At 39.3% G+C, this 144,179-nt stretch overlaps 1 protein-coding gene and 1 long non-coding RNA gene across 2 annotated transcripts; one reads left to right on the forward strand and one right to left on the reverse strand.

Moving 5' to 3' along the window:
- The first annotated feature begins 621 nt into the window (after nt 1-621).
- On the forward strand, nt 622-8,451 carry LOC120461340 (uncharacterized). The gene is made up of 3 exons (XR_005618140.2): nt 622-791; nt 1,205-1,343; nt 6,201-8,451. It is a non-coding gene; the product is annotated as an uncharacterized LOC120461340 (long non-coding RNA).
- A 10,695-nt stretch (nt 8,452-19,146) lies between these two features.
- prkx (protein kinase X-linked) lies at nt 19,147-85,808 on the reverse strand. The gene is made up of 8 exons (XM_039649577.2): nt 85,113-85,808; nt 59,378-59,546; nt 58,642-58,905; nt 45,890-46,009; nt 33,762-33,857; nt 26,938-26,995; nt 24,395-24,472; nt 19,147-22,396 (listed from the first exon to the last, which is right to left on the reverse strand). The coding sequence occupies exons 1-8, from the start codon at nt 85,273-85,275 to the stop codon at nt 22,271-22,273; spliced, it is 1,074 nt and encodes a 357-aa protein (XP_039505511.1). The 5' UTR covers nt 85,276-85,808; the 3' UTR covers nt 19,147-22,270.
- Between the last annotated feature and the right edge of the window lie 58,371 nt (nt 85,809-144,179).

Consider the following 144,179-nt stretch of genomic DNA (forward strand, 5'->3'; position numbering starts at 1 on the left):
TGCACTTCGTCCACAGACCACGATTCAGCTATTTTTTTTTTGGAAGTTTTCTTTCTTTCTTTTCTCTTCAAGCAAGTACTATAGCGACTGGCTATTTAAATCGAGCGGATTTGATGTCTCGCAAATAAAATGACGCTGGTAGTGACGATTCTGTCTGACTGACCAAACAGTGATCTGCAGTGTGTTCATGTCACATTTTAGTGTCTGTACAGTACGCTTGCAACCTCAACAGAGGTGGTACCATTTAAAGCGAGTCGAAGCGAGCCGCATTGTACCGTACCATGCAAGCGTCAAAGCGTGCCGTACCGAACCATACCGTACCATGCAGTGGAAAAGCACCATTGTTCAGATACAGGTAATATAGTTTTTGTTGTATTTATCATTTTTATTTTCTCCAGCATTACCCACAGCAGCTGTGGCAGATGTGAAATATATCAAGTTTTATCTAACCTCAGATCATCTTTTTCCATTTTTATCATCTGAAACAGAATTGTGTTATTAATTTCCTCCTGCAATCATCAAAAAGTAACAGTTGCCCATTTGCTCTGCTCCCAGATCAGTGTCCTTGCTTTAGAAATTGAAAAGGAAACAGTAAAGCTAGCCTTGGATCAGCAAAAGGCAGCTGCAAGCAATGATCTATATTTACCAGACTGTTTGACCATCTGGCCTAAAACCGACCTTTAGAATACAAATAATAAACACCAATATTTAGACAATGAAGTCCTGTTATTTTCACTGGTGGTCTGACCACAAATGTTAAAATGACTGCGAGACAAATTATCCTATAATGGGTAAAGTAGCTTTATTTTTTTTTATTGGCATACTTCTAATAAATGATTATGTTTTTACAGATTTTTGTCAAAACATGCTAAACAAACTAGGAGTCCTGAAATTAATAGCCTTTCACTTCTGTGATTACCATGACTCTTGAAATATTTCCAGCCTTATCTTAGCTTTAATGAAAACAGGAGTGATGGACATTTAAAGGGCATATCTGAGAAAGAAAAGAGTATGAAGGCAAGCACTGACAAGACAGAAATGAAGATGTGCCATTTTAGTCAGTCTTTCTGTATTTGCTTTTGGCACTTTACTGTAGAGCAGACTATGTGGTTTTCAGTCTGTCAGTTTTAAATCGTAGCATTCAGGTTTATTGGCCATTGCCCTGAATTCTCACATTGTCTTTTGTCTTGCCGTTCTGGCCTAGATCCCCAGGGCCTCCACATGGACAGGACTGTATAATAAACAGCCTCCCAACCCACTGAGTGCAGCTGGACTATTGCTTGAATCCAGACAAAGAGTGGAAAACCATGGACACTTCAACCTACAGAGAAACACTTGAAACTGTAAGGCTATAAAGAAAATAATAGTTAAAGAAACTTGAGCTGTTAAGTTTGTGCACCAATAATGTGCCAACAGAACTGCTGTTTTTCAAACAGGTTTCCTAAACCTTTTCCTGCTCACGCCATTGGTTGAGCCAAAGTTGCTGTGTTGGCTAATCAAGGGTGTGTTTCCTGTACAATTACATAACTCGCTGTTGAACCACTGTAATATGAATTGTTGGATAAATTAACTAGCAAGTCGCAAAACTGTTGCAAGGGCACACCTCTGCCATTCAGGTCTGCTGTTTGTGAAGTCCACATGCAAGTCGTGGACTTCACAATTGCTTTCAGATTATTTTTGCTTTCGATGTTTGATTCATTGCGGTTTTCCTCTTACGCATTTGAAATGTAAACAATCACAGAAATATTTGTTGATCTCTTGAACGCAATGGCCAATCAGTGGTGTTTAATTTATTCAGAATACACTCATCGGTCAAAACATGCAGGAAAAAAAATAGTAGGCTAAATCGAGCTCATGATTTAGGCTACTAATTTGTTCCCTCCATTTACTAAATCGCATGCACGCTTACAACTTTGTCCCCTCGATTTGTAAATCGAGAGCCGATTGACTATTTTATTCTCTTGATTTTCTTTAGCGTGCAACAATTCATAAATGTAGGGAACAAATTAGTAAATCATGCACACGTCATGTGCGGAGCTCCGTAGATTCATTATGCAGTGTAAAAAACTTTAATGTTTTTTTTTTCTGAGATGAGTGACAGCTTTGTAGTGATAGGGACCACTCTTTGCACCCTTTCGAGGCTGTAATATATATATATATATATACGTATATATATATATATATATATATATATATATATATATTATATTGTAATATAGTATATTTTCACATTTAATATCCAAATTAATGTAGAAACTGTCATGTTGTAGCTAAGCGCAGTGCCAAACAGGAACACAGTGAAAAAGATGAAGGTAAAACAACTCTTATTTAACAGAACGAAAGCATCCCCAAACTCAACAAAAGCGTTAACGACAACCGACAAAGAGAACTGAAAACAGGCATATAAATACACAGGCAAACTATAACTATTAATGACAGCCAGACAGAATAACAAAATCATATCAATTACCATGACATCTAAAGACTGACGGGGATTTGAAGAAAAGCATAGACAGTAAAAGAAATGGGCACAGCGACCCCATAGACTTCAACAGAGAAAAGTGAAGTCAATTTGAAGCACTCACTTCCTGATTGCCAAGCGCACTGTGCACTGCCAAGAGGAATCTGAATCATTCCCTTAATAATCTTGCAGAGCCAGAGAGAGTGAGTATTAGCTGCCCATGGGCTAGCAGCAGGAGCAACTTTATGACTCTCTATGGGCTTCTCCCTTGACTTTATGCCTCCACGTCCCCCTGATTGCCGACGAGTTTCTCCTCCTGTCTATACAGATTCGCATTACGACACATTCATTAGCCTATTTTTACAAAAACTGCTACTACTGAGCCATAACGTAAGAAACAAGGTAGAGACGTTTATACATTGTCGTTTTTCTTTAGTAAACAATGGACAAATGGAGTTTTTAAATGCCTCAGATATAAAGTTATTCACTGTCAAAGTGATGCCAAAATGAATGGGAGTCAATGGAATGCTAGTAGCAGGTGAAGGCTTGTTAGCCAATGGCGGCCCCCAGGGGGACTTCAGTTTCCGGTTGGTGGATTAACTCCTTGACCAAAGGAGACTATAGAAACTTAAACTCCATGAAAGTGAAACTAACACAGACATAACTGATAATATGTTACAGAAACAATAAAGGCATTATATTAAAAAAAAAATGTGTTGCATTGTTATGGCATTATTATGAATAAAGGCCAGATTCACAAAATCAATGCAACCATATTTGGCTATCGATGGTTTTGGGAAACGCACTCTATGGGGTGCTCAAACAAATGCCACTGTAGTGTAGAGTTTATGTCAATTTCTTTGTGGAAATCAATCAAGAAATATACACACATATATATATATATATATATATATATATATATATATATATTAATCCAGCATAATCAGGGATAAGATGTAGTATTAATATGTAAAAATTTCTGGGAAATGTGTTTGCTGCTTGTTGTATTAAGACAATGCATTGTATACTGAACTGTTCTGATGTTCTTCCAATGCTTTCATAATGCTTTTCAGCTGAGTCAATATTTATCCAGAAACTTGTAGGAAAACACTGCGTATCTAAGTCACATAATCAAGCTTTAGGCAAATGATTCACAGAAACTGTGCACAGTTTCCTTTAGTGTGCACATTTATCTGTCATATAAAAGCTAGTTTGATAAATATAGACCTGATCTCATATTAAAGATCAGTTAATCTTGAACAGAAAAAAACCCCTGAATAAATCTCAAATAGAATTGGCACATGCAATCTCTCTGCAATGAAGGTAAGAAGATCTCTTCACAAACACATCTGACTTTAGCATGGAGAAAAGATCTTCTGCATCTCACTAGTCCATCAAAACAGCAGTTGAATCTCCAGGAAGGCAAACTTTATATGAGCTTACTCACAAATGCATTTTGCCCCACTTTTAGTAATGAACAGCTTCCTGCAACAACTAAATCACATGTTGTCAGTTTCAAAATAACACCTGGTCTTGTTTAATGTGATATAAGATGATAGTAAATCACATAACTCTGTGTACTACTGAGAGATCATGGCCAAGGTATGTGGAAACTACTGGATGTGATTGCACACTAAACCAAACATGCCCTGGCACATTCGTTTTTTTTTTGTTTGTTTGTTTTTTTCACAGGTTAAAGTTAAATTATGGAAATCTCCAGCCTTATCCGGGTCTTACATTAGTTTGTGTCCTCTAGAGGGATTTTACTTTCTTTTTTTACAAATTCAGTCTCCAGACGGAAGCAGACCCTGTGTATTCTGATTAAAACACTTTAATGAAGACCATCTGTGGTGTGGCACTGAAATGAATACCTTTCTTTCCAGGTTGTCACAGAAATTGAACTAAAAATGAACTCTTTTTTAAGTGATGCTATGTAAAGTAGACAACATTTGAAAGATAATAAAAAATTGATCTGGAAAGAATGAGCATTTTTTATTAGTTTTTTTTTTTTTCTTTCTACAGCTCTGAATTTTTGAGGTAAGAAAACTTAATTGATGCAAATGTTGAACCCCAGTGACTGGAAAACATCTCAGGTCAAAGCTAGACTATAAATCAGGATTATCCCAGAAACCCCAGATTACACAGTGTAACATATTTTCAACATGGTCTGGCACAGATCACAAACAGATGCTAAGCACATGAAATGCTCTACTGTAAGTGCAGGATTATTAGAACAGATACTGTACCTGTAGCAGTAGTAATGACTTAAACACAAACCTGCTCACATAATTAACTCAACAGCTGTAGAACACATTCAAGGAATGCATTTCAAAACAACCACCTCAAAGAACAATGGACACTTCTTAAAGAACAACTCCGGCGCAAAATGAACCTTTGGTCTAATTACACATTGCTACCTAGTCAACCGTTATCTGAGATTTGTTTTCATGATTGCCGAATGTAAATAGTTTTATCTCTAAAAACAGTTTAGCCTATAACGCTAATATGGAGCATAGAGTAATGACAAATAAAAATCGCTTGTTATTACCACTAACAAGGCTCAAAATAGCCCCACACTAACACGACAGCATAACAAGGGTCCCTACATTCAAACCGAAGCATTGAGAACGTTGTTAGTGTCCATACAGTTTAATAAGAAGATATTTTATACACACAGTCAACTTCGCGAATACAGGAAGAAGCCATCTTTGAAAAAAAGTCTCTACCAGTCGATCTACGAACGCCGATCCATGTGCGCTGAACTGTGCAGAATCTCATATAGTCCGTTGTTTCCAGAAGAAACACAAACACAAACCGTTTTCTTCTCTTCAATATGTACACGTACCCTACTGTTCGCGCTCAGTTTATCACCTTATTCACATCTCACCAGCGCACTTGGATCGGCGTTCGTAGATCGACTGGTAGAGACTATTTTTCCAAGATGGCTTCTTCCTGTATTCGCGAACTGTGAATTTGACTGTGTGTATAAAATATCTTCTTATTAAACTGTATGGACACTGACAAAGTTCTCAATGCTTCGGTTTGAAAGTAGGGACCCTTGTTATGCTGTCGTGTTAGTATGGGGCTATTTTGAGCCTTGTTAGAGGTAATAACAAGCGATTTTTATTTGTCATTACTCTATGCCCCATATACTAGTGTTATACTAGCGTTATAGGCTAAACTGTTTTTAGAGATAAAACTATTTACATTCGGCAATCATGAAAACAAATCTCTGATAACGGTTGACTAGGTAACAATGTGTAATTAGACTAAAGGTTCATTTTGCGCCGGAGTTGTCCTTTAAGCTGTTCTAAGCTGTTCTGTTTCTAAGAGATCAAATCTGAACATAAACTTCCTAATGAACCACTAAATGGTGTAACAGGCCTATTTAACATCTGCTGTAGACCAGCCTGTCCACCAAAGTCTGATCAAGTGAGAATTATTTTTTCAGATAAGCTTCCAGAGCAGTTGTTTTAAATTGTGATTTTGATTAAATGATTTCTGGATCTTCTTATACATGGTTGGGGTGCACCGACCGGATATGGTCTACTAATACGGTAGTTCTCTGACTGATCTATATTTCTCTAGTGAATAAATCTGCAATCCCTAATTCTGAATGCGTAAGTTTAAAATTGCAAAGATTGATATCACACCATTGCAATTTTTAAAATTTTTTAAAAACACCTCTTGTCTTGAAGTCTTGTCAAATATTAACTGAGAAAATTTGGATTCTTAACAGATGTGCCCCTGAACAAATCCACATGGACTCCTTTGGAGGAATGTAGTGAAAGGCGAGAATGTGGAAAAAAAAGTGTTTGACCCTCAGAGGAAGTGACCCTGATAGGATCAACACACAGCTGAGGATCCACAGAGGGGGTGCTATGGGAGATTAAATTAAATTACAGAGCTTTTAAATGAATTTCATATATTCCTCATTAGTGTAGATCAGCTGTATGATGACATTAAGATACGATCTGGAAGCATCCATTCAATTAGTTTTATCTCCTCGTGTGGCAGACATTAATGTGGTTGCAATATCACACTTGACAGCCAGTGTTGAAATAAAGTTGTGTTGACCTTTTGCTTCTGGAACTAAAGAAACTTGATGTTTGTTTAATGACAGAGAAAGCAAGACATGTCTATCGGAGTGTCCATCAACAGCAGCCCAGAATATTTATAAGAAAAATAACTAAAAACGACAGCAGCAGTCCAATCATCAGATTGGAAACCAGTTTTTTGAAATCGCCTCACTGTTATTTGGAATCAGTTACAATTGCATGCGCATTTCCGATTGCATTTACAGTAACTGTTTTGCACGTGTGGCATGTGTTGTATGTCACTTTTGTTTTCTTGAGCAAAATGGACAACATACAGTAAATGGCGATTGTAGTCTGATTAACAAAGGTGAGCTACAAATCACATTATCCAGGTCTGTAAGTCCAACTTCGCAAAACAAGGACTAATACGATGTTAAGTAAGACTAAACATTCACATGAAATATTAAAAAGACAAATTCAGGTTTTTGTCCAATTGAAATCGAGTTCTCTCAAAAGGCCTGTAAAGGCCTGGTCAGTGTCACACAATCAAAAATGTGTCCTGTTTGCCATGAAAATGTGTCTGATTTTCACATGCCCTTTGTCTTCTCTGACATGTGACTAAAATATCACCTTTAAAGCATGGGGATGTTCATGTTTATTCATTCAAATGAAAATGTTTATTGTTGGTGTTTATGGGCCTTAAATGTACTTGGTGATTTATTTTCCAATTCATGGAACAGACCAACCTTTCTCAAACAAAAAACTTTTCCAACTTCACTTTTATTATTTGTTGGATGAAGAATTAGGCAAAACAGATAGCTAGTTACTCCGAACCTCAGTTTTGATGTTTAAAGCTACAAACGCAAAGGCTTTGTTAAGATGTCCTTGGTCACACTTCAAAGAGGAAGAGATGGTGAACGAATGGCAGTTTACCTGCAAGGCAGTAATAACAGGGTGATGACAGGGGTCGACCTTTATTGGAGTCCATGTTTGCATAATAACTCTGTTCTTCTCTTGATTTCATTGAATCTCCTCCATGTGGCACAGCTATTTAGTCGGTTTAAGTAAAATTGAAGAAAACTAAATCACTCAATTAATCTGTATAAAGTGTTTGTATCAAATACCATACTTCTGTCGTCAACATATAAACATACTTCTGTTAAGAAATGAAATCAACCTGTTGTCACTGACCTGGAAATGTCTAATCTGACTTTTAAGGAAACTGCACTCAGAAACAAGATGGGTTGATAGGAAGGCCTCAGGCAGTGCTTAAACTTGCAGTGTGTGCTGATGGTATGATAAATCTTTGGATTGTCTTTCAGCCATGAGCTTTAGTTTTATGTTTCCTCTCTCAAAGCTAAGACATCTCCTGGAAACTATGCCAGAATACACTTCACTTCTGCCAGGGCATGACTCACTTTTGTCTACTGGTGCCTGTTGAGCATGTCTGTGTGTCAAAAACCGTGGGGCTTTTATAGGGGATTAAAAACAGAATGACAGCTGGGACACTGCATTCACCATAAACAAATTAAATTTTATAAAATAGAATTGTGATCACACTTTATACTGCAGAATCCATATCATTCTGTTTTTCCATATAGTATTGAAATATGTCGCCTGCTCATTCATTTTTCTAAGCTATATCAACAAACTTGATGCAACAGATTATAATGACACAGAGGTGCCATTCTAGGTGCATTATGTGTCCACGTCCACATGGCCAGATGACACCTGTGTATACAGCGTGAACAGACCAAAGTTCTTGACACGTCAGATTGGTGCACCCTTGAAAAATTCAAGTGCGCTTGTTTTGAAATTCTGCATTCTATCTTATTCTATTGTCTCTGTTACTTAGTTGGCACAAAGCACAAGTCATGCCTTTTTTTAGCATATTTCGCCCATAGACTGTAAAAAATAGATTCGCCTCAGATTCGCTATATGGACGAGTAAAATACTGGCAACAATTTTTAATGGAAAATGGCTAAATAATTAAATAGTGAGGCGCAATACCCAAAGACATCCTTGATTAGATTTTTGTGTTTAGATCCTAAAACTTGTTTTCATAAGCAAAATTGGCGCCATTACTCACAAACAAGAACAAAGACGAGACATAACAAATCTTCAAATAAATCAGTTCCTCGTTTTGAATGAAAAACAAGCGAGTCAGTCTGATGGTGAGGAATGACCACCAAGTAATTCATTTACAAAGAGCCTTGCAGTTATTTGAAGACTTAGGAAAAACAACCGTTAAAATGATTTGTTTGTGTCATACATGTGTGTCTGCTTTACTATAAAAGTCTGCATAAAGTCAGATCAAATTCCATTTAACACTAAACAACACCGGATGAATAATGAAGAAATCTGGTACCTATAAGGCCAAAAGAAAAGCATTACAGTTAAGTGGTAGTTTTGAGGGTTTCAGATAAGTCTTTTTGTGGGAGTCCAAATCATAAAGATATTGATACATTCTGACAGTTACAGCCATGAATCATAAATATATGCTCACTTAAAAGTCTCCTCTGCTCTTGAACCAGTGCAATATCATTTCAATTAGATCTTTTACTTCTCCATGCAAAAAGTTCCTCTCTAATTTGATTCTCATGTCCGTGCAACTTCTTCCACTCTAATCAGGCCGTTACTGTAATCCCGAGAGCTACAGTTCACTCCTTCCCCAGAGGCTCTGCAAATGGATGTTTAGATCTGTGTATGAGTAAGCATATTTGTGAAATGACCATCACCGGAGAGGCCTGCTCCAAATTCATTTTCTGTTACACTCAACAGCTGGTTAATCAAGAAATATTACAGCATTGCCTGTTGAAAAAATGGGGACTCAAGGCTGACCTAGATATGGTCTTCATGTATCTGCTGACCTCAACTGTCTCCAGGGTTTTGTGTCTGATAGCCCCATGCTTTCACTGACACCTTAGTTCACTTAAAAATGTAATTTGTGTCATCATTATACTCACCCTCATGTTGTTCCAAATGTGGAAAACAAAAGAAGATCCAATGAAAGGGCAAGATTGGAGCCCACTGACTTATACTGTATTGCATGTTTGGTAAACATGACTGTGAATTATATGATTTTTTTTTTTCTCTGATGATGTATCCACTTTTTCCTAAAGCCAACTGAATCATTTTGATACACAAATTACCAAGGCCTTTAAATGGACTATGTGTAACTTTTTATGTAATTTATTATTTAAATATGTCCTCAGTGGTGTACAAATACTGTACCTCTGCCAGTTATCTGACTTATCTTTGTAAACGAAGAATTTATTATCTTTATATACTGTACATGGGATGAGTAAGTCCACGGAGGCATCTTGAACAACTAATAGCAGAGAGCGACATAAAGTACAAGGCCAACGCGTTTCCACAACGCGTTTTCGTTCAGAGCCAATGTCACGTAACTGAAAGCAGCATAAGCGGAGGAGCAGAGCGGCGAGAGACGCTTCACTGCCCCGGCAAGAAAAGTCCAAAAATAGATTGTAAAACGAAACGTGATCGGAGATTACAAAAAAAAAATACATTTTCACCGCTAGATGGCAGCAATTCCTACACATAGTCCCTTTAAGTTTAAATGATCAACATGATCAAAAATGTTGCTGAATATTTTTTAGCAAGTAAAAGTCTTTCTAGTATAATTGTAAAAATGTCAATCTTCAGGTTGAGGTACATGTCCTTGTGCTGTGAAATCTTTCTGGGCACAGGGATATTGCAACGCGTTCTCATCCCAAAGTGCCATATATGACGCTTTTGCAAAAGCGTAAATATCCAACGCACATGGCACCCTTTAACGTCTAATGAGACGCTTCGGTTATGGTTAAGTTTAGGTATGGTGTAGGGTAAGGGTTAGACCACTAGGGGGCGCCTTCTGCCCAAATATATCTGCGTCTCATTTGACGTTAAAGGGTGCCATGTGCGTTGGATATTTACGCTTTTGCAAAAGCGTCCTATATGGCGCTTTGGGATGAGAATGGGCTCGATATTGATATTATGAGCAGAGAAATGCAATTAGTTCATGACTTGGAAACAGATGCACTTTGAATTATTCCTGTTACAGTATCCATCTGCCTGCTTTCTTTGTTTACTTGAAACAAATCTCTAGGAAGTATGTTCCCAGCCAAGCATGAAACAAAGACATTTCTTCTGATGACTTGTTTGTCTTCTGATTCATTGTGTTTTATTGATCTTTTTGGAGCTTGGCGAATAATTTTGCGCGTTTGCTGACATACCTTTGGAAGGCCTAGATTTGGAGTGAGTGCATCTAATGGAAGTTGGCAAAATGATGGAGGATAGTAAAATGCCTGAAACCATGTACACAACCTTTAATTGCCAAGAAGAGCCCCCAAGCATTTAAAGGGATATCCTTTAGAAACAGAAGGACTTTGTTTTGCACTTAGTTAATTCTTTGCTGTTCTAACAAGTTCTTTACTGCCAAGTCATCCTATATATAGGGTAAGGAGGGCATGCAAATCATGGCATAACGCTTATTTTAATTTATAATTCTTTAGTTTAGAGAAAGAATTGGAATATCATGAAATATCAACCTCTGCTTGTTAAAGCAACACCAAGTGGCTTTTCCTCTGCCGTCGCCCTACACGTTGGAAGCGGAACTACTTACCATCACTGCTGTCGTAAATAATTTAGCCTACCACATCCTACTGTCGCACGCACATGCTCCCTGTTTATCCGGCACCGGCTTTGGAATCAACAACGGCCACAGACAAGGTAGAGTATGACGCAAGATTTTCTGAAAGTGTAGTTCGTCTACTGTCGAGTACGCTCCACCTATCGGCAATTGCCAAAAATTTGTAATTTTGTTAGGTCTCATTCACACTACAGAAACGCGACCTGATCTGGCAATCTTAAAGCATGAATATATCCAGGCCATTCTCACCCCATTTTGACCATGCTTCAATATCTGACGCTTTAGGCGCCCTTTAGCGTCAGTTAGATGACGCCCTAGGATCCCCCCACCCCAGACCTAAACCTAACCGCGTCATCTAACTGACGCTTTCCTTTAGCGTCAGTTAGATGGCGCCGTAGGATCGCGTCATGTAACTGACGCTAAAGGGCGCCTAAAACGTCAAATATTGAAGCATGGTCAAAGGTGATGCCTTGGGGTGAGAATGCGTTGATACATCAGACAAAGGACCGCAAATCGGTGGCATAAGTGCATTTCACCATGTCACAACTTAATGAACCACTGAAACGATTTTGGAAACTTTATTTTTAAGGTAAAAATGAAGAGTTCAGATGCAAAAGCCTCTAAGTGCCATTTGAAATTTTTATCAAGCTTGTATATTTAAGTTCAGTAATTTAACTTAAATGGCAATGAAGATTACCTATTAATTGTCATTTAAGTGAAATTACTTTACTTAAATATACAAGCTTGATAAAAATGGTCATTTTAGAAGAAAATTTCAAATGGCATTTAGAGGCTTTTGCATCTGAACTCTTCAAATTCTTACTTAGTGTTGCTTTAAAATGTCAAGTATATTTTTCCAAAGCTAAAACAGAGAAACAACCAAATGAACTATAAGGGATAATTGCAGGACTCTACTAGAGTGCTAGTGCTGGATCTGAACAAGGCAAATCTCCTCCAGGAGACTGACTGTGTGCCAAATCTGAGATAAACCATCAGTTTTTCTATTGACCGAGACACAAACTCTCAGACGGCGAGCTTCCCTTCCTAAGTACTAACAGGTGTGTATCAGTGAAAGACCTGTAGTTGATACATCTGCAGAGAAAAAGTTCATATCAGAGTCAAATACAAACTAAATCCATTATCTGAATGCAGCTCAATCTCATTCACATACACACTCTTCTCTTTACGGTGTAGCCCACTAATAGCTTTTTGTGTGCACAATGTGCTTGGTATTTAAATGAGATAATAAAACAATCTAACATTGGTAACATTTTATTTTGGTGGTTATTTTGGGGGTTGACTATAATGGCGCTTTTCCACTGCATAGTACGGTACGGTTCGGCCCAGTACGCTTCGACTCGGCGTGGAACAGTTCGGATCGCTTTGCGTTTCCATTGCAGTAGTACCCCTTCAAAGTGTGTGGGACTGATCGTTATTTGCGTGCGCCTCTACTGCCATGACATCATCTTAAAAGCGCCACATTTTCAAACCCACAACACAGGAACAATGGAGACTATCGAGGGGATGGTGTTCCTGATTCTCGGTATGTGGTTGTTTTTAACTGCTAGACGGAAAATGTGTTTAAAATGAGGCTGATGGCAGCAAAACAAAAATACTGCTAAAAAAGTGTCTCGTGTCGCAAATCCAATGACGCTAGTGACGCTGGTAGTGACGATTCTGTCTGACCAATCAGTGATCTGCAGTGTTTCACGTCAAATTTTAGTACCGGTACGGTACGCTTGGAACCTCAACAGACCAGGTACCATTTAAAGCGAACCGTACTGTACCGTACCATGCAGTGGAAAAGCACCACAAGTGAGCCGTACCGAACCGAACCGTACTATGCGGTGGAAAAAGCGCCTTAAGTAACATTGGAATGTCAGCTAACTCTCATTAGAGCATTAGTTGACTGGTTATCTGCTAACTCTTTATTATGATGGTCCCCCAATACAATTAGTAACTTTAGAACAACATTTTAACTTATTCTAACCCTAACCCTGCAGTCTACTAATACTAACACTCAAGAGCTTGTAGACATGTATAGGTGCTATACTTATTAGTCAACATAATGTGTTAAAGGGACCATCAAAAAAACATGGTGATTGTTGATTATTACAATTTTTAAAGTTTTTTTTTACTACAATAAACTGAATATTCATTGATTAAATATTCATTTAGTCAAACATACAACGCATGATTTTATTTGCTTGACTCAAGACTTCTTAAGGACAGACTAAGGTTATCCAACACATCCCAATAGTTCTAACAAAAAACACATTGCATTTGTTCCTGTAATGCATATGTGGAAAGTGTCATCTAGCATCAGTTTCTGCCTTATATCACAATTAGTTTGGCAAGACAAAAAGGTGTCTGATTCTGCCTTCATGTGCTTCCGGAAATTTCCTACTTCTCACTTCTGAAGTTGTAATTACGAGTTTGTCGCATTCAAATGCTTTATTATTGAAAGGAAATTAAATACATTGAAAACACCAGGTTCGTTCTTGCCTATTTCTTGGGGAAACCTTTTAAAGCTAAAATGTATTGAAGATATTTAGTCAATATCTGACAGATTTTAAATCAAATATAGATTCCCCTTCATTGGCAACCATTTAAACATTACCTGTGCTATTTTTATGCATTCGCTGTACTGCACATTTATAAGGGTCAGTAAAATAAGCTCTTGTATAATAAAAATGTTTGTAAAATATATTAAATTTATATCAAATGATTATTTATATGTCAATATTCGGCAAGAGAAAGCAATGTAGATGTTGTGGGGGAAAAACGAAACAAATAAAGCTTAGTCACTAAAGCAACACTCGCCCAACTCGGAAACTCAGGTAACAAAATTACCTCAGTTTTCCATTTGTGAAAACAACTTGAGAGGCTGTTGATGTCCGATAGCACGTGGAAGCAGCATGAGGTGTAGCTGTTAGATGGGTAAGGTTTCCTCTATGATATCTCATTGTGGGTGTGGTGGTGTTCTGATGACAGGACTCTTTGATGTGATCAGAACTGCACTGATGACTGTGGTTACCTGCTATTACTAGGTGTCGCCCCACATTTCTAAAAGGAGTTTTTTTTAGGGTGGTTTGACCTGTTTACTTCAGTAGGTGAGGGGTTAAGTGAGCGGCTTGCAGGGGAACGATGGCTTAATGGTAGGTTTGTAGTCTTTTTTTCTTTATTTATGAAGTAGACTCCACCACACTCAGCAACTTTCAAGGTTCTTTGCTCCAAGCTACAAATTCACGTCAGGCTTATTTCCAACAGAGCAGCACCGACCCTGTAATTTCTTTTCCTAATAAATAAAGTAACTCTGATGCAACAATAATAATAAAAAAACAGTCTTCTTTAAAAAAACATTTCCACTACGGGACAAAGGGAGATTAGAGAACATCATTCAGCGCCCCTGACTCAGCCAAAAAGTGTCATCAGGTAAGTGCCGCATTGACAGTATGAAGAATTAAAACAGCAGCTGCAACTTTTCACATGACAGCTTCAGAGAATACATATCAACTGGTGATGTGTCGAAATTTTGTAGGATTTGAGCAACCCAAACATTCACAGATGTGTACACAAAGTTGAACACACTTAGAGTTAAATGACAATGTAATTTACATCTTACAAATTAAATGTTTTTCTGCTTTCCTGTCACATGTGTACGGAGGCGTATTGCATTCACTTGAAGAAAAAAAAAATCTACTCTGTTTTTCTGAATTAATGAGTTAAGTTTTCATGAGAAAATTTCTTTTGCTCTGTTTTTCTGAATTAATGAGTTAATTTTTCATGAGAAAAAAAGTTTTTGCTCTGTTTTTCTGAAATAATGAGGTAATTTTTTGTGAGAAAAAAAGTTTTTGCTCTGTTTTTCTGAATTAATGAGTTAATTTTTCATGAGAATTTTTTTTTGCTGTTTTTCTGAATTAATGAGTTAATTTTTCGTGAGAAAAAAGTTTTTGCTGAATTAACTCAGAAAAACAGAGCAAAAACTTTTTTTTCTCACAAAAAATTAACTCATTAATTCAGAAAAACAGAGCAAAAACTTTTTTCTCATGAAAAATTAACTCATTAATTCAGAAAAACAGAGCAAAAAAATTTCTCATGAAAAATTAACTCGTTAATTCAGAAAAACAGAGCAAACAATTTTTTTTTCTCATGAAAAATTAACTCATTAATTCAGAAAAACAGAGAAAAAAAATTTCTCATGAAAAATTAACTCATTAATTCAGAAAAACAGAGCAAATTTTTTTTCTCATGAAAAATTTACTCGTTAATTCAGAAAAACAGAATAGATTTTTTTTCTTCATGTGAATGCAATACGTCTCCGTACATGTGGGAATATATAATGCAGAACTGCCAAAGTGCAGAAGCGTGCACACAAATACATACCATACATCAAAAACCATTTCATATCAGGTTGGGGACAGATCCACTGTGCAGGCATTTAGAAGGCCATGCGGGAACTATTAAGTAAAATTAGTCTGCCCCAGTGTGTCTGACAGGACCAACTTTCATTAAAATATTTAAACTGTAGTTGAATTTTACAAGGAGCAGAGAGAAAAAAAAAAAAGTTATGTCACTACGGGTGAAGTCTAACCACAGTAGTTAATAACCTCTTAAAAATGTAAATCTCAAGATGAGATCATTCATCTGCTTTTGCAGGGAATGAGGGATGCTAATTTGTTCTGATAACTGCTAATGTACATTTAATATACATTTTAGATTATTACTTAAGGAAAATAAGCTATAAAGGGACCAGAACAAGGAAATACAAGCATATGAAACTGTGGAAAACACTCAATTGTGGGTATATAGGAAAATGAGAATATACTAAGACTCTTAAATAAATGGCCAATAACGTTTAGTTTAAAAGGTTACAGAGACTGGTTTGAAAAAGTTTGTTAAGAGGGTATGGCTTGGCGCCATCAGACCAACCCATCCTGATCAGAGTACACTGAAAAGTAATAACAGGGACTAATAGGGAACTAATAGGGAATTGTTGAACTAATCATTCTTCATTGATTCTTCACTACTAATAACTACTAAGAACTAATCTGTAATAGAATTTTATGATTGTGTTAAGCAACAGTTAGTAAATCAATAACTAATGAAGTCATACCTCCTGAAGAACTACTACTAATTATCTACTTATTAACGTTCAAGAAAAATAACTAATGAACAGTCATATAAAACTACATTGAGACTTGTGACCTTTCTTATTCACTGTTATTAATAGCAATTTTAACAAATAGGGAAATATAGGGAACTTATTAGCAATTAATATATAATTATTTGATAATTCTTCAGGAGTGACTTGGAACAGTATTCTAAAGTGAAAATATAGGGAACCCCTTAATAATTAATAAATAATTATCAAGAAAATAAGGCAACTGACAACCTGAAACAGTGTTCCAAAGTGAAAATATAGGGAACCCCTTAATAATTAATAAATAATTATCAAACAATTATCAAGGAATTAGGCAACTGAAAACCTGAAACAGTGTTCCAAAGTGAAAATATAACGAAATTAATTGTTAATTAATAAACAATTATTAAATTCTCCAGGAATTACTTAGAAAATTGAAGTGAAAATATAGGGAACCCATTATTAATTAATAAATACTTACCACATTCGTCTGACTCAAATCAAACTGTAAAAAACAAACAAACAAAAACACTATGAATGTAATGTACATTATGATTAGTTTTGCTAATGAAATAAAAAGTTATTTGCAGATCAATATATCCTATAGGTATGTCTGGACTTATCTTTCTTATTAGGGCTGGAGAATGACTAAAACTTTTTACTTTTCAAGTACTTTAAAAATGAATTACCTTTGTACTTTTACCAAGGTAATTTTGAAAATGAATAGGCCGCCTAATTATAATTTTACTGGAGTAATATTTTATTGTGGTATCTGTACTTTTACTCAAGTACTTGATTTGTGTACTTCATTCACCACTCCACTGCTAAAATAAAATGAATTACCTGTATTGTAGTAACTACTGTGTATGACTGTTCATTAGTAGTTACTTCATAGTTATATTTCTTGAACCCAGGGACGTGCACAGGAATTTTGAGGGGCAGTTGCTCTGACCTGAAAAAAGGGCACCCCCCCCCCCTCCCTCACAGGCTATATGAAGGAATAAATTCAGTTGAATTTGTCACCTTCCAAATTGCCTTATCTGGCCGTGTTTATGTCCAAACGCAATGCCTCATCTTATGGTCTTATTATTTTTTATAAAGATTGCAAAATGTCAGAGATGAGACAAATGAGCAAAAGAGTTCCTCATATTGTTGTTTATTGTTTTTTTTTTATTATTATTATTATTTATTTATTTATTTGAAAAGAAATAATCTGGATTGAATGGAAAAACTCGAAAAAATAAAAAAACGCTTAGATTTCGGGAAAAAATACAATCCTTTTTTGCCAATCCTGACCTCCCCCTGGGGCCCTAAGCAAAATTCTGCTATGGGGCCCTCTACCTGATCTGTGATGCCGTGAGCCATGTAAACCATTTGCCATTGCCACTCAATACCACCCAATAAAAATCCTCCCTCCTTTAAACAAAACAGTCAAAGAATAAGTACAACAATATAGAACAGAATGAGGTTCAAACAAATAATATTTACTGAATAAAGCATTTTTATAGAATGTTAAGATAACAAGTGAGTATTAACGTAAACATAAAAAAAAGAAAATAATAAAGTACAACCCTGAACTTTGGCTTTTGGGATTAATTTTGATTCACTCTACAGCCTGGTTATTTTTTGGAATCAGTAGCCTTTTATTTATTTATTTTTTTATGCATGTTGAAGCAAATCTTGATTTATTGTTATTTACTGAGGGATTTGCATTCATATTGACCAGAATGTCCAGCTAATCATCATTTTAAATTCAATATAGCCTATAAATCAATAGTCAATCAATGTCAAATTGCCAATACATTGGTTTCTATCTTGCATAATTAGTGCAGTTGTTTAGAGTTTTTAACTACACTGAGACTAGATAATCAGTGTCTTTATAATGTGTACTTTGATTGGGAGTGCCATCATTCACGTATTGTACAGTATTTCTGGTCTCCACATTTCTGCTTGAAAAATGCGAGTTTCATTTCGTGCACGCGCATATGAACGCAACACACGCGACGCGGTTATGTTTTCCGAGCTGTAGTAAACAAACACTGTTGTTGCACTTTGTCGTTTATAAAAAACAAAACGTAATAAATAATGGTATTTTACTCTCACTTTTGTCAGGCAAAAAGTGATGCAAGAGATGCACTGCCTGCCCAGATAGCAAGACCAAAAACCATCAAACTTTGCTGACATCAAACTAGAGAGGAGAGAACACAAGTTTACCTGACTGCTGTTCCCGCAATTCACTCTCATGTTTTTCTTCTTCCTCTTTTCGTGACTAGAAGGATAGTTTCGCTTCATTTTGTCATGGACTTCGTACACATTAATTAGCGCGCGACACAAGATGGAGGCGCGGCCTGAGTAATTTGCGGTGCCTTACCGCACCGGTCGCGTGCAGTCTATGGTCGCGTGCGGCACTGCAGCCACGTAAACAGTTTGACTTTCCCTTTCAGTGCCCGAATGGAAGTGAATGAGGCTTTGCGATTTTTATATTATTTTTTTGTCTAGGCCTACGTGAAATTCTACATCCATTGTACGATTATTTTTTTTCCTCGGAAGGGCAACCTGAGTCGAGAAGGGCATATGGGCAGTTGCCCGGGCAACCTGAGCAACCCCCCTGTGCACGTCCCTGCTTGAACCATAATTAGTAGTAGTTCTTCAGGAAGTATGACAGAATTAATTAGTTATTGATTAACTAACTGATACTTAACACATTCATGCAAATCTATTACACACTGATTAATTAACACAACTTCTAACAGCAGTGACTTAAGTGTTAATAAATAATTACCCATTAGTTCTTCAGTAATTACTTATTAGTTATGCAGTAAGAAACAAAGTGTTACCAGGTGTGTTAGTCAAATTGTTTTGCCCAAATGAAACGTTCGGTTTATTTTCATGATTATAGTACTTGCAGAATTTCATAACAGCTTGGTTGAAGGTAACATTGCACTTGTACCATCTCATATACACCATCAATGTTTAGAAGGCAAAAAAAGGAAAGTACTGAAACTAAAAACAAAATGTAATCAAAAACCAGTATAAAATCCTATGCTGGGTACGTGTCAATTTCTAAGTTCATAGAACTTCATTTTAGTTTTTGCTGTTGCAAATAATATAAAATACAATCTTTTCTCAAATGTGTAAAAAAAAGTAACACTAAAAATTGAGAATACAGCAAAAACGATCCACACTTGGTACAACAACATACAAACAAACAAATCAAAAAGATGGTAACAGCTGTAAAGTCCAGGTTCCTCAGTATAGAATTGCATTTGCAATTTAAAAAGAACAGCCATTTCAAGAAATGATTTTCAGTAGACACTTTACAATGATGGATAACTGCTTCAAACAAAAGCAATTACAAAAAAACTAGGGAAGTCAAGAAAAAAAAAGAACCGTTTGAAACATACACACAGTAGATACATTTTTTAAGCATTTCTCACCATACTCAGTTCTCTTCCCATTATGCAAGGCTTTCCATGTGCCAACCATGTATTAAATAGCATTTCAAAGCAATGTAAACAGTGTTAGCTAAATTCACCCCCATATAAATGCAAGGCAACTTTAGAAAACACATGGCTAGTAGAATTTTAAGTGTTTATGCACTTAAACAATTAGTAAACACATATAAAACATCATAAAGCAGAACAGCCAACGTATTTGAACAGGCATTTGATAATACGAGCATTAATGCCGATTTATTAGTTACTTACAGGTTTGTGAGGTCATGTTTGATTAGGTAAGTGCTACTGTACCTCTATTTTACCTGCTATTCTCAGTATGACATCCTGGCAGAAATGCGTTCAAAAGCTCTTTGGATACTTGGGTCCGTTCACACAGACCCAAGCACATTTTTCCCCACCACTTAAGAAAAAAAAAAAAATCATACTGTGATAAGCATAAAACAGACAAAGTAGAAATTAATTATGAAACATAATTATGAGAAAGTCAAAATTGAGATAAATCAAATGACATAAATCGTGACTTAAGTCAAATGACAAGTCAAAATGATTGGATAAAAAGTACAAATTAAACCTCTTAGTCAAAATTGAAATAAAAAATTATAAGTCATTGGGTCTCATTCATGAAACACGATCAGAAAGAATTTGTGTGTAAAGTGGTTCTGGCTTAAACTTTCGGATTCATTAAAATGTTCGTAATATTTTCCAAATGTTAGTCGGTACGCAATAAATCTACACCTGCTCCCAGCCACGCATAAATGGTGCGCATTAATAAGGCTGCATTAATTAGCCTTAATCGTGTACATATTTAAACAGCGTTTTGAAAAAAAAAATAAAAAATTATAGTAATTACATACGGTTTTTCTTTTTACTTTTATATTATGAGAGCCAGTAATAGCAGATCTTGTGATCGATGGCGGTACTTCTCCAGTTTGAATACGATTTTTCCGAAGTGAACGAATTCGTTTTTTTTTTTGCTGTCAAGCTTAATGTTGAACCATTTTCTTCTCAGGCCATTATGTACGCTCGATAGGCCATTATGTACGCTTGAAAATAAAATGTGGCGTTTTGAATGAACTTCTGATAATAAAACTTCAATTTCTGCATCTGAGAAATCTTTCTTTTTCATTCGCATTCATGTTATTATATGCCTATATATAGGTGTCTGTCGGATATAATGGGCGGGATTTATGGTAATGGAGAATGAACGTGCACACGCATCCCATTTACGACTGGTTGGAATTCACTAACACACATTTCACCATCACATCTGATGTTTACGAAGTATTTGTGAATCAGGAGAAGAGTTTTCGGGAAGGTCTCTTTACGCGCAAATCACTCTCATTTTTATATCACTCTCAGTTTCATGAATGAGACCCCCCAATGAAATGTATCTTCATTTTGACTGGTCCTGACCTCAATTATAACCAAGTCATAACTATGACAAAAAACATTATGAAGTGTTTTTATACACACATGATAAGTTCTCATAGTTACGACTTACTATGTCAAAATTAAGATTTACCAAAGCATTTTTCATGTGTTGGAAATGGGCTTCCATGATTCATTATGAACAGGTTATAGTTTTCAAATAGAACACCGGAGGCAAACTATTCACCTATTGTCATAAAAAATAAAAATTAATAAATAGACACAAGCAGCACTTTCTGTTCAGTAAATATGACTGAATTCAAGAGACTTAAGCAGTTCTGTGTAGATTAATGACTATTTGGATGTGGCCCACAACCTCATGTAAATTACATTTCAGACTATACATTTTTATAATCATTTTATTGAATAAAAAAAAAGATTACCATTTTAAAATGCATGGCCGTTATTAAAGGAAATATTTATAATAGTAACCACAAAATTTGTCTGTTTATTTACTTTTTTTGGTATGGCAGTTTTGTTTTTCGCAGTTGAAAAGCTGTGAGAGTAAAGTTATGCTGCTGCTGCTGCTTTGATTATGTGCCTGCTCAAGTGTCCGCTGTGAAACAGGCCTTATGTTATGAAACGTATATATAGATAAACCATGTAGGAGGAAAGGATCAACACAGTAAGTTTAGATAACCAGAAAAGATTTTTGTCAGGCTTAAAGTTTTGACTCAGCAAGTTTTCCAAGATATATAGTCATAACAAAAGCATGACCATACATGATCAGGTAAGCAAAGACATTGTCTAGAATAGATCCCGAAAAAGAGACCTTGAACAGAACCTTGTTATTATTGCTAATTCAAATGATATTTTTGCATTATATAAAAAGACCCAGACAGCGAAGAATGATGTCATTCATCACTTAGTCGATGCTGAAGTGATAAACTGTTTCCCCCTTATACATTTGATGATAATTATGATGCCAATAATGATGATGATCACAAGAAGTCCATTTCTGCTTCTGTTTCAGGGAAGACTTACCTATAATAATGCAACTATGACCTTTTAATGTCCCCTGAATGGCTAGGTTAAACCTTTAGCTCCAATTCACCAAGTCCTGTCGTTTGTGTCATTAAAAAGAATATCATTTCAGAAGTTCTTGAAAATTTCCAGATCCTTAGCTGGCACAGGCGTGTCCTTCTTCCACTCATCGTCTGGATAGGTGTCAAAGTTAGACGTGTCACCCTCATGAGATACCTTTGGAACTATGGGTGGCTGTCACAGGAAGGAAAGAGAGAAACTCATTAACAAAGCTTCAGATACAGCTAAATATAGCATTCAAACATTCAGGGATACTACTTAAAAACAACAACAACAAAAAACTCATTTTAATCAGTAAGGATGTATTAAACTGATACAACGTATCAGTTTACACAAACATATTAAGCAGTACAACCTTTTCAACATTGACAATAATAATAATTACTCTTTCTTTTTGACAACCAGCTTGCATCCTCTTTTTAAAGTGACCCATATCCGATATCTGCATTTATCCTATACACTTGCAAAACAACCCAAGGTAGACACACTGACCCGGAAAGGTCGGCTTAGGCTGATGGGCGCAGACAAAATGATAATAAAATATTTTACTTTCCGCACCAGAACATCAAAACATTTGGTTTTCATAAACCCACTGAACCCTAAACCAACTGAAAAAGAGTCATGTGATTACGGTTGGTGTCTACCTGAGTCGACGACATTCGCCACTGTCACTTTTTCAATTACGTACGACTCGCATTGACAGGGGAATATCCATTCTGTCTGCTTTAACGCACATATCCGATTCATATTAGATTTTTTTTCTAATATCAAAATCCATGTGTTATTTTTGTTCCTGTTTACACGTTCGTGGGTCATTTATGATCTTTGCCACATGGGAGAGGGGAAAAAAAATGGGAATTGGGTCTTAGAATGAAAAACATGACACTGAAGACTGAATTAATGACCGCTGAATATTCAGCTTTGTCATAACAGGACTAATTAATTATTATTAAAAAGTAGGGCTGGGTATCGACACAAATTTCACGATTCGATTTCGATTCACAAGCTTGCAATTCGATTCGATTTCGATTCTGATTCGATTCGATTTTGATTATTTTGGATATCAGTTCCAATAAATGGCAAATTTTCTCAAGGGAATCAAATCTCTTAACGAATGCTGTAAACTATGGGAGTCTAGTTGTACCCTACTAGGCTTCATTAGCCTAATATGAAGGTAATAATTAACTGTTTTGTAGCTATACAAACACTTAAATTACACTTCTATTTATTTTTATAATAAGATTATATGAAATATTAACATTTAAATGGTGGCTGTCATAAAAACTTGCCAGATTTATTCAAATATGCTTTAATTATTGAAGAACATTAAGATTATAATGCATATGTAATATGGTGTATATATTTAGCAAAATGCTCCTCTCGAGAGTTATTTTTTCTAGCTGACTAACGAGTTTATGTGGGTTTTCTGAGGTAAATATGACGATACATGACATTGATTACAAGCTGTTTAACTGACGTCTTTCCACGGTTGAAACGCTGATTGAGCGAATCAATGTGACATGATACGGATTTCGATAAGTTGTACTCTATCTTTTAACACACTTTCAGATGCTCGTTCATGTTTATTTCGCGCTGTGACTGGTATTATTAACCCGGAAGAGAGATCAGCGCTGCTGTTTCTCTTGAGTTTCTCTTTCTTTCATGCCACAGCGCCAAAACGCTATTTATGTTTTTTGAATTTCTAAAGAAAATGGACGTAATTTGAAAATTGAGACTTTGTTTCATATCAATAGTAACAAAGGACAAAGATTATTGAGATTTTTTGGATGCGCACAGCTGCGATACATGTTTTATTCATTCAAAGTAATAATATTTCACAATATTACAGTTTACTTTTGATCAAATATATGCAGCCTTGGTAAGTATAATTGAATATTGGTAGTGTACACTGTACTTTCCATTATCTAGCTAGCAAGGCCTTCTGGGAAACTATGCAATATGTCCAGTAAACCTTAGGGAATATTCTGGCTTTGAAATTCTAACAATAACAGCAAGTGAAATAGTAAAACAGAATTACTTTTTAAAGAGGCGTTGACACTTATGTGTCCAACAATGACCTGGAAATCTTACAAAAATGATTATTGGTAATAAATGAATCTTTAATAACAGGGCATATCCTAAAACTCTGTATGACAGAACTGTTGTGCTTACCTTGAGTTTTCTACAGGGCACAGACTCCCAGTCTACTGACTTAAACCATCTGTGCTTTTTCACATCATCAGCCCCATTCTGGAAGAAGACAAAAATAATACACAATAATGTGATGGATTACTAGAACTAAATGAACATTAAAGTAGAATCAAGTCTTACATTTCGAGACAAACCATCACAGTTAAAACTGTGACAAGAATAAAAACCTTTAAATGTGCTAGAATGGATAATATATCTTTTAACGCTTTTAGATCTGACATTGAACATTACTCTTCATTTGAATCCATTTTATACCGAACAGTCTTTTCAGCCACTGTGTTGTCTTTTTAGTTTCTTAGAGAGGAAAAGAAAAGTGGGGCAACAATGCAAAGTCTTCTAGAAACCTCAGAATTTGGGCCACTCGTTGCACAGTGGGACCACTCAAGTGGAATAACAGATATCTGCACTTGTGAATGAGCGCTGCCAGCACGACCTAGCCTTGCTGTGGAAACAGTGCAAACACAGCTGTGATTGGGCTGCCGGCTATTAAACTCTCATAAGGAGTCAGAGGAGAATAGAGTGAGAGAAAGAAAGAGAGAGAGAAAGAAAGAAAAGCTAAATTAACAATTGAAACATCAAGATAAGTCCACCCAACACTGTGAAATGTGACATTTCTTCAAAACTTTGCCATCTTTGTCTCCTATTCTGAATATGCATTGACAAAAAAAGTAAATCTGAATAAACCACAATTTATTACATCTAAAAAACAACAAACAAACAGAGATATACATTTTAGTGCAGCTCGTTCCACATGCATAGAATTATAATAACAGCATTAACTGTTGCTAATTGGAAAATGATGCTCAGACGCAACCATTCACAAACTTCCCATGACATCATCATCACGATATGCATAACATTATGCGTGACGGGCCTGGTGCACTGCTGCCACCTCATCTGGCGCCAGTTATTGAATTATTTCCTCTCAAAGGACAATTTGGAAAAGTAACTGCCATTAAACCACAACTGTTTGAATTACTCAAGCTGGAGATGCAGAAACATTTTGCACAAGGACTCTGTCTGCAGTTCTTTCCACTTCGTCTGATGGGGGTTGGGAGAGTTTCCCGGTGTCAGAATCACTCCGTGAGTGTCCAGGGAGTTTCTCCAGGGCCTCATCTCATCCCCTCTAGGCAGATAGGCAGCCTCCTTATCATAAATGGAAACATGTGGCCAACTGAGGCCTTTGGGAGAAAAATCTCGCAGGACTCAATCAAGGTCTTATTATTTGCTTAAGATGCAAAATTGGCCTAGAAAAAGTTTAATGTTGGATGATTCATGGATTCTCAACCTGGCCTTGAACGTACTATAAAGAGTCCATATGGACAGAAAGAAGAGTGGATCAAATTAATTATGTTCTCAAAGATATTCGACATTGTATTTTGTAATCTACAAAATAATCCACATTGTTAAAAGTGCTATAGGGCATTTCAGAATGTTTGTAAACAATAGGCACCTCGATACTTCCGGCTGGCAGAACGCGAGCGGCTTCTATTGACTAACTGAAGAGATCCAGCCGGCAACTGAACAGTTACATAGATAAAATCATTGTTGTTGATCAAAGTCGAAACCATGGCAAAAACGTGTTGTGTTTGGGGTTGCGCCACCAGATATACAGCAAAAGGTGTAGGTTTTTTATCGATTTCCTTCAGAAAAAAGTAAATCTATCCAGCGGAACCTGTGTGTGAGGAGGTTAAAGCGAGCGGACGTCATGTCGTTGTCAAAGGTGCATGTCGTATTCTAATTATGAGCCTAAACCTGATTTACACCCAACAATTTTTAATACGTGGGTCGTTATATAACTGACGTTCTCAACTAACTTAGCCTGACATAGAAAGTAATAGAAATTAACTAAGTTACTTTCTTTTGACCGGTGAGGAGTAAATGCTTCTTCATCGTAAATGCTTCTAATTGGCCATTGCGTTCAATAAATCAACACATATGTCTGTGATTGGCTACATCGCTCATCGCTGCAGTCATGTTAAAAAAAGAAACTCTGCCATGTTAATCATTTCTATTTTGTTTTAGTTGTTTTTGTTGCTTTTCTGCAACAGATGAATACAAATGTATTAGTTTTTATTTGTTTTATTCATAGATATTTCTAGTTTGCGGGAGTCCCGCGAATCGTTTTATTCTCCCGCAATCTGCACACACAGAGTGAATGCATTACCGCTCGCACTCGTCCATCAGATCTAGTCCCGCGCCGCGGTCTTGTGCGTTGAGAGTGCACGTCTCTAGATCAAAGAATCTAAGCTCTAATGATCATGTTGCTAACTATGTCTGAATTTCCACCACGTCTGTTTTTGAATCAACTGTTGAAATGTAGATTAGGCTACTGCCGACGGTGTGTCTCTCTCCAAGCAATTTACTAGTGTTGCCATAGGGACGCTTCGGCTTTTGCCACCCCGGAAAAACGTCTATTATTGTAGTGACGTCATGGTGAATTGTCGTATATAAATGAAGATGACTTGACAAGCACTATAGCTTATAGAAAGTAACATGCTTACCTTCATGTTTCCAAGCCTTCTTGCCCGGTCAATCACCAGAAACTTCTTGATTAGGTCCCTAGTCAAACAAAGACAGAAGATGAGAATAAAAAGTAAAGATGTACAAGGAATAAACTAAGATTAGGAAGACTGCATTATTGAAATTCTGGCTGATTACAATAATTATTAAGTATTGCAATGTTATGATAACCAATAAATGACTAATATTAAATACCAATATTGTACTACTTAGCTAAAACGAGAAGAAAATGAAATTAAAAAACTAAAATAAATTATCTGTATACTACATTTTGGCAACATAGAATTATAATCATGCAGTATTGAAATCTGCTAAATAAAAGTATACAAATACTATATAAAAGCAAGTCTTGAAAAAAAAAAAACATATCTAGGAATGTGTGTTTATGGCACTTTTCAATAGGTAACAATAAAGTTTGAACTATTCTGAACAATGTCTGAAACTTTGTATTACTAGCCCTTCTTGTATTTATCACCAGCTTAAGATGAATCATTTGTTGCATACTCATTTGTAAGTCACTTTGGATAAAAGTGTCTAGTAAATGTACATGTAAATAATTATAAATGCAATGTTTGTTGTACTCTTAAATCTTCACTATACTACAATTAAATTGTATGCTAGATGATGGCAAATGTAACTCTATATATTCTATTACAACATGTGGAAATATTTAATATCCACCCTAAAACTATATATCGCTAAATGTACAAAAAGCAAAATATCGAATTCTTGCGTGTGTCCCTACACAAGAGTGGCCTGCTTTGTACAATACATATTGTACAAATATGCCCATTTATTTTTGACAAGTGCCTGAAAAGTTTGAGAAGCACCATCATATAGAGATTATTCAATGTGCAAAAGCTTCCTAAAGCTTATGAACATAAAACCAATTTCTTCAAACATAAAAATCGTTGCACTTTGACAAAAATAATCTGTATCTCTGATCCAACACGCTCCAAGCTGTGAGGATGAGCGCATTAGCATGTTGACTGCTGTGACGCTGATATTCTCACTCAACCTAACACGAGAGACGCCTGGAGCGATCATGCAACAGATGACCTTACCATTCACTCAAGCCTCCCTGGCAGATGTTATTCATTCTCCAATGATCATGTGTGTTTGACTTCACGATACTATCTTATCAAGCTTGTTAAACCTCTAGTGACAGGACACGTCGTTCGGCTACTTTCACAATTGTAGCTAGAGTAAACATGTCAGTTAAGGAAACACGGATTTCCTTTGCTTGAAGTGACTGTCTGTCTCCATTTCCGAGAGCTTTCTTAAGCTGTCTTTGTCTCTGGAGTGCAGACCGTTTGAAGGAATAAACTGCATTTAGCCCCAACAGTTAGTTGACAAAAGTCAAGTCATATTAGGAAATGGAGCTGTGATGTCATTTTGTGTACATGTTTGTACAGCTGCAATGACTTCTTAGATGATACAACTAAGAGAGGATATTGTTCTATATAATTAAGGATTCATTTTGTATTTTTTGAACATCAAGATCAAACGGCAGCTTGTTTGCTGAATCCTGAGCTCCTTCAGTTCAAAAGCACCCTGAGTAGTGGAGTAAACAGACCCGTCTGTCTGTAATCTAGAGGATTCCTCCACTCCTGCAGCTGCCAGAGTGCTTAGATGGGTTCATGTGTATCTGTAGCCTCGTTTCCATCCACTTTTTGCGCTGTTATGTTATCGACAAAGTGAATATGCGGAAAAAAAACAATACGAAATTTGCCGTCTTCTGACTGTTTCCATTCAATTGACCTTTTACCGATAAGATTGTGTGCGTGATGACGTCACGAATGACGAAAGCGATTTGTCGCATATGTTTTGGTCTATCGCAAAAAAAAAAGTGACTTCAGCCGTTTCCATAAACATTTTTTTTTATTTATTTATTTTTTATCGCAAATTATACCTTTTGAGGTTCCAGTCAGCACACCCTCAACACCGAAACAAACAAACAAGAAAATCGAGAGAGTAGGCTATTCAGGCAGTTAATTGAAATTTGCCAACTTACTGTCATTTCAATTAACAGTTACACAAATAATTGCAAGTGTCCGAAATATCAGAAGACGACGGCAGAATGAAGCAGTTGCTCATCTGATAGGGCTCGAAAACTACCCTTATTATGCGACGAAGCCCAAGCGTCTGGGAGAGACCACGCAATAAGGCGTTCTGGGAGGAAGTTGTGGAGAGACACTTTACAGAAAGTCTCTGGGTGCAACATTTTAGAATGACACGGCCGACGTTTGAGATGCTGTGTGGATTCATTGGTCCTGATGTTGCGCCTACCCCAGGTTGCCACCGACCACCGGTTCCAACACGAAAGCGGATTGCCATTGCCCTCTACAAGCTGGCAACCTGCGCCGAGTATAGAGTGGTAGGCGAAACTTTCGGGGTTAGATTTCTCTGTCGTTTCCCGTCAAAAATACATGTTATATCATTTTCTTCCATTAAATGGAGAAAATAACGAGTCTCCTCATCTGTCCACGAAAACCGCTCCGAGTCCGCCATAGTGTTTGTTGTGACGACGACTGCACCTTGCGCGTGAGGAAATTATCACGTGACACCACATTTTTTTGGGTGAAAGCCCTTTTTCTCGACAAAAAGTGTTTCCAAACTCGTTTTTCGCGACATTTAAAATATCGACCATAACATTTATGCGCTAAAGTTAAACGGAAAAGGATTGTGTCGACATTTGCAAAAAAAAATCGATAATTGGTGTTTCAATCAGCTATATCGGTAAACATTTTGATGCGCAAAACCTTTTTTCGCAAAAAAACCCTTGGATGGAAACCTGGCTTATGAGAGCATCTCTCTTTGAACTATGAACTGTCTAAGGCCGGATTCACATATAGCGCCTAAAACGCGTAGAAAACGCTGGGCGCGCCGCATTGTCCATTTTGCAAAGCGCCAGGGCGGTTGCGCTTCAGTTGGTTCTTGTCACATGACCTATTGTGTGCATATGGTGCACTTGCGGTATTCTGAAAAGTTGAGATGTTTTTATCTCGACGCGGCGCGGACGCGCATGGACAAAACGAGCGCGTCGCACCGCTTCCATTATGAGCGCGCATACCGTGCGCCTACATTTGAAATAACGAACTTGAGCGCGCAAAAGACGCGATATGTGAACCGGCCCTAAGGCTGCATTCTCACTGCAGGGGCTTAATGCTTAATGCTCAAGCCCGATTTTTTGAAAAAATTGGATTTTTTGCAAGGCCGTTCACATTTCCAATTAAATGCAACCTTTTGTGATCTCCTGTGTGAACGTGAAATGACCCAGAAGTGACCAGCATGCGCAGAAGAGTACTCAACGGTCCACGACGTCACTTGTTTGTGGAAGTAAATGGTAAATGGACTGCATTTATATAGCGCTTCCAAAGCACTTTACATTTGCCTCACATTCACCCATTCACTCACTCATTCATACCCTGATGGCGGTGTCAGCCATGCAAGGCGCCATCCAGCTCGTCGGGAGCAGCTGGGGTTAGGTGTCTTGCTCACGGACACCTCGACAGTTGGTCAGGTGGAACCGGGGATTGAACCACTAGCCCTCTGGTTTGTAGACAAACTACATGAACAACTGAGCCACTGCCGCCCCAACATGGATGTCTACAGAGGTGCTTGTTTAGCAATATTAAAGTTATTTTAATAACAACAGAGCCAGCACAATTACAATTCCTACCTACTTCAACGCAGAATTATGACATTTGTATATCAATGACGTGCAGGTTGGAGACATGTGACCTGGCCGCTCAGATTGAAGTCGCATTTTTTTCAAAAGATCGGATTTGGACCACATACCCAAGTGGCCTGGGTCGCATTTGAAAAGATCGGATATGTGTCGTTCAGAGACCCCATTTACACCTGGTATTAAAATGCGAACAGTTATCCAGATAATAAGTACCGATTCCATTTACACCTGGCCACATAAATGTGTTTTGGCAAAACGGATTTAAATCCGATCTTAAACTCCCGCGTATGCAGATTTAATGGATTGCACGCCACCAAAAGCAACAGATTTGAGCTGCATTTCGTTGATCATCAGCTAATTTCCAAATCAAAGACATCAATAAAAGAGTGGCAACAGCGCTGGTAAGATCATTTCGTTTATTTACTTGAAGATGATTGTGTGTTAAGCGTCTGTGACTTACTTTCACTTTTATTTGCGATGTTTGCACGTTGGCTCGATGAATAGACGCTCAGCTGCTCATCTGCGGTGATGGGTGATGCGTGTCGCAGTAGCGCCGTCATATCTGACTATAACATGACATATAGCCTATATAACAAGCTCACTCGTTTATTTTTTGCCTTTTTGGGAGGAGTAAAATATACATATGTGGTTCAACAACCAGATTGCGTTTACACCTAGTAAAGATCCGGTCACAGTGCGAGCCAGACTACCTCCAGATGTGGTCAGGCAGATCCGATCGCGATCCGATCACAACGCATTTACACCTTGCATTAACATGCGTTTTTTATTATCCGGATAACTTATCTGGATACAGATCGCATTTTAATACCAGGTGTAAATGGGGTCAGACTGTCATGATCAGATCAGATTTGAAAAGATCAGACACAGGTCGCATTGGGGCAAAAAAAAAAAAAAAAAAAAAAAAAAAATCGGAATTGGGTTGTTTAAGCCTGCAGTGTGAACGTAGCCTAAAACATGGGTCTTCAACCTTTATCATATCAAGGACCCTTTGCTAGAAAGAAAGAGCATGTTATCACTGAATAGAAAAAACTATTGTTGCATTTTAACCCTCAAGGCGTCACGGTCGAGTTTACTCGACAAGATGCAGCACTGAATGAAACGGCCGACTTTGTCAAATTGGGTGTCAAATTTCGTTCAACCTCCCCTCCACTGGATGGCAGACATGTCAAACTTCATCTCAGACTCAAAAAAACATCATGTTTCTATACAACATGTTCGAGTTAGAGCGCATTGAATCAGTGCGATCAAAAGCGGAGCTAGTGTGAGAGTGAGCCATTTTATCAGAGCCTCTCTGCAATCGTGGCAACAGTATTGTGGTGGAGACTTTGTCTATTATCACTGGGTGTGTTAGACGAGGTCGAAGTATTCATAGTGCAGTTAGTGGGCAACATGAAGGCAGGGTGGGGAGTCGCAATGACCATGCGCATACTTGGCGCATGCGCGAGGCAGATCTGGTCGGTCGCGCTCGCGCTGCTTATATCATCTCACTCATAATATTTGCCTTGCCGTCACAAGTGATCTTTGAACTCACTTGACTAGACATTAGGCTTGTTCGACTTCATGCAGCTCTGCGCAGACCGATCGTCGGCTGACTTGAAACAGTGCATGCCGGTTAGAAATTTTGTCCGACTTGATGCAGCGCTGACTCCACGTGACTGTGACATATGCCATCAAAGTACCGCGAGAGTGATACGAGAGTAGCCGGAGGACTCAGCCAGCGCAGCTTCTCAAGAGCGGCTGCACGAGCTCTGATGATGTCACAGCTGTTCCACGATTCGCCGGATTCACCGCATGACAACGATCACGTGCGTTTCGTGTTTATTCTCGCACATTTATTTCCACTAAAGCTCACAAATCAGTTTTCTATAACAGTTAACAGTCTTTTCATGTAGTCGCGATGTTATATTGTGTCATGTTTATCATGTTTATCAAAATAAAACTGATTAAAAAACGTTGATTCCACGTCATTGATTATAGGCTTATTTTGAACTTTATTCTAGTTCAAACAGATGCTGTATGAAGCAGTAAAGTATTGAATGAAAATGTGTCTGAAATATCTGTTTATTTGGCAAATGTTGCATTTATTTAACTTCAGCTGTGGTATAAGCATGCAAACACCACGTGAGCCGTCACTACGGGAACCAGAAATTGTCCGACTTCACGTCTCCGTTTGCAGCTCCTCCCCGCCTGCACGCGGCTATTCTCGCCGATCGGTTGCATCCAGCCGCAGCCGATGTCGAACACACCTTAGATCTTTGTCTAGTCTATTTCTTGGTTTTGTGACAGAGCCCTGACATTCCTGTTTTGTCTTGTCTGTGCCTTTTTTCATGTAGTTATTGTCTTGTGCTGCACGCAGCTTGTGTTTTCACTAGCTGTGTGCTTTTGTCATGTTTTGTGTGAACACGTGGCTTATGAGCATTTTCAATAGCTGCGTGTTCATGCCTCGTTTTGTGTGAGCACATGGCTTTTCATGTTATGTTTCCTTGTGCCATGTGCTCTCCTGTTTATTGTCTAGGCCCTCCCATCTTGTTACCTGTTTCATTTGCCCCTCCAGTCCTCCCTTGTTACCTGATTGATTATTTGCCCCACCTGTCCTCCCTTGTTACCTTCTTTGTTTGTTCTCCCTATTTATTCTCCTTGTGTCTGCAGTCCTGTGCTGTTTCGTTGTCGTATGTACCTGGTGTTTCTGCTCGTGTCAAGTTAAATCAAGTCAAGTCATCAAGTCTTTTCCCCTACGGGGTAGTTTTGTTTGCATTTTTGTCTTGTTTTTATCATTAAAAGACCCATTATCTCTGCACCTGAGTCCTTGCTCCTTTCACCACCACCACACCTGACAATTATTATTTAATATTATTATACTTTTTTTTTCATCTAAAAATGTTATATATTTTGAATATATTTTTTTATTTTCAGCTTAATTTCACTATATGAAAATTGGTTGTAAGTTTTAGTAACCAAAAAATAAATAAATAAACTGAGATAAGATATTTCTTGTTTATGCTGACATGATTTCACTAGACGTTGTGTTTTATGTATGCAATAAAAATGGCATGTGTCATTTTTTTTGGGTTGTGTTTTCTTTATCAAACTCACTTTACATAGAAATCCAGATGCCGTGGAAACTCCAGCTTTCCGGCAAGAATCTTCTGGTAGATGCCAAAAGGATTATCATCAAAAAATGGTGGATACCTTAGATAGATAAAGACAGCAAAAGAGTAGAGATTTTTAAATGACAGTGATGAATCCAAGATCCCAAAACCTTAAAAAGATGTACCAGCCAGAGAGTGGGTGAAATATTTGTATGCTTACAAAGACATTTTAAAATAATGATCAATTGATGCGTCAGTATGACAGAGAGCAGAAAAGGTTTCTAAAGATGTCCTTCATCTTATTGACAGCTGAATTTAATGCTGAAATACCCAACATGAATGCAGACTTTATCTCTGTCAGCTTAGTCTAATAAAAACCTCTGCAATGATTCATTAACAGACCTGACCTGGACACAACAGACAAGACAAGCACATAGATGAACACAAAACAACTGTGATTTAAGCCATCAAGGACCAAACTTAAACTAGATGGCAAAAAAGTTGACATTCAACTCAATATAAGTGCAATTTAATAGTGGCTAAAAATAAAAATCAATAACAACAGATCACTTTTGTTTGTAGCATTGATTTTAGGTGTCAGATGAACAAATAAATAAATCTGGTTTACCAAAGATAGAATTACTCATTCAGTTTTGATTTAATATTTTCTATTAGGGACTTTTTACATAAATGCATTAAGTTTTTTAATAAATAATTCCAAATGGCATCCTTACAACAAAGCATTTTTAACTACATTTAAAATAATAATAATAAATATAGCTGCGAGCAGCGATGAAGGGCCCAAGCCGGTGGCACCGCAACCCCGGTTCCTTAGTTACCTAAAAGCACCAGGGTGGCCATGCCACTGGCTTTGGCCCTTCATCGCGGATCACAGCTATATATATATATATATATATATATATATATATATATATATATATATATATATATATATATATATATATGTACAGTGTTGGGGAAGCTACTCTGAAACTGTAGTTTGACAAGCTACAAGCTACTTGTAAGTTAAAGTAGTTAAACTACAGTCAAGTTACCCTTTTGGAAAAGTAGCTAGCTACACTACAATTTACTATCAAAAAGTAGCTAGCTACATTGAAACTACTTTTGCTTTTTGAACAACATATTATAACTATTATATTACATATTACTATTATAACATGCTATAAATTATATATTATAAATAACTGAATAAGTGTCTGATGAATGTTTTAATTAAAATATTTAGTGTTTAAAACAATGCAATACAATTATGATTTCATAAAGTATTGTTTTATTACACACAACACTCAAATATCTCAGACTGTTTGTCAAAAGTGCAAAATTGCAACAAATAGCTTAAAACATTGCAAGAACAAAATTCAACATAAATTGCATTTAGAACATTTTCTCAAAAATACCGATTGAACTTGGACAAATAAGACCATGGGTAATTAATGTTATTTGTTTCTCCATCATCCAAATCTCTCGTCACCTCTTGCTCAATCATGGATAATCATAATATGGGTGCGTCACTGACTGTCAACCCACTTCTTTAGGTCAGTGAAGCGTTAGCCGCAAGACGCATGATTAAACAACAGGTGGCGGTAATGGCAAAAAAATGAGTTTGTAATCTAACGAGAAGAAGAATATCCTTGCATCGCACTGATTCGCGCAGGCTCGACAAACGCAATGTAGCTTTTGCTCGCGCTACTCTGCTACTTGCTGCAAAAAGTAGTTAGCTACTGGAAAAGCTACACTGTTTAAAAAGCAACTGAGCTACTGGCAAGCTACTGAAAAATGTAGTTAAGTTAGTAGCGTCGCTACTTGTAGTTAACTACTCCCCAACACTGTATATATATACTGTATATATACATATATATATGAAGCCGGTGGCACCGCCACCCTGGTGCCTTTAGGTTTATTGTGCACGACATGCAAAATGTAACCCTGCTTTGACTGATGCAAGCTCTACAGCACAGTTTATAGTAAGAAAGAATATAGTAAGAAAGAAAAGTAAGCTGTTACTCTGAGATGGTTTGGGAAACAAACATTCATCATGTCGCATTGGTTTTAGTTACTTGTCCTCGAACAGAGCCCTAATCTGTTTATATTTCAGTTACACATTCTACATTGATTAAAAAAGAAAAATCAAATGTGTTTTTAATTCATACAGAAATAAAATATGTATAATTCAGCTGAAAATAAAGTTAGTTCAAATTTTAAGAAAAACAAATATATGATCTGAAATATAGCACATTCATTTTTAAATTCATTCAGGTTCAATTACCAAAAATACAATCTCAATTTAATTTAAAGCAAATAATAAATCTAAAATATATGGGTTATATGCATATTTTGTAAAAAAAGAAGAAAAAAAAGAAAGAAAGATATATATCCAAAAACACAAGGCCTTAAACTTTAACAAGGGTGCAACTCTTATCACTACAACAAACATAGTCACACACACAAGTCAAGTCACTTACATTTTAGATGCAATATTGACTTTTTAGATGCAATATTGACTTTTTTCTGTTTCAGCAGAAAAAATAGTTAAACAAAGATCACAGCGACCCATCGCGCATCTCAAAGCAATGTGTTTTCTCATTACTGAATGATTCAGCATTTTGAATCCATGACTCGTTCATTAAGACGGTCATCTGGTGACACCTTATGGTGATTTAGGGTTATGTTTAAAAGTATCGTTCTTTACAGCGATTTTTAATTGACTCCTGTTAAACCAATCTCGTAACATTATTGTGTAACCGATTTAATTTGATCAGCCTTACCTAGGGTAACAGCCCTATAGTGCCTTATTATTCTAAATTATTGAATTTATTGATCAAATTTACTAATGAAAAATGAAGCATATTTATTAAGACTATAGGCTGCCCTGCAGATATTAGGCTACAATATGCAGATTTAAATATACCATTTATCAAATAATCTGTTTATTTTTAGGTTACACATTACATTGTTTAAAAAATAAAAATCAAATGTGACCCGCTCTGGCGAAATGAGTCGGAAGTTGCAACCTTCCATTTTAAGATATGGGCCGATTATGTGGAAAAACCATGAAATAACAAAAACAAAAAAAAAAAAAATTTTTTTTTTGCTAATTTCAAAGAACAGACATTCAAAAATAATCTCACAGGGTTTCGTAGTCGAGATAATTGAGTAAAGGTATTTAAATAACGATTAAAGTTGTCAAAGCTTTAAATTAGCTGAAATAAACATTGCTCTTCTCAACTCCCCTCGTCACCTCTGAGCATTTCCCGGGTATCCCCTGAAACGTTGAACTCACTGGAGGCTTCTAACCTAAACTGCGTGAGTATATTTATCTGCAAGAAGAATATAGCCTATGTAAGGCTGTAACGATCGCGACACTCAGATCCACGAACCTGTGTCGCGGTGTGAGAAGACAGAATCACGACACCGACACGTCCCTTCAACTCCCGAAGTTATCCTTCCCGTCCAGACCCAATGCTAGCTACAACATCTTTAAATTACTATTAGTATTATTTGAAGTTAACATTATAAAATACGTAGACTTACACCACAAAACTTAAATTATTACTAATTTTTTTAAAATTGGGCAATTTCAGCATTATGGAGGAGATCCAATTCCCAGATAATTAAATATTTTAATAAATTGGCCTATGTGAACCACACTGCACAAACCAAAAGTAATTCTCACCGGATGAAGAAGGGTTGACTCTCTCCAGAACATAAAATCTTTATTTTATTTTCCGTGTTCGCATTTATGAGGAAAAACAATCCGAACGTGACCGTTCTCTGGAAGCAGCACTAAAACTTTCACATAGCTTAAACATGCAAGCACAAAGCCTTTCTTTAAAGTAAATTTCGTTTTAAAATAATTATCTTAATTTAAATCAATGTTTCATCAACCAATTACTAGGATTTAATAATAAGAAATAAATTGCAGACAATAGGCTAGGCCTAATCACGACGCGGAGACGCGCGGCACGTGAACTGAAGCTTGTCTCATGAACCGAAAGTCAGCGTATAAGGTATCCTCACAGACATATATATTGAAATGTCTACTTTTAAACACAACCATTCAAAATGAAAGAAAACAGACTGCTCTCTGCTTATGTGGGCTAATCCGTATGAAAACTGAATTTCTCTCTGACTCCTCTTCAATCTTTCTGATTTTAGAACATTTTTGTAAAAGTGACTTTTTAATTATTTATTTCAAAAAAAATTAAAATAAGTTGAGTTTCAGCCTCGTTAAATTGCATTTATATATGTTAATCTATTTGGTCAAATTAAGCTATATAAAATAAATAGTTTATCCCTTAAAATGCTATGGATTTTGAAAGATATCAAAAAAAAAAAAAAAAAAAAACGGGCAAAAAAACTTTAAAAGCGATTTTCTTAGGTTTTCAATTGGAAAAAAAGGGCAGACGACCAGAATTCAAATCTGTATATCTTTACAACCATTCAAGGTATGACCAAGGTATCATTTGAAAGCTTACAGTGTCCTCTTTCCATTAATATCAAAATCTCAATTTTTAAATTTGGGTCACTGTGACTAATTTTGCTGGATCAGGTCGGTCACAAATGTGTTTTTTATTGTAGTATTATTTTATACAGAAATACATTATAATTATATATAATATACAAAATATAACCGTGGGCGCGATTAAACAGTGTTACAATAAAACTCAACATTGTGTTTTTTAAAAATAAATTCAAATAATACAAATCCCGAAATTGCGCTAATTTTAAAATTAAACTAAAACTCATGGCTGCACAAGCATTCATAACTGTGGGCGCCAACAGCGAGGAACCAGCAGAACAGAGTGAACGTTCATTCTGTTTAGTTCAATCCTACTTAATAGGAATTTATTTAAAATGCTTGCTCTACTCCACAACATTAATGTCTTGTGCGGATATCTGTATTTTGACTTTCGGTTTTAAGTAAGCGATTTAAAAGTTCCCGAGTCCCAGCGGAGTCACACGTTGATTAACCGGTGGGAATATACACAATAGGCCTAACTGATATTGAACACAAGAGGGCAGTATAGCACTACGTATGACTCAAATTATTATTTTTTTATGAATTTTACAACAATTCTGGCTGTTTTTGAACGTAAACATAATTCTTAAATGAAAAAAAGGAAAAATTGGGGAAGTTATAATATTTGTATAATTTAATTTAGAAACAAATGATGTATAATTACATTTTTAGAAGATATGAGGCTTTTAGTGTTTACTTTTTTGACATTACTTTAATCTTTTGCCAAAGTTGCACATGCCTACTGGCTAATAAATGTGATGTATCTGTCGAGCTATCTGTATCTATCTGTTTCAAGCAATTTCAAGCATGCTAAGAGTCCCAAAAGTATCAAAAAAGAATGTTAGTTTGATTTGTTGCCACAGCAACAGTATCAAAGATATCAAGAATCCATTCACAGGTCTACATCTGCTGTATTTTTACATTATACAGATGAAGTTTGAAGCAAATCGGTTAAAAATAAGAGGGTGATATCAAAGCATTTTGAAAGTGACACACTTCCTGCTGCCAGTTGGTGGCGCTATAACTTTGACTCACAATAGTCACATCCATGTAATCAGCCTCTTACAGTGAACACACTGCTGAAGTTTCATCAAGATCAGTTAATGTATGCTGAAGTTATAACACACTTCCTGTTTTACGTTTCTTGCCATAATTTTGTTTCCTCGCCACGGCCAAACCGTTCGAGATATCAAAAATCCCCTCGCAAACTTTCATCCTCAATGCCTTGACTTCATGCTGACCGAGTTTCGTGCCGTGTGTTTGAATTCTCTAGGAGGAGTATTGCACATTCCATTGCGAGCGTTTTACAAACAAACCTCAATAGCCGACTTCCTGTTTGGCTGGGGTAAAAAGTAAGAGCGTGAGGTATAGATGAAACGATGAGATCAACATGTGTACCGAGTTTCATATTATTACATGCAAGCGTGTTTGATTTATGGACCAAGTGTTCGGACCCCGTTCCAGGGGGCGCCGTCTAGCCCCCCTGCCACACCCAGGTACCAGCTTCAGCCCGGCTCTGATGGCTGTGGGATCTGACCTGTGTGCAAAGTTTCAAGAGTTTTCAAACCCGTTAAGGGCCCCAAAAGCCGCTAAGAGTCTCAAAATCATTAAAAAAAGAATTTTAAAGTTTGATGCGTTGCCACGGCAACAGTATCAAAGATATCAAGAATCCATTCACAGGTCTTCATCTGCTATGTATTTATATTATACAGATTAAGTTTGAAGCACATCGGGTAAAAATAAAAGGGTGAGATCAAAGCATTTTGAAAGTGACACACTTCCTGCTACCAGTTGGTGGCGCTATAACTTTGACTCACAATAGTCACATCCATGTGATCGTCCTCTTACAGCGAACACACTGCTGAAGTTTCATCAAGATCAGTTAATGTATGCTGAAGTTATAACACACTTCCTGTTTCACGTTTCTCGCCATAATTTCGTTTCCTCGCCATGGCCAAACCGTTCGAGATATCAAAAATCCCCTCGCAAACTTTCATCGTCAATGCCTTGACTTCATGCTGACCGAGTTTCGTGCCGTGTGTTTGAATTCTCTAGGAGTAGTACTTCAAATTCCATTGCGAGTGTTTTATGAACAACCCTAAATAACCGACTTCCTGTTGGGCTGGGGTAAAAAGTAATAGTATGAGGTATATATGTACGATGAGATCTATATGTGCACCGAGTTTCATATTATTACATGCAAGCGTGTTTGATTTATGGACCAAGTTTTCGGACCCCGTTCCAGGGGGCGCTGTCTAGTCCCCCTGCCACGCCCGGGTACCATCTTCAGCCCGGCCCTGATGGCCGCGGGTTCTGACCCGTGTGCTAAGTTTCAAGAGTTTTTGAGCATGTTAAGGGCCCCAAAAGTGCCCGAATAGTCGTATAAATAATAATAATAATAATAATAATAATAATAATAATAATAATCCTAAGGAAAACAATAGGGCCTTCGCCCTTTCAGGGCTTGGGCCCTAATAATTATTATAGTCATTTTGTAGAGCTTTGTTACTTGAAATTATTTAATATAAAAGACCTAGTCAATTGCATTGCTAAACTCTCCCTGCCGGTGAATTTTCCATCATTTATGAGACAAAGCTTCCCTGCCACTTACTGATTTTTTTTTCACTGTTTTTCCACAGTTAAACTTTTTTTTTTAACACTGGTGGGGAAAGAGTTACTACAAATATTACAATGTAATCTAAAGCGATTGAAAAGAAGTCTTTTTGCATTCAAAATGGCTAATTTCACAGATGCATTCCTGGTCTGCACTTGTTTAAATCATGAAAAGTAGTAGCATTGGAGGAGGACCCCAACTGCTGAATGTGTAATTTAGGCCTTTGCATGACTGCTGTGGACTGTGTCTCAGTATAATGTCATTTCTACACATTTGTGTCCATGTCATGTGTGTTCTCTAATGTCAGGTATATGATTCTCCAGCTCATGCAGTGTAATCCATTACTCCTTTATATACTTCCAGTTTAGTCCTGCTACGCCCCAACCAACATGCCATCAAACATCCTTCAACTCTCCAAGCAATGAGCTTGTGTTTAATACCCGAATCCAGGTGGAATTGCAAACAGCCATTAAATATGAGGGATAGATAAGGTCAGAGATGCTAATGAGCCTGTTACTAGGCGACCACCTGAAGACTCATGAGGGCACAGATCACTGACAGAACTCAAGTGTCAACAGTGAAGAAGACATGATCAGACATACATCAGCAGCAAAATATAGAGAGAACGACCTTGCAGTGTTTGACAAAGAATAAGCCATTAGCTCAGAGTTGCACAGCGGGGATGACACATGTGTGATGGCTTAAAAGAGCATTACACAGAATGGCCACAGTAGAATTTTATTTAAGATTTAATACTTTGTGTTATCCTAGACCAACCCAGTACCTTTTAAATCTTGACACATATGACGCATAACAAATCATAACTGTAATTTAAATAGCACACGTATTCCAGTCATATATATTACTTCTATTATCCTTGTATAGTGCATTTTTTAAGCTTGATCATTTTTGAAGCACCTGGTCACCATTCACTTTCATTGAATGGAAAATAAAAACATTCAAATTTCCCTTTGAGTGTAAATGAAGAAAAATGGTAATTTAGGGTAATTTATGACATGAGGGTAAGTAAATGATGACATCATTGTGTGTTCCTTTACAGACCTTCTTAAAGGAAAATAAGGTGGTTCGACTTAATGGATCGAGCAGGACTGACAGTATTGATTGAGTGAGTGTGGAAACTATAAACAGAGAGAGAGAATCCAGGGGAGCATAACTTGTAGCTATTCCTTCTCATGGATGATGGAAAAGAGAGAAAGGGTGAAGGAGAATAAGAGAGAGAGAGAGAGGGGGGGGGGGGCATTTTAGTCTGTATAGTGTTACTGTAAGCAGTGGCTGGTGACGGGAAAAAAAGTAGAATTCCAAAACTCAAAACTTTTACATAACACCACAGGTGTCGCCAACATTCCACTGAGAAAGAGAATACAAAAGGAGAAGCCTTTATGTGCTGGATCTTTTAACATCTATTGTATTATAACCAAGACACTCACATATATAAATACACATATACACACACACACACACACACACACAAAGTGAACAACACGTTTCGCATATAGCGTCCTCAGATTCGCTCAATTATGGTCTGAGCTCTCAGGTGTTTCTTAACTTCACATGACTTAAGAGTCACATGATCCATGTTTTGAATGAATAAAATAAAAAAATAAAGTCAACAGTGCATGGTAGTGTGTTCTTATTATTGTCATATATATATATATCCTACAATGACAAAATTATGTAGATTTTTAAAGTGAATTAACATGGTGGCAAGAAAAGTCAAACAGAAATGTAAGAGTTGCTAGTTACATTTAAACTGGTGCGCACAGAAAGTCGCTTCTCATACCGAGTTCTTTCCGCATCTTTTTGCACTTAAACTGACAAATATACACATAAATATGTCAAAATATTCTCATAAACACAGTTAGTTATGTCTTAATTGAACAAACAGTTGACAAAGAAAATACATGTAACATTATATTGGATCAACAGCCTGATATTCCTGCTGCTGTCTCTCTATCCACCTTATTCTGCTCTAAACAATGGGCGCCGCCATGACTACGACTCCGGTTGTCAACTTCCGGTTCTAGTCTGGTCTATGCTTTTTTGCCATGTGTTTTAGATTGTGTCATCCTCACATCGCTAAACTAAATCGAAAAAACATTCATCAAATGTGATCTGATCACGTTATTTTTTATTAAATCACAGATAAAAACAAAATGAACGTTTTTCTTTTCTTCATAACAAAGGATAGCTGATGCATGATTGCACGATCTCCCTAATCCAGCAAACATCCGACAGCTTCTATCACCCCGACTGCAGAACAGTACTAACAGGTTAGGCTGGTTAGCCCTTTGACTACCCGTCTACCTCTGCTTTCAAAGATGCATAGTCTATAATATTTCTCAGGGCTGTGAGGTTAGGCATAACGTTACGCCGAGTTTCAGACCAAAGTCCATTTGCGCGCTGTCGCCTCCGTCATGATCATCTATTGTTATACCTCTTATTTATTAAAACCAGTCAATTGGTTGATGAAACATTGATTTAAATTAAGATTCAATTAATAAAAAATAAAAAAAAACGAAATTCACAGAAAGGTTTCTTTGTGGTTTCTCGGTGAAAGTTTTAAAGTCGCTTTATTAACGGTCATGTCCGTGAATATAAAACGCATGTGTAAACTGATATTTTCTAATGTCTGGACCACTGATCTATAGAATATATCATTGTATATAGATGTGTGGTCTGGACTAGCATTCTAATACTTCAACAGGAAGTGGAAAACCGTTTAGTCAATTGAAACCGCAATGAATCATGGGAAATAGAAAATTAAAAGAAAGTTAAAAGAAAATTAACTCTCTGTTCTTGACTGAATAACTTTTGTAACTATATTTGTAATGTAGCCTATATTTTATTCATAAAGTGCAGTTATTTTACATTTCATTAGTTTCTGTCCCTGAATACCTGAAAATCTTAAAACATTGTTTATTTCAATCGTATCTTTGTTCCGTTATTATTAAAGTATTTTATTTACTTGCTTTGTTTATTTTTCTTATAATGTTTGAAAATGTATATTAGTTAAGCTAGTTGATCTGCAATGATATTTTTAAACCATAGGCAAAAGTTCCTTAAGTGCTCTTTAGCCAGCTGATTTTTGTTCATGAATATTCAGCAACAATGAAATGTTTTGCTTTTGCAATAAGGGTTATCTTATTGAAATCGAAATAAGGAATAGATGAGCAGTATCAGAATCGTTGAAATTCAAACGATACCCAATCCTACCCCAACCCAATCCTTAATTCAAAATACATGGTTTGTGAACCATTTTTGCTTTTTAATGCAATTCTACATGTTTATGCTCTGACATTTTCACCAATTTTATCCTTAAAAGTAGTTAGGACAGAAATACGAACGCACCCACAAGACATCTGCTCACACCCACATACACGGTCGGTCACTACATTGTGGTTGAGGCCAAGGAGGAACTATTTCAAAATCTTGCTATATTGTAAAGGAGAGTCAAATAACCTTTAACATACGAACGGACAAACACACAGTCTCAGATATGACTGAAGAGAGCTTTTTGCATGTCTGGCCAAGCTGAGGCCTATGTCTGTCTCTTGGAAAAATAAGGGACCAGGACTTTTTCTCTCACTGACTTGAAGGAGCAAACAGTTCAAAAGAAGTCTGGGACGAATGAAGAGGGTGGGTCACTCTTTCCTTCAGTCGAGAGCCTGTGAAAGCTCTAGGGCAGATTTAGATTCAGCAACATGCAGGTGGGGAATTGAGCAGTTTGGAATGGATATACACTACAGCATCCAAAATTTTACCAGGAGGGAAGAAGTTTATTTTCACACCGGCTTTAAAGTCCATGTGACAAAATGAACACATTTTCCTGTGCAAGAACAAAGATTATGCACAAAGTGCAGCTGTGTGGAACTTGCTGATCAAGAAACAAATCAACAAATTTGACATGCTGTTCTACCACACATTTATGCCCACATGTGTTGGTAATAACAGATTAATCTGGATGTAATCTTTTTGTAAACAAGGTCTATTCCAAGATGCACATCCACCCCCTGAGATACTGTAAAAGCAAGCAGATTATCTGTGTGCATATTAAATATGCCAGTTTGTGCATGCTGAATATGGGCTGCAGGAATTAATGTCAAGGCAAATAAGGATAAATATCACAATATGGATAAATATTGACAGCACTGAAAGAGAACACTGAGACACGTTTAGTTCCTTGGCAGAGCTCGATATTCCACTGCTGCCCTCTAGTGGTGTATTTTTTAAATGAAAATTCTCAGTGTATAAGCCCTGATTTAGGGAGTCTATCCCCAGGTGTGTGGAATTTAGGTGTTCTTGTTGACCAGCCTGAGCACCCAAGTTCCACACAAACTGAATTTGACAAACACATTTCATCCGTAATCAGTCCCGGTTTCTACCAACTTCATCTACTGCCTAAAATCAAAGGCTTTCTCACTCCGAAAACTATTGAAATGAAAACTCTGTGGTCATGCATTTTACACACGTCGGATAGATTAAGCAAATTCCTTATATATTCCTTATATGTCGAGTTCTCAAAGCGCCCAACTTCAGTTGGTCCAAAATGCTGTGGCCAGACTTATTCATAAGTGTCGCAAATATGACCACATCTCTCCCGATTCTCAAATCTATACACTGGCTGCCAGTTCGAAAAAGAATAGATTTAAAAATTCTACTCTAATCTCTACATAACATAGCTCCTGTCTATCTCTCTGAACTCATTCATCCTTACACTCCATCCAGAAGCCTATATATATATATATATATATATATATATGGGAGGTAAAACTTAGTAATAGCATTCATTAAAAAACACCAACTACCACTATTACAATATATAATATTTATACTCTGATCATTAGCAAATGTTTATATAAAAATATTAAATATTCCTACACCTCTGTAGACCCCCTATAGTAAATTACAAACTTCCAGGGGTACACAGACTCAAATATAAATGAACATTTGGTCTCACCCTGCTAGCATTTCAAAGATGAGCACACCGAGAGCCCACCAATCCACAGCTCGCCCATGACCTTTACTCTGGATCACTTCAGGAGCCAAATATTCAGGAGTACCACATAGAGTCCAGGTCCTGTAAAGAAAGAAATAATAAAATAGAGATTGACCGATTGGATGGATCCAAAAGACTTGGAACAAATTTAATGTTTTAAGACTATAAAATAATAATCACATTTTTGAAGTTGACCATGTTTAGAGTTAAAGAAAACAAATAATAATCACTGCAAATAATAATCGCAATAATTATTATTCAACCCCAAACTTTTCTCATGCCAGTGCAAAAACATTTTGTTAGAGGTCGCACTGGTGCCACCACCACCCAACTGATAAGAAATTACAGTTGCATTCAAGAAATATCTTGAGCATGTGACATCGTTACTACACAGCGCTGTGAGATCAAGTGAGAAAGAGTTTGAAATCGCCACAGAATTAATAACATCGCACCGAGATCTAGTGTGAAGCATTCAAATTCGGTGCAGACCACGGATATAAAACAGCCATGAAATTACCATTATAACCAGTAGACGGCAGCAGAGGAGCACTTATTGACTTATTAGCCATTTCTAGTCCCTAACATATATAAACAAGTAGTAAGTCAAAGTCTGATGAAATCCAAAACCTTTAAAAAAAAAAAAAAAAAAGTAGAGAGCATTCATTTTTATAATCATTGAAGCTGTCGGTCAGTTCAGTATGATACTAAGAACAATGAGAACAACATTTAATGAAAGTAATATTGAAATTTCCCTACAAAAATTGGGTTTTTGCCTAATACTGTTGTTAATAAAAGTTTATTTTATCTGCATCTCAATTCAACCTCAGTACTTTACTGGGGGTATATTTAACACAGTAAAAAATAGCTATAACCATAGCCATATGACATAGTCCAGCTACATTCAGTGACTGCTGAGATAGCACACAGAGGGGTGTAATTACAGTACACCTTATGACAGCTGGCTACAGACTGGAACAGATCGTATAGGCTGGTGTAAGGTAGAGACCGCATATCCACTTCAAGCCAAGGATACTATAAAGTGTAACAGTATATTGAGCTAGAAGCCAGGGTGAAAGCCCACTACACAATTTTTTATTTGTACTAGTGGGTTTCTGATTACACAGATATGTCATTTCACCCCATGGAGCTGCAACTTCTCTGTGTTTGTTTGGGGCCATGGAGCTGGTCAATAAATGAGTCTGCTGCTGACTTGTCCTTCAGCAAATGGCTGCCCTTTGCTTATTTGTCTGGACGTGGTTTTGAAATATAATTATAAGATTATGTAGATTGCTGTTGATACCAGAATGACAATAAGGATACGTAAATATGTAAAAAGACCTTTGTGAGTTATGTAAAAGATCAGAATATTAACATTTTTAAGGTTTGTTTATGAAGGGTTTCTAAACCAATATAAACAAACCTTAAAAATATCAGATCAAAAACCTTTGAACTTTAATGCAAGAGGGTCCAGAACAGCTTGCGTCCATATCTCTCACAGTATTTCTTTTCCTTATTTTCTTGGTCTGTATTTTAGTCTCTTTCTTTATCTTTCTGTTCTCAGCTGTATGGTTTCAATCCTTCTCTCTGTAATAGAGAGGATTAGTCTCCCTTGTGTTAACTGAAGCCTCTCAGTGTCGGTTCACAACAGCATTTCAATGAACCGCAAGAGAAGTTTGGTGTGACATGGTTTTCAATTGGCTCTGATGATTTATGTTTACACTAATTATATCAGACTGCATACTAATAGGGGCAGTAAAGAAACTGATCCTGTTATCAAGATCAGTTCCTGTTATTAAGATGACTCACTTAATATGTTTGCCTGTATGGCTGTGTTTGTGCGTCTTTGTGACTACAAAATGTTAGCCTGTTTTATTTAAAGGTAGGGTAGGCAATTACAGAGAGGCTAGCCATAGCAAGCTGGCCTATATAAGCAATAGATCCCACCCTCCCTTCGAAGAGTCTCCAAAACCATGCCTCCACGAAAAGAACGAGCACAGTAGTCTGCAAAGCATCATGAGAGACAGCGCTAAATCATAGCACATAACATTACAATAATGACTCGTTTCCACTGAGTGGTACGGTACGGTACAGTTCGGTACGCAATTATTTGCGTTTCCATAGTCAAAAGTTGTGAATGGTACCAAAAAGCCGAACCGTACCGTACCACTTTTTGGGTACCCTTCCGTTGGGGTACCTAGCACAGTGAAAGGGTACTAAAAGGTGGAGCTAGACTCACTGCAGAACGATGATTGGTGGACAGAGTATCGTCACTCGCGCGTGCTACATGGGCATTAGAAGCATACAGTTGAAATATAATACTACTGTTATTGTGTCACGAAATGTAGTTTTAAGAGTTTTCAATCTGTGGTTTATTTATAGATTTATGATAATTTGACTGAGATCCATTCCAAGCGATCACCTAGCGCTCGCGCTTGTGTCCCCCGCCTGGAACAGCCTTTCCTCGGCTAGTCGTTCTGATGTTTGCCGCTGACTCCGACGTCTCTGTAGTGGATAAACATGAGATATAGTTCGTCTTGTATAAACCTAACAGGTGATCTTTGGTCTCGTGAATCTATAATTCGTTCCCTGGCCAATAGTTTTGGCAGAAGGCTACGTGAAGTTTCACACCTTTGAGCGCTGAATTTGTATATTTGACTGACTGAATTGTTTCTTTGTTATTTAAGCTTTACTGTATATCTTTTTGTACCTTTTACTTATACTTTTATAATGGCTGTTATTGATAAAACTGAAATTCAACAAAAAGAGATAGTTTTGTCTTTTTTTTTTTAACTTTATTACAAGATAATCTGTAATGTTTATTGCAACATTTGTACCAATGCGATATGCAATACATTAGCATACATATTGCCTGGAATATGTTTAATATTTTTAAATTTAAACGAAAAGAGACTTGTGTTTTATAAAGAGGGTAGTGTTATATTTAGTTTTGTTATAAATGTAACGTTACATACATGCAGTGAATATTATCAATAGGATGCGTTGCCTGAACCACATTTGTGTGCTTTATAATGTTTAAAATGTATTGAAATGAAATCGAAAAGAAGCAGGGTGGTGTTTTAGAACATATTTCGTTTTATTGTTGCCTATGAACATACAGAGTCAGAGATAACCGGAGTCACAGAGCCAGAGCGAGCTGAGTGCCGCGTTCAAGAACGCGCTGTTCCATTAGCAGAATTACTAGACTCGCGTCCTCTGGATCATTCTCCTGAGTCGGACTTTGCAATGGCTACTCGGTATTGAGAAACGCCTAATGCCAGCGCTTGTTTCTAGTGACAAACATGCCGAGAAGCAAGAACAAGATGATCAAGATCTGCTGTCTGTCATACATTGTTGTTTACTATGTCACTTTCTTCACGCGAAAATGACGTTGGCAAACACCACGCCTATCAAGTAAGGGTACTGTTGGCGGTGGAAACGCAAGCCGGATCATGGTGTACCCGACCCGACCCGGCCCGTACTGTACTGTACCGTACCACTCAGTGGAAACGAGCCATAATAATGAACATAAACAACGTATAGAGCTCTTACTTGTGCCACCTGATTGCTGTAGCTTAATTTAGGCATTGATAGTGTTGCAAGAAAAACGCATACATCCGAGTCTGAGGAAGTGAACAGCTCTGGGTACAACTTCACCGGTTGCTATCTTGTTAGAGTTACAACATGGAATGTTTGGTTCAGGAAGAACTGGAGAGACCCTGATATAATCACGACAAAGATTTTTTTTCATTCTTCGCTTATAGGGGTAAAATAAAGTTTGAAATACATGACCCATGGTTTGCTCTCAATAACAAAATAAACACACAATGAAATTAAGAAAACAGCAAGCATTTTAATAAAGCATAAGAAAAGCAAAGTGCATGAGCTCTGCAATTCGGCACTCTAGTAAAGTCACAATATATTTATTTATATAGCACTTTCAAAAGATTGCTTAAAATTAAACAGCATTTTAAAAATAGACTTAAAAACAGTGTCAGTGTCTCGTTTCATCAGAAGTACAACTTAATTTTCTACTATAGAGCGGCTCTCCAGTGTGTTCATGTGTTAATTTATGCAAGTCTTACCTCGACGGACAGAACAGGAGAAATTAAAATCCTTCAGCGGAGACTCCGTGCACACCTACATAATATTATTACGTAAAAAATACATAATAGCCATGGACACATGCTGAAGGGCAAGTAGGAGATTGTATCATCGAAACAAATGCAATGATTGGATAAACATTTTTTGGTCCTGAGACTTCCACAGAAGATACATACAAAAGTGTTTATGGAAATAATAGCCTATCCTACCTTTATATGTAACTCTTTGACATTGTCACAAGCAATCAAGTGTGAAACATCTCAAAATTCCCAGCCAAATTTTCAAAAAAGGACCTTTAGGATGTCAAAGCTGTTGTGATGGTGACTTTTCTCCTATTCCTTTTTATGTTTTCTATTTGATTGGCCACTTGAAACTGAGCAGCAACCGTTTGACAAGTTCACTGCAACTACAAACACGACAACAATAAGAACCCTGCAATCAGTAACTGTGGCACAACAATAAGCCCTCATGTTGAGCAGACACTTATCTTATCCTGATCTTAACAATACAGCCGCTTTAAATGGCCATCAATCAAGGCAAACCGCAAATATCCCAGTCTGTAATGCCAAATGATACTATAGCCACCAGATGGCAATGTTGCCACATGACAATCTGTCTAAATGTTATCTACTCAAACTGGCAAATCAAAAGCTGTTGCTTGAAGGGACCGGTGTCTTCTACACTGGACTAGTGGTGACACTGGTTTGAGTTTCTATAAGTGCATCACAGTCAGGTGCTCGTTGTACTGGGGCCCTTCCCCATGCATAATGGGTCACAATTCTGTTTCTCTATACATACACACCAGAGGGGTCATGGGTTGATCTGAAAAAGCACTGCCTGCAGTACTCTGCACTGCAGATGGTATACATACAAACAAACACACACAATTATTTGAAAGATAAATGTAAGAGGACACAACCAGATGGATTTTCAATTTCAACAAAGGTTACTCTCTTTTATCATAATTGGTCTGTGTCACTCAATTCAGACTTAATAACGGTAGGTTGGTGGATGCTCTGGAGCCAAACAAAGCAGCTTTTTTTTTTTTTTGTTAAAGAAGCTCATATTAGGACAGCTTTAATACCCACAGAGAAGCAGCACTTCTATAGGACTTTTGTAGGGGAAGTCACACTGTGCGAGTGAAGAATAAGAAGAGGGATTTTAAAGGATGAAGAGTGACGTGGCGGTTTGTTTCTGAGCCTGTTCTACATAATTATTCCCTGCCATCACATCTGAGATTCTGAAAAAAAATTAAATGAATTTGATCGCCTACAGAATTCCAGCAATGCAGGACGTATGGTTTACATTTAATTTGACAATGAAAACACTAGGAATGTTAAAATGCCAAGAAAAAAAAAAAGTAAAAATTCTGGAGCATGCTTAATCCAATCTTAAAATCAACTCAAGGACGCACACTTCAGATAACTGCTGCTCAGCTACAGTATTTCTCTCCCTGGGAATGTATTTAAAAATAACTTCAAACGATTTCACAACATCTATAGACCTCTCTAGGAGTAGGTGTTGGGTAAGTTACTCATGGTAAAAAGTACACTGTCAAGCTTTAGATTAGGGTCCAATTCTAACTATTAACTATGCCTTGTGCCTAAATAAACTCCTAATTACTGCTTATCAATAGCTAGTAAGGAGTTGTTAAGTTTAGGGATTGGGTATGATTAAAGGATGTAGAATATGGTCATGTGGAATAAGGCATTAATTTGTGATTTATATGTACCAGACAGCAAGTATCCTAGTATGCATGCTAATAGGTAACAGGTTAATAGAGAAAATTGGACCCTAAACTAAAGTATTACCAAGTAATAGCTACTTATTGCATCGTCAACACTGTAATTAGATTACTGCACTAATTACCCTCTCTAAAAAGTATTGCATTACTAATTACTTACTTACTTTCTAAATCCCACATCAACCTCAACCAGTTGAACAAAGAACAAGAAACTGCTCTTTTTATTTTAAATAAATAATATAAAATTGAAAATAAATTACCCATGCAACCAATTTTCACATTAGGCGACTAAAACTATCTTTAAATAGCCAAAAGCTAGTAAATTGTGGGATTTTAGTCACCTGTGATTGAGTTAGAGGAAAAAGAAAAAAAAAAAGTTTGGCACAGAAAATTTCATTGCCTGCTGAGCTTTATGCACCATCGCTTGGCTGAGAGCAGAGCACACTTTGTTGCTTTCTCTCACACGCGCGCACTTAATATTATAGAGAAAGAAAAAGGCTTTTACAAATGCCATGAAAAGACAATTGACAAGCTAGATCTAAGTGCAGGGCTCGACAGGATTAAACCAAGAGTTGACAGAGCTGTCACTGGCCTGATCGGGCCAGTGCTGCATCGTCATGAAAGTGGATCATGTGCACAGGTTTTTAAAACTTGTCTATTTAAACATTCAAGCTCAAGAAGACAAGAGAGATAACTCGCATGCATCTGAGAGGACGCAAATACTGATTTGAGCTCTTTCACGTCGTCTTGTGAACTTAAACAGTTGATAGAAAACGCATGTGTAACTATCAGTATATTGGATCCATGCATTATGTTTTAAAGTGATATCAGCCTAACATTAAAAACACTCCTTGTCTGTGTTTTATATGTTAATCAAACAACAAAAGAACTGCACAAAACTTGACTAAATAACTTAATAAGGATTAAATCGATTTTTAATCTATGCAGTGTTATTTTCCATTTGATTATACAATTTCTGTACCTAATATACCTAATCTGTATCTAACTTCTGTTAGATCTACCTGAAGAATATTTAAAAAAGCTATTTAAATTTGTATCTTTATTCTATTGTTTTTATTTGTGCAATTGCTTGTAGTTTGATTACTTGTTCTTATTTTATTACAGACTGTTTACTTGTCTTTAATAGTGTTTGAAATTTATATGTTATATTATATTTTATGCAGAATTATTTTTCCTTTTGCATTGTTCTTGCATTTCATGTGAAAAGTCCTGTGAGTAAAATAAAAACAACTAGCCAATGGCAACTCAAGCTTCAGTGTGTACATAGAGGGTTGATTTAATGCAATTACATCAGAAGGAACTGTAATTAAAGGGATAGTTCATCCCAAAATGACAATTCTGTCATCAATTACTCGACCTCACGTTGTTCCAAATCCATATGACATTTGTTCATCTTTTAAACACAAATGTATATATTTTAATTCAAACCATTCGTTTTAATTAAATGGTCCCTCCATCGACAGTCAATGCAACTACCAAATTTCAAAGATGACCGAAAGAATTGCGGGTTTGGTACGACATGAGGGTGAGTAATTGATGACATTCTTTTTGTAATTTTGGGTGAACTAACCCTTTAAATTACAGAAGAAAAAAAAAATATTAGTAGTCCTATGCTTTACTTTTTCCAAGGAAAAGTACTTAATGCAAGTAATTAAAAAGTACCTAATGAAAAGAAAAGTAATGCATTACACCCATAATGCTAGGAGTGTATTAAGCAGAAAGCAGAATTCAATGTACCAATTCAACAAATAGAAAAAAAAGGATCTAGAGTCAAATTCCATCATATGTTGACTGTTTGAGACTAATGCTGCGTTCATGTGCTATGGTAATTATGATAAATACCAAAAGCCGACGGAAAATGCACATGAACACCTCCTCATGTGGTATTTACTACTGGGCAACTCGTAGAATATTTTGATGGACGAGTTGCCGAGATGAGATAACCTTTGACCATTTCAAAATGGTGGAGAGCACCGCGAGAGTCGTGAATGGTAAAAAATATAAATACTATTCATGATCTAGAAAATATACAGCATATTATTTACCTTTTGAGTTTTGATAAATCATTTTCTTGCTGTTGCAGATGACTTAAGCAATCTAAAATAGTTTTAGCTAAATAACTGGTCTGGATCTCCATCTTTTTACAACATTACGACCAGTGTTGGGAGTAACGCATTACAAAAGTAATACATTACAGTAACATATTACTTTTTGCTGTAACACAGTAGTGTAAGGCATTACTAATCAATTGTCAGTAATATTTTACTCGTTACATGTTCAGTCAGGCTTTTATTACAGTTGTATTACAGTGTATTTTACTTCTTAAAGGCAACAGACTATGTGAAAGTTTTAAAGCAGTCTTTTTGTGCCAGTTCAGAGTGGTCGCGTCTGTAACATTGTTTTTTCCTCATAAATGCGAACACGAAAACTAAAATGCCAACCCCTCCTCATCCGATTTGCGCAGTGTAATTAACAGAATTACAAAAAATATATTTTGCCTCCTATTTTTTTTTGTCACGCATGAATGTGTGTCTTTTCCCTAATATTAAAAATAAAACATAGACTGATATTTGTCTAATGTCTAATGTCTGTCCTTTAAGGAAATAGCCTATACACGTTTCAATACATGTATTTTCTGAGAATTTTTATTTCAAGTTTTGACTGCAAATGTCATGTCCATAATGCTGGACCCAATTTTAAATAATTTATCCTCAACTAGTTTTGTGGTGTAGGTCTACGTATTTTATAATGTTAACTTCAAATAATACTAATAGCCTAATTTAAAGATAAGGCAGCATTGGATCTGGACGGTAAGGAGAATAACGCTGGAGTTGGAAGAGGTTTGTCGCGATTCTGTAGGTTCGTGGATCTGAGTCGTGTGGCGAATCGCGATTTCGGTTTCATTTTGCATATCGTTACAGCCCCAAAGTTAAGTACTACTTAGTTATTTTGGTGAAAGTAACTCAAAAGTAATACATGAGTAATGTAACGCATTACAATTCTGAGACAGTAATATTGTAAGGTAATGAATTACTTTTAAATAACAGTAACAAGTAATACCTAATGTATTACAGTTTGGAAGTAACTTGCACAACACTGATTACGACAACAAAAGCACTTGAACGCAACACACTGGTAAATACCAGTTCACAAGTGGAAAATATCCTATTTTCCATAGCACGTGAACGCAGCAATAATATGAGAACCTACACAACTGTCTGCAGCTCTAATCCTTTACGGTATGGGCTATGTGCACAACCGTAGTTTCGGACTTCCGCTTTTGTCAGAAGTTGGCGTATCAGTTTCCGGTCTACGACTGGTCATCCGCATCCACTAATAAACAAAGAAGATGAGTGCTGCTGTTGTACGAAAAAAAAAATTCTTAAACACATCTAAGTTTCTTAGAACTGTAGTGGATCTAACGTCCGTTTCACACCCGTTTGCAGTGTGTGTTGCGGTGCAGGATCGTGCTGTAGTGCGTTCACATGATATTATGATGCGTTTGCACAGTGAATAACTGATCCGCGGCTGTACAACAAACACATACTTAATATTTTTATTATTTTTTGCGCGTCGATCAAAATGTCTATTTTGTGCAGCCACTGCGCACGAAGGTTGGTGTTTATCAGGAAGCAGTAGAAGCTCAAATGGCTGTTAGCGACTTGAAGCAGAGCAAGTGCCGCACAGCAGTCTCCTAACGCACCATGTAAACAGGTTAGGGCTTTCACTTTTCACTGGTGTGGTACAGCAGCACAGCGATCGTTTCCACAGCGAATCTTTTTCTGCTGTGCTGCAAACGTGGTCAAAATGATTGACCTGAAAATGTAGTAATTTCACCATAAATGCGTTTAATTAAATAAAATGTAGTAATCTCACCATAAATGCACATTTAATCAAGGAAAACTACAATTTACTTCAACCAGGCGACAGAATGAACTCGTCTCGATCGTGGAGGTGGAAAAATAAGTTTTGTGACATGCAAGATCTATTGTTTTAAAATTAAGATGCAAACGAAAAGGCAAGTCGGCTGCTTTTGTCAATTTCAAGTTTTAATTTAATTTAAATTATTTAAATTATTTTAATATAGGAAATATTTGACCACTTGCTTGAGCAACTTGTAATGCATGGAGTAACTTACATTGTTTAAATTGTGTTTAAACGTGCATACTAAGAATCGCAATGCTGACACAACTTTTTGTTTTTAAAAATAAGTTGCAGCATAACTTCTGGACTTTAAATAAAAATAATAAGTATGTGTTTGTTGTACAGCGGCGGATCAGTTATTCACTGTGTAAAACGCATTATAATAGCCTATGTGAATGCACTAACAGCACGCTCCTGCACAGCAACACACACTGCAAACGGGTGTGAAACGGAGGTTAGATCCACTGCAGTGCTAAGAAACTTAAATGTGTTTAAGAACTCTTTTTTTCGTACAACAGCAGCACTCATCTTCTTTGTTTATTAGTGGATCCGGATGACCAGTCGTAGACCGGAAACTGATACGCCAACTTCTGACAAAAGCGGAAGTTCGAAACTACGGGTTGTGCACATAGCCTATTGGCTTTTGGACTTTGAGCACTCTACAACTCAAATGGCGTTTAGTGTGATAGTGTAACTGTTAGAGCAAGTGAAACAGCACTGTGTTAAGGCGGGCATACACTGTGCGATTTTCGTCCGATTTTGAGCCGAATTCTGACTCGTGCGACTCATTTTCGTGTCGGACCGATTTTCAGCTTTGTCGTGCGTCGTTTGTCGTGCAGTGTTCGTGCAGTGTACAGGGAGAAACGAGAGGCGATTAACCTCTCACGATCGACAATCGGATGGTCGGATGAATTTCTGGCATGTCAGAAATTTTGGTCGCTCCTCGTGACTATATCGCACAGTTGAAGCAAAGCTACGAACCGATTGCCCTAAACTCAGTGTTTTTTCCCTCACTGCACCTGCGCGAAAACAGAAGTTTAACCATTTCATCTGCAGCAAAAATAAAATAAAAACGAGCTACAAATTACTGTTGCTTACCTCCAGTTCGTGTTGCAAAATGGATAATATTACCCACCGTCTTCAAGCCACCTGATATGCAACACCTCTTTTATTATTTTGTCAAACAATGTTTTTGAAATAAACCTGTTTTTTATTTTCATTGATGATTAATAATGGCAATGTTCGGACATATTATAGACTGTTAATACTTATTTTATATATAATTCATTGTAATCGACCTAAATGTTTTAGACAATTTTTAATGAGGAGTAAGATTAATATTTTATTATCCTCACAGCACGTTGGTTATGTGCTGTGAAAATATTGCGTGGCAAATTAATTATAATAGCGGATCAATTTAATAGTAAAATTAGCCTATAGGCCTCCCCTAATAATGATAATATAATAATAATAATAATAATTAAATGCATAAATTGAAAATACTAAATCATCTTGATACTGATAGCAGATGCTTGTTTTGACAATATCTCTGGATACAAAGACGTAAATATGCGCAATCCAGGGGGTTATCGCAGATATTACACGTATAGTGTGAGCAGTGAAGTCGCAGCTCGACGATCTCGACGATTATGTGTGAGCAAATAAATCCTGAACTTTGGCTTTGCATCGCATGCGATTTACTCTTGAGTAGGTACCTTGCTGAAATCGCACAGTCATCGCACAGTGTATGCCCGCCTTTACACTAACCTAAAGGATTATTAGGAACACCTGTTCAATTTCTCGTTAATACAATTATCTAATCAACCAATGCATTTAGGGGTGTGGTCCTGGTCAAGACAATCTCCTGAACTCCAAACTGAATGTCAGAATGGGAAAGCAATTGAGCGTGGCATGGTTGTTGGTGCCAGACGGGCCGGCCTGAGTATTTCACAATCTGCTCAGTTACTAGGATTTTTATACAACCATTTCTAGGGTTTACAAAGAATGGTGTGAAAAGGGAAAAACATCCAGCATGCGGCAGACCTGTGGGCGAAAATGCCTTGATGATGCTCGAGGTCAGAGGAGAATGGGCTGACTGATTCAAGCTGATAGATGAGCAACTTTGACTGAAATACCCACTTGTTACAACCAAGGTATGCAGCAAAGCATTTGTGAAGCCACAACACGCACAACCTTGAGGCAGATGGGCTACAACAGCAGAAGACCCCACCGTGTACAACTCCTCTCCACTATAAATAGGAAAAAGAGGCTACAATTTGCAAGAGCTCACCTAAATTGGACAGTTAAAGACTGGAAAAATTTTGCCTGGTCTGATGAGTCTCGATTTCTGTTGAGACATTCAGATTGTAGAGTCAGAATTTGGCGTAAACAGAATGAGAACATGGATCCATCATGCCTTGTTACCACTGTGCAGGCTGGTGGTGGTGGTGTAATGGTGTGGGGGATGTTTTCTTGGCACACTTTAGGCCCCTTAGTGCCATTTGAGCATTGTTTAAATGCCACGGCCTACCTGAGCAGTTTCTGACCATGTCCATCCCTTTATTTATGGCCACCATCCTCTGATGGCTACTTCCAGCAGGATAATGCACCATGTCATAAAGCTCGAGTCATTTCAAATTGGTTTCTTGAACACGACAATGAGTTCACTGTACTAAAATGGCCCCACAGTCAATTAAAATAGAAAACAGCTAATTTAAATTGTAGAAAATAGAAATATTAAAATAGAAAACAGCTATTTTAAATTGTAATTATATTTCACAAAAAAATGTATATTCTACAGCCTTGGTGACCATAAGAGACTTTCAAAAACAAAACAAATCTTACCAGCCACAAACTCTGAACAGTATATTGTCTGTATATTGCATGTAAACAAATATTGCATAGATAACCAATAAAAACATACCTTTCTGTGAGCTTTTTAGCAAACCCGAAATCTGTCAGTCGAATGTGCCCCTCGCTGTCCAACAGTATATTTTCTGGTTTCAGATCTCTGTAGACTATTTCTTTGGAGTGAAGGTATTCAATGGCGCACACAATTTCAGCCGAGTAAAACATTCCGGTGCTGTTACTGAAACGTCCTCGGTTGCGTAAATAGCTGAAGAGTTCACCACCATTCACATATTCCATCAACATGTACAGCAAGCGATCATCATGATGCGTCCAGTACCTGAAAAAAATGTCCAAGTATTTACATGTGATTTGGTCATATTTATAATGGCCATGAGCAGACATGCTATACATTATAAGACCTTTTCCAGGTCCAGAACTCATACTTGTCATACAAATTAGGCTACCTCATATGTCCCGTTTTTTCTAATATACCCCTGGTTCTTCAAAAAAAGAAAAGAAAAAAAAAAGTTGTTGAGGGGTTGAATTGAAAAAGAAATTTCTTGAGGCCCATCTGGTTGAGAACCACTAGTATAGATCAGTATCTATATTTAGAAATATTTAATAAGAGGTTTAACGATAGAAAATTCAAACAACATTTGACATTGATATGTTTGGTACTTCAGCAGGTTTATGTTTATAGAGCACACTGAAATGTCTATAGATCATAACCCTGTGTATGCTTATGAGAGAATAGAGTAAAAATAGTAATCTGTTAGCCTATTTGTCAATGTTGTGTAGTGTTCACTCACAGTCTGACAAGGAAAGGATGGTTCACCTCCGTCAAAACCTCTTTCTCATTATGAACGTGTTGCTCCTGTTTTAGACGAATAACATCTGGGATCTTCATCGCCTTCAGAGCAAAGAAACCTCTTGTCTTTTTATCCTTCACCAGAAAAACCCTTCCAAAGGTTCCTGTACCTGCAACATTGTGGAGAATGTTATAAAGACATAATGAGAGTGGCTACAATGCAAAAATTACATAATAGCCTCAACAGAAACTTTCACATTGGATCCAAAATGTATGAAGACTTAAGCTACTTACAACCACTATCCCATTTTTTAAATAGAGACTATAGAAGCATGTTTGTGTCTGTTCTCCACAGAGCTCAGTTCTCCACCGATGAATGGCACAGAGCAGGGAGTGTAAAAATCTCAAAGATGACCAACCTAGAAAAAGAAGTCTGTCTCTACTGTCTACTGTTTGATGGCAAACATAAATGGGGACACTTCTTGTAGTGGGTAAAATATCTTATCTTACGCTACACACATATGAGCAATGACAACAGAGAGAGAACTCTCAAGCTGAGAGAGCAGGGCACCTTTGACCACCCACCAAATTACAGGCTATTAGGTCTCACCGGAACACTGTTACAAGCTTGACAGGACAGGTCAATTCTAACAATACGATACAACTCGACAGGCTATTTGGACCAATACGTCCTATTATATGCTCTTAGACCTAAGCCTCACACTAAATGTTTAACTAATTCTTGATGATAAACCAAACATAACCTTAAAGCATGCTAAGAAATAAAAATCTCTGTTGTGCGTGTACGTATGGAGTTCTCTGCAGGTACTATTAGCACTCGGCTCTAGTAGCGGAGGAAAACCACAGTTGTGGAGTGGTAGTTTGGGGGCATGAAGTGGATCATGCAGATACCGAAAAAATTCTTGTGTTTTATTTGTTTAACCAAAATTCAGCTTGAGAAATACTTCTAAAGTAGAATGCACACTTGAGACAGAACAAACATCCCTAACAGGGCTTGACAGTGCAACCATTTCACTCGCATTTGTGACTAAAAATAGATGTGTGCGAACTGTAAAATGTAGTTTGGAACACGTTTACGAATAAAAAAAAAAATCAGTTTTGCAGATCAGTTTTCTTAAACGAAAGATCATAAAAAGTTTGGCTCACAATTTGAGAGATATCTCTTAAAAAAATCTTTTTGATTGACACTACCATTGAAATGGTTAGGGTCAGCAATATTTCTATTTCAAGTAAAAAAAAAGAAACTATTTCAAGTGTTCTTTTGAACTTTCTATTTATCAAACAAATAAATAAATAAACTCAGTATTAGAATGATTTCTGAAGGATCATGTGACCCTGAACACTGGAATAATTGCTGCTGCTGAACATTCAGCCAGTTTATTATAATTTTTTTTATACACACACACACACACACACACACACACACACACATATATATATATATATATATATATATATATATATGTGTGTGTGTGTGTGTGTGTGTGTGTGTGTGTGTGTGTGTGTGTGTGTGTATAAAAAAATAAAAATATATATATATATATATATATATATATATAAAATCATCCAAAAAAATTAATTATGTCATTAGTCGTTCTAAACCTGTAAGAATTTCGGAACACAAATTGTTACGTCCCCAGAGAACTGGGTTCGTATTATAGTGATTTTCTTTTCTGGCATTGCTTGTGGTTCTTGTTTTTTTCTTCTTACAGGTAAGATGGCTTCAATAACCATTCCAGCAGCTGATTGGTGGATCAACGGCAGATTGGATCTTGGAACTCCTCCTACTCGTCAGTGGCTGCAGCTGGCTGGGCTCTTTAAAAAGCCTAGTTTTGGATCTGTTCACTCTCTGCTCTGGACTCTGCTCTGGGCTTTGCACTCTGCTCTGGGCTTTGCACGCTGCTCTGGACTCTGCTCTGGGCTTTGCTCTCTGCTCTGGGCTTTGCACTCGGTTCCTGCTGTTGATGTGATTGGTATCCCTTTTTGGGAAACATTGTGAGTTGTAGATAACTTTTTTTTTGTTGTCTATTTTGAGAGTAGGATTGGAACATTTGATAATACTTTTGATAATGTTGTATCTGATTTGTTAGCTAGTAACACTAGCTTTGTGTTCCACTTTTGGAACTTGAGCAGCAGGACTGAGTTTGTTCTTTGTGAATTATTATTATTATTATTATTATTTGTGTTAACTTCTCTTTTCTTGTTCTTTGTTTTATAGGGAGTTGGGGGAGTAGATTTAGAGCTACCCCGGGGTATACATCACCCGTAGGCATACTTCTCTGTCTATATACACCAGTTAGACCTGGGCGGACCACCATCTGTAATTTTGGTTAGGGCGCCTTGATCGTGTGCCAGATAGGTGATGTGTATAATTAGTGTAGGTTAGGGGTGGGGTATTTTTGTTTATTTCTTTTCTTTGGTTCGTCCAGCTCTCCCCTTTCTCCCTTAAATTTGTTTATCATTTACATTATTACCGTGACAAAAATAAAAACACAGTTTGTACGGTATTTGGAATTTGTCTCCTTTTCTCACACCACGACTCCATTCCTTTTTTGCTGGCATTTGTGGGTCTGAGCAGGGGGTTATCAGGTTCCCCTCCCTTTTTGGGGGCTGGAACGTAACAAATGGGGGCTCGTCCGGGATCTTGGTGCCCCCATGCTCGGACCACTTGATGCTTGGTGATTGAGATGTGGTGTTGAGGTGTGAAAAAGGCTTCGTAGTTTTGTTTGGCATAATAGTGGATGTTTTCTGTCCTAGAGTTGGTTGGTATTTATAGTTGTCTGAATAGTTTTAGAGTGTACTGAATAGTGCATTGGAGTTGGGGTGAGTATGGCGGCTACTTCAGAGGTGGCAGGCTTTATTGCAGAGCCCTCATTGGGGTCATTGTGTAATCTGCGTAAGGTAGATCTATTTTCATTAGCAGACTACTATAATCTAACCGTTGATAGGCAGGCTCGTAAAGCGAATTTAGTAGCAGTGATTAAAGGCCATTTATTGAGTCTGTCAAGGGCAGGAGTTATGGCTGTTGAGGATGTGGAGATAGAAGATGAAGGGGAGGACGAGGAGGACGTAGGGAATCTCTCGCCTGCACGGCCGAAGGGTGGTGTGGGGGGTGGGGATGCTCCGGTACCTCGAACTCTGCCAAAGTATGATCCATTTTCTCCAGTGGTTCCTGAGTCTGTAGAGGTCGCTCGGCTAAAGCTGAAAGCAGCCCGTCAAGAAGCAGACCAAAAAGACAGGGAAGACAAAAGGAGGTATGAGATAGAAATGAGAAAAATAGAGGCAGACAAGGAAGCTCGAATTCACATTCGGCGAATGGAACTTGAGGCTGGGGTGTCTCCTCACTCAGTTGGCAAGCCAGGTCATTTTGATGTAGGCAGGAACATTGCAGTTGTTCCCCCATTCCGTGAGTCTGAGGTAGACTCATATTTTTCTGCTTTTGAACGAGTAGCTGCTGCCTTACAGTGGCCAAAAGAGGTCTGGCCTCTACTTCTTCAATGTAAGCTAACTGGGAAGGCCCAGGAGGTTGTAGCCTCTCTCTCCATAGAGGATAGTTTGCATTATGATGTGGTCAAAGCTACTGTACTGCGTGCCTATGAGCTGGTGCCAGAGGCTTATAGGCAACGATTTAGAAACTATAAGAAAAGTGGTAGTAAAACATTTGTTGAGTTTGCCAGGGACAAAGAGTCCTTGTTTGACCGCTGGTGTGCAGCCAATAAAACGTCTACTTATGAGGCTTTGAGAAATCAGATCTTGTTGGAAGATTTTAAGAACAATCTACCTGAAAGAATAAAGATGCATTTGAGTGAAAACAAGGTGGTGAAGTTGAGCCAGGCAGCGGTAATGGCCGATGAATATGCCTTAACACATAAAACAGTGTTCACAGCATCCAGTCAAAGTAGAACGTTCGTTTCATCAGCAGTCGGTGCATCACGCTCTTTAGATCCTTCTACTGTTCCTAGGAAAGAAGAGAGGGAATGTTTTTATTGCCACCGGAAAGGCCATTTAATCTCAGATTGTTCCTTACTGAAGAACAAGTCTAAGTCACCTCCATCTTCCCGTAAGAGTGTTGGTTTAACTCAGACTGTTTCTTTTCAGGAAGCTAGATGTGCTGGCGAGGTGTTCTCAAAGAAACCAGACCTGTTGTATGCTCCATTTGTGTCTGTAGGGGGTGTTTCATGCACCGGGAAAACTGAAGACCAGAGGGAAATTAAAATCTTGCGTGACACTGGTGCGGCTCAGTCAGTTATCCTTACAGATGTGTTGCCATGGTCTGATCAAACATACTGTGGATCACACATATTTTTGTGTGGTATTGAAGCTAACCCAATTTCTGTGCCTTTACACTGGGTTCACTTGCGTTCTGATTTGGTTTCAGGTCGGTTCCGTGTTGCGGTGGTGCCTACATTGGCAGTGGAAGGGGTAGCATTATTATTAGGAAACGACATTGCTGGAGGTAAGGTGTCCCCAGTACTAGAAGTAACAGACAGACCTCAGTCTAATGTCTCTGACAATGTCCTATTTCAGAAGTACCCTCAAGTGTTCCCTGCATGTGTTTTAACACGGGCACAGGCTCGTATGCAGGGGGATACAGTGAATCTATCTGACTCTATTCTTGAATGGGTTGAACCTGTAGTTGTAGAACCTAAACCAGAGGTGTTACTTTCTGTGCAGGCTGAGAAAAGGGGGTGCAGAGTCGCTCCCCAGTTAGATGTGTTGTCATCCATCACACCAGAGAAGCTGATTGAGTGGCAAAAAGAGGATGTCAGTCTTCATAAATGTTTTGATTCTGTGGTCTCTCTCGAAAAGGCAAAAGTACAGGGGGCTGCTTACCTTGTGGACGCTGGTGTTCTAATGCGCAAATGGACTGCACATAATACCGGTGAGGACTGGGAAACAGTTTGGCAGGTAGTCGTTCCATCACCACTACGACAGCAAGTATTGTCACTGGCTCATAACCCTGCATGGTCCGGACATTTAGGGGTAACTAAAACTTACAACAGAGTCCTCCGACATTTCTTCTGGCCAGGATTGAAATCGGACATTGTGAAATACTGTAAAACCTGTCATGTATGCAAACTTGCAGGAAAAGTGAACCAACCTGTTCCTCGTGTGCCACTTCAACCGATTCCCGTGATTGGAGAACCGTTTGAGCGGGTGATTGTTGATTGTGTGGGTCCATTGCCAAAAACTCGAACAGGTAACCAGTTTCTGCTTACCATAATGTGCAGTGCCACTCGATATCCAGAGGCTATTCCTCTCCGGACAATTACAGCTAAGACGATTATAAAGAGTCTGATCAAGTTCTTTTCCACCTTTGGTCTCCCCAGAGTGATCCAGACGGATCAAGGAACTAATTTTATGTCCAAACTGTTTTCTTCTGCATTAAAGACATTGTCCATATCGCATCAGGTCTCCAGTGCTTACCATCCAGAGAGTCAGGGGGCTCTTGAACGCTGGCACCAGACCCTCAAAACTATGCTGAGGAAGTATTGCATGGAGACAGGTGCTGATTGGGATGAGGGTGTGCCCTTTGTTTTGTTTGCTGTAAGGGAAACGGTGCAGGAATCTTTAGGGTTCAGCCCAGCTGACCTCGTGTTCGGACATACACCTAGGGGTCCGTTAAAAGTGTTAAAGGAGCATGTTTTATCTGATGCGCCTAGTAGTGCCCCTAAAAATGTGTTGCACTTTGTAAGTCAGATGCGAGAGAGGCTGCACGCTGCCCGCATGCTAGCTCAGGAGTCGCTCTCTTCTTCTCAGTCTCGTATGAAAAGACAGTATGACAAACAAGCAAAAGACCGTGCGTTTTTGCCAGGGGATCAAGTACTGGTTTTGTTACCAATTCCAGGTTCGTCATTGTCTGCCAGTTTTTCTGGGCCATATGTTGTAGAGCACAAAGTTAGTGATACTAACTACATTATTAAAACACCAGATCGCAGGCGCTCTTCTCGTTTGTGTCATGTTAACATGCTGAAGGCCTATCATGTGCGTAATTCTTCCGACACTCTCTCTAGTGTTCCAGTCCAGTCTGTAGGATCCAGCGTGGTGTTGGTGGTACCTGTGCCTACTGTGGACCTAGAGAACAATGATGGTTTGGAATTGCGTCACTCATTACAACAGTGTAAACGACTTAGTAATTCAGAGATGCTACAACACGTGCCTTCGTTGATGGAACATTTGGATGGTAGTCAAAAAGATGATCTTGTGTCTCTAATACAGTCTTTTCTTACTGTGTTGCAGGATGTACCTAAGAGCACGTCTGTTTTGATGCACGATGTGGATGTTGGCAGTACAACTCCTATTCGCCAACATCCCTATCGGGTAAATGTAAAAAAACGTGAGTTAATGAAAGAAGAGGTTGACTATTTGTTAAAACATGACATGGCAAAACATAGTCACAGTGCTTGGAGCTCTCCGTGTATTTTAGTTCCAAAACCGGACGGTACGTCCCGTCTATGCACAGATTACCGTCGAGTCAATGCAGTAACGGTGCCAGATTCTCATCCGCTGCCCAGGATAGAAGACTGTATTGACCAGATTGGTTTGGCTGTTTTTGTAAGTAAACTTGATTTACTTAAAGGTTATTGGCAGGTGCCTTTAACCCTACGCGCTTTTGAGGATGGTGTAGATCGGCCAATTAGTTTTTTCTCCAGGAAGTTCAATCCATGCCAGTCTCGGTATTCTACTATTGAACAAGAAACGCTTGCTTTATTGTTGGCCTTACAGTTTTTTGAGGTATATGTTGGTTCTAGTGTTGAACCTGTAAAAGTATTCACAGACCATAATCCTCTTACATTCCTCGAAAGAATGTACAATCAGAACCGTCGTCTTATGCGGTGGGCTCTGATTTTACAGGGATATAATGTCTGCATCACTCATGTCAAAGGAACATCTAACGTAGTTGCTGACGCATTGTCCCGTGTGTACCAAGACTAAGAGGTGTGCAAACAGTGGTTTGCACAACTTTTGGGTGGTGGCATGTTACGTCCCCAGAGAACTGGGTTCGTATTATAGTGATTTTCTTTTCTGGCATTGCTTGTGGTTCTTGTTTTTTTCTTCTTACAGGTAAGATGGCTTCAATAACCATTCCAGCAGCTGATTGGTGGATCAACGGCAGATTGGATCTTGGAACTCCTCCTACTCGTCAGTGGCTGCAGCTGGCTGGGCTCTTTAAAAAGCCTAGTTTTGGATCTGTTCACTCTCTGCTCTGGACTCTGCTCTGGGCTTTGCACTCTGCTCTGGGCTTTGCACGCTGCTCTGGACTCTGCTCTGGGCTTTGCTCTCTGCTCTGGGCTTTGCACTCGGTTCCTGCTGTTGATGTGATTGGTATCCCTTTTTGGGAAACATTGTGAGTTGTAGATAACTTTTTTTTTGTTGTCTATTTTGAGAGTAGGATTGGAACATTTGATAATACTTTTGATAATGTTGTATCTGATTTGTTAGCTAGTAACACTAGCTTTGTGTTCCACTTTTGGAACTTGAGCAGCAGGACTGAGTTTGTTCTTTGTGAATTATTATTATTATTATTATTATTTGTGTTAACTTCTCTTTTCTTGTTCTTTGTTTTATAGGGAGTTGGGGGAGTAGATTTAGAGCTACCCCGGGGTATACATCACCCGTAGGCATACTTCTCTGTCTATATACACCAGTTAGACCTGGGCGGACCACCATCTGTAATTTTGGTTAGGGCGCCTTGATCGTGTGCCAGATAGGTGATGTGTATAATTAGTGTAGGTTAGGGGTGGGGTATTTTTGTTTATTTCTTTTCTTTGGTTCGTCCAGCTCTCCCCTTTCTCCCTTAAATTTGTTTATCATTTACATTATTACCGTGACAAAAATAAAAACACAGTTTGTACGGTATTTGGAATTTGTCTCCTTTTCTCACACCACGACTCCATTCCTTTTTTGCTGGCATTTGTGGGTCTGAGCAGGGGGTTATCAGGTTCCCCTCCCTTTTTGGGGGCTGGAACGTAACACAAATGAAGAAGTCTTTGGTGAAATCTGATACCTTTCGGTCCCTTCATCGACACATGATGCTACAAACGTTTATAAAGAGATAAAACTAATCCATATGAATTGAGTGGTTTAGTCCAATTTTTTTTTTTTTTAAAAGATGTAATCGCTTTTTATAATGAACAAATTTCATTTAGGCTTTTATTCTCATATATTGATCAGCGAACATAAACCGATCAACCTAACCTGCTTGTTGCACGAGAACAAACTTCACTGATTATAACTTCATTCATTCTTGCTGAAGCTCAAACGTGCTGCATAATACGATAATAAACCTAATTGGTTCTTGCATGTCAAGACAATAATAATAATAATAAACTTTATTTTATATAGCGCCTTTAAAAAGTATCTCAAAGAACTTCACGAATGTAGAAACATAATAAAACATACAGTTAAACAAACAATGCATTAGTAGTTGCTGACAGAAAAACGTAATAAAATATAAAATAAAAACATTATGAAATATAGGATTAATAATAATAATACACATATTTTCAACAATTAAGGACAAGCTACCCTAAACCAGTGTTGTGCAAGTTACTTCCAAACTGTAATACATTAGGTATTACTTGTTACTGTTATTTAAAAGTAATTCATTACCTTACAATATTACTGTCTCGGAATTGTAATGCGTTACATTACTCATGTATTACTTTTGAGTTACTTTCACCAAAATAACTAAGTAGTACTTAACTTTGGGGCTGTAACGATATGCAAAATGAAACCGAAATCGCGATTCGCCACACGACTCAGATCCACGAACCTACAGAATCGCGACACACCTCTTCCAACTCCAGCGTTATTCTCCTTACCATCCAGATCCAATGCTGCCTTATCTTAAAATTAGGCTATTAGTATTATTTGAAGTTAACATTATAAAATACATAGACCTACACCACAAAACAAGTTGAGGATAAATTATTTAAAATTGGGGAAGTCCAGCATTATGGACATGACATTTGCAGTCAAAACTTGAAATAAAAATTCTCAGAAAATACATGTATTGAAACGTATATAGGCTATTTCCTTAAAGGACAGACATTAGACATTAGACAAATATCAGTATATATTTTATTTTTAATATTAGGGAAAAGACACATATTCTTATGAATTAAATTTATTAAACTTTTGAACAGCAGTGCATTTCTTTAACTATATTCTTTAACTATTTATTTCTATTGCCTTTGGCTTGCTCAGTTGGGGATATTCAAATGAATTAACCAATCATTAATACCATTGATCAGCTATACCAAACGTTGATGTTTTTTTACTAAGAAACAAACATTGTTATTAGGCTATGTTTTGACTGATACTGTGAAGATGCTTTGATGCAATCTATGTATGTGAAAGGCGCTATATAAATATACTTGACTATATACAATAAAAAGCTATATTCATAAATAAATTTCACAAATGTATAGAAAAAGATAACTTGATAAGATCTTTAAGTTTGATAACGATCCTTAAGATTTCCCCACATTCCTCATAAAACAATGCTGCCAAGTAATAATACAAGGACAATATAGTTCTGAGACTCATGGCTCTTATTCAACGTACAGTAACAATGAAAGTGCAAATGTCAAAAGAAAGTTATATTTCATGACACAAGCAAAAAATAGAACTAGAAGAAAAATGTTTAATGTTGTACTGATCACGGAACTAAGCGATGCTTTACGTATTCGTAACAGAGTAGTTTCAGACGACCTACATTTCCATGTAGTGCATTCGAGCTACAACACAGACGGAATAATTGACATGGAATGTTGGCATTCATCATGTTTACCTCACACACAAGGAATCTTTGTTCAAAAACCACTATGTTGACATGGTTACACAACCATGGAAGAAAACAAATGCCTTGGCTGTCAGTAGGGAGGAGATGAAGTTGGTAACATGTTAAGTAATACACTTGTCATGATGACACATTATTAGATCATGTTTCCTGCCAGTTAAAGGAAAATCTTATTCAGCTAGCTACATTTTCATAACGTCACACATTTCGCCACATTTTATATTGCAATATTTCGATATAACAATGTATACTACTTACATTGTTACATGAAAGGTAATATCCAAAAAAAACATATTAGTGCCATTTTAAGTTCAAGACATGGACTTGATGTATTTTGTTTGTACAAAACCTTGCGGAGATCTACCTTAAAAGGCAAATTCAGGTTCTACAACATTTTTATATGGATGCACACTCAGAAATATACTTTTGAGCCATGATCAAATGAATGTTCAAACAACTGACTGCGAGTGAGTTATTGTTGAGCTGATAAGCCAATGGCAACCATGAATGCGAAATAGACCCTTTTCAGTGGGTAAACATGGTGAAGTTTTTATGGGGGGCGGAGCTTAGGTGGAGGCATAACGATCCGTCTGGCCGCTTCACTAAGGTTAGTTTGCAAGTTCTGTTAGCTTGTTTTTTAACAACGACTGGAGAAAATCTGATTTTCTCTTAATGTGCAAGGTCACTCAGTGTCCAGGATCGTGATTGTTATTTTCAAAAGTAAATTTTAATGGACTGAACCAGATTGGCTGACCCGTACACACTCTCTCAATCTGACAGGATTAACGTTATCGCTACCTCTGGCTGAGTGGCCTGACTTCTACACCTATCCGAGCGTAAAGAAAAACTGAGGACATTTAAATATTTAGATGCCTATAACTATGTGCTGAATGGTCATGTACAAGACTTGTGTGTTATGATCCGCAGTTCTGCCAAGCCAGCCCTGAGAAGACGACAATATGGTGATTTTACGCAGCCGCCATTTTGAAAATGAAAGCGAGGCTCCGGTGGGAAGAACCCAGAAGTAAAGATAAACAATGCCTTGCTTGGACTACCATTCTTAAGCTGCTGATGCGATTTACACTAACATTGTACATTTTAATTTCTACATTAAACACAACAATACGCCATCACATTCGTGACTCTCCTGTGATTGAAGGCGACACTTCCGATTTTCTTCCCACCGGAGCCATTTCAAAATGGCGGCTGCATGAAATCTGCGATTGTAAAGAGTGACGTTCTTCTTAACATCCTTGATTTGTCATAACAAGTTCATGTGAGTGGTGTTATTAAGAGTGACCACTGTCAATCTGACTGATGTAGATGTGAAAAATATGAATAAAAATGATGTTAAATCAGCCAGCTCACATACCCGTATTTACAGTACTTCCTGTTTTCGGTCGAAGTCCACAGTACTCGATTGTCGAGTATTATTGCTTAGATACCAATGATCGTGCACGCAAACTTGACAATCGACTACTGTGGACTTCGACCGAAAACAGGAAGTAAATACGGGTATGTGAGCTGGCTGATTTAACATAATTTTTATTCATATCTTTCACATCTACATCAGTCAGATTGACAGTGGTAAATCTTAATAACACCACTCACATGAACTTGTTATGACAAATCAAGGATGTAAAGAGGCTAAAAAGCAGGTTTAAAACTTGCCCCATTGAAGTCAACAGGGTGCAAATTTTAAAAAGAGGATAACACGGTGTAGGCAACACCAAGTTTTTTGTTTTTGTCTGTACTGACAGCACTCCAAATATACAAAAAAAAAAAAATGAGCTCAATGTTAAAATTGACCGGAGTTATCCTTTAAAGAAGAACCCCCCGGCGAACAAATAACCTTTGGTCTATTAAAACATCGGTACCTAGTCAATCGATCTCTGAGATTTGTTTTCATGATAATCGAATGTAAAGAGTTTTATCTCTATAAAAATTGTTTAGCGTATAATGCTAGTAATGGGGGCATTGACTAAGTAAAAAGAAATCGCTAGTTTATACCACTAACAAGGCTTTAAAATAGCCCCACACTAATGCAGTAACATAATGAGGGTCCATACATGCAAAACGAAGCATTGAGAACTTTGTAAGTGTACAGACCGTTTAATAAGAAGATACTTTATGAAGACAGTTCATATTCGATTAGGGGTGTCATGATTTCGATATTAAATCGAAATCGATCGAAATTAATTCAATGGTATCGAAATCGAAATAAAAAATGGTATCGTCGATACTGCCACGCCCCATGTCGCGTCCGTGATGGAAAGTTCGGATCGTTTTACTGACTCTATTGTCCAATCTCGTTCATCAAAATTAACTCAACTTTTTTTCTAGTCATTTCAGGGGCTTTAAATGTTATACTATTAAGTTATGTTACTTGTTTTTGTTATATTTTAAATTTGGCAATGGTGTAGTGTACATTGTGAACACATATGCATAATGCATAAATGTGTAGTCTAAAAATTGCATAGCAATCTGCGCTTTACATTTTTTTTTTAAATCGAGAATCGAATCGAATCGTGACCTTAGAATCGATAACTTAATCGAATCGAGGATTTGGAGAATCGTGACAACCCTATATTCGATTATCATAAAAATCTCAGAGAACGGTTGACTAGGTACCGATGTTTTATTAGACCAAAAGTTCATTGTTCTCCTTTAATAATAATAATATAATTTAAGCTAAGCCCCGCCCTCCCTAGTTACTGTTGCTACGCCTGTCAAGCTTTTGCGGCTGGCCCATCTATTATAGTGTGGATGCACCCGGTGTCAGACATTCCCAATGAGATAATTAGTAATTTTCTGCGAACAAGTGAAATATCTGAGAGAGCAAGACAAAAGGGACTACAGTATGCATTCGAGGGATATATTCACGACATTATATGCAACTGATTAGAGAATAATTTCTTAAAAATTTCTTAAAAAGTTAAAGCCTAACATTATAGTCCCAGCACAAGCAGCAGCGCCTCATACGCTGACCGTTCAAATGGAAAACACAAATTGAGGAACAGCCATGTTCATACACAACAGGGTATGTGAAAATAATCTTAATAATTATAAATCAAACAGCTTATCAATAAATCTTGTGGAATAACACTAATACCGGGAGAGCCGCGATCGGATTGGGTTAAGTTAAGGGGTAACGTTAGTAGGACGTCGATTAACAAAATGCTGAAATATATTTTAAAGTATGTCAGTGAGCCTTTGTCTTGTCTCTTTAATCGTCTTATTTTACGTTATATCATTATGACCAAAGAACCGTCAATATTTCCAAGCAATAGGTGTTTTTGTTAAGCATGTCGACATTTACCAGAATGGGTCTCGCACATAGATGCTAGATCACGCCAATCATTTCTCCCCTTGGCTTTTAGATTTTCTGGAAGGAAAACAATTCCTCTCCCCCGTCCAAACTTTTAGTATACCGGTATCAGATTTGCACAATCCATACGCACAATGCTTCAGCATGTTCCCGGCTCGTTCGAAAGCTTGCCAGACCTCCCGCGCATAGTTACGGTTGCTAAGACATGATTGGCCAGTGGCCGTTTTCGGGCGTGGCTTAGCGAAGGGTCAATTCCAACGATGCCAATTTCTCTAAGAGAGTAATTCACTAATGTGTTTACAAATGTAACGTGAACTGGGTTTGTTGTTGTGGGAAGAAAGAGGCATGAACCGGCGAACATTTAAACATTTTAATAGTAAAATTAATACAAAACGAAATAAATACAAAACAAAAGTAAGCCAGCGTTACACAACAGAAACAAATAAACATAAAATCAGGCCTGTTTTTCTCTCTCGATCTGCCGTCGTCGCTCCCTATTTAATGCATTCGCTTTTTCGTGGGAGACGCACCGGCGCGCCTCACAGGTGTCTTTCATTATCACTCATGCCACCAGCCTCGCGCAGCGCGCCGTCCTCTTACATCCCTCGCCCTCGATCGTCCTGCTCGCCACAGACAACTAACTAGACATTTTGTTTGAAATATATTTCAAACTCTTACTCTGGTGACAGCTAATGTTAGCGTTGTAGACGGAAGAGTGAATTCTCTGTTTGCGCTGTTCCGGTGGATGGGTGGGTTAGTGGGTGTGGCTTGCGGAGCTGTGCAATGCAGGGGCATTCTGGGAACTGTAGTTTAACACAAATGCGCCCCTTGGTTATTTTTTGTCTTTTCTCGGTAAAGAGGGCACCAAATTAAAAAATTATTTTACATTTTGACTTAGGGCTGGGCGATAAAACGATAACGATAATTATCGCGATATAATTTTTCTCGATAAAACGATATCAAGAGGTCGATAAATGTTCGATAATGTTTATGCACCAAAAGCGGAAACGAAACTCATTTGAACCACGCGCGCCACACGGAGCATTTATCCGCTCGGCTCAAAGTCCAAACGGCAGTGAGCGCAGCGCGAGCTCGCTAGAGCAGACGCGATTGCTTTGATCGTCTCGCTCAAGACATCCAGCGAGAAACGCTTGAGTTCAGCGAAGAACACAGATGTCAAGTTTAAACCAGTTTAGGGCAGATAAAACACCGCTGACAAAAAGGAGAAACACTGCGTGCAACGATCCAGTCAGAATCTGAATTGATACTGAATCCATTTAGCCTACCATGGATTTACTGTAAGGTTAGCCAAGTAATATTAACTGCACCATGAAATGTTAGATATACATATTTAATTGTATAATATTATAAATGTAGACAATTCATTAAATGTCTTATGGAATATAAGTACAGCATTTAATAATGTATTTAACTGTTAGGCCACTGTTTTCATAAAAATACCACAGAAACCATAAAGTTACATGTTGCCATGATAGTGAGGTGCAAAGTTATAGGCTATGCCTGGTTTTATCTGTGGTTATCATCATCTAAATGCATGAGACTGGATGACCAATGGTTAATTTTAATACAACTCAGTCAGAATATTACATTTTACCAAATAAAAATGTGGTCGTTACATTAAAAAAAACCCAGATGTTACTGTTTTTGTTAATGAACATAAATTTAACATTAGCTTAGTATTAGCTTGAGTTAGGATGCAGATTTACTGTCGACTCACTGTCAAATATGCATTTTGAGATAAAACATGTAATTTTAATATTGCAGCCTGCACTGCAAACTGTGCTGAATAAATATTTTTCTATTGAGATATTTATTTTAAGGAAAAATGTTTGAATGTTCTACCTCATATTTGTGAAATGTTCAACTGTTTGGCAAGTGTTTGTCATGATATGTTCTGACAATAAAGAGTAGTTTAAAACCACAATTTACACTCTGGTTAATACAACTTTCACTTAGGAGCAAAAATCTGCCTTTAAACTTGAAAGAAATAAAGATTTGACATATATCGTGATAATTATCGATATCGACTGATATAAAAAAAATTATCGTGATAATTTTTTTTGGCCATATCGCCCAGCCCTATTTTGACTACTACATATATGATCCACTTTCAATAAAGATTAATGTTGCAATGGGTGAAATGCTTTTACACGAGAAGCAAGTTCAACGTGGATGTGTAAACGATTGCCATGATAACGGACAAAACCTGCTTGTAAAAGCATATAAAAATATCTTAAACATATCTTGTACTTGAGGCTAAATCACTTAATTGTGAGACTGCAAAAGTGAGTAATATATTTTTTAACTCCAAATATAATATAACATAATGTAATATAATGCAAACATGCTCAAGCCGTGAGAGGTGAATATAAAAGGCTGAGCAGCAATCGTGGTAAACTGATAATGCGGTTACAGGTTTGCACAATTTAAATTACCTTATTAAATAACTCCACTAACAGTAGCTGCTGTTCAATTTACACACCACTGCTCTCCTTCTATCTACTGTCTTCTGAACTCTTTCCTTTCTTAAAGCTCCAGTGAAGGGTTGCCAGATATCAACCAAATAAATTACATAAAACAAATGCGGCCAGCCGCCAGACGGATCAAAAACAAATCCATAGCGAATCAAATATATTTATATTGGCTTTTGGATTATTGCAAAACATAATTATGTGACAAACAAAATTTCTAGATTCATAAAGACATTAAGAAATCACCCCCCCCCCCTCCCTCCAATTTAGTTTGTCAGACTCAATTCCCAATCAATAAAAAAAGGAAAAGAAAAGCCACACCCTCTGTTTTTCTCATTTAATAGGCCTATTTCATTTCACTCGAAAAATAGGCCTATGTCACAATATTGAAGTCATTGCAGCTTCCTGTTCACAGAAACTTCAACCTAAACATTTTGCTCATCAAGATATCTTGATTTTTTTTTTTTTTGGACATTTCTATGTGAGATGTGGCGTTATCCTGCATGTTGCATTTTGTCATAAGGTTAATTACATTAGTGATTTTGTACATGAGTGATTTAGTGATAAATCACAAATTAGTTGTTTAATGCAGGTTGATTATTTGCCAATATACTTTAATATGTGTGCTATGTTAATTGTGAGGGTAAGGGCAGGTGAGTGAGTTCTTGTTTTGTATATGTCTGTATTTGTATTATGTTTATGTTTTTGTACTGTGTGGTTAACCTTTGTGTCTGTACATACAGGAACCCCTTGAAAATGAGATAAAACATCTCAAGGAGTTATCCTAAAATAAATTCAATTCAATAATCTTCACAAATTAACAACTTTTAAGACTAAAATCTTAAAAAAAACTGAATTTTGAAGACATTGAAATACATTGAACATTAGCAAAAAAAAAAAGAACGCTATAGACGCTATAAACTACACCATGGTTGCTACAATGTCAGCACCACTAAGCTTCGATGACTCTTTCAATCATTTTTTTTTTAAATCTACAAGTTGTAAAGTTTGAGTTAAAATAGTTTGCAAAAGTGCAAACTATAAATACAACAAAGCTGTAGTCTATAAGTGTTTCCTTGCTCAGCATGAAGCCATTTAATGTCCCAGAAAATCTCTGTGCTCCTATTAAGCCACTTGTTAGCAACCACATAAAAGCTTAGTCGTCGTGAAACAGAAGTTGAGATTGTCCTTTTTTGCTTATTGTGATGTGTATCTGAGTGAAGTGGCTTCTGAAATTAGAAAAAAAAAATGTAGGGCGGGGCTTGATTAAGTCCTTCGGATATTGATTGGTTCTTTGGAGGTTGGGTGTTTCTCTCCACCGGACTCACCACCGTTACCCTCCCATAAATAATTTTTATTTGAATAACCCAACAATGAGAACGAAGACGAGCAGCCAAATTTTACCAAAGGAATACATATTTATATGAGCGTCTCACGAACCAAGATGAAAACATTCTTCAGTGAAATGCCTTCCACACAGACGCAAACTCGCCATTATTCTCCTTCTTCGAAAATGCAGGAATTCAAGCCAGCGGGCACACAGACAAGGTTGTTTAGAGATAGGAAAGAGGACGTGAGGAGCCCAACCAAAATTGCACCTAAACACCATATTTGCAGGCTGTCAGTGACACTGACAGGTTTCTGAGAGGCGGGCCAGAAACTAGACAGACCCCAATAGCCATGCCCTATAGTAACAGTTTTTGAGCGGAGGAGAAGTCGTTGAAGGTTAACTTATTTGATTAAAGATTATAAGGGTACATGCATTTAAAAAAATAATAATAATAATGAAGTGCACAGATATATCATTTATAATAAACAATACAATATTACATACAAAATACGATTGGTAAAATTTGATAATGAATTATCTAATATTTAAAAACAAAAATTATGGTGACTTTAAAGTAGTCACCATAATTTTTGTTTTTAAATATTAGATAATTCATTATAAAGCATTTAACTGTGCACATAATCATATCTTTTAAAATTCATTTGCCCTCGTAATCTTTAATCAAAATAATTCCTCCCTCCAATTCTCTGATGACGTGTTCACGGGCGCAAGAGCATGACAACCTGTCACTCACACTAGATCACAGCAATAGACAACGATTCAGCGATCCAATGCAATCCCAATGGACAAAATTAAATTCTGCCCTTTATTTTTTCTTGTTCGAGAAGTTGTCTTACTATACGACACAATAAGAAACGACTGCTTTAGCTTCCGACTTTACCAAAAACCCATTGAAAAAACTAATTAAGAGAGAACTGCAAGTGCAAAAATGCTAATGTATTTCCAAGTTTTGGTTCCTAATAATAAAAAAAAACAGGTTCAAACAATCAGTTTAATAAATATTTATATTTCCAGTTTCCTAATTAGGCAGATCACTTTTGTTTCGGGTGGCGGATACCTCTTTTTCTGGACATGGGAATTTTATCCAACCTTAACCCTTATCTGGCCATTATCATGATTATGAGACACTAAACCTAATTGAAGGCATCATTAATGGATTAGTTGATGTGAGGTATTAGATTTTCTTGATAAACCATTTTTTTCTTTGACGTTTACACTTTGAACTGGCTTTAAAATGTTTTTTTTTATATATATATATATATAAAAGTAAGTCTCAGTAAAGCACAATTTCAGCCTTGACCTTCACTATGAAACACATATTTTAGAAATAGTCTGTCAGTGTCTGGCATTACATCTGACTTTACACTGTCTGACTGTATTTGGTTTGGGCAAAGATAACCTTCACTGAGCTACATTTAACCTGTGATATCAAATGCCTTAAAATCACTAGAAAATGTTCCAAGCTGTATTTGCCATAACTTAACAAAAGAACACTTGTTGTCCAGATTCAGTCTTTTTTCTACCATAAATCAAATTAGAGCAAAAAGTGAGTTCTGACGATAATTTCCTTATTATTTTAATGACAATTTAACGATAAGAGCATTCATATCCACCCATTCAGCTTGAACCATTCGTCACAGCCCATAAATCTCTACCATCCCACAAAAAGCTCTGCAAATTGGATTATGCTGGGCCTAATGCTATAGTATACACTTCGCATTCCCCCATTTTTATATAGGAGATCGCCTCTCAAAATTCTCAAAATTTTCCCAAAGTAGGATACTATGGTAGTCAATGAGACCAGAACCTGTCTGGTTACAGATATTCTTCTAAATATCAGAAAATCGGCTGAATGGATTCAAAACCAGTAAAACTCAACTGTTTAAAGGTCCCCTGACATGAAATTTTAATTTTCTGATGTTCTTTAACATTAATAAGAGTTCCCCTAGACTGTATTTGGTCCCCTCGTGTCTTGAATTTTCAATCGGTGTAAACTGAGCTTTGGCTATTTTTTTCTCCTCTGCATCCGTCTGCATCTCAGACGCGCTGAGAATCTCCCTCTATATAACGTCATATAGGGGAAAGGTTACTCCCCTTTCTCTGCTTTGCCTGCCCAGAGAATTTGGCCCGACAATGAGAAAACGAGCTAGGAACAGGGAGTACAAACACACTCATGCGTGATTTTATTTTTTCCTAGAGAAATAACTTTGAGATTTCAGTTTTTCCTCGAGAGATATCAAGGTTTGCAAACAAGCCAAGCATGGTAGTTGCTCAGTGTTCAGATGTACAAATGAACACAAAAGTATTTTTTAGTCCCTTCATCCGCACCTCTGAAGAAACAATGGGTTAATTTTATTTTCTCTGGAAATGCGCCGACTCAACTCCCAAAGTTTTGTATTCAAATGGGCAGTAGACAGGTAAGTTAATCTTTCTCTCAAAATCGTTCTATACTGTTTATGCATCAGTAAGTCAAGCCAGACTATTATCAACTTCCAACATGACATCATTTTGCGTAAACATACACGGCACTTTCGAGTCAGGTGGCGTGTCATCTCTACGCATTTTGAACTATCTGCGTGTATCCGCGTGTATGCGTGTATACGCCATTAACGTCCGCGTCATTCCGCGTGTCTGTCCACGCAGTCAAATCTCCAGTCATAAATGCCATTAACCCAATGACGGTTAAGTTTAGGGACGGGGTTGAGGTAAGTCATATATTTATATACGCTACTTCATGAGATCAGTCTGCAACTTCACATCGTTTCTTTGAGTAGGATGAAAATAATCTTATTTAAAGAAAGTGTTTAGCAGGACGGTAAGCACGCACTGTTTTGTTTACGTTATGTGTATCTGCAGCCTGCAGTGTATCTGTCGGTTTTCCTTTTTGAATGACGAATATAGACTAATATATCTGCAGAAATAGACAGTTGGCTTATAAAACGCAGGTGCAGAACACACATCTCGGTGAGTTCAAATGCAGCTTTTTACCTCGACGAGAGCGGACGAGTTTCGGGCTTTAGAGAGAACAGAAACTGCGTTACACTGCACAACGAAGCTCTTACTGTATGTACATCATCGTGTCTGCATTGGTGAAAGCAGAGAGTGTAGAAACTGCATTACAATGATAAGATCTTCATTCTCGCGATCGACAGACTGTCATCTGCTGCGATCAATGCTCATCACAGCAATATTTTATGTGATGAGAAACTAAATATTCAAAAACTTCTCCCGATTCAGTAATCTCGATATTTGTAATAGTAAAAACGTATAATAGCTGTAGTAAAACGTATTCAAGAGAGTTTCACATGTAATATGTAGCTATTTGCAAGCATGTCAGCCAATCACAGCAGTGGCCGGTACATTGAGTCCCACAGCAGACACGCCCCTTCTAACAGAGCGTTCTAGCAGAGGCTAAAATCAGGCTAGGAAAAATGCCTTTTATTTCTAAATTATGAAAATTTTTGATCTAAAAAACATACTAACATTATAAGGGCAACCCAGGAAACATTATAAAATAATTAAAAAAAAAAAAAACATGTCGGGACCTTTAACTCTGGTGGAGTTGTAAAATGAGTCTATTTCCAAAAAAAGTGGAGTATCCCTTTAAGATACAGACCACTGTAATCAATATCTGTCTTTGGAAAACAATATGAGCTTTTGTTACAGCTATTGCAAGCAGGGGGGCTTATTCAAACTTTTTTGTTCTGAAATGGAGCACTCAGACAAACCGTAATTCGGTATACAGGTGATATTATCAATTTAAAGGAATTTAATCACTTAAAGTATATAAATATGTTTTCTAAGGCTTTATATACAAGTATTTAAGCCTTTCAGGATTAGAATGAGAGCTTATTACACCCTTATTATTACTTTGTCACATGTATTTCATGTGTGAAATATGCTTGAAAGACGTGTTAAAATTCACATGTTTTTGGCCCTCCTGGCCTTTCATATATTTATGGCAAGCCAAAGTATTCAGAAACGCCTGGTCGGGAGTCTGATTGCACACCGACCAATCAAAAGCGTGCTTTTCGACAGCAAAAACAGGTGCACCTGATGCGCGATTTACCATATGTATGCTTTGTGGTGTGCTTTGTGGTCACGGTAAACCGCATCAGAAACGTGCGGCTTTTGCATCAAAACGCTGCTATTTATATCACACGTTATTGACGTGTGTTTTAAATAGCAGTGTTTTGAAAACATTACACAGTTGTCGAAATCATTAAACAGTAGGCCTATGTGTAAACAATAAATAAAAAAAACAAAAGCATTAATAAAAGCATGCTCAAGCAGCGTGAACAGAAAAAAAAGCCTAATAAAGCAGATTGCGCCAGATATCGTAGAGGACGTACACAAACACTCGAGGCAGCATATGATTATCGTGTTTAAATTGTTTCACATTTATATTGAGAAAAACAATAAGGCTGCATTTACACTGCAGGTCTTGATGCTCCGATACGATTTTCTGACTATATCTGATTTTTTTGACGACCTGCTTACATCATCTTTTAAAAGTGACCCATATCCAATTTTTACATTTACACTATACACTGCTGAAACTAACAAATGCAGACGTTCTGAACCGGGAAATTAAAGTCCCTGTAAAGGCAATTCTACAAAAAAGTTCTAAACACATTATAAATGTTACATATGTATTGCTAAAACATATTACAAAGACTGTGAACTGTGAAGTACTGAAATGTGGAGTTAGACCGTTAAACAGTTTTTCACCATTGCAATTTTACGGATTAATTAGGCGGGGCTAAAACAGAGCTCGATGACGCACTGGAGCCCATGAGCTGCTTGACACCCCCCTATTTGATGAAGCACAGAGTCTGATCTCCCCCTCTCCACACACACTCCCCGAGCACATTCGCATTCACCGCTCAATCGCGAGTGACTGTCAGTACTATTAGTTACAACAGCTAAGCCTACAGTTTTCAACAGATAACGGTTGACTAACAATGTGTAATTAGACCAAAGGTTCATTTTGCGCCGGAGTTCTCCTTTAACCGTGAGATTTTCTGAGACGGTTCTCATACTGTGAAAATCTTCCTACATGGGGGAGTCCCCCACCCCACCCCCGCTGTTAAACAAGTTACTCAGCAACTTTTACTCTTGTTTTAAATTAACTACTTTTTACTTGAGTAGATTTTTAGACTGGTATTTTTACTTTTACTTAAGCAAAAATTTATCAAAGTAATAGTAGCCTACTTACTAATAACATTCTTCCAGTTTCACCTCTGATATTATACAGTAAGTTACTCTAAAATAGTTATGAATTATTAACAACAAATGACATCTTCAACGGTGTAGTTAGATTAATGTAATAATTACTATCTCTAGAAAATGTTGGTCTACATATTACTAAATCCTATATCAACCTCAACCACTTGATTAATACAAGGAGGAGAGACAAGAAACTGCACTTTTAATGCTTTCAAATTAACAATATACAATTGCATGAATTATTCTTGAATTGATCAAAGTGTGTAGAGGGAGAAGGTTACATAAAAAAATATACCTTTTAAAAATGTATGTTAAATCCACTATTGTTTTATACTGAATTGGTCTATAGTTTATGTAGTAGCCTATTTAATGTAATTGCATCATATTCTATTTTAAATTACAGAAGAATTAAGAGTAATCCCTTTAATTAAATTAAAATATTTAGATTACTTGGTAATTAATTACACCCAACACCTATTTTTGTCTGGCGCTGTTGCCATGGTGACTCATAATATCTGCGCTCCATTGATAATGGCTTTTTATAGTTGTGGTGCACGCGCTTAACTCAGAGTCAGTCAACTCAGAGTTGATTGAACCAACTCCTTTCAGCTGTTCTGTAACCGAAAACTCAGAGTTTCCCATCTCAGGGTAAGTCAACTCAAAGAGTTCAAGCTTGGTTGAACCTCCTTATTGAAACGGGCCCTTGAACAACACAAAGAAAACAAAACAAAAATGTATCTGTTGAAGCTCGTCAGGCCAAACGAGAATCAGATCAACTTATGACGAAAAACACAGATCAACGTCGGCACAGAGCGTTGGAATTATGAAGAGACCTAACAAAAAGTAGGTGCTTTAGGATGTAACTTTTATTTTATGTACTAGATCTACTGTCCAATGTCACTTATCCCACTACTATCATATTGTTTAAAATATACATTTCCAGACACGTTCAGTACAGTGATGTTACTTCCTACGATCTTACTGTTACAGTGAAATTGTTCCGTCTAGTTCACTAACCGTTTTCGTTATCATATTATACATTCACCTATGTTGACATTGCTGATTGCGAAAGATAAACGAATAGTTAGTGAAATGCCTTATGCTAGATACCACCATAAATGTAACGTTATCATGGTACGAGCATGGAGCATTAGTTCAGCATCAAGCTGATAAAAGTAGCCGTGGGAGTCATGAGTATCCAGCATGTTGTGTGATGCTTTCTCTGGTGTGTTGAAAGTGTGGCCGGTAGTGCTTGTTCTTGTGTTCGAGCACGTGCAAGAGAGTTCTTGTAAAAATTGGTTGCAATTTTTTTTTTTTTTACTTTTATTGATGCATCATCAGACAACTTCTATTGAACATGGATTTGAGGCATTTAATGTGTGAAAATAACAAAACCTGCTGAAACGTGCAACATACTTGTGTACAAATTCTGACCTGACCTGGTTATTTTCTAAATGTGAACTGTTCTCCTCCTCACCCTGAGGCCCTTAAACAAGGAGTTGTCCTTTCAGTTTCACATTGCCAGGTAAAAAAGATAGATATCGTGACCACAACTACTAATAACTAAAACATCAGGCCTTAAAAAGAGCGGCAGGACAAATAGCCACTATGCCAATGACCATAACTCGATAATTAATTAATTATTATTCAAGCACTGTTACTCTCACCTATATGGATAAACATCACTGGTGGAGTTAGACTAGAATGTTCTCTTATGATGTCTGTTCTATAATTGAGTAATAATCCTGTCAGTTTCTGCCTGAACTCACATGGCACTAATGAGAAATAGAAAGTTTGTGGTGCTCAGATAGGAGGTAACATGTTCTTGCTATGCATTTCAATATAAATAGGAGGGCTTGTTTAGAAACTGAGCTTCCTTTCAACAGATACAATTTGGTCACATGAGATTTACTCCTTGTCAGACAGGCCTTGTTCCATTTTTGTGCGCAGTACATTTTTAAATTACTTTTCCCTTCCAAATGTGCGAGTAGAAGAGAAGGTGTGTAATGAAACTAATTAAAACGTGTTAGAGGTGTGAGTGAACTAAGATAGTGAGGTCTTCAGGGGCATAAGTGAGAGGAAGAACAAAAAAAAGGTATTAAGTATTCTTATTGGGTTAAAAGCAAGAAAAGCATTACCATAAACTCCAAATTAGTAGTAGAAAATTACAAACTAATTTTATAATTAGCATTACACCGATGTATGTGAAATATAAATAAATGCAGGCTAAAAATGTCTCACTGCTGAGTGGATGGACTTTCAGTTTATGTCATGTAGTGTAATCGGCCACTTTGGAATAAAAATAAGGATGGGGAAATGAGATCAGTGAATGACTGTTTGCAATATATATAGCATTCAAAAGTTTTGTGTCCATAAGATTTTTAAGTCTCTCACCAAGGCTGCATTTATTTGATCAAAAATAGAGTAACAAAAGTAGTATTGTAGAATATTACCTATTACAAATAAAATAATTGCTAAATTAAATGTTTTCTAATGTCATTTAAAATGTAATTTATTCCTGTGATGGGCTGACAAACCGGAATTTTCAGCAGTCCTGTCTTCAGTGTTTCGTGATCCTTCAGAAATCGTGTATTTGGTGTTCAGGAAACATTTAATAATTTTATTGTGTTGAAAACAGTTGTGCTGCTTAATATTTTTGTGAAAAATATGATTTTGTTTGGATATTTTGATGAAGAGAATTTTAAAAGGACAGCATTTTAGGTCATTAATCAATTTATTTGCACCCTTGCAGAATAAAAGTGTTATTCATTTTTAATATTCACAGCATTGAACTACTATCTTAAAAAAAAAAAAAAAAAAAAAAAAGAATCATGGCAAATTATGATTTACTTCCAAAAATGTTATCAGACATTTAAATGGGTGCAACTAGCCTTCAGCTGATGCAACTTTGAAAACATTATTATTATTATTTAAAAAAATAAAAAAAAACTTCCTGGTGTTGTTCATTCGTGAAAGGTTAATGGCATCCACCCTTTAAAATATAAATGGAGGCGTTGTACTCCTCCTGATGCATTTCATAGTTTTACTTGAGCAGTTTCTTCACCCTAATGAAAATGATGGTCTTTACTTCAGGGATTTCCCACCTGAGCCTCGCTTTCAAAATGTCAGTTAAAACCAGTCGAATGTTAGTTTTAAATATAAAATCAGCTTAAAAATATATAGGTAACAAGTGTATGTACATTTATTTTTTTAAACAATATTTAGGTCTTGCTCTATAAAGGGTGCAGGTGTACTTGACAACCCATTAGTTCATGCATTCCCATTGGAATTCCCAGGGTAAGTTAATATAACTGCTACAACGCTCTGGTTTGTCTCTTTGTAAAGTGGTAAGCTTGGATAAGAAGCAAAACATTGAAAGGCTAAACCAATAAATCACTTGTCGGACAAACATGGGTGAACACATTTTAGAGAATATGAAAACATTTTGGAGTAGGCCTACATTACGAGTTGACTAAAACGTGTTTATTCTGATCCAGAAAACCAACTTACCAACAGTGGCAATGGTGTCCAGGTCATCAAGTGTGTAGGTCCTGTTGGTGGTGAGGGATGCGGCCCCTGCGGATATCGTGGGACTGCCTGCGTCTGTCCTGCCACTATCCCGACCAGAACTGCTTTCATTATTTATTCCAGCTTTGCCTTTAGTTGATGCCATCTTCTTCCGTATATGACTAATATAACTCTAGCCACATTAATGGCCACTTCTAGATTTCAAGTCCAGAATTTCCGCTTTTGGAAAACGCGCTATCGATAACATACACATTGATCTGTTTTGGTCAAGTTAACATATCCTTTGTTCGCACAAACCAGACTGTGACCCTCTGCTTTCCATCGCTTGGCAAACAGAAATGTACCAGAACAATAGACTAAACTAGTAAACAGCCTTGTCATTAAAATGTTAAGCGATTCATGTCAACGGGACTGTCATTTACTCTCTACTTTATTACGGACGTCCCCTGTGCGACTACTGCACGTTAACAAAGACAGGAGGGGACAAGATTCAAACTTAAAGTCTTACGAATCCAGGCGGTTTATCCAGTCGAACATTTTCAAGGATGCGGTATAAACGCTGGGCGATGGTCCCCAAATGTAAATTGCCAGAAACCAGAGACATTTAAATTATTTACTTCCCTCTTTCGTACCAATCAAGAAATCTGAACCCATTTCCCCTTCAAAACATCGATTCGCTCAGCGGCAAGGCAGCAGAGAAACCCTTGAAAACTGACAGGCAGCGGTGTTGACCAATCATTTTCAGCACGCTTGAGGTAATGTCCAATCGAACGTTAGAGAAGGCGGAGCACTGTTTGACTGACAGCTTGAGTGTACGTATTTTCCCTGTGGTTTGTAGCACATGTAGACAACGTAGACATCACCACGCCTTGGTTACTGGATGCTATTTTGGGGGGAGGAGGACACGTTGTAGCTCGAGTCATTTTAACATGAGAAATTTCACCTTTCAGATAAGATTTAGGCTATTTATAAATTTCATTTAAATATTTTTTTTTCCTTTAACATTTCATCAAAACAAGTGTATCCTTTATCACAGCACTATACTTCTCACTCAGTAGATGTATGCACCAGAGAAACGTGGGCGGCGTCATCTTTGAACTTCCGTTTTTGCGTCTTTTTTTTTTATTAATGCCAAGGTATCAAAAATACAATTAAATTGCACATAGGAGAAATAATGAAAACAATTACAGCACATATGCAGAGCCTGTAACACATACTATACATAAAATTAAAAAAAAAAACAGAACAGAATGCACTAATAAATTAAATTAAAAAGTTCAAAGTTTATGGTCTTAAGAGCTTTGATTCGTGGATGATGAGATACTTTGGATGTATTGCTGAACCTCTACTAAAAACAATGAATAAGGGATTCTGCTGCGTAAATTTACTACGGTGAATGTGAAATTTTGTAAGGAATAACAACAAATTAATAATATAATACTCATTAAATTGAGCTTTTTCTATATTAAAGAAGCCAAACACTACATCATTAAAGAGCAAGGAAAAACCCGGAAGCACATTGTGTTTAATAAAATTAGAAAATTCAACCCAAAATAACTGTGTGAGGACAGTCCCAGAATATATGGAGAGCAGTCTCATCAGGTGCGCCACAAAAAGAACACTTAGTGTCTAGATCTGACTTAAATCTTTTCAAAAAAGCTTTAGCAGGGTAACACTTGTGTAATAATTTAAATGAAATTTCTCTAATCTTGTTAGTTATTATATATTTCAAAGGCAGAGTCCATACTTTTTTCCAATCAATAATCAAATAAATTCATCCAATACGAAGCCATATGGAATTGTTACAAGCTCTTTTTGAAAGAGTGATCTAATTCTAATATTAAGTGATGATTTATTTGACAGAAAACAATTTTCCTATTGGGTGTTCAAATGGGTCTAACTGAGGAAAAGTGTCAGATAATCTAACAGAGTCCTTTAGAAGCATAACAACTCCGTTAGGAATCACGTCCATTACAATGGAAAATTCCTTGGGAGTTACTGGGAAATTGAATTTACATAAAAACTCTTCATAATTTAAAATAAATCCTTCAGAATTCAGTAACTGGGGAACGTCTCGGTTACGGATGTAACCCTTGTTCCCTGAGTAGAACGGAGACGTTACGTCAGAAGTGACGGAGAATGGGGGTTTCGCCTAGAAAGCCAATCCTCTTCGAGTATTAAAAAACGAGCCAATGGCAAAGAAATGCCATGGGTCTGCGGAATTTGCATAGCGTATCTCCGCCCCACCCCGTGAGTATAAAAGGAGGAAGCGGACGCCACCGCAGTATGTCTTCGCTGAGGAGCCGAGACTGAACTCAGGCGTCTACTTAATCAGGAACTTAATCTCGACTGATTGCAGAGGCTCAAAGGGAGGCCTCTGCAGGGCGCTTAAGACCACTGAGAGGTCCCAAGAGGGAACGAGAGGAGGGCGAGGAGGATTCAGTCTCCTTGCTCCTCTCAGGAACCTGATGATCAGGTCGTGCTTCCCCAGAGACTTACCTTCAACTGCTTCGTGATATGCAGCAATAGCAGCCACAGACACCTTCAGGGTGGAGGGAGACAGCCTTCGCTCCAACCCATCTTGCAGGAAGGAAAGCACGACACGGATCGAGCATCTCCGGGGGTCTTCTCGGCGAGAAGAACACCAGTTGACAAAGAGGTTCCACTTCAACGCATAGACGTGTCTCGTGGATGACGCTCTAGCGGAAGTGATAGTAGCCGCCACCACAGGGTGCCCCGTCCCTGAGGTCCTTCCTCAGAGGAATTGACCAAGGAGGTGCTGTCGCAAGGAGTATCAGTTCAGAGAACCAGGTCTTGGTGGGCCAGTATGGGGCGACCAAAATGATCTGCTCCTCATCCTCCTTGATCTTGCACAGGGTACGTGTGAGAAGGCTCACTGGGGGAAACGCATATTTGCGTGGGCCCCGCGGCCAGCTGTGCGCCAGTGCGTCTGTGCCAAGCATGCCCTCGGTCAGAGAGTAATACAGGGCGCAATGGGATGAGTCATGGGAGGCAAACAGATCTATCTGTGCGTCCCCGAACTGATCCCAAATCAGCTGGACCGACTGGGGATGGAGTCGCCATTCGCCAGAGACTCGACGGAGCCGTGACAGCTCGTCGGCTGCACAGTTCCGAACTCCTGGAATGTGGATAGCACGAAGGGACCTCAGGTGCTTCTGACTCCATAAGATGAGGTGGCGTGCGAGTTGCGACATACGGCGAGAGCGTAGACCCCCTGGTGGTTGATGTACGCTACTGTCGTAGTATTGTCTGAACGGACTAGTACGTGTTGACCCTTGAGCAACGCCCGGAAGCAGTGCAGGGCAAGGCGTACTGCCAGCAACTCGAGGCAATTGACGTGCATGAGGCGCTGGGGTCCTGTCCAGGAGCCCGTGGCTGCATGCCCATTGCACATGGCGCCCCAACCCGTGGCAGAGGCATCTGTGGAGACAACAACATGCCTGGAAACTTATTCTAGGGGAACACCGGCCCGTAGAAAGCTGAGGTTCCGCCACGGGGTGAAGGTCTGACGGCAGGTCGGAGTCACTGGAACTCTGAGCGTACCGTGATGCCATGCCCACCTCGGGACTCGATCGCGAAGCCACAGCTTAAGCGGTCTCATATAAAGCAATCCGAGTGGTGTTGATGCGGCTGCAGATGCCATATGCCCCAGGAGCTTCTGAAAAAGTTTCAGTGGGACCGCATTCTTGCCCTCGAACTGTCGAAGACAAGTCAGCAGTGAGTGTGCGCGCTCGCTCGTAAGCTGCACGGACATGGCGACTGAGTCTATCTCCATACCGAGAAAAAAGATCCTCTGCACGGGGCAAAGTTTGCTCTTCTCCCAGTTGACCCGAAGGCCCAGACGGGCTAGGTGCCGGAGCACAAGGTCTCTGTGTTCGCAGACCTGATCTCAAGAGTGTGCTAGGATCAGCCAGTCTTCGAGATAGTTCAGGACGCGAACCCCTTGTTCGCGAAGGGGAACAAGGGCTGCCTCGACAATCTTCGTAAAGACGCGAGGAGACAGAGCCAACCCGAATGGGAGAACCGCGTACTGATATGCCTGCCCCTCGAAAGCAAACCGAAGAAATGGTCTGTGTCGAGGTAAAATGGAGACATGAAAGTAGGCGTCCTTCAGGTCTATCGCTGCAAACCAATCCTGGGGCCGCACACATTTGAAAATGCGTTTGCCCGTGAGCATCTTGAACGGCAGCCGGTGAAGGGTGCGGTTCATAACGCGCAGGTCCAGAATTGATCGTAACCCACCGGTTTTCTTGGGGACAATAAAGTAGGGGCTGTAAAACCCTGACTTCATCTCGGCTGGAGGGACGGCCTCGACTGCACCCTTCGCCACCAGGGTGGCAACCTCCGCTCTCATGATCGGGGCATTGCCACAGACCACCGTAAAGCAGACTCCCCTGAAGCGGGGAGGAAACCGTGCGAACTGAATCGCATAGCCGAGCCTGATAGCTCGGGCGACCCAACGGGACAGACTGGGGAGCTCTAACCAGCCCCCAAAACTGATCCAATGGAATCATCCGAGCCACAGGCGTCCCCCCGGAGGGGCAGCGGGGCGGAGAGATCGGCACAGGCGAGGGTGGCATAGCGACCCTGACAGAGGAGACCAGGGAAGGACCAGCGTTCCACGGGGGTCTGCTCTGCCAGGGGTCTGGCGATAGAGGATGATGAGAGTGTTGTGGTCCGGAGACGGCACGCACTGTCATCCGCGCCCTCAGAGACAGAGGAGGATGAGAGTGGCGAGGCACGGGGGCGTCGCACACTGCCATCCAGCTCTGTGTGCTCAGGGATGGAATGCAGCTCTTTGGAGAAAAGATTCTCCCCCAGCCCTCCACCGGGGGAAAGAGTGGGCCTGCAACCACTCCCTGAAACAACTGCAAGCCATATCTGAGCTGCCCGTAACGGGAGCGCCGCATAGCCTGGCGTACAGCGGGGCTGCAGGGCTGGTACGGGCAGGGGCGCCTCCCTGCGACCACCTCCACGGCACGGTGCTGCTGGGGCCGGGCGGGAGGGGGCGGAAGTCGCAGGAGTGCGCATTCAGCGGCAAGCGGACTAAGGCGTCTGAGCCAGCGGCTGGTTGGCAGCAGAAGCCGCAGGGTCAGACAAAAGCCACAGTCCACTTCTGGGCGGACGAGAACTGTTGAGCAGAGTTCACGACCGCGCTGCCGAAAAGGCCAGCCTGGGATATGGGGAAGTTGAGGAAACTGGTTCACTCAGCCTCACGCACATCAACCAGGTTAAGCCAAAAATGTCTGACCACACATGTGGACATCAACTGACTCAGGGAGCATGCGGTCACCTTCGTCACTCGTAGAGCAAGGTTGGTGACGGCAGGCAGCTCAAGGATGAGCCCTGAATCAGCCCTATCCTCGTGCATGTCACTGAACACCCATTAGGATGACAATAACATACAGTGAGGTGGCAGTCTGCCCCGCAGCTCTACAGGTCCCCGCCACCGGAGTAGACAAGAACCCACAGGCATTGGAGGGGTGCTTAGGGTTGCCACGCCAGGTGGAGGCGCTGTGGGGACACATAAGTGTTGCCACAGAACACTCCATAGGGGGGAACCCCAGTGTACCCTAGACTGCGGCCTCTACGAGGGCAGGGAAGGCGGAAGAGGCCGCTGAGTGATCGTGAAAAGTCAAAGGAGACTTCCACGATCTCACGGCCTCTTCATGCACATCCGGGAAGAAAGGATTTGGGTTCACCACCCCCAAAAACCAATCATCAGCCTTAAGTGCTCGGGATATGGCAGAATTTTCCACACAAACCCGACACTCGTGGCAGCCCGGGACAGCATAGCTGTGAACCCTGAATCAAACTCACTATACTAGCACATCCGAGGACAGCAGCACAGATGAGCCATCCCCAGAGGACTCCAGCTCACCTTGTGATGCGGCGATAAACATGATTTCATCAGCTGGGGGACCAAATGAGACAACGGGCCCGCGGGCGGGCCCCGCCCACTTACTCTGGACCACGTGGGTTGCAACGTGAAAGACGGGGCGTGGACTGAGGAATTTTCGTCGGTTAGTTTCAGACCTGACGTCTTTTGGTCACCCTGGCCACTAGCCGAAGTATTAGCTCAAGTGGAGAAAATAGTTTGGGTAGTGGATGAGGGGACTCTCACTCTATTGAGCTCACGGAGTCTCAACCGTATACATTGCGATGATCACGTCCCCACTGAGAGAATGTGACACACCCACGAGCGCTGTCTGAGCGTGATCAAAGCCTGAGCGTCAAACAGCGCTCGCGCCCATCAGCTGACTCTATCAGAATACTGCACTCAGGAATACACGGGCAAATCGTCTTTAAAAAGACGCGTCTTTAAAAAGACGTGCCGCATGCACACTCTTTCAGTGAGAGGAGAAAACTCCGCGGATGTTGAAGCGACCAGGGAGAGACACACACACTGGCAGACCACTGCTCAGATCGCAGGCAATGTGAAACTCGCTGGGTACCGCCGTCACACCAACACCAGAGAGTTCGCTCGTCTCGAAGAGGTGAGTCACAATAATAAACTCAGATTGTGTGGCTTGTGGAGTGAAGAAGTTCTCTTGGCTCCGAAGCGAAAACATACTGCGGTGGCATCCGCTTCCTCCTTTTATACTCACGGGGTGAGGCGGAGATACGCTATGCAAATTCCGCAGACCCATGGCATTTCTTTGCCATTGGCTCGTTTTTAATACTCGAAGAGGATTGGCTTTCTAGGCGAAACCCCCATTCTCCGTCACTTCTGACATAACTCGAAGTGACTACGAAAGGGAACAGTCAACACATTTTTCTCAAACCAATTACTAAAAAACAAAGATTTCTTCTTATATACAATATTTTGATTGTTCCAAATGAAGTTACTGTGAGGGGAAAAATTGTGTTTAAAGATTAAAGACCATGCAAGTAATGCTTGCCTATGGTATTGCTATGGCTTGGCTGATATCCCCTTCGCAATTAAGTACTTCACTTGATCTTCCATAATAGATAGGAGGGGACAACTGCGTTTAGCTGATCTTGATAAATGCTTATTGTCACTCATATAAACACAACAGTTTTTCTCCGCAATCACACGTCTGCGCTTTGTTTCACGGCGGACCGAAAATAAACACGACATTGACGCCCCCGGGAAATCCGATAAAATTCAACCAATCAGATGATGACTTCGACATTCTTGAAGTGTTTCCAGTTAAGTTTACCATATGCATCAGATGTTTAGCCAACGTTCCGTGAGCGTGACGTCTGAGGCTGAGACTACCTCAGAGATAACTGCAGCTGGAGAATTGAGATGTATAGATTCCGCTGTCGCGTCGTTTGTAAAATAAATCGACAGTGCATTCATTTTAATAGACAAACAGAGAACTGCAATCAAGGCATTTGTTGATCGGAAAGATATTTTTGGCGTCCTTCCTACATGATTCGGGAAAAGTGTAACTTATCAGCTGGCTCTGACGGTCGTTAAGAAGATGGGACGTAATGAAAAGCCTGTGGTCGTTGTGGTTTCTCCTTTGGTGGCACTCATGGAGAAGTAAGTAAAAGAAGTAACACTCGTTATTTAACTTCTAAAATAAATAAAGTAGGCTACGTTCTGTATTTGAAAACTGAGCTATGCAAAGGAGTTGACTCATGCATTGCTCTGATTTGTAGTTGTAGGTGGTTGTAGTTGTAGGTTGTAGGTTGTAGGTTGTAGTTGTAGTCCTCTGGTTGTAGGTCTACCGACTATCCAATTGAGTGCAGAGGGTTTTTTTTTCCTGGTTCGGTTACGACACGCCTCATAATCAAAGCCCAATGGAGGAGTTTCAGACTCATATTCTTTCTTGAATATGAGTATGACGAAGTCAGGCTAGGCTTTTACTATAACAGGGTCAAAATTCAAGGTACATCTGTTAACTTGAACTTTAGTGATCACAATGCCTAAATAAGTAACTACAGATTTAACTGGAATATTATAAAAGGAGGGTGTTGTGCAATCTTTAATAGACACTCACATTTACTTAAGTTTAGATTAAGTCCTGAAGCTTTAGAGAATAGATTTATACAATTAATAAATCTCGTCCCTCCGGATTCCCTGTGGTCCCTCGTCGTCCTTCCCTCACCTCCGGACTTCCATCCTCCGCCTCGTCATGTCACCCCCCGGTTCAGTCGGACACTCCCTCCAGTCACCCGTCAGCTCTCACTCCCTCTGTCCTCACCGTGTCCCTCTGTGCCCCTGTTGTCACCTTGGTCACCTGAGCATGTGTTCTCACCATGGTCCCTTGGTCCCTCGTCAGCACCCTGTCTCGTTGGTCCCTCAGCTGCACCCTGGGAACTTTGTAAGTGTACAGACAGTTTAATAAGAAGATACTTTATGAAGACAGTTCACTTCGTGTATACAGACAGGAGCCATTTTAAAAAATAGTCTCGATAAGTTGATCCCCAAACGACGTGCTGAGTGATCTGAACTGTATGAAGTTCAGCGAACTTCTGAACTGTATTAACCGCGTTCGGAGATCGACTTATCTGTTATGAGGTGGGAGGACAGACGAACCCAAAAGCAGACTGATTGCTCAACACAGAATTTATTCAAGACAAAACAGAAAATAAAACCCACGAGGGGGCAAAACAAGACTGGGTAGCAAACACTAGACTTAGACTGAGGTCAAGACAGGAACAATACTAAGACGCGAACAGACTCTAGATTAACAGTTAACTCAAGGAATTACTCACTGCAAACTTCACACAACATCAAACAGATCTCACAGTAGGTTTCACAATGAACCGACACAGGACACCAAACACAAGGGGATTATAAAGGGGAACACTAATGACCAGGACAGGTGAAACTGACAAGACAATAATCACAAGACGAGGATAACAAGGGGGCGGGGTAACGTAACGAGACAACACAAGCACATGGCCCAAACTGGCCATGCGCTTGCACACAAAACATGATTCTGTCATGGTTCATTGTTCGCCGGAGTTCTCCTTTAACTGTGGGGTCCCTCAGGGATCAATTCTTGGTCCCATTCTATTTGCGATTTACCTTCTTCCATTGGGACTAATTTTTAAAAAACATGGCCTCTCCTATCATTTTTATGCTGATGACTTCCAATTTTACTTGCCAATCAGTAAGCATGAAGGCAGCTCCCTAATACTTCTATTTGACTGTTTAAACGATGTCAAAGCGTGGTTAGCACAAAATGTTTTAAAATTAAATGAGAGTAAAACCGAGATCATGCTTTTTGGCCCCACAAACCCCATGATAGATTTTGGCAGCCTAAATGACTTTGTGCATCCTGTTATTACTAAACTGGGGGTTAAAATTGACAGTGATTTTAAATTTGATAAACAAATAAATGCAGTTGTGAAATCTTGTTTTTATCATCTTCGTCTTTTAGCTAAAGTAAAACCGTTTTTGTCTTTTAACAGTTTTGAACAAGCTATACATGCTTTTGTTTCCTCTCGACTAGACTACTGTAATGCACTCTATACCGGTATAAATCAAAACGCACTTTCACGCTTACAGTTAGTTCAAAATTCTGCAGCACGACTTTTAACAATAACTAAAAAGCGCACACACACAACTCCAATTCTCGCCTCATTGCACTGGCTTCCTGTTCGTTTTAGGATTGATTTTAAGATCTTATTGTTTGTTTTTAAAGCTGTAAATGGAGTGGCCCCAACATATATTGCGGACCTCATTCAAATTTATGCTCCAGCTAGGTCACTGAGGTCGGAGAACCAGTTCCAGCTCGCTGTTCCTAAGACAAGACTCAAAACTTGAGGGGACAGGGCTTTTTCTGTGGTGGGACCAAAACTTTGGAACGCTTTGCCCCTCCATGTTCGAAATGCCTCGACGGTTGAGAGTTTTAAGTCTCGTCTAAAGACACATTTTTATTCCTTGGCTTAATCTGGCTTAATCTTGGCTTAAATCCTTGGCTTGGGTGTTTGTAGCTCCGGAGAATTTCTTCACTAATCCTTGATTTTCTTCTTTACCACTTATTTATAAACAAGCACTTTCTATTTTTATATTATGTGAACTTATCCTCGATACTATTCCTTATAAAAAACAATTGGATTGCTTTGATATCGCTACTTATATCCAACCTTCCGAATCCCAGCTACTAGCCTTTAGCCCGCTAGCATTCCACGCGTGCCCTCTCGCCTATTGACCGTCCCATTTTACACCCGTTTCACTGAATCCTGGTTATTTCCGGCATTTCAGTCCTAAATTAGTAGTGATAGTTGTAGTATCACTACTAATTTACTGTTCATCTGTTATAATGGCGAACGAATCAGATGCGTGTCTAACATTACCTCTAAGTGCAGGTGAAGACACGTTCGAGCTCTTCACGGTGAAGCAGGAGCTGGAATACGTTGAGAAACAGATCCGCGGTCTGCTGGTGAAGCAAGCCGAGCTGTTGTATCGGCGCTTAACGCTTGAAGCATCACACGCCGACGCTCACAAATCAGTGGCTAGCAACGTTAACTCTTTGACTCCGACTTCGTCTACTCCGTATGTTACTCTGCCCAAGAGGACGCGATCATCTCGGGCATCATTCACTCCGGCACCGAAACAACAACATGGACCATGGATCACACAGCGGAAGACACGAGCCAAGACCAGAGCTGCCTCTCCCCCCCTCCCGGTCTTCGAGATCTCCACCTGGAACCGCTTCTCCCCTCTTCGCGAGCCGGAACGCGACGACGCCGTGATCATCGGCACATCCATGGTTCTCCATGTCCGCGCTAATTCGGATAAAGGTAAGGTGCGTACTCACTGCTTTCCTGGTGCTCGTGTTCTTGATGTCGCTGCACAGGTTCCCGAGATACTGAACGGTGACGAGAGCGTCGGAGCTGTTGTGCTGCACGCGGGAGCGAACGACATTAGGCTGCGGCAGACGGAGGTTCTGAAGAAGGACTACAGGCGCCTGATCGAGATGGTACGCGGCACAGCGCCTAAAGCAACGGTCATCGTGTCTGGACCGCTTCCCACGTACAGACAAGGACAGGAAAGGTTCAGTAGACTATTTGCATTAAATGAATGGTTAATGTCATTGTGTAATGAACAGAGGCTGCTCTTTGTAAATAACTGGCATCTGTTTTGGGAGAGACCCAGGCTGTACAGTGCAGATGGACTCCATCCCAGCCGAATCGGAGCAGCTGTGCTGTCGGACAACATCTCCAAGACGTTACGCACCAGATGACTAATAAGTCAAAGTCCAAATCACAGCCTTTGCGGTCCAAACTTAACTAATATGCATAGTGTGGAACACTATATAGAAACTGTGTCTATTCCTCGTTTAGTGAAGCCAAACAATAAATCTAGTGCAGGATCCAGCAAAAATCTTATTGTAATTAAACCAGAAAATCGAAATATCAGTGAACAAAAACAATTTCTAAAGCTAGGTCTTCTAAACATTAGATTGCTCACACCTAAGGCGGTTATTGTAAATGAAATGGTCACATATAATAACTTTGATGTTCTGTGCCTTACTGAAACCTGGCTTAAACCAAATGAGTATTTCGGTGTAAACGAATCTACTCCGCCAGGATACTGTTATAAACATGATTTGTGTTGTAGCGGCGGTGTTGCAACAATCTATAAAGATATTTGTAATATTACTCAGAAAACAGGTCACAGCTTTAATTCATTTGAAGTACTTGTGCTAAATGTTACGCTCTTAGATGTAAGAAGGAAATCCATATTATCTCTAGCCCTGGCTACTGTACATAGACCTCCAGGGCCATATGCTGAATTCCTAAAAGAGTTCGCAGACTTTCTCTCGGATCTATTGGTGAATGTCGATAAAGCAATAATTGCTGGAGATTTTAACATACACGTAGATAATACAAATGATGCTTTAGGGGCTGCGTTTACAGACTTATTAAACTCCTTTGGGGTCAAACAAAACGTCAGTGGTCCCACTCATCGTCTAAATCATACACTAGATTTAATTATATCATATGGAACCATTCCAACTGATATAGATATTATACCGCAAAGCGATGATGTCACTGAACATTACATGGTGACTTGCATAATACGTACTGCTGAAATATGTCATGTTGCGCCACGTTATAGACCAGGCAGAACAATCCTTCCAACCACTAGATGGATTCTCAAATAGCTTACCTGATCTATCTAAGCTGCTTAGTGAACCCAAACAAACAGATGAGTTAGAGGAAATGACTAGCAGTTTAAGCATCATTTTTACTAGTACATTAGACATTGTTGCACCAATTAGATTAAAAAAGGTTAGAGAGAAAACTAAAGCACCATGGTACAACAGTGCTACGCATGCTATCAAGAGAGAAACTCGCAACTTAGAGCGTAAATGGAAACAAACTAATTTAGAGGTCTTTAGAATCGCGTGGAAAGACAGCATGTCACGTTATAAAAAGACACTAAAAACAGCCAGGGCTGAGCATCTCCGCAAACTAATCGAAAATAACCAAAATAATCCAAGGTTTTTATTTAACACCGTGGCTAGACTAACAAATAAACAGACCATCACCAGAGCAAAATATACCGTTACAGTTTAGTAGTAATGATTTTATGAATTACTTCAATGAGAAAATAGAAAGCATCCGAAACACAATTATAAATGTACAATCCGCTATGGTGTCTTCTGATTCAACTTCAATTATGGCCCCTCTAGAACAACTACACCGCTTTACAACGATAGGACAGGAGGAGCTAAATAAACTTATCATTGCATCTAAACCAACAACATGTTTATTAGATCCAATACCCACTAAACTACTGAAAGAACTATTACCTGTAGTGGAGAGCCTCTCCTCAATATTATTAACTCGTCTTTATCTTTAGGTCATGTTCCAAAAATATTCAAGCTGGCAGTAATAAAACCTCTTATTAAGAAACCGCAATTAGATCCAAATAACTTGGCAAATTACAGACCCATTTCAAATCTTCCATTTATGTCTAAAATACTAGAAAAAGTAGTGTCCGCTCAATTGTGCTCTTTTTTTGCAAGAAAATGATATCTATTAAAAATTCCAGTCAGGATTCAGACCGTATCATAGTACAGAAACTGTGCTAGTTAAAATTACAAATGATTTACTTTTAGCTTCTGACCAAGGCTGTATCTCAATACTAGTCCTACTTGATCTTAGCGCTGCGTTCGACACTATAGATCATAAAATACTCTTGGATCGACTACAAAACTACACTGGTGTCCAGGGACAGGAATTAAGCTGGTTTAGATCGAACTTATCGGACCATTATCATTTTGTCTGTTTAAATGGGAAAAAATCAAAGATAACGTCAGTAGACTATGGAGTACCGCAATCTGCTATTCTCAATATATATGCTGCCACTTGGTAATATTATAAGAAAACATGGAATTAATTTCCACTGTTACGCTGACGACACTCAATTATATATTTCATCACGACCAGATGAAAACACTAACTCATCTAAAATGACAGAGTGTTTCAAAGGGTAACACTTTAAAATAATGGTCCGTAGTTAACAAGTTGCTATGCAGGAAGTAATAGGTAGTACTGCATTAACACCGAACTTAATACTATTAACTAATATGGAAGCAATATTAACTAAGCATTAAGTAATAGGTAATTTAGTACAAAGGTAGTTCCTTGGTAGGTATTTGATTGTTACTAAAGAATATATCCTCATTGAGAACTACTTGTGAACTAAGAAATAATAACCAATTAATTACTAATCACAAAAGTAACATGTCTAAAAAGTGAACAATTGTGGGGGTTTTATACTCTTAACATTGTCATAACATTTCAGAAGCATGTGCCTCAAATGGGTTCTTTGTGGAAACCAGTTTATGAAGTTTATATATCCTCCCAAATACATTAGCTAGGTTGAGATTGTGACCACTACTCTTGCCAGGATGGACGCATGTTCTCTGTTTATTATGAGCTCTATTGAATGTCACATATATCTCAGACTCCAAAGACCTATAACTTTATGTTACAGTAGCTGTCTGAGGAGGACTTCTCTTTAGGACATGAATATAAACAAACATTGATGTTCACTTGTCAAAAACAATTAGCATCTTTAATGAAGAAATTGGCTGCATTTATGGGTAACACTTTAGAATACGGTTCCTTCGTTAATGAATAACTACACAAGAACTAATGAGTAACACAATATTAACAATCTAGTAACTATTATTAACTAACAAGAAACTCTGATTAACGAACTAGTAAGTAATAGCGCACAGACGAAAGTGGTAGTTCACTATTAAGTAATCAATAACTACTATTACTATTTTTTTAATACTTCCCAGAGAACTACTGAAAAAGTTTATTAACAATCTAGTAACTACTATTAACTAAAATAAATTCTTATTAACGAATTAGTAAGTAATAGCTCACAGATGAAAGTGTTACTAGATACTTCTGTGGGAATTACTAATTATTTGGATCCGTATTAAAGTGAAGATCATTGGAACTAACTAGTAATTACTCAAGTGTTACTACATGATCTAGTCATGATTTGTGCAACCGTTTGAGATTTTTGGTGAACTTTAGTATACTTTTAGAAAATGTCTTTAGTAACACTTGAGTAATTACTAGTTCGTTCCAATGATCTTCACTTTATAATACGAATCCAAATAATTAGTAATTCCCACAGAAGTATCTAGTAACACTTTCATCTGTGAGCTATTACTTACTAATTCGTTAATAAGAATTTATTTTAGTTAATAGTAGTTACTAGATTGTTAATAAACTTTTTCAGTAGTTCTCTGGGAAGTATTATAAAAATAGTAGTTATTGATTAGTTAATAGTGAACTACCACTTTCGTCTGTGCGCTATTACTTACTAGTTCATTAATCAGAGTTTCTTGTTAGTTAATAATAGTTACTAGATTGTTAATATTGTGTTACTCATTAGTTCTTGTGCAGTTATTCATTAACGAAGGAACCGTATTCTAAAGTCTTACCAAACAGTTCACATGGCTTGGGTGATTTATTTGTTTCTGACATCCATGTTAGAAGAAGTGTTGTGACAAGTGCTGTTGATTGACACTATGAAATCTAGTGGATTTTGTTTGGCATAATATACCTCAACCAGATTATAGAGATGGCTCAATTACTTCTCAATTAAATATAGTGACTCAAAATGTGCTCAACTGTTTGGTTGAGAAGTCAGTTAAGGGTTAAAAAATGTATTTATAAGTTTATAAATGTCACAGTATGTAGTCTAGAAAGAAATGTATGTACATTTATAGAATAACAAATTTCTACATTAAACACAACTACACGCCATCGCATTCGCAACTCTCCTATGATTTAAAGTGACACTTTCTTCCCACTGGAGCCATTTCAAAATGACGGCTGCTTGAAATCAGCGTATAGGCCTACTGAACATGATACAAAACAAAATTATTCAAGAATGATAGATATAGAGAGCTATGCTGACATTAGACTAGTGCAGTCCTTCATCTGAGCTGTTAGTGTAAAGAATGCAATTCTACAGTATCTATCTTTCTAGCTATTGTTGTGTTAACTGTAACTCAGCTCAAGACAAAAGGACTCATAAAAACAGAATCAAAGGTAGCTTGTGAATGGAATTTTATTATTATTGTGGACTAGCCTATAAACATATGCTATGGAATAGCTTATTCTGGGTAATACACATACAAATAAACATTTATTTTTTTATGATCCTTCGGGGAAAAAAAAAAAAAAACATTTGGCAGATTCTGCAAAGGGTTTAACCCTGACCACAACTACTATTCAGAACTTTAATTGAAAATGGAGGGAGGTAACTGGAATGACGTTTTTTTTATTATTATTATTATTTTTTTTTTTTTTAACTCATGTGTGCTCTTAATAAAATTCTCATTTAGACCCTGGACAAAACTTACGACCCACTCACTCACTCACACACACGCACACTCACTGCTATGGACTCACTGACCCATGTGCAAACCTTAAAGGTGCCATCTGTAAAAATTGAGGTTAAAATATCCCAAAAATGAGCTACACGCATCAAAAGATTGAGAAGAAATAAGGTTGATGATGTCATTAAAAAACTGACACGTTATAGTGCTGACGAGATATTAATCTGAATTAGCATGCTAAATTACTAGCCCCGGCCCGGCAGGTGTCGTAATACCAGTTTCGACCATGGGAGGCGGTATGCGGGCGGGCAACGTTAGCACCAGCCAAACTGCAGTACACGAGTGAGTCGCGCTCGCGCCAGCTTGTGTTTACTTGAACCTGACGTCAGTCGTGTGGAAAATACAGCCCACTACTACATTTCAGTTCAGGGAAGAGTTAAAAAACAATAATTGGTCGATATTATGCATGAGGAATACATTTTGGTAAGTTGTAGCATACTTTATCTTTTAACAGTGTTCGTGTTCTTTTACCATTAGCTAGTAGAGATGATCGGTTCACGTGTGCTAGGGATCTGTCGTGTAAAGCGCCAATACTGTATTTATTGTTTGAATTGCATAATAAAATGAACAGAATCTGAGAGCTGAGATCGGTCTCCGTGTCCTTTTCTGTGCATGACAAAATTGATGTGTGGCGTGAGAGTGTGTGAAAAGTGTTGTGAGAGTTGGCAGCTCTGAAAGACGCTAGCGTGGTCCACATCAGGGAATGCTGTCTGTCAAATTAATTCAAACTAATGATAAAAAATGTAATATGAACAAATCGAATATCATAAAACTAGAAATAATAGCCTGGGCTTTAATTTTCCCATATCGTCGAAATGCACCGACTTGTCTATGAGACGGCCCTTATAATTTAGTATTGAGATGTTGTTCATTTAGTCTCTAATCTCTGAAAATCTCCAAATGCTCCACGTGAAACTGCGGTCTTCCAACCTTTTACTATCGTGTCAATTGATTTGATTAATATGCACGAGGGAGACAGAGCAACACAGCACTCGCCCATATTGTTTGAAGACATGAGAGAGCGCGTGGCCGTGGAGGTATTTCTGGAGGTATACTGCCCCCATCTGGTATGGAACATGTTGTATGATTTGATTTTAAATCCCAGAGGGCACCTTTAAGTGTCTATTATTCACTGTGCTCTCTGAACAGCCTAAGGGAGATGATATAAGCCAGTTTACAGGCACCAACTTTCTCTTTAGATTTTCAAAAATGTGTTTTTGTCCTGTTACATGAAACAAACATCTCTCCCAATTTGTTCATGCCTCTTTCCTTTTGCGTTGGATACAGAAATGCATTAATATGCTATAATATGTTAGCTAAACTTCAACATCAACATAAAATAACCTAACATAAAACTTAGTTTTAAAAGAAGTTTCAATCAATTACCAATGCCTTATTGTCTAATTTTGTATGATTTCTTATCATATTATACAATATATGATATTAGCCCCTTAATCGTTTTTAAATTATAATACATTTTACCAAATAAATAACTTAATTTGAACCTTTTCTACTGCATAGTGGAAGTAGAAAATATTACATTTTCTATCGTTTAAAAAAAATTGTTGTGTGTTACTAATGAAATGTTATTAGAGAACAAGTTGTTCTGTGCTTTAAAAATATGGAAAATATACATGTGTAAATAACAGAAAATAATCAATAATGGTTAATAATAAATAAAACAGCTAATATGTAAGTTTCTGTTGATCATTATATTGACATTATCTGAAGCTTATTTCTGTGAATGTTTGTTGTAAAGTAAATTGCATTTAAAGAGTTTTCAGGGCCATTTTGTACTCTATGGAAAGTCCCTTTTAGTATCTCTCAAGCACAGAAGCTCAAACCAGCTCAGTGTATTTTATTATGTCTTCGATGAAATCTGTTACATACCATTCCTGCAGATCAAAGTAAAGCATGTCTTCAGCTTAAGCTCTAACCGTATTTTTCAGTCTCTCTGATGTATGTATTTTGCAACCTAACAATGATTTAGTCTTTTCTATGTAGCAAGTAGTGCAATGTCATACTGTGCAGCCGTCTTTGGGGTAGGAAATAGACTGTTGGCTTGCATGGTTAGCTTGCAGAACTCCATTAAGCTTTTCCAGAGGCTGTCAGTCTGAGTACATATCATATTAACTGACAGGGTAACAGCCGCTGCCGCCACCAATGCCCTTGGAACATTGCATTTCTGAGTGTTAGAATCAGCAGTGCATCCACACAGAATGTCAGCTCTAACATTTACAATCTGTAGAATTCTGTGACTCTGCTGCAACATACATGGCTGGTAATCTTTTACTCACAGAAAATGGCATAGCAAGCTTTTATTGAACATGAATCAGTTGAATGTCAGCTAGGTCTTTTTAGGCCTTTTCCACACTGTTTTTGTTTGAAAATGCATCTTTTTCTCTCCCTTTTGGCTTTCCGTTCACATTAAAAACTGTTTTTGTCCTGCAAAAAATTGAGTTTTTTAAATATGCTTTCCCAAGTTTATGAATTTGAAAACACTGTTTGCTAATAACTGTAGCGTGGACTTTGAAAACGATGTGATGCATAATGAACAAATGAATGAATGATATGTATGTTTAAACTGCTATTGTGTCTGTTATGTTCTATTCACTTTCACACTGTCTAGAGATACAATTGTGCACTCTTTATATCACAGTCCTGATAAGATGACAGATAATGTACTTGCAATTGCTGCTGCAGTTTCGTTTTAGACCAAACATTTAATTGTGACTGAGTGTGACCCAGACCCATCGGTGAGTTGAGAGATATTTGATCAAATAGAATTATCCTGCCAGAAGAATACCATTACAACTTTATTATGTCTGTTCTCTCTGTATTATCTCAATGAGCTTTTATGAATGCACAATAAGGTGAACTCAGCATTTGACGTTTCAGTGTGGATGAGAAACATTTGGAAAACGGAGAGCGTTTTACAGTATATAATTAAAGGGTGATGTGGATGAGACAGGGTTCCATTATTATCTCACATCATTGGCTGAGCAGTACCAATCACGCAATATTAGAGATGGTAAAGAGCAGTGATTTTGAAGCAGGTAGGCTTAGCAAACTTCCAAGGGGGCCTTGAACTGCCTTAAATTATTTAAAATAAGACAAAACACACTTTAAAATGAGTCAAAAGACACACACAGACACACACACACACAAAACAGTTTGTTCTGGCTCTCGAATGTAATTGGCTGAGAGCACACGACACAAACGTGTTGTGTGCTTCGCACCCACTACGTCACCTCCCACCAAAGCGGGCGTGCCTGGGCCTATAAATAGAGCTCAATGAGCTGATATAATCTGGTTTTTCATCGCCGAAGCGAACCAGATCGTGTTGCAGGCACGGTAAAGATTAGTGATGTATGTCTCGAGACCGGTCTTGGTCTCGAGACCACTTTTACGTGGTCTCGTTCTTGTCACGGCCTTGACGGTCTTTGGTCTTGGTCTCGGACCTCTCAGCCTTGTCTATATCTCGCTGTCTCTGACCGACATAGTGGTCGTGGGATTTAGCAATATTACTACAATATCCACAACGATATCTGCAACAGGTGATGGGTTTTAACTTCATTTAGGAGATTTTGGGTAACTGCACAACTGACAGATGACTTTGAGCGCACCGCCAACGGTGTGTGTGTGTAACCATAGCAACAAAACAACCAACTTTTGGTTCCTGCACTTAAGCTTATAATTTTGTTTTTTTAAATATTTATGTATTTAAAAGTTGCAGAATGGATACATTTGTAGACTTCGAAATTGGCAGAGATAGACAGGCAATGCAAAACAAAATCTTACAAGTTATTGCTTAGCTTCAACAACACTAGTCTATTTTTTGGTCTCAGTCTTGGTCTCGACTTGGTCTGTCTTGGTCTTGTCTTCGTCTCGATACCCTCTGGTCTTGGTAGTGTCTTGGTCTTGGTTTAGGTGGTCTTGACTACAAGTCTAGTAAAGATACACAGTACTTATTCCCTCTTCTAGAGAGAACCGAGGTTATGTTAGTAACTGAGTACGTTCTCTAACGAGAGGTTCTCGTAAAGTGCATAATCACCAAGGACTCACAAAGAGTCTGAGAAGAGAGGCTAGAAGCGTCTTTCCCAATAAGTTAGAATCCTAAGGGTGCTAATCACATCAACAATGTTCCACACAGTCAGGGTGAAATTGTATTCAGATATCCTACAAGGTAATCCCGCTAGACCAAGCCCACGACGAGGCCATGCCTCTTGTGGAGTGCGCTCTAACACCTAAAGGACACTTCAAGTCTTTAGATTTGTTTTCCAGCGTTATGGCATCAACGCCACTCCCTTAGCACTTCTGCTGAACGAAACAAAGAGCTGCTCAGTCTGTCTGAAAACAGACGAGCAATACACATGCTCTTAATGCCCTCACTGAGCAAAGGAAGCTTGTGTCCTTTTCCTGGTTGTAAACCGGCAGGTCAGACACCCTGAATTAGGGCTGAACGATTAAACGCATTTGCGATAATATCGCGATAATGGTTAAACATGATTTTGCAACCGCAAAAACTGCGATTACACTGGTCACGTGACACGTGAGAGAAAAGCAGTCTGCAAGATCAAGCATCAACTTGGCACGCTACGCATATAGGACTGGCATACAGAAAAGAACAGTTTATTATTAATGTATGTGATATTGTGATATAGAGAATTTCAGAATCGAGTCTGAGCTTAGTTTTTAAACACAGATGCGTGATGACGCTGGTGATTTATGTAGGCCACCAATGACATGTTTTCCGAGCAGACCGAGACTTGGGTACCTTTTATTCGAGGACAAAAGCGCCTCAGCGCGTTGTTGACCGCCATAATTTCTAGACAGTTTATATGTAGGAGCTTCTCCAATTCTGACCACTGGCCAAAGAATGGTCTGGCCTCGAGCTGCGCCACCAGAAGAGGGCAGAAAAGGAACAGAGAAAGAAAGAAAGAGCCAGAATCATGACAGAGTCCTCAGAGTCACTATGGCTATACGTAGCTTGCAATGATGGCAGCCGCCGTCAGCGAGCGCAAGAGCTGCATGATCCTTACCCAGGAAGGAAAGCAGTGGCAGTGGCATGAAGTCGCGGAGATATCTGGAGAAGGCTGTGATGATCTGGCTGGATTAAGGGTGCAATGGTGATCGTGTGAATACAAGCTGAAAACGTAAACTGGAGGAGAAGTGAGTGAATTGTGGAGATCAATAGTGTCAAATTCTGCCTGTTGTCTGGATTACCCCTGCTGTTTGATTTACCTTGCTCTGTCTGCCCTGTTTGACCCCGCCTGTACGACCTTCCTTATTAAAAGTTGCAAATGGATTCTACTGAGTCTTCCAGTTCGTAACACATACTGTACTTATTAATAACTCTCATTTTACAAAAATAGCGTCTACAGAATAACATTAAAGACTTAAAACATTGGTAATTCTAGACTCATGCTCATACGTACTACCGGTACATCCGAGAATGTAACTGTCAATTTCGTCAGCGCCCCTTTTTAGGGAAAAATAAACTAGAATTCCCATAGACTTCAATACAAAATAGCATCACAAAACATACTCGGTTACCTAATGTAACCTCAGTTATGTCTAGAGAGAGGGAACGAGTATTGCGTAAGTTTAGCTTATGTTATGGGTAAAGTCCTTAGATATTAGATATTGAAGCCAAAAATTATCCTTAATTTTGCATTTTTTTTTTTCAACACAGTGCAGCAGCTAGCAGTCCTAGAGCAGGCTGTCGAGCATGCTCATCGGATGCTCTGCAGCAACTGCAGCAGCCTACCACTGAGCCAGGTGTGACGTCATGCCCAATGGTGGCGCTTCGCACTCACTACGTGTCACAGCCTGCAAAAGTGGGTGTGGCTTAGCATATAAAATCACTGGTTTTCATCAGCTGCAGAAAAAATCGCTTGTGACATGAGCACGGCCGATTACGCAATACTCATTTCCTCACTAGAGAGAACCAAGGTTACGTTAGGTAACCGAGTACGTTCTCTTACGAGATGTTCTCATATTATTATACAGATGTAAAGTCATTCTGTTGGATACTATTTGTTCATAAGTGTAAAATGGAAATGCATGCAATTTTATTTTATAGCCTAAATATAAGCAAAAAACTAAATGGTGTAACAGAGTTTTAGAAGTAGACAAATCTCTCTGCATTAATAGCCTAAATATAAAATTGAACTACAATAGTCTATGTTTAATCGGGTTCCAACCCGTGTCATCTTAATGTTCATTCCGTAAGTTCTACCACTCGGCCATGTCTTAACTCACTGGGAGACTCCCAAATGGTTGCTTCTCCAGTGTGTGTTCTCTCAAATGAGCGCAAAAATGTATTGTCGTTAGCCTATTGTGAGTGTTTTGTGAAGACCTTTTACAGTTTTAAAAGATGATTTTATTTTAGCTGTTATGAGAAAAATAAATGCACGCGACGCTGCTTTTGTCGAACTCTAATTAATGTCAGAATAAAACCGGATCTTAGAATACGCACTCGGCGTGGTGTGTCAAAATACTTAATTATAAACTTCAATATTTCAAAACTCTTTGGGACATTTTAAAAAGCCGTGAATAAATGTATTAAGGCCACTGGAAACAGGATCGCGATGCATGTTATCTCTCAATAAAGGAGCAGAAGCGCTGGTTCAGATTTTATTGTTTGTTGTTTAAACATGCGTGTTGAATATTTTATATATATACCTATTTGATATTGTCAATTTAAGCTAATTATAGCATTGATTACTGTGCTTTAATCGCACCATGCTTAGCTTTAGGTTGTTTTTAAAATTTATTTCTGCATGGAACCCCATTAAGTTTTATTTTCTATTTTTTTTTAACAGAACTGTTTTGAAGATGTAAACTCAGTCAATCTGTTGGATGAGATTTGTTCCTTAGTGTAAAATGGAAATGCATGGTAATTTTATAAACACCATGTTTATTCGGGATTTGAAAGTGTCATCAAAATGATTGAAACCAAGCACTACCACTCACCCACTTCTTTTCTCACTGAGAAATGCCCAGAAGTTCAGTTGTTCAGCAGCCAGTGTGCGCGCACGTGCGCGAGAGAAGCGCACTTCAATCTTTTCATTCCCCAATAGTTTAGCGTCATTGATTGCACCCAATTTATTTTCACTGACTAGGCCTATTTTAACTTTTGATTCATAAACTGTTCAGCTATAAAAGGTTGCTATATTCTATTTAAAATGTAGGCTAATTTTAAATAATTACGTTTTGCTTTCGCTAAATGTCCCTTTGCGCCAACTGGTGGTAATTTTACGAACGACTTTGAAATTCGAATGGTTTATTTTCGATTCGACTGGCATTCGCCTGGATTATTCGACCGCGGCAGTTGTCGAGGCGGTAAGTGTCATTCTGGTTGTCTACCTACTTTATCTATCTGAGCATTAATGAAGGTTTAACCACGCTTAGGACTTCCCACTCAGGCATTTCACCATATTGGTCCAATCAACCCTTAGGGGTTTTTGAACCAGGAGCACGCTAAAGTTCAAAACGGTGCGCAACGTCTTGCTACGGTTTCCTAGTTGAACGTCATGTTTCCAGGAAACGGTGTGCAACGGAGTTTGAGATATGTTTTCTCTCGTTTGGTGGGTGTGTCAGAACTGCAATCCAATCAGCAGCAACATGTATATAAAGCACGCGGTATTAAAGTGAACTCGCACAATGGGTTAAGGAAAATAATTTACAAATGTGTTCAACGCAGATCGCTATATGCAACAGCTGAAGATTATTAGAAGATATGTTTGTCGTTTATTATAAAAGGATATCAACATGATGTAGTTTATTATATATTTTTTAGCTTCATTGCAAGTGTAGGCCTATGACATTTGGTATAGAAATAAAAAAATGTTTTTCCTAAAAATGAGAAAGAAAATAGGTTATCAAAACATTATGAAATACAAATAAAGTTAGTGTGTGAGGCTAAACAGAATGTGTTTTAATAGTCTGAATTAGGTAAGATGTGTGCTTTCAGTTTCCACAAATCCCTTCACTTGATTGGGATGTTCTCTTGTGTTCTGGGCAGGAAGTGCAGTTACTGTAACATCGGGTATATTTTGTAATATTAAACACATATTTATACCGACTTCATCAGGCTCCGAAAATTCTTCACAAAGAACACAGAGAATGGCCTTATCGGGCTCCATAGTTGCAACTCTTGCGTCATTAGAACGGGGTGTTCAACGCATCTGTTTAAAAAACGTTGTGCAACGTTTTGTCCAGGCTAAACGCAGCCCAGGACACTAATTTTTTTTCCCAGGATGGTATGGGGAAGGTCCCGCCTTTTTCGCCTCTGATTGGCTAGAAGGGCTCTCCTCCGATTGGTTATTTGATTTGTGTGTGTGTGTGTGTGTCTTTTGGGTAGGTTTAGGAGTAGTGTGTGTGTGTTGGGTAGGTTGTGTGTCTGTTGGGTAGGTTTAGGAGTAGTGTATGTTTTGGGTAGGTTTAGGTGTGTGTGTGTGTGTGTGTGTTGGGTAGGTTTAGGAGTAGGGTCAAAACCATATATAAAGGCTAGATATGTCATCCACGCTGCTGGCCAATGGAGGTCGACGTCTGCACCTGGCGGCCATCTTGTCACAGTTAGCTCGCTCACTCATAACATTGTGTTAAAGGACAACTCCGGCGCAAAATGAACCTTTAGTCTAATTACACATTGTTACCTAGTCAACCGTTATCTGAGATTTGTTTTCATGATTGCCGAATGTAAATAGTTTTATCTCTAAAAACAGTTTAGCCTATAACGCTAGTATAATGCTAGTATATAGGGCATAGAGTAATGACAAATAAAAATCACTTGTTATTACCACTAAAAAGGCTCAAAATAGCCCCACACTAACACGACAGCATAACAAAGGTCCCTATATTCAAACCGAAGCATTGAGAACTTTGTCAATGTCCATACAGTTTAATAAGCAGATGTTTTATACACACAGTAAATTCCGCGAATTCAGGAAGAAGCCATCTTGGAAAAATAGTCTCTACCAGTCGATCTACGAACGCCGATCCAAGTGCGCTGGTGAGATGTGAATAAGGTGATAAGGTGAGCGCGAACAGTAGGCTACGTGTACATATTGAAGACAAGTAAACGGTTTGTGTTTGTGTTTGTTCTGGAAACAACGGATCATATGAGATTCTGCACAGTTCAGCGCACTTGGATCGGCGTTCGTAGATCGACTGGTAGAGACTATTTTTCAAAGATGGCTTCTTCCTGTATTCGCGAAATTTACTGTGTGTATAAAATATCTTCTTATTAAACTGTGTGGACACTGACAAAGTTCTCAACGCTTCGGTTTGAATGTAGGGACCTTTGTTATGCTGTCGTGTTAGTGTGGGGCTATTTTGAGCCTTGTTAGTGGTAATAACAAGCGATTTTTATTTGTCATTACTCTATGCCCTATATACTAGCATTGTACTAGCGTTATAGGCTAAACTGTTTTTAGAGATAAAACTATTTACATTCGGCAATCATGAAAACAAATCTCAGATAACGGTTGACTAGGTAGCAATGTGTAATTAGACCAAAGGTTCATTTTGCGCCGGAGTTGTCCTTTAATGGTACATGTACTATTTAAATGACCATAACTTGCTTAATTTTCTACCGATTTTCAAACGGTTTGTTTTGTTATAAACGTCAGAGATGTAGTTATGACACTGCATACTTATGAATAAAAAGTGTATAAATAAATAATCATCCAGATAATACGCCTTATTCACGACAGCGCCATCTTTGATTTTTAATGAGAATGAAAGCGAGGCTGTGAGGGATAGACTTGCATCTCTTCAAAGGGCTGTACTGTTATTTAATGTGTTTTCGGATTGTTCTGCTCATGAAACACTGGAAAAATATCTTTCCAAGAAATGTCAGTTGACAAAAAAACTCCCTACAATGTAAGCTGTGGAAAAATTTAAGTAATCTAGCCGCTTTATTCAGCTTTTTACAGCGGATGCCATTGGAAACACGGTAAGTCTATCCCTCACAGCCTCACTTTCATACCTGTCATGGCGCTGCTCTGAATAAGGTCTATTATAGCCACGTTAATAACGTTTGTAAGAAACCAAACCGTTTGTAAATCCGTAAAGATTTCAACGAGATAAGAGTATTTGTGTTCGTGCTGACCACTCATCTTACATCAGCTTGTCTGTGACAAGATGGCCGCCGGTGATGACGATGGAAACTCCGCCGTAACACATCTAGCCTTTATATACATATCTATGGTCAAAACAGCAGACAGCCTGCCATGAGAGTGAGATCACGTTTCACGGCCAAATCAAATAACCAATCGGAGGAGAGCCCTTCTAGCCAATCAGAGGCGAAAAAAGCGGGACCTTCCCCTACCATCCTGGGGAAAAAAATATCGCGCCCAGGACTCCAACGACTCCAATCACCTCCACTTCAATAATGCACATGCTAAGAAATAATTATTCTTCTGTGGCCATGGAAGATACCCTTTTCTTAGAATAAATGAATGATCAAAAGAGTTTGTTGGACGAAATAATTAATTGTATAATATTAATTTAGTCATGTCAGGTTAATCCATTTAACTGACCCAAATATTTGTAATATTCATAACAAGTTATTAGAGATTATCAATATTTCCTAGCTAAGTTCCTTACTACACAAAATTAAATGCATGGATACAGTTAAGAAAACCTCAAAACATTAATCAGTGTAATGGACAAGCAGAGCCAAATTCCCTGTCGGCACTTCCCGTTTGTGAACAATAGTTTCTAAAAGTTGATAATTGCCAGTCTTATTAAAATACTATTTTGCCGAAAAAGAAGTGGGCAAGGCCCATAATTCAGCTGTGTGGGTTGCCATTTATAGCAGGGCAACATTTGTTGAAGATGACCAGCTGCTCCTACTCTGAAGAGTGAGATTATAAACAGACAGAGGAAAAATGTCAGTACATTAGTTTACCCTGGGTTATAAACGCACCATTTTGAAGTAAACTCTCATCCATCATTAGAAAATTCAGTTTTCTGACAGACATATTTCTTTTAGATGTAAACACACATCACCATCCATAAGGAAAACATCCCATGGCTGTCATCCCAATGGAGATATCCTCAGCCAGATTTCATTCTCCAACTCCAGCAGCTGAGTCCCATCTGCAGGAACAGGTGATACAGATAATTTTCTTGCTTTTTATGGAGTAACCTCTGAGTTGTCAGTGTGTTTAATGTCCTTAATAAATCAAAGGCGGAAGTGGCAGACAGCACATCAGGAGTCATACATGTTTAAAAATTGTCTGCTCATTGATTGATTAATTGATTACCGTTTCATTCATTCATTCATATGTTAAATTGATATTACATAGTTGTTAGAATCAAAATCAACTGAATCTGAAACTGTACTAGTCTACAGCAACATGCAACAATAGCAAAAAGCTTATTTTCGGCACCAATCCCATGAATTTCACTGTGGTAAATCCACATGAAAACTCAGCCTACACTTACATCCTAGATTCTTAAGCCATCTGCTTAAGTTACTCATCACTCAAATCACTGAGTGTGTAATTTCTCATTTAGGGGCTTCTATACGAGAAGGGTGGAAATGTGTCTACATATCCCTGTGTTGACATGTCTCTTCTCCTGACCATCTGTTCGGTGGTTACTATTGCCCCCTAGCTTGCGTTTTGGTTACTGCAGTATGATAGTTTCTAAGGAGAGAGAGAAAATTTTAATCTGAAGAGGAAAGACATACATAATTAGATAAATTGCAAAGTGAAAATCAAAAGTGCAAAATCTAATGTTCAGTCTGAAAAATACAAGGCATGGCTGGTTAGCATGCAAGGCACTTAGCCCATGCCGGTTAGTGTCATAACTACACCATTATGTTGGTTAAAAGTACCAATAAACATTCTGGAGGAAAAAAGAATGTATATAAATTGAAGCCATGTATAAAGAACCATATCAAATTAAAATGGTAATTCTGTGCTCTTTGCCATAACAGCCATCTATTGTATCTGTGCTGAGAGTGCAAACTATCCGAGTCCATACACAATTAATGCAACTGTAACATTTTAGGTCCAAGGATGATGAAGGTAGACAATAAATCAAAGTTCAGTTTAATTAAAAAGGCAAACAGGATAATCTGAGAATCCACAGACACACAAGAGAAAACAATAATGGACAATGAATGAGACCTCAAGAGACAGGCTAATGATGAACAGAATACAAAACAGGTGTGATAAACAGTTAATAAATGTAACAGATAGAACAAGGGGGAAAATGACACTGAAGAGAAACAAACTAAAAGTCCACATTAAAAATGATTTTGTGGTGAAGAAAATGCTACAGAAAAAGTCAATGTAATTTACATGAAAAAGTTAGTTCAGGCAATAATTAACCTATATTCTACATTAGTACTCAATTAAAGTGTGTAGAAATGAAAGCGTAAATAACAGCTTTACAAATTTAAGTAAAATTACTCAACTTTTCTGATACTGGTGTTCCCATCATGCACTGGGCTTTGAATAATTCAGGGCTTTGAATAATAATACAGTTTTCCAGCTGTATTTCCTCTGTTTTATCATTGCTTTTGTTGATAGGATTAGTAACTTGCCATTTTGTGACATTTGGAGTTCATTTTCTACTCAAAATGACACATTCAAACACAAAAACGATCCATCAAAAGTTACTGTGTTTCTGTATTGTCTACCAAGTATTGAGGTCTCTATGTTCACAATGTAGACAGTAAAATAATGATAATTGCTTCAGTTCAAGAAAGCATGCAGTTATTCATATGTTTTTAAATAAAGCATGTACATAATAAGCGAGGTTATATTCCCTTTTATATTAATCAATGAAATGTATGGTAGGAAAATAAATTTCAACAAACTAGTTATTTCTCGAATTTTTACAAACCAAATTAAAAATGACTTATTGTCTTTTTTTCTACTTTCATTTGTCATAGTTAAATAGAGTTTAATTTATTCCATTTATGTGAAATTTACTTAAAAATTGTGCATACTTGCTAAAGAAAAATTAAGTAAATTTTACTTATTGGTTTTTTTTTTCAGTGTATGAACACAGATTGTGATGGCTACAATCAAGCTGATACATCTTTCCATTTTTAATTTTTATATGTTTTTAATAATGTAACAGGAGACATACCCTTGTCAAAAAACTGTTACTCAATCATATTGAATGTGCACTTGTAGTGTACTTTAAATTTTAAAAATATACGTTTAAAAAGCTGTACATGGAGAATACAATGAAATAAAAGGCCACTTAAGTATATAATGTTAACACATTTTTTTTTAAGTGCACTAATGACAAATAAAAAGTTGTATTTTGAAATACATTTTAATTATTTCCATTTTAATCCTTTGTTGTGCTTTACAAATACACATATTTGGATGCTATATAACATACATGTAAAGTAGTTATTCGAAATCACATACTTTTTATGATACTAATGACATTTCTTACATTATAATATAATACATTATTATATTATATCAGACATATACCAAATTGCAACTTCATTATTATAAAATATAAATATAAACATGTTTGAATACATAATAATCAAGTTTAAAATGACCTTAAAATTTAGTTTACCATAAGTGCTTGTCAGTATTCAGTAGTCCACTTTAACCAAATTTCAAAGACAAAATAAGTAATTATGAAATTACAAACAAAAATGTACTTAAATCCTACTAAAGTTGGTCGAACAAGCACAATTTATTTCAACTAATTGCATTTGATATAAATTTAAACTATAAATACATGAATTAAAATGCTGTTAACATGCAATTCGTTTGCACTTAAGTATCATTTAAATTTTGTTATTTCCATAATAAGTATGGTACCTTCTTTTTCACAAGAGTATATCATAACAATTGGGAATTTGTGTAATGATTAACTTTTCACAATTTTTCTGTGACACCACAGTAATTAGTGACATATAATTTATGGCTCTGGTAATTAATAAAAAAAAAGCATTAGCAGAGATGCGACAACCATCCAACTGCCTTTGGGATGCTCAGGATTGCTAATGTTAACAACTAGCTTTCTTCAGGGAAAATGGACCTCAGAAATGCAATCCTTTATGTAATCTGAACAAACTCATTTTTGATGACAACCAGAAATGTGCTTTCTAAACTGAGACTGCTTGCGGAAAACTTTAAGTCACACCGATAAAAGGTCAGTGCACTTTACTTCCCTTCACAAAAACATGGCACACTCCATATTGTCAACCACAGAATAAGATATTAACATACTGTTCGAGCAATCCAATTATCAGCGGTGAATTGAAGTGAAGGGCTTGGATGTTGTGATGCTGTGTGCATCAACAAAACAAAAGAAATGAACAAAGCTCTGTGACTTCTGTTGTTTAGAAGTCATGCCCAAAGGGAAAAGTCACAGATGGCATTCTGTATGTTTTATAGGCACTCATTCTGTCAGCAAATGCAGGGAATACCGAGAGAGAGAGAGAGAGAGAGAGAGAGAGAGAGAGAGAGAGAGAGAGAGAGAGAGAGAGAGAGAGAGAGAGAGAGAGAGAGAGAGAGAGAGAGAGAGAGAGAGAGAGAGAGAGAGAGAGAGAGAGAGAGAGAGAGAGAGAGAAATTAAAGACATCTCTTGCAGGCATGATTCGAAATAACCCCCCTTTCATCACTGGTAGTGAGCAGGATTTATGAGTGTATACAGATTGTGTCACTCTTTTGTTGATGGAGTGGAGGCAATCAGGAACAGAGGCTGTTGTTAGAAACACACTAAAGACATAAAGTGCAAGGCAGTGCATTCAGCGGAAATAGCATTGACCATTTTATTGTCTGTATGACAGTTGCCATTTTCCCCTCCCATTGAACACCTCTATATGAAAGCCTCACTTTCTTACAGCATGTGTCCTTCTCTCTCTCCCTGTTTAGCTAGCTCTAATTCATACTCCCTGTGTGTGGAAAGGCACCTCTGCTCCTTGTATTACACTATTGATAAGAACATGACAACTGGATTCAGGCCTGGTTTGACTGTCTTACTGCTAGAAACTCAATTAACAGAATGTTACAGCAGTTTGCCCTGTGGGCCTTCTGCTTACACACTCTCATTCACATGTACACACATATAAACCTTACTTTGCAACAGACTGCAGTCAGGGGTGTGATGGACACTAATGGTGTAACAGAATGTCAAGTAAAGTATTTGACTGGTTAAAGACAGATTGTCAGACAGAGAGAGAGAACAAAAATCATGGGTTCTTTTCAGCAACTATGAAGCATAAGATATATGAAACTGATATACAAAAGATATATGACTGTTTTTGTCCAAAAAAAAAAAAAAAACAGATTTAGTTTTTTCCCCCCCACAGATTTATTCCTACCTTGAGGCACTTATTTTGTTAATAATGAATATTTGTTTGTTTTTTTTAACCACAATAACAATGTACTGTACATACTGGAAGAGTATACAGTACATTTGGCCAAAAAAACAAACAAAAAAAAAACTCAGATTCAGATATCTTTATTAGTCCCCAAGGGGCAATTCAGTTTTACAGCCAACCCATCCATAATAGATAAAATGCATTAACACACAATGTATAAAAGAGAAATAAGAAATAAATACTCATATCCACATATTTACCCGTGGACCAGCTAGTATCACACACACACACACGCACGTCTTTCACACGTTATTGTCTTTCAAAAGTGAGAGTCGACTCTGAGTCTATGTAATTAATTGTTTTTGAAACGAGTCATTAGCTGTCATCCAACGCATTCTCATCCTTTAGCGTCATATAGAACACTATATGACAAAACGGCGCTATACTACGCACATGGCACCCGTTATCGTTAATATAACACGCGCTGTGAGGGCTAAGTTTAGGTGTGGGGTAGGGTCTGCGTGTCATATTCACGCTAAAGGATTTATGACGTCTTGGGTTCGCGTGTTATATTAACGATAAAGGGTGCCATGTGCGTAGTATAGCGCCGTTTTGTCATATCGTGACGTAGACAGGTCATTGGCCGCTCCCAACAACTGCGCGTGCAGACTTGAAGTGACATCTAGAACACATTCAAATACTTCAGCTGAATCGCATCATGTCGAGAAGATGCTGTGTTCTACATTGCAAAGACAGTTCAGCCACTTGTTTCCATTGTCCAGGGACGAGCATGTGAAGAATCAGTGGTCAGAGTTCATATTTGCAACGAGTAATATTTGCAATCCAGTGTATATGGATCAGGTTCGTCCTCCTCCGAATCACAATATGTAAGTAATATTAATAATGTTTGCTGTTATGTTTTCTGTAGCATGCACAATATAGTTATATTGTGTTGTGTGTGTTGTGTACACTCCGCGCAACTTCTAAGCGGGGTAAAGTTAGTTTTGTTTTTTATATTCACCAGACATTCATTGAAAAATGGCAATTACCTCCTAAACGACTTATATAATTATATAATATAGACTATATAATAAGCACTGCCCATTAAGTTTTACAAATAGGTAAAAATTACTACTTATTACTACTAAAATTACTACTTGCACATTTACTAAAAATTCCAGGAATAGATGTATTTACAAACAATAACACAAACGAAAACAAATGCGTTTGGAAAAGGGAGTATGAGTGAGAGCGAGGGGGGGGGGGGGTAGAGAATTTTGGCAAATTCACCTAGACAATTACCTTTCTGTAACAACACGAAAAAACAGCATCTTAATGCTTCTTAAAAGCTCGATAAAGAGGTATACTTGCAAAGTATTTGGGTTCTCTGTGTTGCTGCATTCCTTGAACGGCCTTTCCCGGCCGTGTGGGTGAGTGGCTGGTCTTTGTGTGTTCCGCGGGAGCGTCACGTGGCTTGGCTTGCGTGTTGAACGAAAAAAAAAAACCTTTCCTTATGTTTATGTCACTATAATTACTCTAATTTAGTGGCAGCATAATCAATGTCATTTCACAATTTTTTTGCATATGTATGAGCAGCTTTTCATAAAAGTATCGGTGATGTTATATATTTACTTACTTGTCTGCAGTAGAAAATTTATTGAGAGCAACCATAAGGCTGAAGTGCTTTTGTAAAATGGATGAGTGAGCAAAATGTTTATTTTTGTGTCTAAATTACTTCAGAAAACATTATACAGAATAAATAATGAAAAATATAGTAAATGTTATGCTTACCACATTACATCATGAAAGGAAGCGTTGCATTCCAGATGATGCACAGCACCGGCCATTCCTCCCCCTCCACCTCCTGGGACAGGACTGCGCCCAAACCCCTGTCCGAGGCATCTGTCTGTAGGATGAAAGGGAGAGAAAAGTCAGGAGCATACCACCGCACAGAGCAGCCTTTATTTTGGTAAAAGCCTGCTGGCACTGCTCCGTCCACTGAACGGTATCTGGAGCGCCCGCTTTAGTCAGATCAGTCAGCGGGGTAGCGAGGTACGGATAATTAGGTACAAACCGTCTGTAATATCCCGCTAGCCCCAGGAACTGTCTAACCTCCTTTTTGGTTTTAGGATTCGGACAGGTTGGAAATGCAGCTGTCTTATCAATTTGGGGACGCACCTGTCCATGTCCCAAGTGGAAGCTCAGATACCTTACTTCAACCCGCCCAATTGCACACTTCTTGGGGTTGGCCATGAGCCCAGCTGTTCTCAGCGTTTTCAGGACAGCACACAAATACTGCATATGACGCTGCCAATCATTACTATAGATGATGATGTCATCTAAATAAGCAGCGGCATATGCAGCATGAGGCCGGAGAATTCTGTCCATCAAATGCTGAAAAGTGTGTGCGTGACAAATTGGTATAACCCGAACGGCGTGGTAAAAGCTGTTTTTTCTTTGGACATTGGAGATAAGGGGATCTGCCAATACCCCTTCGTTAAGTCCAGCATCTAATAAAAGCGAGCAGAACCAAGCCGATCAAGCAATTCGTCAATCCTCGGCATTGGATACGCATCAAATTTAGACACCGCGTTCACCTTTCTATAATCCACACAGAACCGAATCGAGCCGTCAGGTTTAGGCACTAAAACTATCGGGCTCGCCCAGTCACTGTTGGACTCTTCTATTACCCCCATTTCCATCATTGTCTCTAATTCGGCCTGAACTGTTTTCTTTTTGTGTTCAGGTAAATGATACTGGCGGCAACGTACTACGACCCCCGGATCCGTCTCAACGTGGTGCTAAATGAGGTTCGTTCGACCAGACAGGGTCGAGAACACATCTGCAAACTCTGCTTGTAAGGTTTTGATATCAGTGAGCTGCGAGGGTGAGAGGTGGTCGCCAGAGGGAGCCAGAGCGAATGATTGGGGTTTGATATTCGCTTCTGGCCCGAGGTCCTCTTCTCCACTCACGACCGTCGCCAGCATCACTGCCTCAGCCTCAACCCATTTTTTAAGCAGGTTGAGATGATAAATCTGACGTCCCCCGGCCCTTTCTGTTCAAATTACCTCATAGTTGAGATCACCAATTCACCGTGTGACCTCAAATGACCCTTGCCACTTTTATTACTGCGAGTAATTTCGAGCTGGACGTGGGAAGTAATACAAGGACCTTATCTTCCGGTGCAAATTGACGAAGTCTAGCCCCCCTTATTGTATTGCTGTCTCTGACTGTCCTGAGCCTGTAACAAATTCTCCAAAGGTAGCCGCCCCAATGTGTGGAGTTTCGTTCTAAGGTCCAGGACATACTGAATTTCGTTCTTACTAGCGGACGGTCCTACCAAGTCTCCCTCAGTACATCCAACACCCCGCGAAGCTGACGACCGAAAAGAGGCTCGAAAGGGCAAAAGGCTTGGGGGACCTCGCATACAGCAAACAAAAGGGGTTCTAGCCATTTATCCCAATTTTTGGCGTCTTCGTAAACGAACTTACGAATCATGGCTTTCAATGTACGATTAAAACGTTCGACCAGACCATCCGTTTGTGGGTGATAGATGCTGGTGCGAATCGATTTAATGCCCAATAATTCATAAAGCTCGCGAACCGTTTGTGACATAAACGCCGTGCCTTGATCTCTTTAGGGATCCCCACCCGGGAGATTAACGAAAACATTCGAGATATTGCGAAGCGGGACTGCTTCCGGATATCGTGTTGTGTAATCCACCAAGACTAACGCAAAACGATGCCCTTGTGCTGACCGTTCTAATGGCCCGATGAGGTCCATACCAATTCGTTCGAAGGGGACCTGCATCAGCGGAAGGGGGCACAAGGGTGCTTTTGGGTTGGCCGGTGGATTAACCAACTTACATTCACGACAAGATGTGTGTTGTCTTGTTGTCGATGTTGGCGTGCCTTAAGTATTTATTTACTACTTAAATTATGACTACATTATTACACAATTATTGTCCCATTTTTATTTAAATTATTTAGCACTTTTGAAAACTTTTTTAAATGCCATAAATTGTATATGACAGATAGGATCATCATTTATTTTGCATGTTTAATATTTATAAATGATAAATTAATAAAATAACATTAATTATAATTTATGAATTAACATCTACAAATATAATAGTTACCTGTCTACCAAGCTCTTACTGTTATGAACTGCTCCGAGACTGGGAGATGTAGATCCAAATGCAGCTTTAATATAAGAATAGTCGTACAGGCAGGGTCGAGAATCAGCAGACAGGACAATGGAGAATACACAATGGGAATCCAAGAAGCAGGCAGAGGTCAGGGCAGGCAGCAATAATCAAAATCCAAGAACAATCCAAAAGTCAAAAAACCAGAAAACAAACACAGAAAATGCTCAGAAATGCAGACAAACAGTACAACAAGACTTCGCGGTGAGTGACTGAATGAACAAGGTATATATAGCCAGACTAACAGGATGATGAGACAGGTGAATGCAATCAGTGAATGAGGTACAGGTGGATGTGATCAGTGATGATGAGTCCGGGCAGTGAGTTCTGGGAAACGTAGTTTGTGTGAAACATAGTCTTATCTGGAGTGCCCTCTGGTGGCTCAAGAGGGCACTCCAGCTGGTAACCGTTACATAGCCCCCCCTTTAAGGAGCGGATTCCAGACGCTCCTAAAAATGTCCAGGAGGGAGGTGGAGCGGAGGCGGACCTGGGGGCGAGATGGAGGGCCAGGCCCGTGGAGCGGAAGAGGACCTGGAGACTGCGGCGGAGCTGGCTGTGGAGGCGACCAGGTCAGAGCAGGCTGTGCAGGCGGCCAGGGCGGAGCAGGTTGTAAGGGAGGCCAAGGCGGCGGAGACCCCTCGGGCGGCCACGCCGGCGAGGACCCCTCGGGAGGCCACGGCGGCGAAGACCCCTCGGGAGGCCACGGCGGCAAGGACCCCTCGGGCAGGCACGGCGACGAAGACCCCTCGGGCGGCCACGGCGGCGAAGACCCCTCGGGCGGCCACGGCGGCGAAGACCCCTCGGGCGGCCACGGTGGCGAAGACCCCTCGGGCGGCCACGGTGGCGAAGACCTCTCAGGACCAGGCACCGGCTCAGGAACAGACACTACAACAGAGATGGTCACAAGGACAGACACAGAAACAAACACTGGATCGGAAGCAGACACTGGATCGGCCATCTTGTCCTTAGACACTGGATCGGCCATCTTGTCCGGAGGCACTGGATCGGCCATCTTGTCCGGAGACACTGGATCGGCCATCTTGTCCGGAGACACTAGCTTGGAGGCGGCCATCTTGTCCGGAGACACTAGCTTGGAGGAGGCCATCTTGTCCGGAGACACTGGCTCGGAGGAGGCCATCTTGTCCGGAGACACTGGCTCGGAGGCAGCCATCTTGTCCGGAGACACTGGCTCGGAGGCGGCCATCTTGTCCGGAGACAGTGGCTCGGAGGCGGCCATCTTGTCCGGAGACACTGGCTCGGAGGCGTTGACGTGAACAGAATCTGGATCAGCAGAAGTGATTTGAACAGTCTCTGAATCAGCCATCTTGTCTTTAGACACTGGCTTGGAGGCGGCCATCTTGTCTTTAGACACTGGCTTGGCAGAAGTGACGTGAAGCATCTCTGGCTCGGCAGAAGTGACGTGGAGCGTCTCTGGCTCGGCAGAAGTGACGTGGAGCGTCTCAGGCTCGGCAGAAGTGACGTGGAGCGTCTCAGGCTCGGCAGAAGTGACGTGAAGCGTCTCTGGCTCGGCAGAAGTGACGTGGAGCGTCTCTGGCTCGGCAGAAGTGACGTGGAGCGTCTCTGGCTCGGCAGAAGTGACGTGGAGCGTCTCTGGCTCGGCAGAAGTGACGTGGAGCGTCTCTGGCTCGGCAGAAGTGACGTGGAGCGTCTCTGGCTCGGCAGAAGTGACGTGGAGCGTCTCTGGCTCGGCAGGGCTGACATGGAACTCTGGCTGGGCTGTCTCGGCAGGACGAGACTCTGGCTGGGCTGTCTCGGCGGGACGAGACTCTGGCTGGGCTGTCTCGACGGGACGAGACTCTGGCTGGGCTGTCTCGGTGGGACGAGACTCTGGCTGGGCTGTCTCGGCGGGACGAGACTCTGGCTGGGCTGTCTCGGCGGGACGAGACTCTGGCTGGGCTGTCTCGGCGGGACGAGACTCTGGCTGGGCTGTCTCGGCGGGACGAGACTCTGGCTGGGCTGTCTCGGCGGGACGAGACTCTGGCTGGGCTGTCTCGGCGGGACGAGACTCTGGCTGGGCTGTCTCGGCGGGACGAGACTCTGGCTGGGCTGTCTCGGCGGGACGAGACTCTGGCTGGGCTGTCTCGGCGGGACGAGACTCTGGCTGGGCTGTCTCGGCGGGACGAGACTCTGGCTGGGCTGTCTCGGCGGAATGAGACTCTGGCTGGGCTGTCTCGGCGGAACGAGACTCTGGCTGGAAGGTGAGCACAGGCTCAGCAGGGCTGACGGTGAGCACGGGCTCGGCAGGGCTGACGGTGAGCGCGGGCTCGGCATGAAGCTCTGGCATAACGTGAAGCTCTGGTTGAGTAGATACCACGGGTTCATGGAGCTCCTTCTCTACAACGCCCACAGTAAACAAGGAACCGCTTAGCAAAAGGGCCTGGTTAATATAGTCCTCTAATGTCCCGTGACAATTGTGTAAGGGCATGAGTGAACTGAGTGGTTCAGAGAGTCCTCCTCGGAAAAAGATCATTAAACACTCTGTGCTCATTGAGGCGAAATGGGCCAGTTCAATGAACTCAGAAACATAGTCCTCGACGGACCGATTCTCCTGACGGAGACGCAAGATCTGGACGTCTGGGCTTCTTGTTGGCATGGCTGCTGGATCTCGGTGTGGCGAAGTCTTCTGTTATGAACTGCTCCGAGACTGGGAGATGTAGATCCAAATGCAGCTTTAATATAAGAATAGTCGTACAGGCAGGGTCGAGAATCAGCAGACAGGACAATGGAGAATACACAATGGGAATCCAAGAAGCAGGCAGAGGTCAGGGCAGGCAGCAATAATCAAAATCCAAGAACAATCCAAAAGTCAAAAAACCAGAAAACAAACACAGAAAATGCTCAGAAATGCAGACAAACAGTACAACAAGACTTCGCGGTGAGTGACTGAATGAACAAGGTATATATAGCCAGACTAACAGGATGATGAGACAGGTGAATGCAATCAGTGAATGAGGTACAGGTGGATGTGATCAGTGATGATGAGTCCGGGCAGTGAGTTCTGGGAAACGTAGTTTGTGTGAAACATAGTCTTATCTGGAGTGCCCTCTGGTGGCTCAAGAGGGCACTCCAGCTGGTAACCGTTACACTTACAATAAGAGAGTATCCAGAATTAAAAACAAAAAACAATAGGCCTAACATATTTAAATGCACGGATTTGTCTGTTACTGTTACTGTCACAAGTCCACCCCACCGCGTGAGTAAATGAAACTGTGCAGTTCGCCTTACGTTCATCATTACTTACTGGGCACCCATTGATACCTATTTTCAGATCTGTAGAGGATGTGAGCTGGTCTAAAAAAAAAAACGGGCATTACGCTGGTTTACAGCGCACATTCTCTAGACTCTGTCGCTATGGGGAAAAAAAGACGCAAACCTGCATTAACCACCAAATTGATGTCTGGGACCTGGGTCAATATAAGTTACGGGACAAATCCACTGTCTATGGACAAATGGAGTCCGGACTGATTTGATACAGAACGAATAATTTTACATTTAAATAAGGGACAAAAAATACTTTGTAATCTTCTTTGGTGAGAAAAAAAATCTTGAAACTTGCGTTTTCTTGGTGTATCTGTGAAATGTTAAGGTGCCATCATAGTGGTTTCGTGCACATGTGAACGTCATGGCAAAGTAAAATACAAAGTGCCTTACGCGGGAAAAACTTAACTTATGCTCCGTTCCAATTCGATAGTATGCGAATTGGGACGCAACCTTAACCTTTGGACTTAACGTGTAAATGCGCGTATCTAACGTAACACAAAATAAATTCAAGCACTTTCAAGGACCTGTATCTATGTATCTCCAACGCATTCTCACCCCAAGGCGTCACCTTTGACCATGCTTCAATATTTGACGTTTTAGGCGCCCTTTAGTGTCACTTACATGACGCGATCCTACGGCGTCATCTAACTGACGCTAAAGGAAAGCGTCAGTTAGAGTACGCGGTTAGGTTTAGGTGTGGGGTGGGGGTAGGGTACACGTGATCCTAGGGCGTCATCTAACTGACGCTAAAGGGCGCCTAAAGCGTCAGATATTGAAGCATGTCCAAATGCTTCCCAAGGCGTCAGTTAAGTGACGCCTTGGGGGTGAGAATGGGCTGGTATCTATGTATGTTCCAGGACCTTGAAAACCAAAAAATTAGATTCACAAACTTTCAAGGATTTCAAGGACCCGTGGGAACCCTGCCACAGTGTGGGTGTGCGTGAGTGGGCGGCACCAGATCAAGTGGGTTAGCGATCTAGCTGATCGCTATCTCCTCTCCAGTTGCTACCTATTAGCTCACCTTTAAATGCTCACCGAACTTTCTTATGTTTGTCAGATCGTTGTTTGACGTCCCTTGTGTGTGATCCTGTTACTGTCGGCGTCTGTCCTGTTCCAGTCTTTGTCCCCCGGTTCACGCTCCGGTTCTGAATTATTCTTAATCACTCATCTTCGCTGCACTTCACTCTGGATTAATGACCATCTTGTCCCTGCGTCACCAGTTGTTGTGTGTTCTGTCTGTGTTCTATTACCACCATTAAAGTGTTTTACTTGCCTCTCTGCTTCTGCATCCTTCATCATGATACTCAACCCCTAGAAGGCCACAAGGGAGCTTCAGCTCTACCACCACATCAGGGGAAAAGCATGCTCTCCCTCTGGCCTTGCCTCCATTCCTCAGACTGCGATGAACCAGGAGAGGTATTAGGTTTAGATTTTTGCAGATGTACTTCTTGAAACTCTCTAAAATTCCCAACTACTGACTCTACAGACGTGCCAAAAAGCTCAGAGGCGAAACTGGTGCATCTAGGAGAACTCACATGCTCCTCACCCAAACACAGGTCCTACGTGTCCACAGGTGTAAAAAATCCTGCACAAGGAGGCACTTCCTAAAACACTTGTTTAAGTGCTTATCCATGATTGCATAAACACACGGTTAATGAAGACAATAAAGCTGATGACGTACATTTCAGACACCCTTTTATACTCATGAACGCTGCAGTAGTGACATCATGGATTGTTGTCAGCCAATGAAATTGTTGTGTTGGTTCACATGCTTCAGATACTGGTCACACTGATGCTCTCCCTATAGCTTTGATCCAAGAGCTCCACTTTGAAAGGGAACCTTATTATTTCCTGGTGTAATGCATTAATAGCCTAGTAATCTTGACGCACCCTAGTGGCAGCAAAAATGATTTCGCAGCCATTGTGGCCTAGCAACTCTCCAGATTTTTAGCTGGAGAAACCAATCTCTGGTCAGGCCAACACATTGTGTATAGAGTCGGCGGACAGGCTTAACATAATGGCGACAGAGTTGCAATGGTTCACTGCTACTTGAAAACAAAGAATGGCTGCTGCTGGCAAGCAGCTGTCTTTTGATTCGACTTTGACCACTAGTCTGGATGATTTGAACTTAAGCTTTTCTTTGAAACCAGAACAAAGAACAGAACTTGAGTCATTTTTTTAAAGATGCGTTCGGAGTTTTGCTGACTGGATACGGTAAAAGTTTAACATAATATCAACTTGCTCCGCTGGTGGGAAAACACATGGGACTCAGTCGTCACCTTCTTCTTTGCTCTGATTGGTTGTAGCGCTATCCAATAGCGTGCAGAGAGAATTTGAAAGACAAACGTTTATCCCGCCCCTCGGATTGAGCCCTGTCAATGATGAGTTCCCTGACCTAACATCTTGATGTAAAGTAGGTCTGGCATGCCAGGCTAATGCATTAAAATAAATTGCAGTTATCACTAAAACCCAGCAATAATGTTTTCCTTTTTGAATAAATAATAATAGTGATACATAAATGTTACAGTCAGACATTCCTTTCTGGCAGCTGTAATGCCTTCTTACTGGGTTAAAATGACAAAGGATTACTAGGCCAGCACACCTCTACTGACTTATTGCCACTTAGAAATGGTTTATACAAATAGCTCTAGCATTATCATGCTGAAAAACACCTAATTGGTATTTGACTGCTTGAGCTATGTGGTCAGATTTTCTTTCAGGCCTGATTAGCCAAAAATCATTCTAAAATTAACCAACAGTCCTGCCTGACCAGACTTTCTTAGACTATGAAGCCATCTTGAAAATTATCAATGTACAACATTTTCAAGGTTGTAAATAATAATAATAAAAAAGATCATTCAAGTACACACTACTTCAAAATGTAGGCTATTGTTTAATTAAATGTGTGACTTGACATTTATTCGTAATTATTTGTGAAATTTAGTAAAAATTGTTTCAAAGTAAACCCTACACCATTTTTTTATTTAAGATGTTTTATCATATACATATTCATAAGTTTAGTTTTAATTTATGCTGAGGGTCCCTTTAACACATTCTGTTGACTGTAAGTAATGTAGAAATATTTATTTAAATTAGTTGCCAAGGCAACATTTATAAATAATTGTTTGAATTTGAAGTATAAAATTATAAAATTAAAACTAAAACTCAAATAAAAAGCTAAATATAAATATACTAACTAATACAAATTCACATAGAATTATAATTGAAACTAAAATGAAAATGAATGCAAATTAAAAAAAATAGAAATAACTAAAATATTATGTAAATAATACTAAAATAACAATGTCCCTTATTAATGCAGTCTCTTTAAGCATTAATGCTTACTTTGCCCAAAACTCTGCTTTGTCTATAACATTTTCAAACTTTTGGAGAGCACTATATGTTGCGTTGGATGCTGATGTCCATGATGGATCTTTAAAATAAAACCAACCACTTTCTTGGTTTAGTACCTTCGACATCTAAGTTTTGTTGTTGAACACCAGCTAGACCAGTATTAAACCATCATAAACCTTTTCTTATCAGTCTCTGTCACCAGGGTAAACTTTGCTGAAATCTCCTCCCCATTATGGTGTATTTTTGTCTCTGTCTCAGACAGTATTCTCTATTTTTACTCTCCCACCTCTAATGCTATCACATGGTGTCTTGGGCTTTCTTGCTCCCAGCTTTCACTTCCTATCTGTCTATCTCTCAAGTCTCTTGCCCCTCACAGCTGTTTCTGACAGTATGTGCTCATGCTGGCTTTATGAGAGGGGCAGCCGTGTAAGGGGTTGGCCACGCATAATTAGGCCTCTCATAACCACCACAGTACTTCAGCTAAACATAGAAATCCTTTAGGCCATGAGGGGAGCCAATGTGAGGTGACAAAACATTTACTCTTATGGCCAGATGGGGGCGATGTGGCTCTGCTCTGATTGTACAAACCACTGGAGTGCCATTTATGTCTTTTTGGTTTTTCTCTGCAGAAATCATTTACACGTTGAGAGGAGATATATGAAAGATATGAGAAGGGCAGGAGAGAAAGAGAGAGAAGAGGAGAAATCTAACTGTAATCACTGATAAATGAAAGTCTCACATATGTACTGAAAAAAAAAAGATAATTAGAAAAACAAGTGAAGTACTCCATTTTGGAAGCCCTTTACTACTCAACTTTAGGCCAAATTGGTCAGATGCATTATCAGAGAGAGAGAGAGAGAGAGAGAGAGAGAGAGAGAGAGAGAGAGAGAGTGTAGTGCATGACATTCTGTAAACCTCTGACAACATATGTTTGTATTGTAATAGCTCTTATGTAAAAATTATAAAGCACACAGAATGTTTTTTTAATTAATCACACAGGTTTTTGTAATTAATCACAAGTAACATTAAATCATCAATCATATTTACAAACTAAATCCCCAAATGTACAGTCTACATACAATGAGGACATGTAGATATACACTCACCGGCCACTTTATTAGGTACACCTGTCCAACTGCTCGTTAACACTTAATTTCTAAGCACCCAATCACATGGCGGCAACTCAGTGCATTTAGGCATGTAGACATGGTCAAGACAATCTCCTGCAGTTCAAACCGAGCATCAGTATGGGGAAGAAAGGTGATTTGAGTGACTTTGAACGTGGCATGATTGTTGGTGCCAGAAGGGCTGGTCTGAGTATTTCAGAAACTGCTAATCTACTGGGATTTTCACGCACAACCATCTCTAGGGTTTACAGAGAATGGTCCGAAAAAGAAAAAACATCCAGTGAGCGGCAGTTCCGTGGAGGTCAGAGGAGAATGGCCAGACTGGTTCGAGCTGATAGAAGGGCAACAGTGACTCAAATAACCACCCGTTACAACCAAGGTGGGCAGAAGAGCATCTCTGAACGCACAGTACGTCGAACTTTGAGGCAGATGGGCTACAGCAGCAGAAGACCACACCGGGTGGCACTCCTTTCAGCTAAGAACAGGAAACTGAGGCTACAATTTGCACAAGCTCATCGAAATTGGACAATAGAAGATTGGAAAAACGTTGCCTGGTCTGATGAGTCTCGATTTCTGCTGCGACATTCGGATGGTAGGGTCAGAATTTGGCGTCTACAACATGAAAGCATGGATCCATCCTGCCTTGTATCAACGGTTCAGGCTGGTGGTGGTGGTGTCATGGTGTGGGGAATATTTTCTTGGCACTCTTTGGGCCCCTTGGTACCAATTGAGCATCGTTGCAACGCCACAGCCTACCTGAGTATTGTTGCTGACCATGTCCATCCCTTTATGACCACAATGTACCCAACTTCTGATGGCTACTTTCAGCAGGATAATGCGCCATGTCATAAAGCTGGAATCATCTCAGACTGGTTTCTTGAACATGACAATGAGTTCGCTGTACTCAAATGGCCTCCACAGTCACCAGATCTCAATCCAATAGAGCATCTTTGGGATGTGGTGGAACGGGAGATTCGCATCATGGATGTGCAGCCGACAAATCTGCGGCAACTGTGTGATGCCATCATGTCAATATGGACCAAACTCCCTGAGGAATGCTTCCAGCACCTTGTTGAATCTATGCCACTAAGAATTGAGGCAGTTCTGAAGGCAAAAGGGGGTCCAACCCGTTACTAGCATGGGGTACCTAATAAAGTGGCCGGTGAGTGTAGATGCTATTAAATATTATTATAAAATGGTTCTGATTGGTCAACAGCTGTGTTTTATTCACGATAAAACATGGCTATGACCGCTTCACCCAACGGTTCTATGCATAACTATAACACCCCTCGTAAAACACATGTTTGATCTCATTGATATTGCTCACTGTATAGTAGAGTTTTGTGAGTGATCGAGTGTGCGAATGTACCTGCATTTACAGGAGATAAAGCCTAGCATTTTCCTTCAGGTCAGTCCTATATTCATAATAATAATAATAATAATAAATTATGTGTTTGAATGTCCGCTTTGATTATCTTGTCCTTTTAACAGTTAAAGGGACACCAGGCAAGTCTGAGTGTTTTTTCTCTATGATGCTCCCCCTACAGTCTAAATCCCCAAATGTACATGTAAATTATGCTTAGAGGTGTCAAGTAACGAAGTACAAATACTTCGTTACCTTACTTAAGTAGAAATTTTGGTTATCTATACTGGAGTAATTATTTTTAGGTCTACTTTTTACTTCTACTCCTTACATTTTCACGCAAATATCTGTAGTTTCTACTTTCTACTTTTTACATTTTAAAAATAGACTCATTACTGCTATTTCATTTTGGCTGGTTTTACTTCCCGCCTGTCATTATTAAAAATAAATAAATAAATAAATAAAAAATCGACCTATCCAGATAAATCGCGCCATCTGGATAGACTGAATTTGATTGTGGTTGGATGAGAAGTATAAACATATACTATTCAGGCACCCTATTGGTTTGTACGCAATCCATCGTACGTGCACATGACACACAAATCAAATCACATTATGAACACACAGCAGACGCATGCGGCCAAGTACGAAGATTTCCGTGGCAAAGATTCAAGAAGAGAACTCGAGCGAAATGTCCCAACCAAGCACCAGCGATGAGGTTGGTAGTCAGGAAGACCAGCCAACCCTTATACATCCCTGGCCGTACCTTATTGCATATTGAGGTAAGCTGAAAATTTTATCAGTCGATTTTTGACAAAATATTGTAGTAACCTAAGCCTAGTAATGTACTAATGGTTATTATGTGCAATGCTATGGCTAGGTAACTTAACGTGCCAAGATAACTTATGGTTCGCTTAACTAGGTCAAGATTTAATGTTTCAATTTGTTTGGTGGGCTCTGTGTGAGATTTGAAATTCGATTTAAATGTTCTCTGAGCTTATGATCACAAAAGCCACAAGTCGAATGGGTATATTTTTGGCAATAGCCAAACAATACTTTGTATGGGTCAAAATAATAGATTTTTATGACAAGAATCATTAGGATAAAATTCATGTTCATTAAAAATATTTTGTAAATTTCATTCATACCATTATTATATAAAACATTTGTTTGTGTGAGTGAATGCTGCACAATCGCGAACATAAATGGATAACTTTATAGACGATTTTATCAATGTTTAAATTTTTTGGTAACCTCAGATTACATATTTTCACATAGCTGTATCTCTGAAAAATATTGTAACATACTAACAAACTTTACACCAATGGAAAGCGTATCGTAAAACTTCAAATAATACCCTGGGCTTTTATTTTCCCAAATTGAACTGCACAGGCTTTATGAGACAGGCTAAATGAGACTGGCCTTTATAATTTAGTGTTGATATTGTTCATAGTCTCTAATCTCTAAAAATCTCCAAATGTTCCACATGAAACTGAGGTCTTACAACCTTTTTCTATGGTGTCAATTGATTTGATTAACATGTGGGAGAGGGAGAGAGCAAGACAGCACTCGTGTTGGAAGACGTGAGAGTTGTAATAAACCCTTGTGTTGTGCAAAAGAATACAATGTCTAGTCTTGATCCTGTTCTTTGAACGCTTTCCCTAATCTCTTGGTGAACTTCTTAACAACTCTTCTACACACATACTTCCTACTTTCTCAGCCAGCCCTCTTTTTAGCCATCACACGTTACGTCATTCACGCAGACATATCTAATCACCATTCTATTACATCTCCCCCTTTTTACAAATCTCTTGTTTGCTTCATACGAATGTTTCATTGTTATTTCAAGCATACATCACATTTAGGCATAACATTTCCTTCCATGTGTGGAACATACAAATGAACCAGTTTTAACTTGGGTTTACCTTTTTCACTCCAGAACACTAGTGAACTGCATTTAACATCTAACCCCTCAAGTAACCAGACTGTGTATTTCTGTCTCTTAGCTTTCTTTCCTCAATTATAAGTCCAGGACTTGTGGTGGTCTGCTAATCCTGCCAGACCTGGTTCGTATCAGTCCGTCAGGAGACTTTGAATTTGTTCCACACTGTTTTGGAACATCTGGTGTTTTGACAGCACTTGGTGTTGTAGGAAGTACGGTCTCATGCTGTGGGGTGTTTACAGATGTTGTCATCGGTGCTTTCCCCCCTGGCACTTCCTGTAGGTGGCATCTGTTTCGGCGCAACATACCCCCTTGCTCTGTCTCCAACAAATAAGATTGTGGTGTGACACTCCCCTTCACCACGGTTGCCTTTGTCAGCCAGGATTATTGAGTGTCCACCTTGGTGAGGACCTGGTTCCCTGGATATAGGAGAGGTAGGGTTTTCACACCATGACGCTGGTTGTAGTAGTAAGCTTGTTCCTTTTTCTTGGCTGCATCATTTCTCTCAATGACTTTGGTGTTTGGCCATTTAGGTAACAGATTGCTGTCAAGGGTGGGTAATGTTGTCCGAATTTTCCGACCCATCAAGAGTTCTGCTGGACTGACACCTGTACTGCTGCATGGAGTGGATCTGTAACACATAAGCCCGAGAAGGGGATCTTTTTGCTTTAGAATCCTTTTGGCTATTTGTACGGCTCTTTCAGCATGCCCCTTCCCTTGTGGGTGATGTGGGCTAGAGGTTATGTGTTTGAAATCTTGTTCACGAGCCAATTCTTTAAACTCCGCACTGGTGAACTGTGGCCCATTGTCACTGACCACCTCCTCAGCTATACCATAATGGGCAAAGATGGCTTTAAGTTTTTTCACTACCTGTGTACTGGTAGTTGTGGGCATGTGTAGTACCTCTAGGAAACGTGAGTAGTAGTCTGAAATGACCAGCTAGGTCTGTTTGTTGTGTTTGCACAGATCAATACCGATCCTCTTCCATGGCCTTTCGGGAAGTGGCGTGGAGATTAGTGGTTCTCTGGACTGAGCTCTTCTCATTTCTTGGCAGGACTGGCACAACGAGACTTTAAGTTTAATTTGGGATGAAATACCGGGCCACCACACTGATGTGTTTGCTCTTTCACGGCATTTGCTCAAACCCTGGTGTCCGTCGTGTATGCGTTCTATGATCTCAGCCCTCAGTTTCCCCGGTATGATCATTCTGTTGCCCCTGGTGACAATTCCATCTAGGGTTGAAAGTTCATTTCTCACGGGGAAAAAGTCTCTGGCCATCGGGTGCACCCTGGCTATGTGTTCAGGCCAACCTGACTGAATATATGTGATTACCTTTTGCAGGCGTTCATCTTCGACAGTGCTAGACCTGATGATGTCCATCTTTTGCTTTGAAGCTGGCATGCTGTCAATAATGGCCGCCACATAGCTCTCCACATCTGAGTGGGTGTCACTACAGACCTGTAAATCATCTGAGGGGCTCCTGGACAGAGCGTCAGCCACTACGAGACTTTTCCCCGGTGCATATTCTGCAGTAGGGTTGAATCTCATCAATCGCATCAGCAGCCTCTGGCAACGAAGCGGAACCACGTCGAGGTCTTTTGCGTTTATTAGTGGCACCAATGGCTTGTGGTCACTGATCAGCTTAAACTCATTTAGGCCATACAAGTACTTTTCAAATCTTTCACACGACCAGACAGCGGCCAGGCACTCTTTTTCTATTTGAGCATACCTGGTTTCAGCTTCGCTCAGTCGTCTGGAGCAATAAGCCACTGGTCTCCAGTCATTGCCATGTTGCTGCATCAGTACTCCACCAATTCTGTAGCTGCTTGCATCAGCTGACACCATGGTTGGTTTCCTTACATCATAGAATGCTAATGTGGGTGAAGACATGAGGAGTCCTTTTATCTGCTGCAAAGCTGCTTGTTGGGCTGGACCCCATGTCCATGTTGATTTGGCTTTCAGCAGATCGAAGAGCGGCCGTCCCACATCTGCTAAATTGGGGATGTATTTTCCCAGGTAATTGACCATTCCGAGAACTCTTTTTTGACCCCTGAGCATTATCAGGTGGGGGTAGTTTGTTAATGGCCGATACCTTGGCAGGGTCCGGCCGTACCCCCTCCACACTGATTTCATGGCCCAAGAAGTGTAGTTTCTCTTGCCTCATCTTACATTTCTCCATGTTCAACCTCAGGCCAGCTGATTGTAATCGTTCTATTACCGACTGTAGTCGTTGGTCATGCTCCGCCACGTCCCTTCCGTGGACGATAATGTCATCCATGTAAACGTCCACTCCCTCCAGGCCTTCTAGAGTTTCCACCATTTTTCTTTGGAAAATTTCAGGAGCGCTGGAAATTCCAAAGGGAAGGCGTTTGAAACAGTACCGGGCGAAAGGAGTAATGAAGGTTGTCAGTCTTTGACTGTCTTTATCCAGCGGTATCTGCCAGAACCCTGCGGCTGCATCCAATGTAGAGATTACTCTTGCCCCGTTCAGCTTTGCTGTGATCTCCTCTGCAGTAGGTAAAACAAACCTTTCTCTCTTGACAGTTTTATTTAACTTCCTGAGATCAACACATATACGCACCTGTCCAGACTTTTTAGGTGCTGGCACTATCGGTGCACACCACTCCGTGGGCTCTGTTACTTTCTCTATGATGCCCTCTGCTTCCATCCTGTTCAGTTCCTCCTCCACAGGTTTCATGAGGGGAATTGGGATCCTGCGCGCAGCATATACTGCATAGGGCTGTGCATTTTCTTGTAATGTTATCTTCACTGGCTGTGTTTTTAGTAAGCCAACCTCCATTACCGCACTGTGCACTTCCAGAATTCTCTTCACCAGCCCCATCTGCTCAGCTACTGTTCGGTAAGTAGGTTTCTAGGGGTCTCTCCTCTGATAACAAATACTTTGAATGAGTACCGGTTATTTTTAAACTCTGTGTGTGCTGTAAACTGACAGTTCAGACGGCCGCCTGGGCTATTCAGTACAGTCTTAGTAGTGAGCAGTGTTTTCTCAGACTTGGGCGTTTTAAACGCTTCTTCAGTCATAATGCACACATCCGCACGAGTGTCTATTTTAAAGATAACTGGTGTACCCTCAATCTCTAATTGTACAGTCCATTCACTGCATGAAGTTGTGCTATTACTGAGCCCAGAAAGTGATAATCATACTCTTCACAGTCTCTTACTTCACTCACCACTTTTCTCTTGCACATCTTTTCCCAGTGTCCCATTTTCCTACATTTGTTGCATGAGGATCTCAACACTAGACAGTCAGATTTTTTGTGAATTCCTTTCCCACATCTGCCGCATATTTTTTCTCTTTCATTGTCTCTGGAATTCTGTTTGAACTTTGGCCCTGGAGTGTGTTGCTTCCGATGTGTGTATCGTTTATGTGCCACCTCTTGAATAGAGCACGCGGCAGCCTCTCCTAGCGCGCTAATTTGTGCATTCACTTACTCCGATTGGCGGGTTTCTTGCACCGTCATTTCGAGTGTGAGATTTGGAATTAGCTGCAACTTGCGTGAGAGCTTTTTGTCCTGGATTCCTACCACGATTAGGTCTCTAATGTGTTCCTCACGTGCAGACCCAAACTCGCAATGCTCAATGCTCTAAAAGTTTCCACTCTCTCTCCTGGACGTTGAACGCGCTGATAGAAGCATGCTCTTTCGTGAATTACATTGCGCTTCGGTATGAAATACGAATCAGACTTGTCGAGAACCAGTTCGTATTTATTAACATCTCCCTCCTCGTTGAAAGTGAATGAGCTGAAAATATTCTCTGATTCGCCTCCTAGGGCATAGATAAGGGTGCTTACTTGTACACTGCCGTCCTCTTTATCCAGTTTTGTCGCCGTTCTGTAACGTGTAAACCGCTTTTTCCAGTCAGTCCATTCTGCTGGTCTCTCGAAGCAAAAGCTTTCAGGTGAGTTAAACTTCGCCATCCCGGCGATCGGCATTCTGACACCATGTAATAAACCCCTGTGTTGTGCAAAAGAATACAATGTCCAGTCTTGATCCTGTTCTTTGAACGCTTTACTGAATCTCTTGGTGAACTTCTTAACAACTCTCGTAGCCACATTCTACACACATACTTCCTACTTTCTTAGCCAGCCCTCTTTTTAGCCGTCACACGTTACGTCATTCACACAGACATAACTAATCATCATTCTATTACAAGACTGTGTGTGCGTGGCCGGGGCGGGCGCGCGTGATCTCTCTCTCTCTCTCTCTCTCTCTCTCTCTCTCTCTCTCTCTACCAGGCGTGTTAAAGAGACAGGCGTCTATTTGGGACTCGGCTATTGTTTTAAGTTTTACGTTTTTTATTTAGCTTTCAGATGATGAATAAATCTCAATGTTAAAAAATTTACCCATGTGATTTGGTTTTGTGGTCCAGGTTCACAATATGCAATATTTGTAATTTAAATGTGCAAAGCTATAGTTTACAGCTGGTTAAAGCATGTAGCCTACTGAGGATAGGCATGATCCTGTCTGTGTATGAGAGTGTGTGCCTGTGTGGGGCAGGCCCTATGGGTCCTTGTAAAAAGGTGATAGGCTCAACTATCAGCAAAATGCTGTTTAAAATGAATTTAGTCAGACTATCTCATCAATAATGCTACTTTTCAGTCATGCCAGTAGCTGTTTGTGGTCCTAAAACAGCTTTAAGTTGCAATATTCTGGTCTGCTCAACATAATTGCATAAACTACCAGTTAAACTTCTCCCAAACTTATAGCCTGACCTTCATTTTTGAACTTCGAGCATGACATTTAATACAGCGGAAGTCCTAGATAGTCTGAGCTTGTGGTTTGAGAGGTATAATATGAATCTCAATCTGTGCATTCATTTTCTTGACAGAAGAAACACCCCACTCGTCAAGAGAGGTACACGCAACTAACTTCAGCAGCCCGCAAAAAGAAGTCATCCACTGAAGGTTCTTTGGCCCCACCCTCCAAACAAACCAAGCTGTGGGAGACTCGAAGAGTGTCCCAGGAAAGTGTGGATAAAGCAGTGCTCAAATTCGTTGTCCAAGGCTTGCACCCACCACACATTGTTCAGCAACAGGGCTTTATTGATCTTGTGAATCTTCAGGCAAATACAAATGTCATGACACGCAATACTGTTGTAAACAAAGTCACAAAGGCCTCTGCTGAAATGAAGAGAAAACTGACAGCTGCCCTTAGTGAAACTGAGTTCATAGCAACTACAACAGACTGCTGGACGTCACACCGTCGCAGTTTCATTGGTGTCACTGCGCACTGGTTTAACCCCCAGACCATGCAGAGATCCTGTGCTGCCCTGGCATGCAAGCAACTTAAAGGGTCCCATACCTTTTCTGCCCTGGCTGGTGCCCTAAATGACATTCACACAGAATTCAATATTAGAGACAAGATCGTTCGGATTACAACTGACAATGGATCAAACTTCCTAAAAGCCTTCAGGGTTTATGGGCAGACTGATGAGAACAACAATCCTGAACCTGTAGAAGAGGGTGATGAAGAGGATGATGGTGGTCAAAATGATGATTTCGATGAAGAAGAGGAAAGCGTCGAGGGTGTTTAATTTTTTTGGATGCCAGAGCCCTGTTGGACGAAGATGACTACTTGGAATACCAGCTACCCAAGCACCATCGTTGCACCTGCCACCTCCTCAATTTAGTGTCCACAGTTGATGCTTCAAAAACAGAGGTCAACCCATTGTACAAGCGTTTGTCAAGGTCTACATTTGTCAAATGCTCTAGCCTGTGGAACAAAAGTTCAAGATCAACCATCGCATCTGAAATAATTGAAGACCACTGCAAACTCCAACTCGTAAGGCCTGTTGCTACAAGATGGAATTCACTCTTCTCAGCTGTAGAAAGAATAGTGAGAATAACAAAAGAACAAGGCGAAGGAGCCCTTGCAGCTGTCTGCAGTGAACTAGATACACCTAAGTAAGTGTTTTTTTGTGCCTTTCAGTTAATTAAGTGATTAACAGTAGATTAAGTCATAGTTTTACACTTTGAATAATGTAGAACACATGTATGCACTATGCCAATATGCAGTCCTTATATTTACTATGGGTGATCTTTGTAGCTACACAGCTACATCAAAAATCTCTGATTCTTTCTAATTATCCTCCAGTTGAAAGTGCTACATCAAGTAGGCTAAATGTTCCATGTTGTGTTTTTCTTTGTACAGGTTCAGACAAAACAATGACACTGATGTATTTTAAGAGATGTAAGTCTAAGTTGCTTTCAATTAAAACAGCTCAAACATTTAGTCCAGGACTAGGCTAAAACCTTGTCTACAAAATCGGGAATTTATATTTTATTATGTGATTAACAGAAAAAGAGACCTCTCTGATGTTTGAGGATCTTCTGACATTTATGACCGGTGCTGATGCTGTCCCTCTTTTTGGCTTTCCCAAAAAAAGCTGAAATTGACTTTTAAAGAAGATGGATGCTGGAGACTGCCTTATGCATTAATTTGCTGAATGGTGCTTTTCCTTCCAAGAGGGGTACTTGAAGAATCAGAGTTAGAAAACCTGCTGATAGATGCAGTAAAAGGCTCAGTTGGGTTGGTAAAAATTTAGATCTGGTATAATATTCTGAATCTTGCTCTTGATCATGTTCTTGATAATGCTGTCATGGTTTTCCAAATGTTCAATATATTAGAGTAATAGTTGACCTCAAAATGAAAATTATCCCATAATTTACTCACCCTCAAGTCATCCTAGTTGTATATGACTTTCTTCTTTCAGTCAAACACAGTTATATAAATATTAAATCAAATTCTTAATAAAAAATAATAAATTCCTATACAACTAGGATAATTTTCATTCTGTGGTTAACTATTCATTACAAATATAGACATTGTCTAAAGGCTAGTTCACCTCTAACGAAAATTGACATTTTTCAAATCAGTTATAACTTTAGTTAAAATGAGTTGTAATGACTGTTCTAATAAAAAGACTACATTTGCCTGAAAGAACAAATACATTTCAATAGTTTATTATACAATTTACAGAGGACATATACTGAGAACACAACTGTATTTGTTTTTAAAACACTTAAACTGAATTGATTAATTTTACTGACTAAATTGACTGTTTTATTGATTAATTTTACTAGACTAAATTGACTGATTTATTGATTAATTTTAATAACCTAAAAGATTCAAAATATATCTAATGATATATCTAATGATATAAGTCTCGAAAGGCTTAAAGTTGTGCTAGTATTTGCCATTGTTTCCTTTCTTAAGTTTCATTTTAATTTTGTGTATATACATATATCGTGTGATTTTGTAGTGTAACTTAGTCGTCTGCTTTTATTAAACTTCATTTATACATTATTTGCCATTGTTTGTATTAATCACATAACAAAGCCTCTTTAATATGAGATCCTAACGCTACAATCTGATTTTGTTGAGTGCACAAACATTATCAGTAAATTTAAGCTAAAACAGACCAAGTGATTGATAGTTTACAGATCAAGCACGCTGGCGCGCTGACTGAGAAAACTGTGTAATCCTTTGTTGTGTTTAAAGATCAAACAGCCTCGATCTGTGGAAAATATATGCTCCGAATTAATCATAATTCGTTGTGTTTAATTTCGTCATATATACCTGAAGCAAACGTGTGTTGTGAAACACCCCTCGTTGGGTGATTTTATTTATGTGAGAAACTCGGTTTAAGGAAAATATTCTATAAATTGCTGATCCATATCATTAATTTAGAATATCCTTCCCCTAAATTCAAATTGAGCTATAAACTTTAACCCGGGATTCCCTACAGCAGTCAAGCTCCCAGAAATTAGAGAGGGAGTCAATAGTGACCAGGTAATTTCTGCCATCTAAAGTGAATATATCAGTCCCTACTTTAGACCATGGACTACTGGGTAATTCGTGTGACTGCAAAGTCTCCTTCTGCTGCTTTACATCCATGGACCTGCAAATGTCACATTTTTCTATGAATATCTTTATCTCTTCATTCATCCCCGGCCAATACACACATTCTCCTGCCCTTCTTAGACATACCCTCTATGCCCAAATGTGAGGAGTGAATGTGCTGTACAATGTCACCTCTAAGTGCGTCAGGGATTGTAACTCTAGTCTCTCCCCCTGAAGACATTTCCACTCTGAGCGCTTAGTTCCTCTTGAAAGGAGTGATAGTGTGCAATGTGGCTTGGCAGGTCTTTCTTGTTTCTTTCTTGGATTAATTTAATCAACGCATGCATTTTTCTGTCTTGGGTGGGTGTGTGCTGGACCATATTTATGCTCTCAATCTCCATTTCTACTGAACCCTCTGATGCATGTTCAGGTAAATATGCACGGCTCAGTGTGTAAGCTAGCAACATGCTCTTCCCTGGAATGTACTTGACTTCGATATCATATCTCTGCAGTCTAAGTAACATCCTTTGCAGTCGTTTTGGAGTGTTCATCAGGGGTTTCCTTACTATATTTTCCAGTAGCTTGTGGTCAGAATGTACCATAACATGTCGCCCGTATGTATACTGATGAAATTTTTCCATACCGAAGACAATGGCCAAACATTCCTTCTCAATTTGGGCATACCCCCTTTCTGTTGGAGTTAGTGCCCGACTTCCATTAGCAACTGGTGCGCCCTCCTGAAGTAAAGTGGCCCCCAGCCCAGTCTCTGATGCGTCGCACTGAAGTGTCAGTGTTTCAACTGGGTTGTAGTATTTGAGAGTCGGTGCTTTTATGATGGCGTCCTTGAGCCCTGTGAATGCCTGCTCTTGCACGTCTGACCATTCCCAGATACTGTCTTTATGTGAGAGCTGTCTCAGTATCTCACAGCCATCTGACAGGTGATCTCAAAATTTAGAAAGGTAGTTTACCATCCTCAGGAACCTTTGGACACCCTTAATCTGTTGGACGAGGCATGTCTCTAACCACTCGCACCTTTTCGGGCTCGCATCTGAGTCCGTCCGCGGTGTCCGATGTAGGGAACCTCACTCCTTCTCAGTTGAAACTTTTCTGAGTTCAATTTGATGTTTGTCTCTCTACATCTGTTTAGCAGTGCTCTCAGTTTGGTGCCATGGTCCTGGTTGGCTCTTTCTAATGTCTCCCCCTCTCCTGTGATAAAGATGTCATCCGCGATGACATAGATACCTTGCAATCCTTCCAGAGCTTGGCTTAGCTTCCTCTGAAACACCTTTGGTGCAAGCAAGCATTCTTAAGTCCGTTATATATCTGTCAATGTTCTCATCAGAGGCCTGATTTCTGACAAAAAAAAAAACTGTACCTTTCATCTTTTTGATTACAATGATCATCCAGAGAACTTATTAAGATGCTTACTGTCCGATCCGGAGACGATGCAGGAACAGGGTCTCGCACAATTCTCTTCCCGTCTCCCCAATGAGATAGCTGAACACTTTTAGTTTTACGGCCTCATCAGCGTCCGCCAGCATGAGATCCATATACAGTATGAACTGCTCTTTCCACGTTATCCATGATTTCACCAGATTAGTTGAGTCTAGGTTCTCCATTCTCACCGCTCTCTCTTCTATACTTTCTCCGTCGACGTCTCTCGTTACTTTCATCTCCGTGATTTTACACTTTGAACTGCACCGCTGCCACCATGTTTCATTCTATATTATAAATAGAATGAAAGGTTAATGGCAATATAGTTGCGTACAACTTGCTTTATTCAACTGAACGTCTCTGGTTACGTATGTAACCTTAGTTCTGATTACTTCCTAATACTAATAGTTCCTAATACTGATTAAAGCACCTGAGCTCCCGGGGTGGAGCTAAAGTCAAGATGGTAAAATTTCACAAATGTGTGCGGGGAGGACCACCCCGCTGCATCACAAATGTCACCAATAGGAACTCCTGACACAAATGCCTTAGAGGCAGCCATACCCCGAGTAGAATGGGCACGGACAGCCAAGGGGGAAGGCTGACCTGCCGACTTGTAAGCAAGTGAGATGGCCTCGACCACCCACTTACTCAACCCCTGCTTCGATGCCGGACAACCTCTATTAGGAGGTCCAAAGCAGACGAACAGCTGCTCAGACTTCCTCCACAGGGCAGATCTGTGGACGTAGGCATCCAGGGCCCTCACAGGGCAGAGCAGATTTAACCTCTCCTGGTCTGAAGTCCGGAACGGAGGAGGACAGAAGGCCTGCAGGATGACGGGCCTGACAACGTTAGTCGGGACCTTAGGAACGTACCCCGGTTTAGGGAGGAGAAAGGCCTTCGCCATACCGGGAGCAAACTCAAGGCACGAGGGAGAAACCGACAGAGCCTGAATATCTCCTATCCTCTTCAGGGAGGAGATGGCTAGGAGGAAAATGGTCTTTAAGGTGACAAATTTCTCAGGGACATCTTCAATGGGCTCAAACGGTGCCTGGCAGAGCCCCTCCAGAACAACCGCCAGGTCCCATGTCGGTACCCTTGTGCGCACTGCTGGCCTCAGCCTCAAAATACCACGCAGGAAACGGCTTACCAGTGGGTGTCTCCCGAGAGAAACTCCACTCAAAGGGACATGGTAAGCTGACAACGCTGCCACATACACCTTCAGTGTGGAGTGGGATAACCCTGTGGAGAAACGCTCCTGAAGGAATTTCAGCACCGCCGACACCGGGCCGTTAACTGGATCCAACTGGCGCTCTCTACACCAATTGGTGAACATTTTCCACCTCAAGGCATATAATTTCCTCGTGGACGAAGCTCTGGACTGGAGAATGGTCTCTACGACCTCAGCCGAGAGGCCTGACCCTATGAGCTGGGCCCCCTCAGAGGCCAGGCCCATAGTCTCCAGAGATCTGGGCGGGGGTGCAGTATCAACCCGCACGCCTGGGAGAGAAGGTCCCCCCTGACCGGAATCTCCAGCGGAGACCCGACCAGGAGAGAGACAAGGTCCGAAAACCACACTCGGGCCGGCCAGTACGGGGCTATTAACAGTAGACTGACCCTGTCCCGGCGAACCCTCTCCAGAACTCCTGGGAGCAGAGCAATCGGGGGAAAAGCGTACAGGGGTGACCTCGGCCACTCCTGCACCATCGCATCCACCCCCAACGGGGCTGGTGGACTTAGAGCGAACCACAGCGGACACTGTGAATTCTCGCTGGAAGCAAAGAGGTCTACCTCGGCACGACCGAAATGATTCCAAAGGAGCTCCACCACCTCGGGGTGGAGTCTCCACTCCCCGGGCCTCGGCCCCTGCCTCGACAGGAAGTCTGCTCCCTGATTCAAATAACCTGGAATATACATAGCTCTTAAAGAGAGAAGTTTCCCCTGGGACCACAAAAGGATCTGGCGAGCCAGTTTGTACAGAGGGCGAGAGCGCAGGCCCCCCTGATGATTTATATAAGAGACCACCGATGTGTTGTCTGACCGGACGAGCACATGGTGGTCCCTTAGGTCAGACAGGAAGTGTTTCAGAGCCTGAAACACCGCCAACATCTCCAAGCAATTTATGTGCAGATGACGAAGATGGTCCTGCCACAGACCCCGGGCTGAGCGACCACTCATGATCGCCCCCCAGCCTGTGAGGGAGGCATCCGTTGTTAAAGTCACACGACGACACGGAGCTCCCAGCACCGGTCCCAGGGATAGGAACCAAGACTCTTTCCACACAGCCAGGGCACGGAGGCAACGTCTCGTGACCCTGATCGTGCGAAACGGGTTTCCCCTCGGGGAAAACCCTTTGGTTCTGAGCCACCACTGTAGCGGTCTCATATGCAGCAGGCCACGGGGAATAACGTTGGACGCTGCCGCTAATAGACCCAGGATTCTCTGATAATCCTTGACCGTAAGACCCCGTTTACACCTGGTATTAAAATGCGATCTGTATCCAGATAAGTTATCCGGATAATAAAAAATGCATGTTAATGCAAGGTGTAAACGCGTTGTGATCGGATCGTGATCGGATCTGCCTGACCACATCTGGAGGTAGTCTGGCTCGCATTGTGTCTGGATCTTTACTAGGTGTAAACGCAATCTGGTTGTTGAAACCACATATGTATATTTTACTCCTCCCAAAAATGCTAAAAAATAAACGAGTGAGAGCGTGTTATATAGGCTATATGTCATGTTATAGCCTAGTCAGATGCGACACGCATCACCGCAGATGAGCAGCTGAGCGTCTATTCAACGTGCAAACATCGCAAATAAAAGTGAAAGTAAGTTACAGACGCAGTTAACACATCTTCAAGTAAAGAAACGAAATTATCTTACCAGGCCTGTTGCCACTCTCTCTAATTGATGTCTCTGATTTGGAAATTAGCTGATGATCAATAAAATGCCGCTCAGATCTGTTGCTTTTGGTGGCGTGCAATCCAATAAATCTGCATATAACGCAGGAGGTGAAGATCGGATTTATATCCGTTTTGCAAAAACACATTTATGTGGCCAGGTGTAAATGGAATCAGTACTTATTATCCGGATAACTTATCTGGATACAGATCGCATTTTAATACCAGGTGTAAACGGGGTCTAAGTGACTGGCCTAGCTTCGCTTGCCTGACAGCTGCAAGAATCGCTGCTATACGGGCAGAAGACAGATGAGCCTGCATTGTCGTTGAATCCCAAACGACGCCCAAAAAAGTGGTCCTCTGAAC

Source organism: Pimephales promelas, chromosome 6, assembly GCF_988280905.1.
Source record: "Pimephales promelas chromosome 6, fPimPro1.hap1.1, whole genome shotgun sequence".
Lineage (NCBI taxonomy): Eukaryota > Metazoa > Chordata > Actinopteri > Cypriniformes > Leuciscidae > Pimephales > Pimephales promelas.

Bases quoted from the DNA above. Each gene is read 5' to 3' on its own strand.
- prkx (XM_039649577.2), bottom strand. From the start codon at position 85,275: ATGGCATCAACTAAAGGCAAAGCTGGAATAAATAATGAAAGCAGTTCT. The intron at 59,547-85,112 runs GTAAGTTGGTTT...ACAATGTTGCAG, and splicing joins GGACACCATTGCCACTGTTG to GTACAGGAACCTTTGGAAGG. The intron at 26,996-33,761 runs GTGAGTTTGATA...TTGTTTGACTAG, and splicing joins CATCTGGATTTCTATGTAAA to GGACCTAATCAAGAAGTTTC.